This window comes from Glycine max, chromosome 2, assembly GCF_000004515.6.
Source record: "Glycine max cultivar Williams 82 chromosome 2, Glycine_max_v4.0, whole genome shotgun sequence".
NCBI classification, from domain to species: Eukaryota; Viridiplantae; Streptophyta; class Magnoliopsida; order Fabales; family Fabaceae; genus Glycine; species Glycine max.
In genome coordinates, this window is record NC_016089.4 from 2,771,926 (window position 1) to 2,875,998 (window position 104,073).

The window sequence follows — 104,073 nt, forward strand, 5'->3', positions numbered from 1 at the left end:
ACAAACACCTAACATAAATGGAAGGGATTATATATTTCATTATATTTTAACCATTAAAGACTTAGCAAAGAATGTAACTAACCCACAAACCAGAAGGACAACCCAGATACTAATGATATAAATGCTATATAGGATGGCATATAAATTGAGAAAAGGCAGAACGCGTAATGGATCACTAACAATTGACATATTTGGGACAAGAAGTTAATGATGCTGAGACCCATGCTTTACCGTCACCAATCTAGCTAGCTTCACTCATCAATAGCCAGGGTCACCAATTAAAGTATAGAGAGTACAAAGAAAATAGTAATTGATGTATTTTTAATTTTTAATTCAATTCTTAGTTCATTTCTTCAAAAAGTTCACTTAATGGTAAAAACAAATGTGACGTTGTAGCGCCATATATACATATATATTTTACATTGTTTACACTAAGATTTAAATATAAAATCTCATGGATATTATTACAAGTTTTTTATTATTTTTACTATTAGGCTGATCCTAATGATTTTATCTAATTATTGTATATTTAAATCATAACAAAAATTATAAGATTAACTTGATTGTGAAAAAAGAAATAAGGAGAAAGATGTTGTGAATTTGAATTCTTTATTGAAAAAATCAACCACATTAAAAAAATCATAATTATATAAATTAATTAAAAGAAAGTAAATCAATTTGATTTTAGCTAGAGTGTATTGTCATGCCTTCGACTGAATTAGAAAAAATAATAATGGGAAAACTTTGATTTTATCCTTAGAGTTGCATTTTAATCTTAAAAATTTTGTTTATCATGAGTCTTTTTAAAAAAAACATTTCTGTCATATTAGTATTTTAAAAATTATCACTAATTAAATAATCATTCAAAGATCTAAAATGTCACTATATTTAAATAATTAGTTTAATGTGAGATTAAATTTATGAAGAAAAAAATTTATAAAAAAATTAAAAGACTAAAATAATAACATTTTTAAAACTAATAAGACAAGCAAAGATTTTTTTTATAAAAAAAGTGCAACTATTGGGGAGTTTCTTAGAAAATAAATTAGTTTAAACACGTGCAAAAACATTTTCAATACCTCTCCAACAGTCAATATTACATACTAATATACATATAGGCAGAACAATAGAAATGAAGCTATTATTTGAATGGCATATAGATAGCTCTCCAATAGTCAACACCGCTGAATATTTACATTTACATGATATACATAGAGGCAGAACAATAGAAATGAAATGGTATTCATTTAATTATATTCTGTGTTTTTATTTTAATTTATCTTAGGGGAGATAATGGGGTAGTGCGGATTTGAGTGGTAACCTAACCTCCTGATATTTGTTTCGTTGGATGAAATTCATTGTATACTTTTTTCATACGAAATCTATATATGAAGTGAAGTATTGATGGATTTTATGAATAATTTGCGTGTATATGTAGATATTTCTTAATTTAAAAAAAATTAAAGAAAAATAAGACAAAACTTAAAATATATAATTTTGAAATATATATTTATATTCATTAAAAAATAAATAATTTTAAACATATAATTAAACTGAGTAATTTAGGACAATATATTTTATAGATAATTATGGCCATTCAAAGTTACGTCTGGAAACATGGGAGGAAAATAATCTATATATTTTATACTTTTACTATTTATACTGCTCCCGTTTGCTAAACGCACTTCTCATATTAACATGAATACCCTTTATACCAAAAATACCTATATGTTTTATCCAAACACGTATAAAAACAAATATAAAAAATGTAGTGTGAATGTGTGATGCTGCTTTCAACTTGATGGTCCTACCAAATTGGCTTCGATGCATTAAGACTAATAAACTATAGTACGGTGGGGAAAGATTTCCCCAATCATTATTCACGCATGTGACTCTACATGTATAATTGTGCCACAAACCCCAAAAACGATTTTGTCGACGAGTTTGAGGAAATGGCTCGTGCACATTATTAACGAGGACTGTGAAAATTTTCTAATTATCCAATAATTCAAACAAAGTTCAGTTACTATTCCTTGTAACTCATAAAATACATCATAATAAATAATCAAATACTATTTTCATTCCTCATTTTAAAATCGACACAAAGCAATTTCTTAAATCGAAGGAGAGTTTTGTGTTGTGATTAAGGTAATTAATTTCCAAAAGGGTCAATCCACCTAATGTGTTTAGCATTGCCCTGTAAAATTATTCACCCAAGGGCCATGGTGTCAAAGATTAGTAAGACAAATATATATAAGGTGGCTGCCAGAGAGTTTCTGGTTAAAATGTCACCTGATTTAGCGGCGATCTAAAGATTTCTTATCGTTATCAAAACGTGTCCATTTTATATTTTGCATCTTCAATATCAATTTACCACAGTGGACTGGTTTGAATAAAAAGCCTTGGAATCATTAATGTATGTAAATATATAATTTTAAATTTCGTCTTGAAATTTATGCGTATGACAAAAGTATACGCAGAAAAAAACCACTTAGATACGTGAAAACATTCTGAGAGGTAGCCTAAAATATTCAAATTTAATTTCAGTTAGACCAATCACTCGATGACAAAAAATATTGTTAAAAATTTAAATGTTAATTTTGACTTGGATTCCTCTAAAGTGCACCTTGTAGTTTAGGAAGTAAATAAAGTTGGCATGTCATAATTATTCATTACAATAAACTGTTCAAATTGTTTCAACTATTTTTTTTTTATGTGCCTAATTTTACTCTATTTCCCATTTTACCCTTTTAGATCTACTGGGCTGCAACTTCTCCTTGTACCGGAAATCCACCGGGCTGCGACTAGGACGCTCTCTTTTGCTCCCTCCACCACTTTGAAATTCTAAATTGTGTTAGTTTGTTATATTTATTTATTTATAAAAGAAACATACATATTCTAAGATTGTCTATCTTGGAAGGATAGATTTTAAAACAATTTTTGTAAAATAATTTAAAATAATTATATTTATTTACAAAAATATCATTATATTTGTTCAAGACGATTTTTTTTATCATCGACTTAAAATTAGCATCGTCCCAAACCCCAAATCCCTCGAGATCATGTCGCTGAGTCATTGAAACAAAAAATGAGTTTTGGAGTAATTGTGAGGACAATAAAGACATAAGAGGAAGGGAGGGAGAGAGAATTGGGGTGGTTGCGGTATTGTCGCCGCCGTCATTCAAAGCCGACGACAACGAGAGGTGTGATAAAGAAGAGAGCAACTAGACACAAATCGAGGAAGTGAAAAAAGAAAAAAAAAAGAATTAAAAAAATTCACAACCATTCATTTTAAAATTGATATATCCCACGGATGAAAATTCTCTTCCACAATGGGAGACTTATTTATGTTTCCCACATTAGCACCCCTCATCAAGCACATGCTAAAACACTGTAGAGCCAGCCACACCGAAACATTTCAGGCTATAATTGGAAATTTCACCTTTCCTTCCACGAAAGCAAAATTCCTTACTCCCCCTACCAGGCATGTTAATGGGTCCGGGGAATTACAAGATTTTTTTTTTAATACCCTGTTTCGATTTATATTAACCATTACTTTACATGGACAGTGGATAACTTTCACATACTTGTAAATATTTATGAAGTTTAAAATTATAAAAAAAAATAATATCTGTACTATTTATTATGTAACACCACATTATATTAAAATCATATAGTTATATTATATGTTTATTTATTAAAAATTACTATGAAATTTTTTTAAAAACCTTATCCTGAAATAATAGGAAATCAAAATATGCATAATATTTAATAAAAATAAATAAATATTATAATATTCAAGTATTTGCATGTATATATGGTACAATAATATCTGTACTCACCTATTAGGTAATAGATATCTACCTTCCATCTCATCTAGAGTAGTCCGTGCAAGTACTTAACGTGTGGATATTTTTTTTCATCATTTTTATTTCTCGTACATTTGAAAATAAAATTAAAAATGAATAAATTTCTGATATACTAACATTATGTGTTTTATCCTCTAAAAAAAATATTATGTGTGTTTTGGTACTGCGCGGTTGAATAAAAATCGAGATTTCATTTTGTTAATCCCTGCAAAACAAGATATCTACACTAAAATTAAAGTTCGAGTAAAATGTAGTATCAAAATTTTGCTTGGAAAAAAGTTTATATTAAGTTTATTATGTTTTTATTATCAAAGCAGAAGAATATCTTAAGAAAATTAGTTAAAAAAATAACAAATTATTTTTATTTGAAATTATAATGATGTATTCATAATACTAAATATGATATCTTTTTCTAAAATCAATTTTAATTCCTTAATCACTGATTAAAAATTTATTAATTTTACTTTACAGAAATATTTAAATATGTTTTAATATAAATTATTTAACGACAAAAAATCATATTATTTTTTTCCTAAAACTTCATGTATCTTCTTTAAGAGACAAATTTATTTCAGTAAAAATATTTACAACATGGTGTGATTTATATATGTGTGTGTGTTTGCATACTAAATTTTAACTGAATTTAAAATATCTTAAAATAACTTGTCAAATTCAAAGAATTTTTTAATATGATGAAAAAATTAGAAGATTTTTTCCAATTAAGTTTTAAAAAAAAGTAATTTTTTTTTTGTGTGGATGATATGATTTTGATTGAAGAATCAAAGGAAGAGATAAACTCTAAACTTGAATTTTGGAGACAAACTTATGAATAAAAGAGTTTGTTTATTTCATGAATTAAAAATTAATTTCTAACAACGTAAAAATGGGAATGTCTTGGATATTAATATTTGATTATTGGAGAATTTTTACTATCATGTGTTTTTATATTTTTATTTCCATGATGAGCAATGAGAAAGTGATATTCCCATTCCTATAGAAATATGAGAAGTTGTTTTCTAACACACTTGTAACTTTTATTTTGACTTATTTTTATTTGAATTATTTTGATTTTTTTTAAAAAATAATCATAGAAACATTAAAATGTAACCCAACACCTCTTTAAATATATCCAAAAATAATATTCCTAATTGTGGGAGAAAATGTTCTTAAGGGTGAAATATTATACTTTTCAAACAAAAGTCTCCAAAGAGTTTTTACTTGAGAAATAACAAGATAGAGTATATGCATTATATTTGGGATCAATATTACAAAGGGAAATACTAAAGAGTGTGAATTCGTAAAGTAAGCAATTATATAGGTGACAATCCATGGTGAAATGGGTCAAATTATCTTATTTTTTATTATTTCTAATTTGATATTTATCCAATAATATTTCAACAAGTGAATTTCGTATTCTTTCGTGCAAAAAACTTCGTACCAAATAACATTACTCTATTACAAAATGATGAGAAAATGAATGAATATGTCACTCATAAGATACAATTTAGATGGTTAAAATGGAAAAAAAAAAAGATATATATGGGGATGATTGTGACCACAAAGTACATATCACATTCAAAGGAAAGTTTATCATATTACCATACGCCAATTATATTCATAGTAAATGTAGGATTTTAATGGGATAATAAGAGAACAAAATGAGAATAAAATAAATTAAAATGTCATAGTTGTATGCAAAATCAATAACTCCGATTAAGGGAACACATGAAAGAAATAGTTAAAGTGGTCTAGATATGATGTATAAAGGAAGTTATTGAAAATACTAATAAAAATATATTGTATGATTTTTAATCCAATAAAAGCACAAGAGAGAAAGATTAAAATTAATATAGGAGGAAATTCTTAAGAGAGATTTTATAGTTATAATATTTTTGAAAAACATTGGACGATGTAATTTATAGCCAATCCTATCTAATGGCATAAGACTGTTGTTGATAATGTATTATTATTTGTTGCCTAAAATTCATTTTGATAAAATTATATATATATATATATATATATATATATATATATAATATTAAAATTTCAAATTTCAATAAATATTCAGAAGAAAAATTTCGAGTACGATGAAAATTAATTTAATTTATTTTAAAAGATACGAATAAATTAAATTATATTATCTAAAGAAAATAATTTGAAAATGAAACTATGGACCATGCATTTCAAATTCCTCAATTTTTTTAAATTTTATTCAAATTCTTCCATACATAAAGTTCGAATTGAAAGATTAAATTAAAGAGAATCACACATGTTTGTCCATATATTATTATTTATTATTTATTATAAAAACAAAACACAAAAAACTCACCGAATTCCTATCTTATATAAAAAGAACGAATATTTGAAAAAATAAATAGAAAATAAAGAAAAAACTGACCCAGGCATCGCATATTTATATTCAAACAAACAGATGAAGGAAGAGACCTGTATCTTTCATCAACAGCTACACTCTCTTTCTCCACCGTAACTCACACTTCCGGCGACTTCTCCGATCGTTTTCCGGCGAAACCTCACCGGAAGCCATGGCCAGAGAATGAGCCTCCGCCGATCGCCATGTCGGTCTCCTGCTCCAACTGCTTCCCCGACGACGACGACTCCTTCCTTCTCTGCGGCGAGGACTCCTCCGGAATCATCGATTCCTCGCCGGAGTGTTCCTCTGACCTCGATTCTCCCCCGCCTTCGGAGGCGGAGGCGGAATCCATAGCCGGATTCATCGAAGACGAGCGCAACTTCGTCCCCGGATTTGAATACCTCAACAGGTTTCAATCTCGCTCTCTCGACGCTTCTGCCAGAGAAGAATCGGTTGCATGGATTCTCAAGGTAACTAACTCTAACTCTAATTCTAACTCTCCGACGCTAACACTTTTTTTCAAATCCCACACGCTGTTGCATTCGTATTACGATTTTGCCACGCGCGTGGAATACCGAACCGGACGGTGCTAAAATGCACTGCGCGTAACTGTCATCGTATAACGGTTTGGTTTGATTCGATTCGGTGTTTAGATTTATTTTTTGTTTTGATGCGAATCGGTTTTCATCCGTTGTCTGCAGGTGCAGGCTTATTACGCTTTTCAACCACTCACTGCTTATCTTTCCGTCAACTACTTGGATCGGTTCTTGAATTCTCGGCAGTTGCCGGTGAGTTATATATGCGAGAAGTTCAATTACAGATAAACTATAAATAAATAAAAATAAAAAATAGAGAAATGGAAGCTAAATGATGAATTTGATAGTTTGATGATTGTTAATAGTGTCACAAATGTGCGTGGAAACAAAAGAAAAAATTCTATGCAGTAATTATGTATTGACTTTTTTAATTTCAAGCAGCCATGTCCTCGGCGCATTATCACAAGGAAAACAGTTTTTAAATGATTTTATTAATTTAGATGCTAATTAAATGAGTATATTCGGACACTGTGTTCTACATATACACTAGTACAGTGCTTTTTATTACTTTCGTTATGTTATTAGTTACGTTATAACGTACGAATATTATACGTGCTTATTATTATGTATAAATAAATTTGAATTCGCTTACGATCTGTTATAAATAATTAATGCATCATAGTGTTTTTGTTGATTTTTAAGGTTTTTTAGCATAGACTATGTTATTGATTAAAGTTTCGTTATATCACTTGAATCTCAGTCGCAGTTAATTTTGTAAATATTAATAAATTTCAACTAATGATAAAAATATTTTTTTAAAAATATATTGTTAGTATTTTTTTTTTTATGATAGCTTGCGTCTTGCTTGCAAAAGCTTTTTGTATGCTTTCTATGTACGTGATTGAACGTGGTAATATGTGCCAAAAAGTTTGATTATTAGTGTACTCGCGATAATAAACCGATAATGATGATGATTTCCTTTTTTAAGTTACTGTTTGATATGTATAAATATGTTTAACTTACAGCAAACGAATGGGTGGCCACTGCAACTTCTCTCTGTTGCCTGTTTGTCTTTAGCAGCAAAGATGGAGGAACCTCTAGTTCCGTCTCTGTTGGACCTTCAGGTATATGTCATCATATGTCACATTCATAAATTGAGTGTAATAATACTATTAAAAGTTTAAAACCATATCAAGGGCATATCCTTGGTAAAGTGTATTTATATTTTTAAAATGTGGATATATTGATTAATATGTTAATATTCAATTCTATATTTGACACAGTTCCTCATTCGTAATTTAATGTATACAGGTAGAAGGTGCCAAATACGTATTTGAGCCCAAAACAATTAGAAGGATGGAGCTACTTGTTCTGGGCGTGTTGGATTGGAGGCTAAGATCGGTTACCCCATTTAGCTTCCTCGATTTCTTTGCGTGCAAGTTAGATTCATCTGGAACTTTTACCGGGTTCCTCATTTCACGTGCTACACAAATTATCTTGTCTAATATCCAAGGTATTGATTTTGTATATATGCGTATAAATGACAAGTTTAAGTTGCATTAAAAAAAGTATTGGAAAGTAATTAAGGTATGCATTTTCATATTTTCCTCAGAGGCTAGCTTTCTTGCGTATTGGCCATCATGCATTGCTGCAGCGTCCATTCTCCATGCAGCAAATGAGATTCCTAATTGGTCTTTCGTTAGGCCTGAGCATGCAGAGTCATGGTGTGAGGGGCTTAGAAAGGTAGTAAGCATGTTTAAAGGTTGTTAATTGAATGTTTATAAGTGATAATATGGATTAGGTTGCTAAAACACATTTATCTGACTTTTGCAGGAGAAAGTTATAGGGTGCTACCAATTAATGCAAGAACTTGTGATTAACAATAACCGGAGGAAACCCCCTAAAGTGTTACCACAGCTGCGAGTGACATCTCGGCCCATCATGAGGTCTAGTGTCTCATCATTCTCAGCATCATCATCCTTTTCTCCTTCATCCTCATTGTCTTGTAAAAGGAGGAAATTAAATAACTCTTTGTGGGTAGATGATGACAAAGGAAACTCCAAATGAAGAGAAAAAGAACAGAAATAAAGGAGGAAAAAAGAAGAATGAAATAAGGTGGTGGACGGTGGTCCAAGTTGTCCGGAAACCCCAACATTTTTTAGAGGGTTTTTTTAGTATAAAAAAATTGACTAGAGTCAAGGTGTACATTATGATATAGAACATATTTTATGAGAGTTGTGAGCTTTTATTATTGTTTTGTTGGTGGGTGTTGCCATTCATCAATGGCATTGCAGATTCCCTAGGGAAGGGGATTTTGCATCATAAATATATTGTTGTTGAAAAGTGTGTGTGGGTGTGAGGGAAAGGAGAAATTATATATGCATTTAATGCTTTGGTCGTGCAAGTGTGGAAGAAAGAAGTGGGGGGAGCTTGGAATTCAAAGATGCGCTGGTTATTGGTGAAAGATCATAGACGATGGTGGGACATTGCTTCAGAGCTTGGAAGAAGAAAAAAAAAGAAGAAAAGAAAAGCAGAGTCTCAGAGCAGATATCAATAGGGTATTGAAAAACTTTGAAGTGAGTTTTTTCTTCTTATAATGGGGGTCTCTAGGTCAAGCTTCTCATCTTGTCCAGCATGCTTCGCTTCTTCAATTTACACGTTACTTTTGGTAGTGTGTGATGGGATACCACTAGAGTACAAAAAAAGGAAAAAAAAAAGAAAAGAAGAAATAGCAATAAGGTGAAGCTTGCCACATTTTGTGGACTTATGATGATACGTGTGAGACGCCTCTGGTGTGTGTCTCGCACGTGCGTATTGTGATTTTTCTTTTTTTAGCTATGGCGGGAATTGCTTTTTATTTCTTTTTTTTTTTGGCTTGAGCTTTGGCCTAACTATACAGGAACCATTGCATGGTGTCCACGCGTGATGGAAACACGTGTTTATAGTTTTCATTTTTTTCCTTTTTGGATTTTTTCATTTGTTTTGGAGGAGAACCCTCTTTTTTTTATAGTGCCTATTTGGCTTTGGAAGAAATGGGATTAAAGGTCTTTGGGGCCTTTTCCTGAGTGCTTTGTATTGAATTCATTAATAATAATGACACTGTTAATTCTATAATTTCTTTTATTAACTTATCCTTTTCCCTCATTCTTTCATTCTATATTTAGAGAACTTCTTTGACACTTGAATGAATCATGTGGTTGATGGAGAGTTTGACCAAACCCTAAATTGTTTCAGCTGACTTATGATCTAATGAACTTAATCCACCCAACAACGTGACACATGATTCACAATTAGATACCATGTAGATTTGTCATTTGTTCTTATTACTAAATGAAAAGGAAGCGTTTTAAGTCCCTCTCTGGAATCTAGTGAGGCATAACTCTGAATAGGGATGCACTACTTGGCCCCGCTAGCAATAAAAAAGGGTTCAATCAGTGACTATGACTCCTCAATTAACCAGTGTCTGCTCGTGACCATCTCCAGCCTGTTCTGTTCTATCATGGTATTATTATGTATGCATACATACAACCAGCCACTGGCCCTCTGAAATTTCAGACAGAGATCTTCATGTGAGGATCATTTATTTTAGGCACCTAAACATTTCAAAATTTACATCACATACCTCCCACCTAATAAATACTATTTCATATATTAATGAAGTGGAAGATGAGTAGCAACTACCTAAATGAACTTTTGAACACATATTGATGTTTATTACAAGGGAAATGTTAATAATTTAAGATATTGGTTAAAAATTAAAAGACAAAATTATATTATTTATAATATTTTTGTATTATCTTATAATTTTTACAGTGATTTTTTTTTTAGTTTTTTAACTAATGTACTAATAACATTGGTTATCATTATCTATTATAATTATAAATTAAAAGCACAAATTAACTATAAAAGTAAACAGATCTTTAAAAAGCTACTTTAGTGTAAATTTCTTCCCTACAAATGCTAAATTAAAAGGCCCGAGTCTAAGAGAGGGTTGTCATTTAGCCCCATATCCCCGACACAAGGCATATGATTTTTGCATGCAGTAACACTAGCACACACACCACCATGGATTTATTCCCATGTCTTCGTAGAAAAAAGTAACCCATGCATGTTAGGCATTTGGCTCGCAATCTTATCAACACTTTGGATATATCACACCCGTATGGCCTCTCATTGGATAAACATCCTATTCTGTCCATCTCATCCATGCACTTGTGTCTAATTAAAACCCCTTGTTCATGATCAAACCATGCCACTGCATAGATGGACCATAGTGAAGATAAATATGGCTACGTAGTGACAATCTAAGCTCAGTACCTATTTCTCTCATTGCTCTTGGATGCTTGCTCTGTATAATTGAATATGCCATGGATCGAGGACTAGTCATTGGACCACCCTTTTAATTTGTTGCATACACCAACACCAGGAATTTTCTTTATTTTCTACCTGATTTTTTTTTTTTTTTTTTACCTTTTCTGAAGCAGATTGGAATTCATACTTGAACTAAAATATCTGGGTCATCCTCATTGATAAGAGGCAGAGTCTCTTTCCTACATAGTACATACTACTATACTATTCCTGCTTTATGAATGGCTTCAGGATAGTGCCACCTAGGTGGCTAGGTGGATCCCCCAATTAACCATTTTATATTCCACTTGTCAATTTATTAAGACGTGCAATTTATTAAAGTTAATGGCACTTTGTGTAACCAATTAATGCAATGTTGCAATAGGTCAACTTAGTGGGAGCCATTAAAAATTTGTACTAAGTGCTAATTAATCAGATTAATTAATGAGATCAACCATCTTCCCCACCGGTCAGGTTATTCAGATCAAACAATTGCATGACAACTGGTAAATCGTGACAAAAATGGATCCCCTTATCGATTTTTAACATGACCATAAAAGTCATGTTAAAATTTATACCTATTTCTCTCTAGATAAATGGATATATTAAATATGTATCTTGACTATTTAATATTTATTGTGAAAGAACCAACTTGATCTAATTATTAAGGATCAGATTCATATTCTAATAAAAGATATGTAAGTATTTTTGTAAGGGTTTAATGGATCTTAAAACATGTTCTAATCTCAGAATTTAACTCACTTAAATTTTCGCTCATTAAAAAAATATTTATTATGAAAGAGATAGAAGAAAGATTTTAATATAACCTATCATATTACTGTATGAAATTAAGAATCATATCTTTTCCCCGTAATCAACACAATGATATATCTAGAGAGCCTCTGTTCGATAAAATCCTAACATTAATCAAAGGCCTGCTTCGTAATTATAGTATTAATGGGACATATATTAGTAGGACAAACAAGCCATGGACAAAAAGACAATATTACCAATAAAACTTTGATCATCTCAGGACATAAAGCTTGGTCCCTTCCTAATCCTTCTATCAATTAAAGCATTGCACGTGTAGAAGAGTTTTGATTTCTTTAACCCAAATGTAAATTAAAGCTGATTAATAAAACCCCGACACTATGTTGATGTAATGCACAGCTTGTGTAAAGAAAGGCTCTAATAACCAATAAAACTCGGTATAATTGGTAAATAATTAAATCCTTTTAACATGTTAATTTACTGGTTCCTAGTTATGAAGAACAGTTTGTTAAAATTGTCTTTACTATCTTTCAACCTCAAAAAGATTAATTTTTAGTACTTTAGTACAAGAAAAACTTTTCTTGCACGAAAGGACAATTAAAAATTAATCTTTTCACATCCTTAGTGAATTACGATCACGATACACTTAATTAGTAAATTTCAGGTAAACTTTTTCATATAAGTGTAGAAAATGAATGGCGAAAACAACATTCATCTTTACTATTTTCTTGTGAGGATATATATGAAAGACATAATTAACGGGTTAGGGTCCCATTGAGATATATGTGATAAGGGGGGTGGCTGTCAGTCTGTCACGCCCGGAGATTGGGGCCCGAGGTGAGATGTGAACTCGTCTCAAAAGTTGGAGAACTATATATATGAGCATTTTGGATTTTGTCATGCCATTAGTTCCCACCAATATATCCTCATCATGAGGGCCAAATAATATAGTATACTATGGGAATTTGGGTTATTGATTATCACTTTCCATAGCTTATAATTTATCCATTATTATGGCATACATGGAAAGGAATGGCAGAGTAATTATGGTCGCCTATTCTGAAAGTTAAACAGTAATTAACATTGTTTACACCAATGAGATTGGATGATATGTCCACCCCTAACAAGTGCTTAACTCAACGATAAATTATTCATAATTTCGAACTACTGTGTGTTTATGATTTTAACTAATCTTTATATTTATTTTCCAATCATCAAAAAACTAATCTTTACAACATATATTATCAGAATTTTTTATTTATATAAAAGAATTAATAATACTTAGTTGTGTTATATGAAAATTAATTGGAACCATGACAGTGTTGAATTATGTAATAATTTATATATCCAAGTAGACACATAAATGCTTATCATATTTCTGTCTTAAATGTGTATGCTAAGCTATGCAGGGCAAACTTTACACCTCTTGTTTCCTTATCTCACAATAAAGAAAATAACCTCCCCCACGCAGTTCCTTTACATGTATACAGAATGAGCTTTTTAAAGTGAGAGAGGAATGAGGAATCCTAAGTATATAATCCAAAAGCCAAAAAAATCTTTTCCCCCTCAATAAATGGTAGGGCTTGGGAGGGGTTTGTGCATGTAGGATGCAGAATCCAACCCTTTTACCAACTCCTTTTGTTAGGGAATTTTCCACTTTAGGTGACCATATGGAAAGGATAGGCTATAGAGGAATGCCATTGAATTTTTCTTTTTATTTATATTTTTTGGTTGTAAAATTAGTTATATGCTCGTGGGGTAACTGCAAAAAGGTATATTAATATAGGACCCCTGAGAGATAAAAGGTTCAAAAGCTGGAATGATTCTTTGTTCTCAGATATGGTTTCTGAGATTTAATTTGATGCTGAATACAAGACACAGTACAAAGCTCAAGTCCTTGAGGCACTCAATTGTCCCCATTCTACAGCGTTTTTTGATAAAAGAATAAAAGACAGATAATAAAAAGTAAAGTTATGAAGAAAAGCAACAAAAAGGGAAGCCTATAGAACAAAAATGATGGCGCCAGAAACTCAACATTAATACGTACATTAAACTCCTTGTAAATATGTATGTCTCTTCTCAATAGAATATCATGCTCAAAAGTCCCATCCATATTATTATTTTGATTCTGGCTAATAAATTATGTTGTACTGTGATCATAAGCATGTACTTTGTATAATTATACTCGTTGATCTAGTCCCTTTGCCATTTATCACTCCAATTCTGATTAGAGAACAACAACAAAAGTATATCGATCTATAAAATTGTATCTAAATTTTATCTTTATAAAGGACAAAACTTGGAGATAGTTGCTCAGCTGTTTTCAATATTGTTCTCTAATCAGGCATGAAGTTTCATCTTACTAATCAGTGTAATAAATGTTTGCATGCGAACTACTAAAATGAAATCCCAATTCTGATTTGAGAACAATACCAAAAGTATTTATAGAACTAAATCCAAATTTTAGTTTTTCATGACAAATACTAGGTGTCTACCGTGTATAGACAATGTAGCACAATTAGTATATTGAGAGTTTATCAGTTGGGTTGAAACTTGGAAGGTTCACCTATTAATTAATTTGCATTTGCTAGCTTTAAATAAATGTTGGTTTTTGTCGAGTACTTGAATCTTCCCTCTTTGGATGCCATAAAAAGGTGGAGAAAGAGGTAGATATGAGCTAGCTAGAATTTAGAGGAGGATCAAGCGAGGTGTCGTGGCGTTCTTTATTTTATGCTTTGTGTTAGTGCCTGCCATGGACCTCTCTTTAGTGAGTAGTGACAGAGTGGAGACAAAAGAGTCGCCTGCTTAATCATCAAGACTTTATAGAGAGCTAGCCACCATCTCTATCTATCACCCCCACCTCATTAACATTACCACTTCTTCAACATCCAATTTCATTTGTCACTCAGTTAGTTACTTATTTTATATTTATATATATATATATATATATATATATATATATATATATATATATATATATATATATATATATATATAGACTTGTTCAATTTCTATATACTAATAGATAATGTAAAATTTATATTTATTGATCAATCACAAATTATAATTAATATAACTTTTAAGTTAATTATTATATGGGTCAATAAATTTACAATTTGTAATTAACGGACATTATAAAAAATTTTATTCAATACATACATTATTTATTCATTATGCTATTATGTGATTAATAAACTCTTCTCCTAGTCAATATCAAGAAGTACCCAACAAAAAACTTTATGTGAAAGCGGCATGACATGTCTGAAATTCATTAGTTAGTTTATATGATGAAAAAGAAAGAAAAAATGGAAGGTAGGAATGGTTTGGCGTGGCATCAAAATATGACCAAATTCGGAGTGTGGGTTTTATGATAATGATATTATTTAATATCAATTTTAGGGTGTGGAAAAAAGTGGTGAATTTTGGTGGCGCTCTTGCATGTATAGTGTAACGCAATGAAAACCTAAGAAAAGATGGAATAGACAAGAGAAATAGGAGAGGCTGTTTAGCCGATAGATTGTACCGGATTGCATAATTGTGAAGGAATAAAGATGAAGTAAAAGAGAAGAGTTGAGAAAGTACAACGAAAATGCATATAGAAGGTCTAATTTTTATATGGTGAATATATGGAAAGGTAGATATGGTTCATCACTCAGTTATTCCTATCCTTCCTTTTGGTCATTAATAATCATAGTGCATGTTTCTATATACCATTCCTTTACTTTGTTAAATGCGTAAAGATGACGTGTAAAATGCCTTGTCTATATTTCCTTTAATTTCTTCCTCACACTATCTTTATGATCACTACACTGCTCAAGTGAATGAAATTTAGACAGAATGATATGTCACCATGCATAGTGCATTCTACACTATTTACCCCACGGAGAGCCCATGCGTTCCCATCAACCAAGAGAGAGAGAGAGTTGCACATGTTTGGTTGAGTTTATCTCAATTTTAAAAAAAGTAATAATTCTTTTCTAGGGTTTACGAAAGAGAGTTTAAAAGGAAAAATAATTATTTTTTTCATAAATAATGTTGTAGATGAATCAAGATAGGGTAAATTTTGTAAAGTCCAGGTCTAATATGTGTTTTAAATCTTAATCCAATCTATTTATTTAATATAGGTATTTTTAAGGCATAGTTTAATTTTCTTTTTTAAAATTCAATCTAACCTGAAAGCTTATTTAAAAGTACCACAGTTTAAATCTCAAGTATGAAAGAATACCAAGACTTATATTAATCTGTATAATTTTAGAGTGGAACAATTCGAGGTGTACTCAAAGATTAAAAAATTAAATGGCACCAAGACGCTTAATAAAAAGATAAACTTAATAATAAAAAAAGAAAGAATACCAAGACTTCTATTTTGTCATGTGTACGTAGGGAAAGTGATCATTATTTAAGCTAGAGAATCAAATAGGAATTCAATCCCATGTATATTTTACGAGTTCATACTTTTAATACGTACATCTTTATAATGTGGGGGTAAAAAGAGTTGAGTGATGTTTGAGTCCCACGACATTATAGTAGTAGTTTCGAGTTAGAACCCCAATGCGGGATTATGCAAGATATCTAATTGATCACTTGTGATGGGTTCACCAATCCCCACTTAATTTGCATTGCCAAACCTAAAGGGTGAAAAAGAAGCTAGGTTTAAATACGAAACTTATAACATACCACTTAGTCAAAAGCTTTTGTTTTCTCAGTTTTAAATCGTCAATTTTTGCACACTGTTCACATTGCTTTGTACACATTGGGTTTTGTAACTTCGGAAAGTTGTATGAAGTTAAAGGTTCGCTAGTACCTATCTTCTTCATTGGGTTTCTTATGAATTGATTAGTTAATTTAGTATTAGTTATATTAATTAATAGAATCACATATTGTCATGTTCAGCTGCAACAAAACACTCCCTTAACCGGTTTCTTTTTATTCAAAAGCGACAAAAAAAATTAATGTTACCTTCATTCGTTAGGCATTTACTTACTAACTAATGTTACTATTTATCAAATTTTTTTATAAAACTGTTTCGATTTTAATAGATTTATATGATAATAATTTAAGTATTTAAAATAAATTTATAAATTTATAAGATTTAAGGAAATCAATATAATTTTTTTACATTAGCATCTTCTCATTCTTATTAACTAGATTTTAACTTTAGATCTTTCTATATTAATTATTCTTACATTAGCATCTTCTCATTTTTATTTTTGGATTTGAACAATAGATTTAAAATTATATTGTAGTTTTCTAATTTTTTTTAGTTACTACAATTATTTAATTATAAATCCAATGACATGTTTAAATGTTGTACAATAATAAACATATACTAAAAGGGAGTGATGAGGATAAAAAATATATTTTAAAATCCTAATCTAATATGGCTAACCCCCCTAATTTAGTTTATAAGGTGAACTTGGTATTTCTATTTATGTGAGTGCTATGAATCCATCATGATAGCATAATACAAAAAATATAGACCAACAGAGATTGAGTCTGCGCAGAAGGGACAAATATTTAACAAAGTCACTGTTCAAAGTTTCACTAAAAGTGTTCATATTTAATTATTATCCATCTCTATTTTAAGTAAAAGTGTTTCGTATAAGAAAAATGCATGTAGAAAACAAAAAAATTAATTCTATCAAATATGATATACTTTTTTTATTGGTCATAAGAAGTGTGAGATGCTAAACAAAAAACAAAGTGAAGCTGGCCATGGCAGCCCATTAATTTTTTTGGGCTTCTATCCAATATCGATTGAAATCATTCACTGCATGGACATTTATTTCTTGCACTTCCCATCTTACTTCCTACACCTCCCATTTTATATGTGTAAAAAAAGAATACTACTTTTACCAAGAATCTCCATTCCGAAATGATCATTCCAAAATAATACCCTATTCCCAAATAAGGATAAATGCTCCGAAAACCTATTCCAGAATAGGGTGATACCCCTTGTTCTCATTTTTCCTTTACCTTCATCACAACCTCACTCACCAAAATCAACAACAACCTCACAACCCCCAACGTAATCCCCAACCTTCTAACAATCCCCAAAGCTCAATACTCTGCAGACTGTGAAGGCGTTGGTGAAGGCGCACAAATGTGTTGATGGAGGCATAGTGGTGCAATGGTGTTGGGTGAGGCACAATGGTGGCAGAGGGAGTTGCTATTAGGGAAGGTATTGGAGGGAGGGGAGGAAGGGGGTGATGTTGATGTAGGTTGTCCATGGTGGGGAAGGGAGGTGTTGAAACTTGGTGAGACATAAGCCATTGAGGGCAATTTTGTCCATACAAATAAAATGGGAGGTGCAGGAAGCAAGATGGGAAATAAGGGAAACAAAAGCCCTACATACTTTATCCTTCAAAAACAAAAAAGTTTAATTACAAAATTTACCATCCAACTTTTATTATTTTATAAATTTTACCACTCAAGTTTAAAATTTTTGTACATTTTATCACTATTTATGAAAGATGAATGATTTTGATTTTTAACGTTAATTGTACTTATAATCGATGTAAATAAGTGATATTTTAACCTCATCCTTTACATCGATTATAACTACAATCAATGCACAAAAATATAAAAAAATAACTTTTTATATCATTTTGTTATCAACATGATGGTAAAATACACACAAATTAAAAATTTAGATGATAAAGTTTGCAAAGTGTTGAAAGTTAGATGATAAAATGTGTGGAAAAAAAACTTGAGTGATAAAATCCTTAAAATTATAAAAGTTAAGTGATAAAATTTATAAAAATAAAACTTGAGTAATAAAATTCATAAAATAGTGAAAGTTTGATAATAAAATTTACAATTAAACTAATACCTTAGGATTTTTTGTTGTCGGGGGAGTCAGGACTAACAAAAATAGGCCAAGACTACCAAACATGATGTTAATAAGAATATGACACACAAAAAAAATGTTTGCACTTCTAAAAAATCATCGTCCACTTTGTTTTTTTTAAAGACATTCTACATAGTCTACCTAACAGTGGCTATATATGAACCGATTCTAGAAAATGCGCGGCAATCTCTTTGTAAATATATTGATATGGTTAACATCAGTTATGTTAGGCCTGACGACGACACTTGAAGATACCTGCAACTGCAACATATTTGGCAGAAGAAAAATAGAATTATTGTTGTTGTTTTATATTTGATTCCTTCGCAGATGGAATATCTCCAAGTTGTTTTCTAACTCCTCTTTAGATTTTTCTGCTTGGGTTAGAGGAGCTTCATACTGAATGACCAACTCTTTCAACTTTTTGCATTCATTTCTGGCAGTCGCCAATTTCTCCCTATCTTCTTTTGCGGAGGCTTTGATTTCTTCATAAGCATTGTTAAAAAATCTCAAGGAATGCCTTCATTTCTTCGTGAAGTTCTTCGCTGACAAGGTTTTAAGACTTGCTGAATGCTTCTACAGCCTTGTTAATCTTCGTCTTGTATTCAGGCTTTGAGAGAGAAACTTCAAAACATTCCTCAAAAGCCATTTTTCTGGAGTTCTTAACAGCTTTCTCAAAATCAATGTTGCTGGCAGGTTTGATGGTCCTTGTTTCCTTAGTCGAAACTCCCTTTTCTTGAGTAGGAACATCAGCTGTTGTAGGATCATTTGTTTTTCTCTCATTCCTTTCCCTTTCTTCTTTTTCGAGCTCTTCATTTTGTTCTTTGCCTCTTCCTCTTGGTCATTTTCTGCTTTGTCATCTTCCTTTGCGGAGTTCTCATTTTCCTCGTTCCCTCCTAGAGTCTGATCTGTAGAGTTAACTTCATCCATAGTCATCTCTTTTTCGACATTATGTTTGCCAAGATCAACATTACTTTTTGTTGGAGAGGATCCACTGTGGCTTTGGTCATCATTTTTCTTCTTTTTTTCTCCAGTTTTAGCGGCAGGAGCAGTATCTTTACCAACTTCAGAATCTACAAAATAATCGGGCCATCAAGCATGTAATTACAAGACATTGAAAATATAAAGAAAGATCTTTAAGTTATATTTTTTAGTACCTAATTCGATTCTGTCAAGATGTTCTAGATTGGAACTAACTTCTGGAGTAAGTTCGCTAGTTCCAATATCCTGAAATCAATTTGAATGTTTTATATGGAAATTCTTGATAATAGAATCCAAGAAATGAAGTTGGAAAGCTCGATGTACCTTATTAGCTCCAGTAGGTTCTGATGGCTCATGAGAAGAGGACAATTCTACAACATGAAGGTCCTGCAAGTAAGATAACCAAGATTTTCAAGATATACTATCAGAAGTTTTCGATTTGGTGGTTTGACTAATAGGTACCGCTGAAGTTCGTAAGTGTGAATAACTATTAGTCACTCCAAGCTTAGATTGATTAAGGCAAATATTTCTAGTAAGATCCTAGAAGGGAGTAAGGAAGTTAAGATGAAGGAGGTGGAGAAGATGATTAAACTCTGCAAGAGGGATCATATGAAGCAAGGAGGAAGAAGATTAACAAGGACAAGTTTTGTGTGGGCTTAACCAAGATTGTAAAAAATTTGCCTACTAATAATGGAATATTGGAATAATTTGTAAGCAAACAAAGGTTTCTCAACCAGTAAGACAGGGATCACTTGTGAAGAAATCTTGGAATAGTATGTAGATGCTGCTGGCAGCTGCATGCATAAGGCAGCAGGGTTCCCATAAGCACTGACGTGCCTTTTAAATGTCCAAGGGGTTTGGAGTACCATTCTTTCATATGAGCAACTTCATGTTGGTGATGATGGTTTTGATTTACCAATCACCCGAATAAAATAGAATTGATCAAAGTAATTTCTTACATAAAACTTTTTTATCAGTATTTCTTACATAAAATAAATTACAGAAAGAAAAACTAATAGTAGAAGAAAAAAAAAACAACAAAACCCTCCATGTGCTTCCTCAAATAAAATAAATTACAAAGAAACAACGGTTTAACATTGAGCTTTGTAAATTGGTGCATACGTATACTGTTTTGGTCTGGTCCAGCAAAATAAAAAACTGTTTTGGTTTGTGTTACAATCGCATTTGGAATATATAGGCTATCTTATTGTTTTTACTTTTGTTCAAAATGTGGTTTTATGTGTTCCAAATGAAAAGATGCGCTTTTAGATGCCTTGCTCCTTTTTTTGTTTAGTGGTGTTTGCTGTAGAAAGGTCTCCTGTACCAATGGCGGCAAGAGAATTTGAAATCAGGATTAAAACAAATCTGATTTCAAGTTTTCCTGCAGCCATTGGCTAAGTATCTTTCAGAAAACAACAATGGAGATCCCGCAGAAAACATAGTACTCCACCGACTGTTCTCTTCATTCATTTTCAGTGTGTAGCCATGAAACTGTTTAGCTTTATTGAATTTACATTGTAAATATTGTATTTGTAGAATAATAAAGTGTAAATAATTAATACTAAAAATGTAGTCACTAAATCCTAAAAGTTCACAATTTATTATTTTTCTTGACCACCGTAATAGATTTAAGACTGTAGTATTCTTGATACTAGTATTCAAAGTAGTATATATCTAATGAACCTGGTGCTCCATAATTTTCCATACCATGTCCTGTTTTGTTGAATCTCCCCCTCCAACCTAAAGTTAGTCACAAGAGTGATGGGCTTAAGTATGTGTTGTTTCAATTATTTCTCAAAAGCCATTATAGAATCTCTTCCAGGAAAATTCTGCTCTATAGATGCTATTGAATGAATCTTGTGAACCAAGTGGTTGTGATTGGTTACAACAGTTTTGCAGACGTTGATAAGAAAACAGGTGAGATCAAATAGATAAAGAAGCAATTAATACAAATCCAACATCGATTAAAAAAAAAAAACAAAACATAACTTTAGGATGTCAAATAAACAGGGAGCAAACATTACAATTTATCTGAAAATTACATGCAACATGTTTGTCAAAGTTTAAACTAGACTTCACTGTGAACTTAACTGAAAGGGAAGACACGCAGAAATCTTCAAACACGGCCTACGTGAATCATCTAATTTAGTCTCTTCAGCAAGTCCATACTGATCAGTGATCACAAGGAAAAACATAATTTTCAATTTTAGAATAAAACAAATAGCGCAATACAACAGAAGAATAAGATGAAAATCTGAAATCTGCATTGTGAAATATTCCCAAAAAAATCCGTCTCCCTTCTTATCCACGTTAGGCACTTCAAACACCACTAATATTATCACTAACCACGTCAACTGAAGGAATTTCTTTGAAATAAAAGAAAAAAAATGTGTAAGAAATTCAATTTAGGAAAAAGTAGTTTGAATTCTCACTTGAAACATATAGGGCGATTATTAAGTTTTAATTATTTGATCAATTCAAGCTGTTCTGGGATGTTAGACACGAGAGGCGATAGAAAAAAGAAAGAAATTTGATAAAAACATAGGAGAATATAAACTCGTAAAATCTGTTTTTTATTTGACTTTGTTTGGATGGTTAAAATCCTAAAACTTGTGAAATAACACAAATTTTTCTTTCACTTTTTAAAACTAGTCTGGATATACACATTGATACTGTTTGCAAGAAGATATTAAAAAGTCTCGTGTGGAAAGGAAAGATATTTGTAGAGATACAGATAGCAATAGATGAATAAAAAAAGAGAGATATATACATGAATATACCTCTACAGCAAACACAATATTGACCTTAACTCCTTGGCACAAAAAATATGGGGAATGTGAGCTATTTTTGGCCAATCCTCTCCCTCGTTTCCTTCTCACACCGCTTCCCTAACTCAGGACAACGCTGGATATTCAAATGTTACAGACTGCTAAGGCTTAGGCTTGCTGGAAGACACCTTAACTCAAAACCGCAGTAAATAGGCAACCGATGAAGCAAGGGAAAAAGCAGTCAGGCAAGGATTCCAGGTTTGGAACAGATGTTAAGGTTAACTCCTTCAGAGCAGTCATATGTTGTAAAGCCCCTTGCAAGCCTTCCACCTCTCTGCATCTTTCAATTGATAATTTCTCAAGACAACTTAGGCTCCAAAAGCCTGCCAACACAGTCAACTTATGACAATCCCAAACTTTTAATTTCATAAGAAAGTGCAACCCTTTGAGCCATCACTCGATGTTGTTGCATCTCCAGATAGACAACTCTTGCATAGAATTAAGGTTAATCATTTCAGTTGGGAGTACATCAAGTTTGGAGAGCCTGTGCAAATGTAGTCTCTTTAAAGAAGTAAGGTTTTGCAGCATCCCATCTGGAAAGAATGTTAACTATTCATTATCTTCAATCCACAGGGATTCAAGACTATTAAGTTTATGAATTCAACTTAGTAATTCTTGTTTGCATTTTCCTTCCATACTTCTAAGATCATTGATAGAGGGAAGGCTAGCAAACCCAACAATTCAGGACATTGAGTAATTTCAAGTCTACAGAGGCACAGGAACAAGCTCATGCTCAGAACAGAAGTATGAACCATCTTTCAAATGCCAATTCAGAAATTAAATGGAACCCTCTCATGTTGGGCCAGGGGAAATGCAGAAATGTAACGTTGATAACAGCATAATTCAAGACTCAAATATTTTGAAAATGCAGAAATGATTAAGTTTTCTAGCTGGAGCCTTCTATCTATCCCCTAAACGGTTGCACACCATGCAGGCCAACCAATTAAGGTCATTAATTATGTTGGAATAGTGCCCAAAACCAGTAATGAATCTAAGGAATTGGGGCTGAAAATAGTGTACTAAGTAAAGGAAATGCTGCAAGAGTATTCACATTACAAAATTGATATTAATTACTTACAACGTCAGCAAATTTTAAAATTGGTATTCTATACTTCACCATCAAGAAATGAATTCCCTTTGTGAAAGAAAGGATAGACTACTGTGGCAGTTTTTCCTGGGAAGAAAAAATGATGTCAAACATGCCTTGGGGTATTCTTTGCTTGTCATTGCCTACTGGAATAATTTCTTGCCAAAGGTAAACCAAAAGAAAGATACTATTCTTTCATCATTTTCCCAAGTACAGAATGTTCTTAATTATTGCCTCCATGATTTGTGTGGTTCCAATTTATCAAATTCTTTATTTTTCTACATTATTTTTTCTGTCTGTAGCTCATTAAATTATGAACATAGTAAATAGGATAAAAAATAGTTGATAATTTTACATGCATATAGCACATAAAATAATAAAAAGCCTTTATTTTCTCTCAGTGATAAAAAAAATTCACGAAGCAGCATTTTCTTGTTACGCATGGACATTGTAATGTATATTTTATAATAAATATAGATAAATTCATATTTAATTTTATTTTATGATGTCTAACAAATTCTAATTCTAAAATATAATAATTGAAATTAAAAGTAAGAAACCGATTCAAGAAATTTCAACTCCAAATACAAACATCCATTGAGTGAATGCAAAGTTACATTGAACTCTATATATTAAGAAAAGAATCATGTTAAACTTTTGTCATTTTATTCCGTGTAATGATGAGTGTAATTTGATGCCATAATTGATACTTTTTTAAAACTATATATATTGTGGTTCTTTCATCAGTTATTCATAAACTCACAAAATCTCTTAACACACTGTCCCGCAATCTTGTTACAGAAATATATTGTTTCTTTTCATCAGTTTCTCATAAATTCTCAAAACCTTCCACCACCCTGTCCCCCAATCTTATTGCAAAAATATATTGTTTCTTTCATCAGTTTCCATAAAGTCACAAAATCTCCCACCACTCCATCCCTTAATCTCGTTGCAAAATATATATCCTTTCTTTCACCAGTTTTTCATATAGTCCCAAAAATCTGCCACCAATTGTGTCCTTAAATCTTATTGCAAAAGTATATTTATTTCTGTCATTAGTTTCTCGTAGTCACAAAATCTCCCATCCATCACTCACTTTGTTCCTCAATCTTACTGTAAAGAATGTCTATTCGTACAAATCCCATGAAAGCAGTGCCTACACTGTTGAAGCGGCTGAGCACCATAGAAGGACAAGCGAATTTGGACGATTTGAAGCCCGAGTTGATGAACATAAAAGACGTATTTTTGTTAGTGAAGCAAAACAAAGAAGAACTCCTTGACACATTAGCGGCCGTGGATGGCTATCTTCGCAACTCCAACATGCGTAAGTTGATGGAAGAGAAAGAAGACATTTGCAGGAGACTAAGGACTTCATTTCAAAAGTTGCTTCCAGCTGATGCTGCTGCTGTTCCAAGTGGCGATACAGAAGCTGTGCACTCATCATCAATCAAACCATTTCAATATGGGAGGAAGAGGAAAGAAGTCATGAACAGAGTACACTCTTTTAGCCAACTTCAGGACATTGAAAAGTTCAAGGTACATTCCCATAACCTTGATCATCTTCATAAAAAACGCGGCTTATTGTCTCTCTTGCTTTTTCCTGAAAAAACTGTCATAAAGAAAAGGGATATAATTACATGGTGGATGGGACTGGGTGACATTCTGGGAGAAGGAGATGGTGAGGATGTGTTTGTTGAGCTTTTGCATTGTAACCTAATTGTACCACACCATCAAGGAAATTGCCCCCATGTGAATAAATTTCAAGTTAATCCATGGGTCCGTAAAAACTTGATGCCATTGTTACAAAAAGATAAAAAACAACTTTTTGGAATTTATTCACAAATAAAAACCTCATCATCTCATCACAATGATACTTTGTATGGAAGTTTAACACTCGACAAACGAGAAGTTAAACTATGTGATGAGTTTGGTTTTAAGTCTAACCATTGGAAAGCTGTTTTTAATGTTAATGCGAGTTATCTTAAATTTGGACTCCAATGGATGGCCAAAATGAAGTATTTGGAGGTGCTTCATCTTGGCCGTTGGCCGCAACATTCAGCTTCACATCATATTGAAGTGGAGAATGAAGAATTCCTGAAGGAGTTGGAGGGTCAGAAGTGTTTGAAGTATCTTAGCCTTCGTGGGATATCAAGAATATCTGAGCTACCACCCTCCATTTTTCAACTTGAGAGCCTAGAAACCCTAGATCTCAAGGCCTGTCACAATCTAGAAACACTACCTAATGATATTGCATCGCTGAGAAATCTCAGACGTTTGGATTTATCTCAATGTTACTTGTTGGATAGGATGCCAAAGGGTATTGAGAAGCTGACAGAGCTTCGGGTACTTAAGGGATTTGTAATAGGTAGTTCTAGCAAGAATCCTTCCACAATATCAGATCTTGCAAATTTGAAAAAACTAGAGCAACTCAGCATACATATAGGAAGTGGGGCAGTGATTCAAGATGGGGAGTTTGAAAGCTTAAAAGAGTTGTCAGCTCTTGAGCATCTCAAAATATCATGGGGTGTGTCTGACATAAGGTATAGTGATATGCAAATCATTTTGCCTTCAAATTTGGAAAAGTTGCATCTTGAAGGCTTTCCTGGAGAAAATATTCCAGAATGGTTGAAACCTGACAAGCTACCCTTCTTGTTGAAAGAGCTAAATATAACGGGAGGGAAACTAAAAAGCATGGATCATGGAGAAATTTATGACAAGGACCGGTACCCCTGGTTGAAGATCATACGTCTCAAGTACCTAAAGCATTTGAATGTTCACCTTACAAATTTGCGAGAGATGTTTCCTTCGTTATGGTATGTTGACATAAAACATGTTCCAAACTCCCCATCCTGGGAAGGGAGCATTGAATGAAGAGAGCTGAAAGTGCATCCATGTTATACTGCTATTTGCACAATTGTACAAAAGAAAAGAAAAGAAAAGAAAAGAAAAGCTATTTACAAAATTGTATATACATGTTTTTATATATTAAAATTTAGAGTGTGCCTAGGTTTTAGAGTGAAGACAAATTGGACCTATGTTTTTAATGTATGACACTATCTACACCTATGTTTCATATAAATCGCCACCCTCACATATTATCAACATTCATCATTGATATCAAATGAACAAAATCATACGGCTGTAAAAAAAGTGTGATAACAATCTCCAATTATCATGCAATTTCTTTCAATTCATAGTGATTGAATTATACTATATATCCTTGAATCTTAACCAAATTATAATAAAGACAATAATGTAATACAATCATTTTGATTATGAAGTGATCAGTATCCAAACCTTTTCATTATATTATATACTCCCTCTGGTCCTTTTTCTTAAACTAATTAACTAGCTAATTCACAAAGATTGGGAATTTACATCGGTTCTAGGACCACTTCATCTCACCGATGTAGAATGGGGGAATTTTCTATATTGGACATTGAACTGTAAAAGAACACTTTCTTCACCGGTTACTGTTATAACTCATATAGTAAATAGAACCTTTCTACATTGATTATAATTTTAACAGATATAGAATGTCACTTTCAACATTGATAATACATTTAGACGATGCAGAATGCCATATTTACATCGATTAAAAGCTTTAACCAATGTAAAAGCCTAATTGAACTTTCACATATCCAACTCTAGTGGATACAGTAAATTATTCACAAAAAAATAGCGTGTTCCCTTTCAAAGACAGTCTTGGCATGATAGTAGGAAAAGGAAGACAATCCCAAAAGTTTATCATAACAACTAGAGAATTCATATCGAACCAAAATCAATCCACAACACATAAGAAGTGTAACAGGGAACAATTTGCAACACACAAAAGCTTTCACGGAATAACAAAATCAAATGTAAATTTAAAGGGTACCATATGAGTGCTTAAACTTCCTCCCCGCACGTACCTTCTTTTCCCCGCACAAACCATCTATGGAGAAAAGATCATAGTAAACACAAAAGGCTAAGACAACAGTGGTGTCAATTGATTCACAGAAGACGGTGATTCGCGAAGGTTGCAGAGTTAGGGAGAACCTGGAAGAAGACGATTAAGTGGGTTTGAAGGGCACACAGGTTTCTCATGAAGTTTAAATATCCTTTTATACCAGTTCTGATATAAACCAATGCAAAAGAAGCTTATTTTGCATCAGTTCTAATATGAACTGATGTAAAAAAAGTTGTGCTAAATTGCAAAAAAAGTCGTAGCTTATTTTTAGCATCTGTTCTGATAGCCAACGTGAAAGTTTATTTGTTTAAAATTTATAAGTTATTCTATTTTTTTTAATATTTCAATTTATCAAGAAAAAGAGACTCTAACTGATTTAAAATTTGATTAAAAAATAAATAAAATCTGACTAATAATTATTTTTATCAACGATCAAATTCAAATAATCAGTTTCAACATCTTAACTTGGTTTTATATGTTCCTTTTAATAATTGGACTTATTCTTATATTCATTTTTCAAATATTTTTATTAGCTTCAAAACTTTTAATCTCTATGTAATGTTCCCAAAATGATTTCATACAAGTCAAAGGGTTTTTTTTTTTTTACATAATACAAGGCAAAGTTAATCTCCAAAAGATCTTAAGACATTAATTAATGGTATTTTGTGAAAAAATAATTAATGCAAAAGACTATTTATTTGATTATTATAAAAAGACCAATTACAATCTCTAATTTGAATCTTATAAAAATATCAGATCAAGTATATTACATATGAACCTGCGTGATGCGCGCGGGTAATTAAATAAGTGGACTAATTACCTTTTTGTTTGATTAAAAGTATGTTGAAACATATTATATTATCACTTAAGACCTTGGCTGTTCTATTCCAACTCGTGGAAATCTTCAAAAATGGGCTGTGAAGGCACGGTATTCGACATGTGCCTGACTTATGTGTAGCAATAAGGGGAATGTGAATCCTCAAGTAATATATAATTGCAATTGGGACTAGCAGTTTTTCATACTCAGTTTGATGTGAGAATTGACTGAATCTAATAATTTATCTATTTTGAATTTGTCCACTTGTTTACAACTGTACACTCTGCAATTAAAGCAAACAGGATACATGTACACATTGTATTTCTTACTACTGTCTGTCTACACAGTACTCTCTGTAATGGCAAACTATTAAGTTTATTAAAATAATGATAATGATAACAGCGATCAATGTATTTTCTCAATGCCATATTACAAAAGTATTTCATGGATGAATGCTTGATAGTATTGAATGTAAAGTACATCGTAAATGTCATGCATGGTGTGAGCTTAATCTTGCTCGTGTTTTGAAAGCTCTTTATACACAGTAAGTTCGTCTTGTGTGATATGCTTAATTAAAGTGCGTAACTTTATTTTAACGAGAAAAAGTTTGATTCATTTTATCTCTATTTCTTCTCCTATAAAAGGTTACATAAAAGTTTATCATAATTAAGTCAATATATTTTTATGATCAACAAACCTCTTAAACATTTCCTTCAAATGTTTAATATGCTTTGAAGATAAAATCTATGTCAATAACTAAAATTCTCACCTATTAAAGGGTGTCAATTGAATATATTCAATAGAAGATGGGTCTTGACATTTCAATCAAACTAAAATGATCTAGGGTCATGATTTCAGATTTATCTTTGCAATCCCCCGATCTTCAATTTCAATCAAACCTCAATTATTTAATCATTACTAATCTTTCCTCTTTTAAATGATAAACAAAATTGATTCATGTTTTGAAAATCTTCTTCTATCTAATGTTAGATTTCATCTTAAAATGGTGCGCTCTGATACCATGTTAGATTTCATCTTAAAACCAATTGGCATTAAGTGAAGTTGCCCAACAGATATATAAGCCACACTCGAAGGATTGAGGCAGCCGATGTGGGACTTGGATATTTCCCAATATCTAATGTATTTCTTTATTGTTCATTAGATCTTGAATTAGAAAAAAGATTAAGCACAAAAGGTTAATTAAAAATGTTAATCATATTATAAATATCAAAGATAAGATGGTTCATACAAATCCTATGAATCCTATTATTGCATAAGTCAATCTATTAACAGCTTTTTATCATAACAATTAATTGATCGGTCCAACATTCAATAAAGAACAATGCAATAACATATATAATTGATAAACAATTGGGAATTTTATTTCAATAGAAGGGATAGGATTCATAAATAAGTCCTACATCACAATTCACAACTCTAGCATATAAGAGTTTAGCTAACCATGGATATTGGAAAGCATAAACAACATAAAGAAAATAATAGATACATTAGGGAAATAAATCATTACAATAATTACCGGTAGTCTCCTCAAGAATTCCCAAATACTCAAAATAAAAGATTGAATTTGTAATTTTTTTTTAAAAAAGGTCATTTACAAATAAAATCTAAGTTATTTATAGGCTAATGGACCTTTTCAGTGAGTAAGCACGGCCCATTCTTAAAGTTCAGAGTGTTGGCCATTATGCATGCCCCACGCAAGGGTAGTGCTTCCGTGCCTGGAGCTAATTTCAACCTTTTTTGCGTTCTTTTTCCATTCCTTTGGGGGTTCACAAGGCCAGCACCAATTTAGCCTGAATTAAACTGAAACAATCAATTAAAGTGTCATGATCATCAAAATATGGTGTAAGAAATCCCATGAAAATTAAGACCAAAATGGGGTTGATCACCTAACATTTATTTGACTTTGTTTGGATGTGTAAGATCTTAAAATGTTGTGAAAATAAAAAATGTAACTCTTTAAAGTTTTAACACTCAAACTAGGCTGGATAGACAAATTGATACAGTTTGCAACAAGATATTAAAGTATGACATGAAAGGGGGAACGTTATTTGTAAATATATATATAGGAACGACTGTAATCGGGAAAAAAATTATATTTATATATACACAAAAAAGGAAAAATTAGGGACTAAATATAACTGTTAACAGAGAAAAAGTACACAGGCCAACAAGACTCAATATTTGTTTAAGGACTAAAAGTAAAATTTACAAATCACTAAAGACATAACAATTTTTTTTTTAATTAGATCAAATTGGCTCCCTCTTCAGTTTACCAATTTAACATGGTTAACTTTAGTTGATGTAACAAACGTTTACCAAATTCACCAAGTTAATGTGGTAAATTGGCTATGACTATTAAACTCAGTTTAATAGAAACATTTTAAAAGGACCAATAAAACTTAGTAAACTTGAAAAATTAAACTGAAACTAAAAAAATAGCATTATGAGGTAAAAAGAGAATATTTAAACCTTTTATAAGATAACCGTTGACTCTAATTTCTGGAAAGTGAGCTACTTTTGACGAGTCATGTCTTGTTTCCATCTCTAAGTCAGGGCAACCCCAAATCCTCAGCGTTTTTAGAGTTTGAAGGCGTAGGCTGGTTGGAAGTCTCCTCAACTTGGAACAGAAAGCAATAGCCAATTCGCGAAGCAAGGGAAGGTCTCCAAGACAATCAGGCAAGGATTCTAGGTTTCTAAGATAGTATAAGGATAACGAGTGCAGGACAGTCATATGTTGTAAAGCCTCATCCAAAGCTTTTACATCTCTGCATCCTTCAATCCTTAAATACATGAGAGAAGGACTAAATATCCATTGTGGAAAATAATCACCTTTATATCCTCCCACCCACAAACTCTGAAGTTGTTGGGTGTCAGGGCAAAGCCCTTCAAGAATCTCCTTAACATTTTCTTGTATTTCCCACTCTTCATCATATTTGTCCCATGACAATTTCAACTTATTCAGTGGTTTAATTGACATATTGGCTTCTTTGACATCCTTTACACTTTTCACTTTCCCCAAATGCTTGATCTCAAGATCTCCTTTAAGCTTCAATGCTCCCAATTCTGCCAAAAAGAACCCTTTTTCCTTGCTAACAAAGTACTTAGTTAAACTCCTTAGGGAAGTTAACTTGCCAATCTGAGGAGGCAAGCTTAATAGTTTGTAGCAATCCTTCAAAGATAACTGTTGTAGATATTTTAAGAGTATCAAACTGTTTGGCAATATTTTGAGATTGCGACAGTTGTCTAATTTCAATATCTGTAAATTCCACAATTTACATAGTGATTCTGGAAGAGTTTCAAACTCACCCCCAGAAAGATTCAAGTACCTTAGATGTTTTAAATCGCCAATTGAAGATGACAATTCTTCCCTTTGTCCTAAGTGAAGCATCCGCAAAGAAGAACATTTCAATACATCAGGAGAAAGTGCACCACCATGTTGATGTGGCAATAGATAAGTCCTCAAAGATTCCACTTGATGCAAGTGGATTGAATCAGACCTTGACCTATGATTTGAAAGATGGTGAATTTTTTCGATCAAAACAGTTCCACCATTGTCATCTGTGATGCAACTAACATCTTCTGTGACAGATTGTGCAAGATCATGAACAAGACCATGCAACTTGAAACTTGTAACTTTGCCAAATTCATCTTTCTTAATATCCTGAAAAAATGATCTCCAATATAGTTCATTCCATATACCATCACCAACATCTTCGAAATCTAATCTTTCATTGGATGAAATGAGCCCATTAGCCATCCATAGTTCAACTAATTGTTGCTTCCATATTTGTTCGTGTTTGGGAAATATTGCACAATAAGCAAAACACTGTCTGAGTCTAATTGGTAAATTCAAGTAACTCAATCTCAGGGAAGCCATTATGGAGTTTCCATTGTGTGATAACTCCAAAAGGTTTCTTTCCTTAACATTGAGCCACTCATTTTTCTTTCTTTCGAAGCGTAAAAGACTTCCTAGTTCTTTTGCAGCAAGAGGTAGTCCCCCACACTTCTTTACTATCTCCTTCCCTATGTCCTCAAGTTCTACATGTTCTACCTCATTTGGTCCAAAGGCTTGGTGCTTAAACAATTCCCAACAATCATTGTCAGATAACAAAGATAATTCATGGGGAATCTTTATTGTTCCCATGATTTCTGCAACCTTTGATAGACGGGTAGTCACCAAGATGGAAGCGCCCGGTGCCCCACAAGCCAATAAAGATTTCAACTTTTGCCAATTCTCTTGCTTATCATCCCACACATCATCCAAAACAAGCAAATATCTTTTCCTTTGAAGCAGATCTTGAAGTCCTCTTTGTTGTGGCTCTAGATCCATATCCTCACGGGCACGCCCAGTTGCTTCTTCGATGATAACTTTTGTCATTCTCCTCAAGCTGAAATCTTCTGAAACACATACCCAAATTCTTAACTCAAAGTGATGGACTACCTTCTCATGATTGAAGATGAGTTGGGCAAGTGTTGTCTTTCCAAGCCCCCCTAGACCAACAATTGGATAGACAGATAAATCCTCATAATGAGAAGCATCATCAACCAAAAATTCTATAATTTTATCCTTATCTTCTTCTCTTCCATAGATGTGTGGTTCAGTGATGACTGAACTGGTTTTTCTCCACTCAATGACTCCACTTCTCTCACGAACCATCTCAGTCAAATTAAACTCAGTCCTTTCATTAGCAATTTTTTCTAATTTTTCTCTTATCATTTTCATGTTCTTAGCAATTTTGTAATGGAAAACAACATGCTTTGGATGAAAAGAGGACAAGTAAGAGTTCTGTACCTTGTCTGATGGACCACACTCGTCCAAGATGTCATCCAGGATACGAGCTGCATCTTTTAGCTTTCCCAGCCAATGTTTAATATCTCTGTTTGAGAATTTTTTCTCCTCAGCATCTTCAAGCGTAGCCTTGATTGAAGTGAGCAAGTTGGCAATCCTTTTAATGTCTTGATCGAAACCCAAAAATAGTCCCAGCTCCTTTTGAATGAGTGAGTTCAATTTCTCAAGCACAATTTCAACGACAGCCTCAGCCATATTGTAACTTTGCTAGATGAAAATGGAAAAGGGATTGTATGAAGTAACTAGGAAAGCTTTATGTGGGCTTAACATGTGAAAAAGTTGCCTTCTAATGGAAATATTGGAATAATTTGTAAGCAAGCAAAGGTTTCTCAACCAGTAAGGCAGGGATCACTTATGAAGCAATCTTGGAATAGTTTGTAGATGCGGAGGCAGCTGCATGCACAAGGAAGCAGGGTTCCCATAAGCACTGGCGTGCCATTTAAATATCCAATGGATTTGGAGTACCATTCTTATGTGAGAAACTTCATGTTGGTGATGATGGTTTTGATTTACCAGTCACCCAAATAAAAAACAAATAAATTGATCAATGTAATTTCTTATATAAAATAAATTACAGAAAGAAAAACTAATAATAGAAGAAAAAATAAAGAACGGAAAATTTTCCATCTCAAGTAAAATAAATTACAAATAAAAAAGAGTGGTTTAACAATGAGCTTAGTACTGTAAATTGGTACATACATATACTGTTTTGGCCTGTTTTACAATCACATTTTGAATATATTAGCTGGCTTTCTGTTTTTACGTATGTTCAAGCTTCAAAATGTGGTTTTAGATTTTACCAAAAGGAAAGATGCACTTTTAGATGCCTTGTTCTTTTTATTGTTTAGTGATGCTTGGTGTAGAAAGTTCTCTTGTACCGATGGCTGCAGGAGAGATTGAAATCAGTGTTAAAACGTATGTATTAGGTCATTTAGGTGTGTGTTCTTTTCTTTCGGTTTGAGGTTGCTGAGAATCTCTGTTGGTGTCAGGATTGGGCAAATCAACCCTGCAAACTGAAGCAGTAATTGAACATGAGTTTCTTACGCCAAGTGCTCAATTTATTAATTTTCTTGATCACGATACATAATAGATTGATGAACTCAACTGATTCATTCTGATAATTGTTACTAGTATCTTTTTTGGAGATCACACTTTTGCTTTCACCTTTGTTACAGTAATTGCATGCAACAAAGCCCCCGCCCCCCCCCCCCAAAAAAAAATAAAAAATCCATGCAACAAACCCAACTAAATGCTTTACTAAATATTAAATAAAGCCAAAACTATAAATATAGTATTAAAAAAAAGCCACATGATTCATGTATATAGAACAAGATGAACTGAAAGTGAGGATATTTAGTACTCAAGTCAAAGTTGTATATGCCTAATGAATCTGGTGCTGCATAATTTTCCATCCCATGTCTTCTTTTGTTGAATCTCTCCCTCCAACCTAAAGCTAGTCACAAGAGTAAGGGGCTTAAGTATATGTGTTGTGTCAATAATTTTCTCAAAAAACAGTATATAGAATCTCTCCGAGGCAAATTCTGTCTTTTTTTTCTTATATATTGCCCTTTAGGTTGAACCTCTTTTGTTTTTGGCATGATAGCCTATTAACATTTCGAAAATGATGACTGTAGGTTGGGTTACAGTTAAGCTCTTGTATGATGTTATTTGAGATATCTTTTGATCACTTCCCTGTAGATTCTGTTTTGAAACTTCAATTACCTCATGTCTGTCTTATGATTATGGTGAATGTGCCTGTTAAACATGGCTGCATTGCAAGTTTGTTTGCCTAATTTAGGATATATTTTAAGCATCTTTTTTTAATAAAAATTTATTGGCACAGCAGTATATGTGATAAATCCTATGAGTGATTCTTCAAAATAATGATCACTGTCATAGAATTAAGAAACGTATAGGCAGCAGTTCATCTTAACATCAACCCATTACTAAGCAATGACCAAATAATTCTTGGATAGAAGCTCAACTGCTCAAGCATAAAGATAAGAAAGAACAACTTTTTATAATTGATGAATTTCATCTCAGACTAGTATCATAAGTTCCATGAGAAGAGATACATATCACTAGTTATAAAAAAAAAAAAGAGAACAATAATCACTATTTTTAAAATATAGGGACTAAGACCGATTTTGACAAAAAAATTGAGAGACCTAAAAGCACATTTTATCATCCTCTGTTCCTCTCTCTCTGCATGAAACCCCTTTTTAGATACAACTTTGTTTGGATAAACTTTTAAATAAGTACTTATAAAAGAAGAAATAAGAAGATAACATAAAACAAGTTTCTCCCATAAGTTAAATTTAGCATGCGCATAAATTAATTTGTAAAAGTTCTCTTATTTAATTTTAAGTTAATTTTAACTTATTTGTTAAATCTGGTCCAAAGGGAGAGAAGCAATCATTCTTTCACAATCCCAGATAGCAAATTGCTCCTTCAATTTTGTTATGCCAAGCTCCACAATGGCGAAGGTGGTGTACCTATAAATACTCCAAAGCTCAAGTCAGTACATGACAAACTTTTTTATGTAACAAAATGTATTACTATACAATTCCTTTTTCCCCTTAACATTTCCTTCCCTTCTCAAATGGGCCTCTAAATTTAGTATTTAAATTTTTTCCTACAGAGGTAATTACTTTCTTCACCTTCTTTTTTCTTCCTACACCTCCGAAAGTAATTGCAAGGGAAGAAAATGTGCTAGGGTTGAGGGGTATTTTAGTTCATTTGAGTCTTATTGGAGGAGTAGGAAGCCAAAAAGGAGACGTAGAAAGTAATTCCCCAATCAAGATGGAATTTGTCGATTTAGTTCAAACTTCTCTTCTTTTTTTTGGTAAAATATATCTTTTTGCCAAAGATTTTCATCTTAGGTTTAAAAATTGGAACCTTACCCAAGCCCAAATTAGTATATGGTTTCAACTATGATAATTCATGTTAACATTGAAAGTTGCTGCAAAGCACAAAATATATTATACAACAAAAGTATGATTCTATTATGCAATGCACAAAAGAATTGCACTTTCATTGCACATTTTTTTTTGCACCCCCACTAGTGCAAAATAAGTATTTACACCTATGTAAAGTGGTTGTAAAAATATTGTACAACAAAATCATAATTTTATTGTGCAAGTGGGAGTGCAAAAAAAAAATGCAACGAAAGTGTAATTTTATTGTGCATTATACATAAACTGAAAAACAATGGAATCACAATTCCATTGTGAGGAGAATTTGTAGCACATCAAAATCATGATTCCATTGGATTACGAGAAAATAAAAAAAAATAGAATCATGATTTTGTAATGTTGACAAACACAAAAAAAAATACCATGAACTAGGAGGGCTTCATGAGGCAAGGAGGAAAGAGATGAGAAAAGGAGAAAAGAAGGAATGGAGAAAGGAGAAGAGGAAAGGAAGGAAGAAAGGATGGTGGGGAAGGATGGGTGCCAATAATTATAGGAAGGAGAAAGAGTATTTTGGTCTTTTCCTTATGCTAGTACGAGCCAATAGCAAATATGGAAGAATCAATATCAACTACGTTAACATTTTACCCAAGCCCAAACAATATAACACGAAAACTATTGATAGTAAGCAGTGCCAAAATATTCTTAGAAAGGTAAAATATTCAACTCAATTAGTTTGTGGTGTTTTTTTTATAGATAAAAATTAATTATTAGTATTGTTAGTTTTTATTAATCAAGAAATTTGAACCTTCAACTTTTTCTCTCTTTCTTTCTCTCTTCATCATTAACCCAACCTTGTATCTTCTATTAGTTTTGTAGTGTATGAATTGTCAGTTAACAAATTCATTTTATTACCGTGCACTATCTTCTTTTCTCATTTCCTTCGTCCATTTTCATCTCTATTATGAGGGTACTCTTACTTTGGAGTCAAAAATGGGTTTATTTACTTCAAAGAGTCCAATTTGCAATGACAAGAAATAAAAGAGTAATGTAAAAGAAATAATTCATAGTCTTAAATATTTTTCCAATAGAAAGACAACATTGACCCAATTTTAAAAAGATAAATTATTAAAATAAATCTTTAAAAAATGAAAACAAATTTTAGTAAAAAAAATAAAAAACTAAAAATATATTTTAGCCTAAAAAATACTAATAACGAAAATTTGTATTTCAACAGAAATATTAGACTACGTTAAACAATTAATTTTTTTTTACATAATTCTAATGTCTTTAAATAAATTGAAAAAGAAACATATATACGCATCTTTACCTGCACGGCAAAATATTAATCTAGTTATATATAGTGTTATACTTTGATTTCTAGAAGTAATAAATAATAAATGAATTCACAATTTCACATTCTCCTTTTGTTTTTGGTAACACGTCTTTCCTCTTTGGTGAGATGTCTCCCGCGAACGCTCTTATCCTGCGCATCCTCTGTTTTCACTCTCAGAGCTTCAATGACCCACTTTCCCCGATATGTAGAATCTGTGACTCTGAGTATGAACCTTGCAACTTCACCTTCACTGCAAATTGTACGCATACGAACCTGAAAGCTGGTGCCTTTACTTGATTCTAGTTAATGGTGGTGTTAGAATGACTTCAATTCTTAGAGGACAAGGACGAATTCGATGCGGTTATAGCTTAATGCGTTTTTCCATTTGAAGATCAAAATTTTATGGCAAATGCTTACGAGGGTTTCATGTCATTTCCTTTTTGTTTTGCTTTTTTGAAAGTTCACCTGTCATTTCCATTCATTAATGTGGTGCAACATTTTGTAAATTACTCTGATTATTTGATTGTTTTCAATGTTGGTGCATTTATTTTTTGTGAAGTCGTCGAACTCAGATGAAGAAAATCTAACAGATGAGTTCTTAGAATGCCTGCCACCTGGTGGTGCATATTTAGGCTTTTAAAGGAAACTAATTTTAAAAATGTTTAATTATTCATTTTTTTCTTATAGATTCGTATGTTTTAGTCTTAAAAGTAGTTTTTTTAATTCATATCATTTATATTTTAATTCTTTTTAAGTTTTTGTAGTTTGAAGGTGATTTTTTTATTGTAACTAATTGTAATAAAAAAATAGTTGATAATTTATAATTAATTTGTAACTAAATTATTTTTATATATATTTTTTTAGCAAGGACTAAAAGGTAATTAAAATACAAATTATAGAAACTAAAAAGATCACTGTCAAATTATAAGAACTAAAAGAAAATTAAAATACAAACAATTAAAACTAAAAAAACCACTTTTAAACTATATGCACTAAAAAGAGAATTAAAATGTAAATTATAAAGACTAAAAAGATCACTTTCAAACTATTGAAACTAAAAGATAAATCATGAAACTATAGAAACCAAATAAATAATTAAACCTTTTAAAAATGTATAAAGTTTATAGAAGTTGTTTTGTTTTTATTTGGTTATAATTAGTATAAAAGAGGAAAAAAGGATATGCACCTTAAGGTTTTTTTTTTATGTCCTTGAATTACAAATCTTTGTTATATATTATTAGTTTGTTATCTTTAATAATAATTATCTTAAAAGTCACATCAAAATTAATTGATAGTATAAATTAAAAGTGTAAGTTATTAAAAAATAATTTAAAAGATAATTATATCTATAATCTTTATTTTCAAAAATTACTCAAAGTAACTTTTCAAAATAATAAAATATTAACAAAGGTTGACTATTAAGTGAGAATAATGTTGATAGTTTAACTATAACTACTTTGTAAGTCTTCATTAAACTTTAAGATGTACTCTAATCATGATGAGCTTTGGAGAGTGGGAATTCAACACATTTAAACTTTCTCTCACCAAAGAAAAATAATAATAAAATGTTGATTTTTAACAAACACCTTAAACAATTTTAACTGATTTTTCATGAGAAAAAACTGAAACCGAAGCTTCAAAAGTAATACTTGTACCTTATATATCTTTCTTTAGTAAATTTTTACTGTAATATTTTCCTGTTCAAAACTAGTAGCTTGGATCTGAAAAGTGCTTTTGATTGCATGATAATCACTCGTTCATTTCATCAATTAGCAGAGAAGGGGACAGTAACTATTTCTATTGTTAAACAGTTCTTTGTTCATATACTTTTTTCCCTACTTTAGTTTGATCTCACATTTTAAGTACTAGAACAAGGGCTATGCTGGCAAGAAGTGTTTATGCAGTTAGTGAACTTCCTTGATTGCATATATACAGAAAATAGATCTGATTTTGACTAGTTTCCCTGTGAACTTTCTTGAAGAGAAGCAATTATTGTCTTGTATAGAATGAGTCTCCCTGTGATCTTCAACATCTTTTTTGAAAAAACAAAAGTCAATTATCATATTCTAGTCAATAAACATAGGTTGTGTTCATTTTTTCAAGCATTCAGTTAGAAAATGAATGCTGACCATAAGTCAAGGGTTCTGTTCATCACTTCTTGTTTCTTCCAAATCATAACATTCAGATGCTTAAGCTTCAATTTAGTGCCGTCAAAGAAGGCGGGCAATGGGGACAGAGAATTCAATGACTATACTTATCATGAGCAATCCTAAATTGAATTTGAAAGACCTGCGTTTAAATTCACTGATAACACCCTCATTGATTATCACACCCACATTAAGGACATTCTCATTTCATAATTCTGTGGCCAATATAGGTACATCTAAAGGAATTTGTTCATTAATGTTTGTGGCCAACATTCTTTTCCTAAAAGAAATCCTGTAACATTAATAAGAATATCACAATTGTTTACTGATGAGTCACAATATAGGTCCCATTTGCATGTGCCTTTATTTTATATGGACCTTTTCTTTTGCCTTTCAGAGTAATTGAGAATTTATTGCGGATTTGATTTGTGGTCCTTAGTCGACAGGATGTTATAATTACTTAATTTTCCTTAATGATTGCAAAAAAAATGAAAATCCCAAGGTAGGTTTACCTGGTTGTCTATTTTTGGTCTCAATCAGTATAGATAGACTGTCTGATATGGGTCTAATCATGACAGATGAGGTTCTATACAATTCTTTGAATGGCTGAAATGATCAATGATGGAAGTAGTAGACAGGAAATGGATTCTTTGCTTTCTGGCATTTGTGAGTTTGAAACTTTGAAGGAATATTTATATAGAATTAAATTTACCGAGATAAATTATGAGTGGTCCAATCTACATTTATCGATTGCAATCAACTGAATGTGTGAATGCAGGAATTTCCCGACTGCAGGGAATCCAGATCCATAGCAGACATGATGGTTATTAGAAATGCTGGCACATGGCAAGGTAGAAAATGAGTTACATGGCCTTATTTCTTTATTTATCCAGTATATATCGGGCAAAAACATCACAAAAACAGTAAGAACCTTGTAAAAGAGTAATACAATATGGTAACAACTGTTACTGTTATCATGAATTTCGTAAGAGTTCAGTTTGCATGTTGGTTCGTACTATAAGATGTGCTTCTAGGTTGGTTCTTGATACAGCAGGCTCATACTAGTAATTAATTGCTACATATGCAGTCATGGACCCAGCCTAACATAATGGATAGATTTTCGGTTTATTCCCTACTTGCTATTATAGTCATGGCTTAAAGGTCAAGACTCAACCGTTAAAATGTCAACTTATGATTTATTATAATTAATTTGAATTGACATTGTATTAGAGACTGAGCTGATTAAAAGATTGCTTGTTTCAAGTGACTGCTGCATAAATTATAAAAGGGTGGTTTTGTGACTTCATGTTGTTATATTACGCAGACAGTGAAAATTAATTTTCTTGTATCTCTGATTGATCTCTTTTAACTAATGGGGAATCTAGGCCAAGCCATTATCAGAATTCTGTGGCTCATTACTCTTCAATTATAGCAAAACTTTCCTAATTTCAGCTGTCTATAATGATCTAATAGTGTAATTATTTTCCTCTACAATGAAGAAATTTCTCTTACTTTCTTTTCAATCAAAAGGCCAGACCTGATATGAATAGTACAATAATTGGCCCCAACAAAAAGTTTCTACAAAGTCAGCATAAATTTTGGAAAAACTCTATCAAAGTAATTCAAATTTTCTGACATGTTTAGTCCAAAGCTGACAATGTTTTGACGTGCTACCAAGACTTTGATGCTTGAGCCTTGAAACAAATAGTGGAATGGTTAAATTTCATTTGAGCTTTGAGCTATAATTTTAACCGGTCTTAAGTGGAGAAACAGATATTTTGTGAGTTTTTACTCAAGGATTATGGTGGTCCTAGCAGTCTAACACACATTATTCGTGGAGCCATTCACGGACATGTTGGTTGATCTAAAGAAAAAAAAATTACCAGGAGCAACTCTGGCAGCAAGAGCGTAACTATTATGTTTATGAAGACTTGAAAGTTGTAATTTTGGAACTCAACTAATATAATTTTCACTTTATATGCACTTTTTTGTTATAAAAAAGTTCCCTTCAAGTTGTTGTACGTAAGAATTGCTTATTTGCTAAATATAAATAACTAAAAGGAAGACATGTGAATGCTGTAACTATATCAATCACAAAAACTCACTTCTAACAGATTTTTACATTCATTACTCTCTATTCCTTTTCTTCTTGTTGGTGCTATACAAACATGTTACCACTGGAGCATGGTTTTGCAGTTGAGGTGGTGATTGGTGATGAAAGAAAAATCTTGGTTTTAATCATCTGTTGAATCTCGATGCCCATGTAACAGGAATCATCTAGTAGGAACATGTGACATCATAGAGGCTAATCATATAATATTCTATGAGCCACTATACATGTCACAACTTTGCAGTTTGCACCAATAAATCAACTTGCTAACTCAGAAATGCTCTGTAAGGAAGGGCGCCAGGATTTTGACCTCACTACAGCAGGATTAGCTGAAGCCGTCCTTGGCCTGTGTCTCTCTGCTCTCATTCCCTGGAATTCATTATGCTGTTTAGCTTCAATGCTAATCAATGATGAGGATGAAAAGTTCCAAAATCGAAGATAAAAAGTTGTGTTTGAAACTTAGTTGCTAGTAAAAACATGTGGTCATAGTATTGGATTAAACTTTTCCATTGGCCATGATCACTCATTTTCCCTTTGTTTCAAAAGAAATACAACTGCTATAGTTTCAAGTTTTGGCATGATTTGGCAAGAATTGCATGAAATAATGGTATAAATATATGTATATTTTGTTTTAAGGATATGTATATACTATATACAGTAGAGAGATTCAGCATCAATAGACCATGTGCCATGTGATGTGAACTGGTATAGATAGATCAAAGTCTTCAGTGGATTCACTGTTGGGGTAGACTAAAAACACAAACTCCCACTAGAATACTTACTATTCAAGGAATAATAGTTAATTTAATTTAAAGGGAAAAGATGAAAAGGAGTGTTGACATGAGACACACCTGATGTGTAGACTCTCCTGCTGTGTGTGCCTCACTAGCTGAACTCTGCTTCTCCGACTGCACCCTATGCGGCTTCTCGGCGGCCTCAGCCAGTGGCTTCTTTGTCTTTGCATGCTTCTTAGCTTTCAACACCTTCATGACCTCTAAAACCAGAAACAGAAAAAGGTCTTAGAATTACATGAAGTGATGAAACCACACAGAAAAGACCCTTCCAAAACAGCAATTGATCACACCCTTTAATACAAAAAGTCCAATTTATTCACTAATAAGATCAGATTGCGTGGCAATTGAATAATAATAGTAGTAATAATAGTATACCTTGAGTGGTGATAAGCCTGTAAGCATGGCCAAGGTTGAGAGTCTCATTAGGCCGGAGCAGCTTAACGCGTGTGAAACGCACCGTTTTCTGCTCTTGATTCTGCTCCTGTGGTGGCACAGGCAATGGTATTATCAAAGAAACATAGTGACCTGGATTAGTCCTCATGACCTCACTTGCAGTGACTGGCCAATACAACCTCTCTATCTTCCCACAAGGGTGTTGGATCACAAGCACTGCAGCATCCACAGCTTGGCAATTCCCCATATCTCTTTAGCTTAGCTTAGAGAGAAGATGGAAAATGGTAGAGATAATAAGAGAGGGAAGGGAAGGGAAGGAAGTGAAGTAAGCAAAGGTCTCTATCTATACAGCTGCTTCTAGCACCCCCACAAATGTAGTAAAAACAGGTTCTTATGGCTCTTTAACAAGGCCCTTCCCAACCAACTAACATGTTATTGTTATTATTAATATTATGATGATAGGGTGGTCAATTTAAGCCAAAGATATTTGACCTTAAATTGCATAGGGGGGCATGACAAAAATATTGTGAAATGTTTTGGTTAATAATTGTCAATCTAGTAAGATAATGTTTCCACTTACTGGTTAAATTATTTTAATATTCGGCAACCACTGATTGGCACCGGCACTGCCCTCTAGAAATGGTTCTAATGCCACGTGGAGAGATCAGAAGATGGAGAAAATTGGACGGATCTGTTCGGCGATGTCGACGCGGTCAAGCATTAGATTTAAGGTAAGACAAATTGCCTCTTACGTATTATCTATGCTACTACTATATAACCAAAAATAACAAAATACTATTAATAATAATAATTGGGTACCAAAAGTTATTAACACGAAGAATTTTGATATTTAACTTTTTTAATTGAAATTAGGAATTTAATTTTTGGCTTGGACATGTTTTTTTTTATAGGCTTCAGTTTGAATATGTAATTATAATTGGAAGTAATATTTTATCTCAAAATGAGTCTATCAATTTGGTAGATAAGAAAAAATTAATTAAATACTAAATAAAATGTCATATGCTTGCTAGATAAAAAAAAAAATACTAATAATAATTGGGTAATCAAAGCGTGCGTGTGAATAAGATTCTTTTGAGTGGACGTTGGACAGAGGACACAGCTCCATCTTATCCGGGTGACAGAAACTTGCATACCTTGTTTGTTTGGTTGCCTAGAAAATGCGAGAGAAATAAAGGAAAGATAGAAAGAAAAGGTGAAGGTAGAAAATTCTAGGAATTAACATGTTGGCCCAATTTAACTTTATAGAATCGTTACTAGTGGCACGGTAAAGATGGCACCATTATCTTCTGTGGGAATAAATATAACAAATACTAAAGAGGTATTGTCACATTGTACAACTTTTCTCGAATGCTTTGAAGCCCCCCGTGCAATATATTGATATTGTTTGATTAATGATTGTATTAAATGTGTGTGAGCAACCATTGCAAGCAAACTTTGTTTTGGATGCTACGATCCTTTGAGTGCTCTTGAAAGTGGGTTGGACCAAATCATTGTAAACCAATTTGTAATTATTAATAGTATTAGCATTGAGATAAATAAATCTTTTGAGACGGCTACAAGAGCCTTTAATCTTCCATGTGGAGCAAACTTTAATTCTAAGATGTGATACATGCCCCCCTCAAACTATTTTATGAACAATAAATAAATGATAGATTTGAGAATCTACTTTGATTTATGGAGATTTTTGTGCCTATCTTGAGTACTTTGACAACAAGGAATTAAAGGTGTTTTAAAATCATAATTTCTTTCCATGATCTTAACAAAGTAAGATGTGTTTGTTTTACCGTTTTAATCCGGTAGCATGCGCTCCAATGCATCCTTTTGTGAAAAGCAACAAATTATTACTTTTCTTTGAACGTATGTTTAGAGTTCCTTCAACCAAAAAACAAACACACTTACATGTTTGAGAAATAATTGAATTTAAAGTAAATTATAATATAATTATTTTGAAAACATGATGAATACACATAAATTTTGGCATTCATAAAATTCATATATATATATATATATATATATATATATATATATATATATATATATATATATATATTAATTAGTGAGAATGCTTTATTTATGTCTCAATGTTGATTTAAAATTTAATTATTTTTATTGTACTGTTACAACACATTAACCTTGTTTTGTCAACTTAAGCATACAAGTAACTATGACCTATGGGACCACGCCTAAGAAGGGCCTCCTTATAGGTTGTCAGCTTCTATAAATCCCCATATAATCATATATCATATATGAGGAAAAAAAAATGTTGACATAACATAATTATTTTGTATGTTATGCTCAACAAATTGTCCATATATCTTGGGATGAACATTGCTGTAGATCCTTGACTCTTGTGAAACTGATATTGCTTAAACTATGATTGCCCCAAGGTTTGAATTTTTCATCTTCTTATTCACATGTGTAAACATCTCTGCATATAATGTCAGTCTATGTAAGCCATGTGAGGTGCTGAGTGATTTTGGCTCAAATATTAAATGACGAAAGGACTGTTTCTTGTTCAAACATGACTCGTGTAGGGGACTACAGACTTTGCTATTATATAGTGAAGAGTTTTTAGCCCTAAATGGCCATCAATATATTGGCCGCCATCAATTGTTAATTTATTGTGGTCCGAATGGTCTCAATATTCTAATGTTAGGACATGTTTTAAAATATAGTAGTTGATGGAATTCAATCTCAATAATGAGTTCATATTTTGCAACTTGTGGGGGTACCATATTCAGATTTTGTATGGCTTTGTACCGTGGCTTTTGAACATTCTCCCTTTTATTTAAAACTTGCCACCAAACATTGGACTCTCAAAGAGGCTCTTATTGGTGGGGACTATTATTTGTTTCTTTTGTTGCTGTGAAGGACATAAGAGCCAAGAGTTGCTTTCTCCACATTCCTCCCCCTATGATAAAAACAAAACCATCCATCCAAAAAGTACTTCAATTCCTAATGAATTTATTATATATATCTACCAGAACAGTTCAGTGAACCTAAATATCTGAGACCCCAATGAAATTGGTATGTAAGGCAGGAGGAACTTAATTAGGGGCAAAAGCAGATGTCATATGGTGTTTTAGGGACATTCAAGTACCCAACAATGTGCAGGGTTTTTACAGTGCTTTGTCTCATACAAGTTCTGTATATTCTTTTAGAGAAAATATGCATGTGTCATTGCATAAGCTTCGGGGACCTATATAATAAAGGTTGAGATGTTTGATACATATTATATAGGTTTTTTGTCTCCAATTCATGTTTGGCATTTTTTTTCTCTCCTTAATTTTTTTTATTGATTCCAACAAATCAAGGTGCGTGATATTGTCCTCCTGTACAATGCTTACAAAACATTGTTCTCATTGGTCTCAACATATCTGTTTTACATATTTCATTTACTAATTGTTTTTTATTTTTATTCAAATAATAAATAAAAGAGCAAGTGATTAGGCCATTAGGATTTTGCCATGGACCAATAATTTATATCAAATGGGTAGAATGGGTATATGGTTCAAGGCATTAATTTGACACTCAACGGTCCTTAAACCAAATAGTGAAGCATTGCATCTCCTTGACATTTTCTTATCTAGTGGAAGGATAATGATCTTATGTTAATAAGAAACGTGACAATTAATTTTATGTTACAAGAAAGAGAAACAAACATTTAATAAATGGGGCTTACACAAATTATAAGGAGTCTTATTATAGTAATTGATTTGTGTTTTTCTCTTTCATGATATGACATTTGTGTTCATCACGAAGAAAGGATCCAAATCCTTAATGAAAACACTTGAACAAGAGAATCGATTTTAGCACCAACAGTGGAGATTTGTGTTTCAAAGGCAACCTAACTTTTAGTGATCATCAAATTTTAAATGTGGCAAACTTAATAACTTTATGGATTCATGTAATAATTTTATTGGTTTAATAAAGACCGTAGCTAGCACCCAACGATTCATTATCATAAAGGGGTCAAACCTTAGGTTATCAGCTCGAGAAATTTTTAAAAATGAGCCTTGTAATCATGTATAAGTTCTTTAAAGTTATCAACATATATAAACCAAAAAAAAATGTTATCAACATATTTATCTTGTAGTCTTGTAGAAATAAGGGGAAGGTATTGGAGGGCCATGTCCCTTTCGCAACAGTATTTGAATTAACTCTTCCATCATGACTTGACCAATGTATCAAAATATGGAATGATCACGCTTGTTGGTTAACCATCGAAAAGCATAGGCACCAATAACCAAAAATAAATTTTTCACTAGAGCTCGTAAACAAAACAAAAAATGACAATTTTGATTCTTTAAATTTTAAAGAAAAATTTCGTGTGGAATTAAATACCTAAGGTGCTCAATATAAATTCATATTGTTAAGTTCCACATTGTTCTTTCAATTTAAAATAGAGAAAAGAAAAGAAAAATGGCATTTGTCACATTTGACTGGCTAGGCTCGTCCATTTAAGACTGAGATTCGTCCATTTAAGAAATCCCAAGTTGAATTGGGGTTTTTTGCCTTGACCCCTATAGCTTGTAACTCCATCAAGCTCGACACCAGCTTGTTGTCAAATGAAATAAAGACATTGAGCTTTAAATGTTGAGCACAAAATAATTTAAATATTTTGAGTTTGATCTAATCATGGTTTAGTATGGGCTTCATTCGCAAAAGAAGAAAAAATCAGATTTTCACCAGCTTAGATCTATTTTAGAAGCCTGAATTAAATTTAGATATTTTAATCTAATTCACTACAAATGGCATCCTACATATCGAATCCGTATTTGACCATCCCTAAATTCACTCAATGAAATGTAGGATCAAGCTTTAAATTTTGAGAACAAATTAAATCTAGGTCTTTTTAGTTCAATTCATTCATGATTTAATGTGGGCTTAATCTGTAAAAGCCTATAAAAACTTGAATATTTTCTTTTTGTTATGTTTTGCTCTCACTCCGTATACTTTCATCGCATTCTCAAGTGAAAAGTTTCACATCTTTTTAGTGGTCTTTATGAAGAAAAATGATAATATTAACAAGTTTTTTAAACTAGAAAAAACAAAACTACAAACTAAAAAGTAGATTTAGTTTTCAAAATTTGAAAACTTAAAACTAAAAACCATCGATCTGAATCTAGGCCTAAAGATGTATTAGTTTTCCACTTTTCCCTTTTTATCTTTAAATAAACCCTAACCGAAAAGTTATTATATTGTTTAATTTATTACGAACATGTAATGTTTGGAAATTTTGATATTTTTTACTTGTGATTGATAATTTACTTTGAAAATTGAAATGTGATTTATGATGAAATTTAATACTTTGAATAATTTTTTGTTATATTTATTATGTATATCTCTCAAATAAAAATAGTCATAAAGGAATTCAGATATTGACTTGAGACTTTGTTTTTACTCTAGTTAATGAAATTCCATTTATTTGTTGACCAAAATATAGTTTTTTTTAGAAAATAAAAAATACAGCAAAAGTCGTCAAAATAACCTATATATAATCTAAATCATAAAGTGGGAAAAAAAAATGGCGAGTGATAATACAAAATAAAACAAGAAAAAAAGTGAAAAGTGGGGGTGGGAGAGAACCCAAATCTCTCCTATACGACTCAATCAGAATTTTCTTTTCAGCAAAATCTCAGCATTCAATCATATTTAATGTTCTTTTTTTTTTAATTACTGTTAACTTCCTAAATTAATGGTTAGGTTTTTGCAGTAGAGTGGACGGAGAGAAACATGGATCGATGGAGAGGATCCAAATTAGGGAGAGAAGAGAGTAAAGACAAGAAAAGAGAAATTAGTATTTTTCTATAAAAAAAATTACTCAAATATTTTAAAAATCTATTTTTTAAAAGAAAAATTAAACTGTTTAATTTTTTAAAAAAAAACTTATTAATATATATTCTCCTTTTATAAAAAGTTATAAAATAAATAAACCAAACAGCATAGGCAACTTTAAAAAGACTCCACTAAGTTGGCCTGAATAAAATATGATCGTATGTGACAATTATTGCTGCTGCCTTGTCTTGTTTTATCTTGTAAAATCTCGAGATTGAACGACTGAAGATATTACAAATCCAGAGGATTGCAGAAAGAAATTAGATGGGACGCTTGAGTTTACCATGCAATTTGCATGCAGCGAAAAGACTTTATCCCCAGGATTCCTGCAGTTGGCATGTGAATCTATGGTAGTCGTAGTGGATGATTAGCTTTTAGTTTTAGATGGCTAGTGGGCTACGGAATATGCTTAGGTCAAAATCTACTAGGTATGATTTGAGTATTGTAACTAGTAGAGGCTTGTCAAGTTTTGTCATCTATAGTTAGGGGCAAAGTTATGAAATCAAGTTGAGATCAGGTAATGAATTCATGGTACAATCATTGAGTTATTAATTGTATTGGTTTGATATTGTATATATTAAAAATTTTAAAATTATATATGTATTTATTATATATAAGTATATAATTAATATTATTTAATTAAAAAAAATTCATTCATGTTTCAAAATCTATAATAATAATTGAAGTATTAAAGTTGATAATACAAATACATAAATAATAATTCAATAATACAATTACACGAGTTTCAATTTTTTTGGAATATTTTGGAACATTTTTTTGTTTTTTTTTAATGCAAAACAGGATTTAAAAACTCACCTGGGTTGTCGGGTTTACCCCAGACCGGTCGGGTCATTCTGGGTCAGATACATGACCGATACAATAACCAAACCGGCCTAGTTATGTCGTTAGGTCCCAACCCGACCAGTCAGGTCGGACTAGGTTTTTAAACTATGGTTAGGGGTGTCAATTTAGACCTGCACACAAGGATTCTCGTGGAGATTGTCCTATATGAGACCCTTTATACAAGAATTTTTCTCCGCGGAGACGAGGACGGCGATCACACCCCCCGCCCCAAGGAAAATACACTGAGTAGAAAAAAAGTTATTACTCTCACGAGGAAAAGGAAAATAGGCCCAACCCAATTTATACGTTCAAAAGGGGCAACAACACACAGACTTAGAGTGATAATCCTAAACACCATTTCTCTTTCTCTGATATGCACGACTAGATCTTAGAGATAAGTTGTGTTGTCACGGCACAACAGTGGTGGATGGTGGTGGGTATTGTTGCAAATGGAAGCACCACCACGAAGCATGTGATGGAGGTATGTCGAGATGGGAAAGACGAAGAGAGTTGTGTAGAGGCAATGTCGTCGCGGCAGCTCATCCCGGCATAGGAACATAATAAAAGTGAAGAAAGAAGACCGCGTCGTCGCAACACGACATCAAATGGTCATCCTCGCTGTCATTTTTTAAAAAAAATTTCGAGGCCCCGTGGAAACTACGGGGATGAGGACAAGGAAAAATAAATCTCCCACAATGTATAGTCAAAATTCCTATGTATAGTCAAAATTTAACATTTAAAAATCAAATTCAATGTCATTATTTTTAAATATTAAATTAATTAATTGTTTTAAAATAAAATTTATAATAATAGATTATTAAAGTTATAGGAGTAGAAAAGAAAAACAACACCTGATATATGTTGGAGTGACAAGACTAAAAGAAAAAATTAATTTTAATTTAAAAAATTTATGAATATTTTCTCATCTTAGAAGGAGTCTACTCGGTAGCATACTAGAATAATAGGAGGCTCAACAACAAAAAATAAAATTTATCTAAATAATTTTATATCATCAATTTTTTTATAAAATATTTATAATTTGATTTTCTAATATATTAATTAAATTATATTAATAACCTATCAAAACATAAAATGTATTTCTTAATTATATGTCACGCAAATAAACAATGATTGAATTTATATTAATTTTTAATAATTTTTTTCAATGTATACCAATAAAATTAGTCAATAAAAGATTACTTTAATCTTATTACGAAGTGTAATATGTCACTAAAACATTAAATGAATACTCTTGTCTCCTCCCAATATTGCAACTTATGACTATGACGTCTATAATTTGTGCATTTACATAATTTGAAAATTATAATGCTTTTCAATCAATCCAATGTTAACACTAGTTTTTATGAGATTTGAAAAATAAAAGTTTTTCTCTGTTAAAAATTAAGGATTACATTATTAAAGGATTTGAGACACATTACATCAGAAAAATACGAGTTCCCTTTCTCAGTCACACATTATATATATTTATATATATATATATATATATATATAAACAGAAAGGATACAATAAAAAAAAAATAGGTTCAGATTAAGAAACATGCTCCTGCTTAGACCTTTTTAGAATCCACAGTAAAAATAGTATTTTCTAAACCTGTCAAGACTAAAGAGCTCTACACAATACAGCTATCTAAATATAGTTGTCTATAATATAATGCTCTAACATTCTCGCCTAAGAAAATAGGATTTAACAATTAAATATTAACAAAACAAAACAAAAAATTGTTTATACAAAAAATAAATTTTAATGAGATATAATATTTAGATAAAATTACTATTGGTTTTATAATTTAAAAAAGTTAGGAGATAAAATTGATTATATAATTTCTAAAATTTAAAAAATATAACATTAAGATAAAATTTCTTAAAATAAATATTACTGTTGATTTTACAATTAAAGTGTTAAGAGATAAAATTAATTATACTATAATTTTAATTTAACAAAACATAATATTCAATAACAAAATCATATTATTTATTGAATAAAAATTCAGATTTTATTAAAATAAACAGATAATAATCTATTAATTTTTTAATTAAAAAAAATCTATCTGTCCCTTAGTCTACACTTTATTTTTATTTTTATTCATTTATTTGATTATTATATTATTGATATAAATATCTATTAATTTTTTTAATAATATACATTTAAGAACTTAGTCGTTAGTCACTTCGTGATTAAATATAGAGGGGAAAGATGGGAGAGTAAAGAACTGAGTGGACATAGGGATGCCTGCACAGTTTGGTTGCACCAATTTGTAGAGAAGTGTGAAGAAATATTAACACGGTTCATTTCATCTTCAAAGTAAGCATATTTGTGTAAAAATCGCTATTTTTATTGGGTGTTTTGTTTCTTTTGTTACTACTTGGAGTACTTGCTACGAACAGAGTTGCATTTTTTTAATATTTTTTATTTTTTAATAATAATAATAATAATAATAATAATATATCTTTATTCAATATCAATTTTTTTATATTACGTACTAATTAACTTTAATTTAAATATTTATCTTTTATTTCACTTCAACCAAATCATTTCTTTTTTCATCCTATTTCTTGCTTATCTTTCATCTTTTGATTTTCTTCTCACAACCAAACAAAGATTGAGTAAGATATATTATTTTAACTACATTTTTATCATTCACATTCAATCTCATCATATTACTTAAAGGATTCAAATTCAATTTTACTGTTGATAATAATATAATAATTTATTATTTGTATTTCTCGTTCCATTAATAATAGTAATGCGTTTTATTTCTTATTTTTAAATATTTACATAAGAGAAAGTAAAAATAATGTGTTTTACATTTTAGATTAAAAGTGTGGAATAAATAATCTGATTTTTTATAATTATTAATAAAAAATTATATAGAAAGAGAGAAAAAATCTTTTTATGCATTAAAACATTACTTTGTAGTTTGTACCTACCATTTGACTTGATTTCTTTCCCAATATATATTTCTAACATTTCAACTTTTATTGTAGTCATCAAAATTAATAAATTCACTTCAATTTTGTTCTTTGTTTATGTATTATTTGTTCACTTAATTAATGAAAGTGATTATATATATATATATATATATATATGACATCATTATCATTAGAGAAAAGCACTAACATACCTGAAAAGTGAAAAGTAAGCTACTCTTTCTAAACTAAATGGAAAAAGAGCTTATAGCAGCTCTCTCAGGGAAGCTACCTTTGAGATTAACTGAGTGAGTCAACTTTCTACTTTTAAGAGGATGTTTTTATTGATTTTGATTGAGCTTGCGACACTGTTATTTTTTAGCATTGCATATATTTAAATAATTTTGATATTAGGTCATAATGAAGTATATTGGACATTTGAGTTAACTCTTTTTTTTTTAGGGAGGCCATTTTTTTTATGAGCATCTAATTAAACACAATAGAACTATTAAGCACGAAGCGATAAGAGGGAAGGCTCACTACATCACATAAAAGCAAGTGAGAAAGTTTTGTCCTAAATGAGAGAAACTTAATTTTTTTTTTTATATTTTTTTACATGAATGGAAGTTAAGATTCAGTTAGCAAGCATGTGTAAAATCTTCCCAATTTCCCATTTATGGCATTGAATATTTTTTTTACAACATGAAAATACAAATCCTAATCTCGATCAATCGTTTTTGAAACAAAAAACATTGTCGTTGGGTTGCTTGATCTTTCGTATCTGCACAGTTCTACGACCATGTGCAAAGAACCATTGTTTGGTGTCATGAACAAACACCAAAGATTCCATTAACCCACCACACGATTGATGTGATATACTTGGTTGGTGCATGGTCTCACATGTTTTTTTGTAACAAGATTTTGACGTACAATAATTAATCATATATATTTTTATTTTATACAATACAAATGGAAGCACTATTACAACAATTAATGGATCAGATCACAACGTTTTCGGGCCATCAACAAGACAAAAACTCAAAGCACTTTAGCATAAAGTTGAGTTTCCCCTTTGATGTTTTATTCGACAAATTCATGCACGAGTGGCAAAGATTCATCACTTTTCTTTTCTTTCACTTTTCCTTGTGATGATGATTTTTAACTGTCTATTTTGCTTCCTCGCACATTGGCCTCACTAACTAGCTAGGAAAGGGATAGGCACGAGGGAGTAAAACTATGTTAGAATTATTGGTCTGCCAAGAATATATAAAGTGATGCTAAAAAACAGTTTCAAGGGGTGAGAAATGGACACCACGATTTTTGTGGTGGTCACCTTGTCACCCACATTATTTGCTTAAATCAAATCGAAAAATGGATTTGTCACAGCTTCTGGGAACATTTCTAAGGTCATAATGGGGTAATTATGTGCATTAGCACAAACATTTCTTGTTCGAGGGTCAATTTTTATGTCTAACCGGGTGACAAACTTTTGTCTTTTCCTTACCTTCCTTTTCCCGGGAAATTGATTTGAGGAATAATTATATTGCAAATCCGCAAAGAAATGTGCTTTCAGTAATAACTCACATCATATATGTACCACCTTGCCATTTTTATTTTATTTTTATAAGCCACCACTTTTCCATTTGAACCATATATCATATAATAATAATTAGGAAGAAATTTTAATATAAGAGAGAAAGAAAGAGACCCATACCTTTTTTTTTGTAATAAAACATATAGTTATCAATTATAGGAGGTAATTACATTCAAATTGAAGAAAATTATTGTGGATAATAAAAAAAATTATTTAAATATTTAACACATTTATATATCTAAAACTCAAACTTAGAACTTAAAACAAACCCACTTTAATTGATCTGCATGTTTAATTGGTTATTGTTTGAGAGAGAAAGGATCTTAGAATTAATCATTTTACGTAAATTCAAAACCGGGAGTCACGTCTCAAAAAACTTTTGTGCATTAATACTCTGTTAAATGGATCTTCCTGTTTTCATCGATGGGATCTTTATTTTGCAGGCATAAATGTATATATCTCATATACGATGTTTTGCTATTCCAAAGAGGTTTCCGTACAAACACATGTTACGTAAACGTATGAAACTTAGGTGGGATAATATTCCTTCCAAACACATGTAGACATATCAAATAGTGACATACACATGAAACACCGCGGCATTGATAGAATCAGACATATCCATTTTCACCTGTGCAGGATATAATTCAAGGGTTAACTATATCCATTTATAGTATATTAATTTGAAATGCAAAAATAAAAATACGTGCACCAAAAACTTTATCAGAAAAATTGAATTCGGCAAATATTTATTAGGAAATTAGTATATAAATAACTTTCAGAGAGAAATAGAAAGAGATAATTCATAACTCATATAGATATACTGCTGTTAAAAAGGGGTTTTCTCCCCGTAATAATTATTTATAATTTTGTTTTTACATATTAGTACTCATTTCATTACAAGTTTTGCATCACATTCAGCCTTCTGTTATGTAACCATAATAAACGAAACCTGACAATATTATTGTAGTCGAAACCTTGAAAATATCGATCGGCACGAAGCAAAGACATGATGCAAGCTCAGATATTATCATCGTGAAAAATTGAAAATAGCATTACATTTGTTTAATTTCACAAAACAATATAATTCTGAATTTCTAATATCTGATACAATTAATATACAATTTTACCAACAAAAATTGATCCAAGAGTAAACTCGTATCTTAAATGGACGTAAGATTAATTTCCATTGCCGATGTGAAATTAACCTTTGAGGTAATATTTGTAAGTATTCTTTAACCCTTAAGATTTGTCTTAACTCATCTAAACTTTATTTGATAAAAAAGTGTACAGTTTTTCATTCCTAAGAATTTTTTCAATCAGTATGAATTTTTGCACAGATTTGTAGTTTAGAGTTTAAACAATTACTGGAATTACTTCAATACTCTTTTTTTTTAGGCATTGTAATTAAGCTGAGTTGCCAATTAATTATTTATACCGACTATACGGCTATACCCCTATACCCATTCTTTGAAAAAGAAAATGTTGGTATTTGAACTAAGTCATCAATCGTTGGTATTAGATGATTATACTTAGCAAATTTTAAAATATTTATAATTAAAAATAATAATTAACAAATATTTAACAACTCGTCTGTCATACACTACCAGACCAATGATAACCATATTTGGGTATGCTAAACGGCAAACCCAGGCGAACAAATGGGCTACTAATTGAATTTAGCAACAGAACCGGAAATAGAAAAGGCCCAATTAGAAGCATGCATTGGTTAGGGGAGTGTTATTGGCAAATCCCATATTTACTATTTAAACCCCCCAACCAAAATGAAAGGTTTAATTAATTAATTACTGTTTTGATCAAGGATTGTCTTAATCTAATTTAGTTTGGTTGTTCGTTTTTTCTTTTCCCAGACTACCATAAAAAAATCTCAATTCCTCTGTGTAGGACTAAATATATAAATATTCACCTAAAATCACGTTAACGGTATTTTTAAAGGATTTAAATTATTCAACATTAATCTAAACCCGCACTCAATTTGCTTAACTTGCAATGTATTCAGAACGTTCTAGTACACTACTCATCATGTGCTGCTTAAACCTTCAATTGACAAAACCTAACTAACAAGTTGTACTCCTCTACTCATCATGTGCTGCTTAAACCTTCAATTGACAAAACCTAACTAACAAGTTGTACTCCTCTAGATAACAATGTCATGACAAACACTTGTTAATTTTGATTAGGAGGTTGCTTAGTTGGCTACTCAACAGGCCAAATATTTAAGATCCAATCTACAGAAGCTTATGGTGCTTACTTTGAACTTTGAAGCATAACCACAACATACACAATTGCCAATAAATTTAAATTTTAAGTCTAACAAAAGAAATGAACCATTGAAAACAACTTGGTTATTTTGGTCTGAAAAACAAGGCATAATTGGATATCAACACTCTCATCTTTCTGGGGTATCCAACTTCTGCTCTCTTGGATGCCTTCAATTTTTTATACCCTATATCGGAGGGCAAGTGGAAGATGTACATCAATGAGTAATGAGCAATCACATAAGAGAATTTGACACCCCATTTTATCCCAAAATCTTAAACTTAAAGTTTATAAATTTTTTCCTCACTTATACGGTACTTAACTTTTTTACTTCTATTCAATATAAGACTTCACCTCACTCTTATATTCTAGGAGACAAAGGTAGCAAATTCAAGGAAAAGTATCTCACCATGAGAAGATGATTTGTTGGTTGTAAATCGGATTTCCAAAAACACTATGAGAAGACTTGGCTTCAAATGGTGGAAATGGACCAAGAAAAAGTCACACATCAAAATGAAAGTGATTACAAAACAAGGCAGGAACTAAGTGCCCATTTACTTTGACAAAATGTTTTCTAAGTTCACCTTCAATTGGTTTTCTGTTTTCAAATATTTGTAAGGGACAACAAAAGTGATAACTTTTTTTTGTTTTGTTTTCTGTAAAAATCTTTGAAAACAGAAAACAAGTTGACAGTTTTATAATTTAAAATGAAAACAGAAGTAAAAAGGCCCTAACTTTCTCCAGAGTAGATAATTCGATATTTACAAAAATAAAAATAAGAGAAATATACACAATGGTGTTGGCATTAGGGAGTTTCTTATTCCATGCAACAACTCAACCATAGGCATTAAATCAAACATGTATGTATTATAAGGGATTCTTTGAATCCTTGCTATGCAGGACATAAAAACAAGAAAGAAAAGACATAAAAGGGAATGGCCAGCTAGAACCTGCCAAGCAGATTGAATGAAGGAAGTCATGGTGAAAGAGATTGAGAAAAGTGAGAGAGGGTGATTAATTAGTGTGAGAGAAATGCACATAATATACACCACAAAGTTTACCAACTAGACTGTGTATACTTTACTTGGGGGGGGGGGGGGAATGGAGGATCATTCTTTCACATGTGACTAGACCGTTGGTCTTATACCAACTACCAAAATTTGTCTCACTTTTCCAAAAAGGTTAAGCGACTAATAATTTTTAAAATATACAAATTTGAATTTTTCTATTCAAGATATTTTTAAAATTACTTTTTTAAAAATAATAATAACTGTATATCTTAATATTCATTTTTGTAAAAACATATTATATTATTTAAATTTACCAAATATTATAATTTGATAATATTATCAATTTTAATTATATATTATATTTAATAAATACAATAATTAATATTATATATGGAAAAATATCTGTTTTAATATGTGTATAAATCCTACATTAATGGTAAAAAAAACACTAAATTGATAACTTAAAATATTATATTAATCCTTGTGTAAGTCTATTTTACTTACAAAAATAAATAGATTTTGGAACACATCAAATTTGATGTGCCTTCAGGAAAATTATGCAACGTGGGATAGTTTTGGGATTTTGTAAAATTTTAAAAGTTAAAGAAGGTGCAGCAAGTATTCAGACTAAAGGTCGAAATCATTTCCCAGAGGAAAGATGACAAATAATTTTTTAAAATAATTATCCAGTCTCTTAAAATTATAAACGTAAATCATTTACAGTCAGATATTTTTATTTTGTTTTTAATACATGATTAGTCTCTTTTTAACTCTTTTTTCATTTTATTTTACACTCTCACCGGATATTTTTTATATTCTCATGAGTTCTTTAATCCAAGTAGGCATGCTATGCCTTTGATTAGACTGAGATTTTTTTATTTTTTTTTACCTCGGCAAAAGATTAGACTGATAAACTGAATTTGACAACATGTTCATTAAGTTATACATCACTTTATCACAATACCAAAAATAGGGTCAATCATTAAATGAATAAATTATGAATTATGCCCATCAAATGTATAAGATTGCACTGTTGCAGTTATTGTTGGTAACATTAACAGTACATACGCGTAATAACAAATAAAAGACTTTTTGTTTTTAGAAGAATAAAAAGACTTCTTTAGTTTAACCTAAAAAAATTTGTTTAGTTTAGATTCTAATAAAAACGAATTTGAAACAAAAATCTTGGAAGAATTAATTTTATAAATCTTAATATATTTGAAATTTCAGATGAATTTATTTTATTTTTAAACATGTTTTGAAAATTTGATGACTTTCCGTTGCTACAATTTACCACCCCGTGTGCATACTATCCACCAATCAAAAAGCTGACAAGCGCGAAACAATGATAAGAGTTGGATGCTTTCCCTTTTGGGTAGTAAGTGATATTGATACTCTGATAATATTTGGAATTAATTATATTTTTTGCCTCTTTATTATTGGGTTTTTTCTGTTTTTAATCTATAAATATTTCAATTGTGTAATTTTTGTCTATTTATTAATTGACATCTACCATTTAATAAAAATGTTAACATGACATTTTACTATACATTTATCTTATTATTATACTACCACACCACAATTTCCATTAAATATCCAATATCAAGTTAACAAGTTATCGAAAAATTATACAATTAAATAGTGGATATTTAACTCGTAAAAAAGTAAAAGACTAAATTCGAAAAATGATAATAGTAAGAGAATAAAAATGCGGATTTCCCAAAAAATTATTATAAAAGATATAAAAATATTTAAAATTATTATGTAATATGCGGTAGCCATAGGCTTTAATCATAACTTTGGCTCCATACAATTCAAATGATTTTATCATCAAACAAATAACATTCACGCGCAACAAGGAAAAAACAGGGTATTATCAAGAATATTAGATCAGCAAAGGTAAACATCCAAAAATTGAAATCACTGTCACTAATGAAGTTTTTCTAATTAACAGGGCATGAATGTCCAGAAACAGCCATCAGCACATTGTAGACAACACCGGCCACTACACAAACACAAGAACACATAAGGAGTTGATAGGAAATTTTTCAAATATACCCTCAAGTTGCATATCAACTCTCTAATCATTCCTGGATATTCCCAAAAACTTGTTCTTATTGTTTCTTTTGTTCACTATTGTCTTCAACTCCTATGCTCTTCAATGCTTTCAACTTTCTGTAGCCTATATCAGTCCCAAATATCCTAATACGACAGCAAAAAATGTCATCTACCATTGTCAGTATAATTAGTAAAATATCAATATTTCGAGGCAACAATGCATAAAATAACAATAATTCTTTAATCACTATGTTCTCAATCCAATACTTACAATCAATACTTACCGGTCCATGTAAGTAAAAGTTGATGAATAGTTCCCAGACTTGGTGTACAATAAACGGTGATGATAGTCGTGGAAATCAGCTCTGAAAGTGAGGACACAAAGTTTAAACAAGAGGCACAATGGTAGAATAAACCAAATGGCTGATGTCAAGTGAAGGAGAAGTAAATTCACACTCACCCTCCATACAATGGAAGGAAGTTCGAAAGACTCCATGGGAAATGGTAACCACAGTGAGCCTCAACTGTCTCTAGGACTCTCAGAACCATCCATAACCAGAGAGTTATCAAGTGGGGCCCAGTAATGGCGGGACCAAAAATGGTAGCAAACCCAAGGAAAAGTATCTCAGCAGGATGAGCATATTCAGAAGTAAGACCAAACGGTGTAGCATACCTTGACAATATTGCAAAACCCTATAGTAGTCTATTGATAATAAACATAATAAAAGCTAAAATCCCATAGCACACAAATGAACTTACTCATGATGAACACTGTGCACATGCTTGTATAGCCATTTTGTGTGCAGTATTCTATGTCCCCAGTAGAATATAAAGTCCTCCAAAATGAAGTAAAAGATTATTTGAATTAGAACTACTTTCCTGCAAGACCAAAATCCAATCTTGCTAAATAAGCTTAACAGAAGAAGCACATTCCAGACATATCTACTGTCAAAGATGCTAACATGGGACTCCTATGTTTAGAATCATGGCAGTGCTCAAAAGAACCAAAATGTACCAGGACGGTAGGGGAAAACTACTCCGCATGCCCATGTATCTGAAGACGGGATATGAAAAAACCATAACAGGTAGATTGACACCAAAATGGTAAAGCAACAGGCGAACAATACATTTCTCCTGAGCAGCAGGGGTGTTATTTTTGGCCTGCAAGCAAGGAAGATTAGCAACAACAGTAAATCTTGCACACTAATCAGACTAGGCTTAAGGTAAGGAAAAAGGACCAAGAGAAAGAAGTCTAGTGAGTAGCACAGTAAAATCAACAAGAAAAACTGATTGCATATCAAGACTTGACAAAATTTAACTTCTGTTATTGTTCCTAATGTTTGCAGCTACATATTTACAAGTGAAAATGGAAAACAATTTATCATTCCTGCCATTATCAAAGGGGTTCAGTCAATAAACCATTCAAATATAGCATGAACACGTCTCCGAAAATTATGTTACATACTTTTCAATGAAATTCTTTTGTTTGAACCAGCCAACCCAAAGGTTGAGAGTCAACACCAAAAGGCATTGTTAGAACAACACATGTAAGACATAAGGAAAAAGAAAATGATAGTGTGTCTGGATTAGCTTCACGGTGAGAAATAATCAATTACTTTTTCACGGTGAAAGTAACCAACAAATAGTTGCTTTTACTTTTTTCATGATATCGTCATGATTTTGTGGGATAGAACTGATTCTTTTGTGTTATCCAAACACACTATGAAAAGAGAAATATCCAGGAACTTCTTCACTTGTTCTTAGCACCAAGGAAACAGGGTAAAAGGAATAATTGATATAAAAACAAGGTGCATGTGAAGGAACACTAATTTTAAGTCAAAGCAAACAATGTTGGAGCAGTTTAGTCATGACTGATGCTCATTCTAAATAGAAAAACAAAATTGAGATAAAAACAAATTTGAACAAGGGCAGACCTGAATTTTGTACTTGCTCATCCACCCTGCCCTCTCAAGCCATATGAAGGGAAGTCCAGACAAGAAGAAAACACCTTCATGTAGAAAGAAACTTCCCAAACACGCCAGTTGAAAATCACTGAAATGTGTGATCAAGTACTGCACCACAAAGAAAAGTAAGAGGGGTAAGAGAGAGAATTACATTTCCACAAAAAGTTAAAAGGACCAAACATCAATTCCACTTTTGGCAACTAGTACAAACATGTAACCATGCAAACTACAGGACCTGCAAGAATCTGAAGCCAAAAAGCCAAAAAAAAAGAAGTGAAATTACGTCCGTGAACATGCTAAATTATATGTGCTCCAGCAAGGAAAGATTTGAGCCTGCCTCTGTTCACAACTACCATTACCTTTATACACTACATATTGATGAATACATTTTATATTTCTAATTTCTAATATATTATATGCACAGGAAGATTAATATGAGGATTTGCTAACTCTTTCAATAATTAACACATATGCATCTCAAAAATCAATCACTACTGAATACTTCAACAGAGTTCACAAAACTCTAGGAATATAGTATTTCACCATTCCAGTGGCAATAAGGATGAGGCAACAAATAACTAGGATTGAAAAGTTAAAAAAAAGGCATAATTTTAAAATAATCAAGGACACTGATCTGTGAGAACAATTAAAGTTTCAAACAGAGCAATGAGCAATCATTATGCATAGTTGCATATCAAAACAGCAATGACAACAGCCCCAATCAATCAAGCACGGTTTCTCATTCCTAAACAAACCCAATAATGCGCAAACTCTGGCCAACTACATCAATAAATCGATAAATAGACAACAAGCATCGCCTAAAATCGCATGGCAAATCTGTCCCTGGAAAAGACGCTAAGAAATTTGCGAGAGAATGAAAAAAAGTGGCGGTTGAAGCGGTGGGAAGTGACGATAAATTGAAATAAATGCATAGAGTGAAGGGGAGAACCTGCCAGCCAGATTCGATGAGTGAGGCCATGGACGATGGAAAGAGGAGAGAGAGTGGGGAAGTGGATTTAGAGTTGAGTTGTATTGTGTGACTGTGTATTGTGTGATGTGTATATATGAGAATCAGAGGTAAAGCCAAAGAAGCCGCAGTACCCAACAAGCCAAGACAGACTGTAATAATAACCAATAATCATGTCACCTCTGAATTACATTTTTATTAGTACTCTAACATCTTTCTTCCACCCTTTTTTTCTTTTAAAAAAATCTATTGTATTTTTAAGTTTAATTTAATTTTGGTTCATATATTTTTAAATTGATAAATTTAGGCTCTATTTGAGGTGATTTTTAGTTGAGTTTCAAATAATTTGAAAACAATAATTCATTGTTTGGTTTTTGTTTTTTCTTCAATTTTTAATTTTAAAATTAACTCATTTTAAAAAAAATTATCCTATTGAAATTAATTTTATTTTCATGTGTTGATGGTAATCATGATAATAATAATAATAGTGGTGGATATTAGTAATAATAACAATGATGATGATACACAATAATAATGATAATAATTATAGTTGTGATTAGTATTAACAATGATGATAGTAATAAAAAAATTATGTCAATTATCGAGAGTACTTTTTTTTAAACTAAAAATGTAAAAATATTTTGAAGATGAGTTAAAATTCATTTAACTCCATTTTTTTTAATATGTTTTATTTTTTTTAATTATATTTAAAAATTAAAAATCAAAAACTCAAAATCATCCTTAATTCTTCAGCTTTCAAAAACATATGAATTTAATCCCGAGTTTACATATTTTCTAAAGTTAGTTTTAACTAAATTTATTAATTTAAAAATATAAGGACCAAAATCAAGTTTGACGAAAAATATAACAATAAAAAAATATTTTTTTTATATAAACAGTCACATTGTGATTTGAACCATCTCTAGGTCTCACGTTGAGCTTTGAATTGAAAATTATGATTAAAGTGGGAGATCCACAACATATGATCAATTAGATTTTCGATAAAAAAATTAGTCATTTAGAAAGTTTTTAAAACATAAAGTTTAGTCCAACATAAAAAATATAATTTAAATAAAGCTTATAAAAGTTTGGACAATTTATTTTACAAGTTGATTTGTGATTTTTGTGAAGTTGAATAAGTTTTAAACTCAAATTCTAAGAAAATAAAAAAAATAAAGAAAATATCAATAGCAAGAATTTTTTTAAAAAATTGTTATAATTAAAATTAAATAAAACTTAAATAATGTGAATTATTTATAATTAAAAGAATGAAATCTTTTTTATTTTTTATTATTCAATTCTTAAAATTAAATTTCTAAAAATATTATTATTTTATCTCATTAATAATTCATGTGATTAATTTTTTTTAAAAATAAAATATTTTTATATTTTGAATATGAAATTATAATTTATTTTATTATTTATTCTTTTATGTTAAAAAATGTTATTCTATAACTTTTTTCATTTAAGAATCTGGCAATTCATATTTTTAATAGAGTAAATTCATTTTACAAAATAGAAAGAATTTCGTGCAATTTTAATAAACAGAGAAGGTTTATATGACGAGACATCATTTTATTTTGACTGGGATGAGACATCATTTATAATAAAGTTACTGTTTGATAAATTTATGCAACAATGAAGATTTGGGTTTAAATGTAATATATATTTATAAAATGAGAGAGATTAATTTGTATAGAATTTAAAAGTAAAAAAGATTTTGTATAAAATATAAAATGGAAAAGAGATTAAAGTATTTTTTCTTCTTGTTTGGACTATAAGTAATCTTCATGAGAGACAAATTTAAACTCCAAATCACTAACAAAGTTGAAACAATTTCATGTTAATGAATTTACATGTATAGTGTTATTTTAGTACTAGTGGTTGCATATATTATGAAAATCATATTTCTATGAATATAAACACTTTAGTCCCTAAAATGATAAAATTAAAAAAAAAATCGTTGAAAGTGTATCATTTTAGTCTAATTTTTTTATTAAAAAAAACTGTGTAATTTAAGTGGTAATATTAACATATTTTTAAGAACTAAGGTGACAATAAATAATTAAGTTTAGAACAACAAAACTTATTTTCAATTTCATTACTTTCAAAGGTTAATAACGCCTTACATTTTCGATCAACAATTTGAATATTCACTCAAATATAAACTCTTATATTAGAAAATCACATGTTTTGTCATGGTGTGATTATCCAAGTATGAAGGAATTCTAATGAGTAAATATTAAATTAGACCCACGAGAATGTAATGTAGAGTATTGACAAGTTGATCCTAAATATAACTAAATGTCAAAATAATTTCTAAAAGTGATAAACGTTAATCAATTTTATCTCATTATCTATATTCGTTATGTGACATTGTTAACTACGTTGACATGGCACATCAACTCATTAAGTGCCAAGTTGGCTATTGCGCATGTTTCCATGCATCAGCCTGTTAGAACATTTTTTACCCAATTGTTTTTAATTTTTTGTTTGTTCATCTTATTCCATTTGCAACCCTATTTCATATTCATATTATTCCCATTAGATGTTACGTATTCCATGTATCCCTTGTTTTTTAGAGTTTATTATTAATGGACTCTGCTCATATCAAATTATGTTACTTACTATATCATCTGCTCATATAAAAAAATAATAGTAGATACACATTAACAATAATTTTCAACGAAAAATTCTATTAATTATGTTATAAAATTCTATTAAATTTCAACAAATTATGTTACTTACTATATCATCTTTTACAACAATGATAGACAATAGTCATTAAAAAATAATTTTATTTTAAATTATTAAAAAATAGAAGAAGAAAAAATTTGTGAAATGTATTAACTATTAACTCACTCAGTATTAAAAAAAAAAAGTCACGGATGTACAAAATAATTGTAAAAGTTAAATCAGAATCTTTTTAGTAAGTTAAAGGCTTTGATAACAATCAACATTGTCCATTATTTATCAATCCAAAACCGGTGGCAATCTCGTTTGCTTTCATAAACCTATCTTGTCATCCTTCTGGTTTTGATTATGGTGTTTTAACTTTAGCAAAGCAAAGTGATTAAACTAATTTGGCTCAATAATTAATTAATTAGCCTAAGAGATCAAGCTGGATTAGCATACGTGTTATTGACCCAGGCCTATCTTTAGTCTTCATATTCTTTAGTTTGATCCTAACTGATATTTTCTTATTTTATTTTTTTATAATAAAATTTGTAAAAGGTGCAGACCCCGGCAATTCAAAAAAGTAAAAACAACTCTGGCGACACCCAAATAAACCTTTTGTTTGAACTTTGTCTAGTAAAAATTCAGGCTCGAGTATATTGGCGTTTTCTGTTGAAATTATAATATTTCAGTTAAAATATATTTTTTTCTCTAGCAAAAATAAAAATATTCAAAATTCATTTCTTTAAAAACTTTAGTACATTCTTCGTCTTCTTAAAATTAAAATGTATATTTTTTTTTTATCTTTAACAAAGTTCAAATATCCAAATCTATTTACATTACTTTTTTTTTATAACAATTATATGCATAAATGATATAAAAATATTACATTTATATCGATTAGATGTACAACGAATATAATCAATCATCATCATAGGTTCAGATCACTTATGTTTAGACAAAAAGTGACATGTTTCAGTTTTGAAAATAAAAATTATTAAATTTTTTATAGAAATAAATTTTAAATATTTTCATATGAGGACGAATAAATACTTTTAACATATTATTATTCTATTTTGAAATTTAGATAAAAATTAAGGGTTTGTTTAATAAAGTGGAGAAAAATGAATGAAAATAAAAGAAGAGTAAAAGAAATATATAAGAAATGGAGTATAAATTAAAGGTTTTTAGTGGAGATATTAAGAAAAAAGTATTTAGTTGAAGAGAATAAAAAAAGTATTAAAAAAATGAAATTAATTTTTTTTAAAAGTATTACTTTTTAAAATTAAATATATTTATTTTTTAGATAAGTAAACTAAAATGCACCAAATTTACCAAACACGGGATATTTTGCTTCACTATTTTTTATTTCATTTTTAAGGGTCTTTGTTTTGACACTTTCCATCCATTGAGGCATGCCATAGACACACATTATGTCAGAAATAAATTTTCCTATTTTTGAAATTAAACAAAAAAAAAATTTAAGAAAATTTTAAAGAAACAAAAAGCTAATATAATGATATAAAACTAACTAAATTAGGCTATTAGCTTCACAAGAAAGAAGCTGCGGGGAAAAAAGATGTTGATGTTGCTGCTACATTGGTTATACTAGTAGTTAAGACTTAAGAATGAAGAAATTGGAAGATTTCTAAATTAGTTATTAGTTACATATCACATGTAATACCCACAATGAGTCATTGAATGGTGAACATTTTTTTTTACTTCACCATATATAACTCCCTAGCAGCATGGTCCAATCCAATCCAATCATACAGAGGGAAAGAACTTGTTTAGATTGAAAGGTAGAGAGTAAAACTCCTCACTCCTTGTATCTGTCTTGAATGAACTGAATCTGTCCCACCAGTGCATGCCTCTGTCCTTACGTGTTTGACTGTCTTTGTTGTGCAATGTGGTATCCAAGAACAGTGCCAAGGAGCCAGCAACAAATGCTTTTGATGAGAATGGGACATTGATCATGTCATTGAACTGCCAAAAAGAGAAAATATAACTTGTTGAAATTACAATGCACACACAACAATAAAAAGAATTAGGAGAAATGCTAGCAAGTAGCAACACACTTTTTTGAACAGTCTCTTATTGGTTGAAGTTTTTTGAAAATGACAAAAAAATACAATCTAACATCTTATTTAATGACTCTCTGATGATTTTGTAATTTCCAATGAATTTCAACCAATAGTAGAGTGTGTTATAAAAAAAATATATTGCTAACACTCCTCAAAGAAAGAGAGATGGAGTGAGAGAAGCTGAATACCCATCTAGCGTGAGTGTGCACAGGACCATAGTTCTTAAATGCAGTGTACTCATTGAAGTATTGTGGTATAGAGAAGCCCATGAAAATAGAGAACCCCAAGATGAGTTTAGTTCTAAAGCTGTTTAAATTGCAAAACTGAAGGAAACCGAGGCCTGCAGAACCTGTGTTGCAGAAAAAAAAGACAAAAATAATGATAATAATAGCAGGGACTTAAATTAAAGTATGACAGAAAATCAGATTCTTGAACTGATCATATTACATACATACCCACATAGGCAAAGAAAAGGCAATATAAAGCTGCAACTATTGGTGCTGGGATTGAAGCAAACACAGCTCCGAATTTTCCTGCACACACATACACAGCACTTCATAGTAAGTACATTGGTTCATCAGGGAGAAAAAAAATAATTTTCAATCCTAACCAACTTACCAAGTATGGAGAAAAAGATCATGAATCCTGCTGATATTTGAACAACCCTGCGGCTACCAACTTGCGTTAAAGCTAAGAGTCCAGCATTCTCTCTGGGAAAAAGCCAAGAATGCTTCTTAAATGATTCAGGTATAATATGTATTCCTACTATGAAAATGATACCTCAAGCACATGCAAGTTTTGTACAAGAATCTTACACAGAAACTGATGATCCATTCCCTGTCCCAAAGATCCCTGATAACAAAATTCCTACCCCCTGATACATAAGAAATAGCAACTAATGATTATCACAAACAATAAGAAAAAAAATGACAAATCTAGAACAAACAGAACCAATAAGATATGATTACTATACATGCTGATACTCATTTCTCCATATATAAAACAATTTAAAACATATAATTATATAATTTAGATATTTGATAAAGAGAAGCAAACAAATGAGGTGGGGGAATAGTTTTCGATTCATAAACTGTGTTTACCTGCCAACCGATACCACGGCTAAGAACTGAAGGTGGCATTGGAGTTGCACTTGCATACCTTGAAACAGCAATAAAAGCACCTGTTGACTGTAGAAAATTGAAATGTATGTGAGAAACCAACAACCATTATGTCAGTATGCCACAAACTGCACGGGAATAAGAGAAAGAAGGGGAAAAAGATCATGCACTTGCATGATTATATTACTTTGTTGACATTTGTCTACACCAACTTGGATAAAGTCTTGACAAAATTCATAAAGTGAAGCTAGTCAAACTACTATATCTTTTAAATATTAGACTTTGAGGAGAGGAGAGACTCCAGAAGTAATTCATTTGTTATTCAGAACATATAATGGCATTCCTGTCTTAAGTGCTCCACATATTATATAATTAATGAGTCAACTAGTCAAGCATAAAAGATTCCACACAAAATAATTGCAGGACAATATGCTACCCACAACTAAGGGCTTCTACAGAAGGGACAAACTAAATTTCCAAATTCACTACACTAGTTCAACAGCACATATAGTTCACAAGCATAAAAGTAAACAAACCTCTACTAGTGCAACAAATGAAGCAGCCATCGTTGCAAAAGCTTCTCCAGCATCAAATGTAGGAGCTCCCCACTGGAAAGGATATGGGATTCTAATCCTGATTTAACATTAAAACAAGTTTCAAGCATCATCAAGTGTGTCCTCCAATATACAAAGCTACATGAAGAAGAAACTGTTTCTGTTATAAAAGTCACAAGACCCTTACCAAGGTGCACCACTTATAATTCCAGCACGATCAGTTCTGCAAGTCTCTTGAGTTGTCTGTGGTACATTTTTATATGCTCCACCCACAGTGAGAAGATGAGCATAAATCCACACAATTGTCACTGAGAATATAACTGCAAATCGATCAAAGATACGCTTTTCTCCTTTCATCACATGAGGAATGTACTGAACAAAGGAACACTGCTACTTTAGAATATAACATTTAAATTGGAGAAAGTAAGGAAAAGGAAATCAAGAACTAACATAATTTTGTTTGAGGAGGGTTTCAGGTACTCAGGGTTATTTTTAAAGATGTCGCAAATGATGCAAGGAAAGGTAATTTAACAAACATCATGACAGTTATACATCACCTGTGAAAATACTAGTAAGAATACGATTTCCGGCAGCCCAATCTCCACACATTTTGCAAGCTAGAATTCAAAAGACATGATCAAGAAAGTGTTAATCATACCAATTATATAATTCATACATGTAGGAAAGAAATAAGGACTAGTTCTTGTTGCAGATATCAATACCACAGGAAAGCCCAACTCATAAAGTCCAAAGCCTGACAGAGCAACCAAGGGAACAGCAGAGAGAGGGCTTAAGAACCTAAAAGAATATAGCAAATTATTCGCCAAGATGATTTCAAGAGGCAGAAAACGAGCCAATAACTTTCAGAATGGTAAAATCCTATCCATCGGTGTAATTTCAATTTATTTCCACAAAAAATTATGATCAATACTGGGGAGATACCAAATGAAGGAGGGATTAGTACACATTATAAATGTATTAGAGCTAACCATTCTCCCAAACAAGTAAATTAGAAACATTTCTTAACATCTGAACTGAAAGTAAAAGTATAGCAAGGATAATCTGACAAAGCACAATGTGACTACAAGATTGAGGGAAAAACAGTTGAAGTATCTAGACAGGAACCAACCTCACTACATTGCGCCAAAGGCCACTGAAGCCAACAACAATTTGCAAGGTCGAAGCAACAATAAGCGCACCCTGTGTTCCACGCATTATCCTCTCAAACCTCTGTATATTAATCACAAATCAGGTAAACAAGGATGGTAACACAAGAAAAATGGCATAACATGTGTAATGAACCAACCTCCTGAGGATTCACAATGTCACTGTAGCGACCAGCAAAAATGATAGAAATGGTAGTTGGCACAAAGGTGCAGGATCCTCCAATAACTGCAGGTAGACGAGTCCCAAATAGTGTTTGGAAAAATGTGTTTATGCCAGCAACAAACAGCAGAGTCTGGACCATTTTTGCTTTCTCTTCCTATTGAAGCAGAAATGAGAATCTCGTTAGACTTAAGAAAAACACATCATTGAAAACCATTTACTTTTTCTTTTTCTTTCTTTGTTGTCAAGACTCAAGACTTACATTTCCTCCTCCCATCTGAGTAACAAGAGTGGTTGGTATTAGAACAGTTGTGCCAAGCATCACCAAGTAATGTTGGAAACCAAGTAGTATCGCCTCCGCTTCATCAACATTAAAATTCTAAACTCAATCATCACAATGAATATGAAGCTACACTATTTAAATAAATAATAATCATATAAAAAGACTACTTGGTTTCTACTTCACACTCAAGGAAAAAAAAAGGTCATAAAAGAGTTTTCCAAAAATAAAAATAAAAAGCATCACCATTCACCACATTACCAATTAATAATCATCCATCAAATTAACATAAAAATTCTAAACTCAATCATCACAATGATTATGAATATACAGTATTTAAATTTAAATAAATAATAAAAAAATGACTATTTGGTTTCTATTTCTACTTCATGCCCCAGAAAGAAAGAAAAAAAAGGTCTTAAAAAGAGTTTTTTTTTCCAAAAATAAAAATCAAAGGCACCACCATTCACCACATTATCAAATAACAATCATCCATAAAAAAAGGGCAAAAAGGAAACTCAAGTTTTTACAAAAGAAAACAAAAGGGTTGTTGAATGAAGCAGTGAACTCACGCCATGGAGGAGGACTAGTGATGCAGTATGAAACATTTGGAAGTTGATCTTTCACAGGGTGTGGCTGAAGCTCTTCCGGCTTGGGTGGTGGTGCAGCTGCTGCCATGCTACTTCCTTGAACCTGGTGAATTCCAAAGTTATCAAAACCCAACAAAGCAAAAAGAAGAAGAAGAAGAAGAAGAAGAAGAAAGGCTCAAACAAACAATATACCAGTTAGGAAGAAAGAAAAACAGAGTTTCGTTTTCCCCACAGACAAAAATGTAGTATTGATGGCGAGAAACTGAGAACAGTTACAATAAGAGAAAAATAATAAATGATGATGATGTGGAAGACAAGAGAAGAAACAAAATGAACACTTTCCTTTCCTTTGTTGTTGTGTGTTGGAACTTGGGAGTGGGGAATACACAAAAGGACAATGAGCAAGCTCAAGGGGTGACAGACACACCTTGTCAGTAACGTTATGCAGTGCAGCAAATGCAGGAGGATTTCTTGGTCCAACAAAAACAGAATGTGGAAAAAAGCAAAAGGACTCAGACACCTCCTATACACTACAATAACACTCTTCTTCCTAGAGCAACAATGAAACCAAATTAGCTCTGACATAGTGCCCACTCCCTTATATTTGTAACATTCTAAATCCTCAATTTCTATTCCTCATTGGTTAAAACAATTTAGGCAAAACGATAAAGATTTTTTTAAGATACATAAAAAAAAAAGTATATTATTTATGATTTTTTTCACGTTTCGATTATAAATATTTTTTTTATTTCTTAATAATAATATCTTATGATACTGATTAGTTAGATCCAAAAAGTTATTATTATTTATTATTACTATAAGTCTTACCAACATTTAAATAAGAAATGATACAGTTTTGGTAAAAGCATCTTCCACCACCTTCACCTTTATTAACCTTGGATTTTGTTTAGTATTTATTTATTGTTTGACCAATGCTATTAATGTTTGTCAAAACTTTCATTAAATTAATCATAAGCTCACAGTAAACGCCTCTCTCACGCGTTTCAGCATATAAATATAACCTTTTATCACGTCAAAAAGTTTACCATTTTCATACGGTACTGTTACTTTTTCTTCCTTCAGCCACTAGTAACATTGTGCTGACTAGTGGCGCAAATTATTAAAAGCTCTCTCTTTTACCTTGACCCAGAATTGAAAATTAAAATTACTACACTTTTGAATGGAGTCACAGTAAATAACAATTTTGATGGAGATTAGAATATTATCAACACGCTCTCTAATGCATAATACACTTTTTTAACATATTTTTTTTATTTAAATTTATTAAAAAATACAAAATCAAACGAGAAATACATTAAATAAAATATAAAATCTACTAATTTTTTGTGATTTATAATAAGTTTTAACCGATAAAAAAGTATGTATTTTAAAAAATGTGTTCGTAGCATTTTTCTGAAAATTAAAATGATTTCAATTTGTTTTAAAAAAACTACAAATTATCTAGGCTTATATTTAACTTGTAAATGTAAATAAATTTTGTTAAAATTATTTTGATATTCGAATGAGTTATATATATATACAGAAAAAGTTGTATTTTTATTATTTTGAAAATTAATTGGATTTGGAAGTTGCAGATTGGGTGTAAATTATTTTTTCACATAATTAAGATTTTTCTAAACATGAATTATTTTGACATTTCATTGAGTTGCAGGTTTTGTGCAACCGTTTAGTCCATTATTTTTCCGTGTATTGTCAAACATTCACACAGGCCTCTCCGTTGGACGCTTCCTTGAGTCCTTCGTCTGCTCAATTAGGAAATCCTCTCTCATGTGACAATCATCACACACAAATTGCGAATATGCCAAAAAGTAAACATAACGTTGGAAATTAATGTCTCATCCCTGTGCCAATGCCAAGTACTTCCTTCATTCTCTTTTATAAGTTAAAAAAATCATATTTATTAAAAAATTATTAAATCATCTCATTCTCAATTAACATTAAATATGACAAAAATAATTGAATTTTAATTATATTTGATAACAAAAAAAATTACTTATAAAAGAGAACAAAATACTATTTGGACTAAATATGTTTTTGTCCTCATAAGATTGAAAAAAAATTTAGTGTAATTTTTGTTCTCATAAAATTAAAATGTGTTAAATTTTAGTTCGAGATAAATTAATTTAAATAAATCTGAACTTATAATTATAATTTTTTATATCGGTTATCATCATATATATATAATGTAAATGTAAAGTTTTTTTTACATTGATTATGCATATAATCAATGTAAAATTATACACATGTTTGATATTTGAATCTTATTTTAGACTAAAAAAATGACACATTTCAATTTTATAAAAACGAAAAATGTATTAAAATTTTTACAAAGATGAAATCCAAACATTTTTAATTTGATGTTTTAATCTATTATTTGTCTCTTATGTTAATTATTGGTAATTTTCTAAAAAAAAAGAGATTATTAGACTTGGTGTTAACAAAAATATTAATATTAGCAATAACAAATTGAATGCATTTAATTAATGCTAAGAAGATTTTTGGATAATCTTATTTTTCAAGGGAAAAGAAAGTTATGGACTTATGGTATGTATACTTCTATTGGATTTTTAACCATACCCATTTGTGAGGAAAACTTGCCAACTTGGTACCTGACATTGTGACAAAATTCTCCACCTTAGAGTGGATATCGGGATTGGTTTTCATTTTTTTCATGATCATGGGAACAAGCATATATCCCAAGCTATATGGGTCATTGAATGAACATTGATGGTACAGTGTACAGTGAGTCTCAGTAATAAGGAATAAATTCTGGTATCCCTCTATGTTAATGGTAATGGTTGCCTTTCAGAGATTTGGAATTTCATCACTTAGCTTAAACAGTATTCATGAAAGTTGAAATGTGATTTTTTTGTTTTCTCATTTTGTGCTTTGCGGTTTTAATATGCCAGTCCTACTTGTGAATTTTATATATTAAGTAAGTGAGTGAATTATAAATAAACGAAACTTCAAATCAAATTTATACTTGTGTATTTTAAAATTCATGTTCTCCCTGCGGCTGGAGTCAAATCAAATTAATTTAATGGTTTCTCTAGCAGTGATTGGCACAAATTAAGCATAGAGATGGGTCTCACTTTCTTTATATATATATATATATATATATATATATATATATATATATATATATTCCAATTACATTTTTTAGAATATATTCCCTTCATCGTATTTTATTTGACATTTTAACAAAAAAAATATTCCTTTTCTATTACCATTTTATAATATAAATGAAATACTAAACATTTTTCCTAATATATCTTTAACTATTTATTTTAGAGTAAGAAAATGAAAAAAATTAATTAATATGAAAGATAAAAATATATATTAAAAATGACATCATATTTTTTTATAAAATAATAAATATTAATTACTTTTTTTTAATTATTGTATCAAAACCTTGCATGAGACATGAGTATCTTCCAATACCATTGATGGATTGACGTGGTTTCTTTGATTATTTGCACTTCTAGAAGCTTCTTGTCTCCAATATTTACACCAATAAACATGCATGAAAAGATTTTATTCCATGTGCCATTCCAAAGAAATATGCCAATCACTGCAAATAGAAATCGTGCTTCGAAGTTTCTCCAACGACCAATCTCTCGCTTTTACAACTTTTTATATTTTATAATATCATAATTTTTAATTTTGTTAAATTAATTAATTCATCATTTTTTATAATACAGTATGCTTTTTTGGTATATTTTACTATGTTAATAACGTAGAACCAAGTGAAGTTGTTGAAATCATAAACAGTTGTTAAAAAGCAGTACTTGCCATCATAAGTAGACTAGTTACAAAGGATCTCAAATGTCACGATGAATAAGATCAAATACGAACTTTTTATTTTTATTTTTATTATCCGCATGTTTGGATTTGCATTTTAAATAACTTGAACCGCGTCTTCTTGAAGCTATAATATGTAGCTTCTTCTGCGTCTTTTGCTCTGATTTGTTGTGGAAATCCTCATATTCATATATGTGAGTTGGAAACATAGAAACAACCTTGTGCTATGAGAGACAAAAGACAATAGTCTAAATTTAGCTAATGGTCATATAAAATAACAGTGTGCTGAATGTAAAAGGAAGTAAAATAAAATAAATTTACTGAAAAGGAAGTAAAATAAAATAAATTTACTGACACTTTTTAGAACATGATTAGCCAAATGGCTTGACCTAATACCACAAATTGCCATTAACAGAATTACAAGATGCAAATTTTGTTTTAGTATGCAAAGCTATTTACAAGAAAGCGTCGTTCTGTTAGGTTTGGCCATAGACTAGACTGATTTACATTTTTCTGTCTTGGATTGATTTTTTTGCTCTATTTGTACCAATCAATTTTCAAACCAGATGGACAAATGATGATGATGATGGGTGTGTAACTAACTATAGAGGAGCCAGAGTGGCCTGATCTATTCACCATTCATTTTTTTTCATTCAAACTTTTGTCTTCTAGAATTGGCTTTACATGACCTAAATTCAAAAATAAAATAAGGGACAAACTAGTAACACCCGAATTTTCCTCTTTCCACTCTACTTTTTTGATTTTTTTTATAGTGAAAGTCCTAATCTCCTCTCCCCCACTTTATAGGCACCCCTCAACCCTTCCTCATAGTCTTCTTCAAACATATTCTCATTTTCTCCTCTACAAGCATTAACTCTTGTTTTCCATTGTCTTCTTTAGGTGAGTTTTTGCACCATCCTTGTTTCTTTTCCAACATTTTGTTTTTTTTTTTATTGCATGTCACACTAATTTGATAAAAAAATAGTTTCTGTGTACATTGACAAGACAAAACATTGTCTAGACACTCAACAAAAACTAGTATCATTAATGGTATTTTTGTAAAAAAAAAAACTATAATACAGAAGACTTGTGTGAAGATCATATAGGGTGTCAATAGTGGGCAATAGAATAAATGATTGAATAAAATGAAAATCAGTCTTTGGGCTCAAGTGGACCAACTTCAAATTATGAAAATTTGTAGTTGACAATTGCTAAATGAAGCTTCTACGTTTGCTAAATGTATCTTCATTATGTAATATTGTTTTTTTTAATCTTCTCAAAGTTATCCCTCTCTGGAAACTAAATTCCAAAAGATAATTAATTTTAACACTTCCAAAAAATTAATTTTCGAAAACTAATTTCTGGAAGCCAAAAATTGGGATTTATGGATCTATCATGACTCATGAGACACACAAAGGTAGGACTCCAGCCTCTACACTTCCATAAAGCACTTCTCTATGCACCCCTTTGCTGTCGCATGTATTACTCTGTCCTTAACCTTTCCTTAAGCATCATCTTTGCTACGAAGATCTAAATTTGTTCCCTCTACTTCCAACGCAATCACTTCCCTCCACCATCTTTTATGAACCCTTCCCCACAATATACCATCATCAAGTACCACTTTGCTACTGACACCACCACCGTTCTTTGGTGTTCTTCTTCGTTGTTGCTGCTTGCGTAGTAAAAAAAGAGATCGAGTTCCTACACACTGTTAGCATAGGCGGTGGAATTTTTCAGAGGTGGAGGTGTAGTGGGGGGAGGACTAACATTGAAGGGAAGTGCTCTATAGGAGCGTAGAGAATTTGAGATGACAATGTTTAGGGAGTGTTGTTTGGTGTCTCTCTTGACAAATCCATAAACCCATTATAGAACTTTTGGTAAGTAGTTCATGGAAGTATTGAAGTTTTAATACATTTTAGAATTGAAAGGGGCAGTTTTGAAAGAAAAAAAAAATACATGAGGGACGTGCATTTAGCCATTGCCTAAAAGTTTGATGAAAATTAAAAGATTAAATTATTTAAGCCATCTTTATAGTTTTAAGATTAATACATTTTAGTCCCTATAATTTGAAAATAATTTTTTAATTTCTATAATTTACATTTTAATTATTTATTAATCTTCATAATTTAAAAATGATCTTTTTAGTTTTTATAATTTATATTTTAATTATCTTTTAGTCCCTATAAATTGAAAATAATTTTTTAATCCCTATAATTTATATTTTAATTATTTTTTAGTCCTTACTATAAAAATTATATGTAAAAATAATTAGCTATAAATCAATTATTTTTTATTACAAATTATCTTGCGATAAATTAGTTACAAATCACATAATATTTTTATAGTTAATTGTAATTGATAATATTAATCATATTTTAATGGTAAAAACTAAAAGAGAATTAAAATATAAAATATAAAGACTAAAAAAATCTCTTTCAAACTATAAGAACTAAGAGAAATAAAATACAAATCATAAAGACTAAAAATATCACTTTTAAACTACACTCGGTTGAATTGCCCCCTTGATGGTTTATAAATATCTATTATGCTGTTGAGCCATACCCAAGGCATTAAGCATCTTAAGATAACTTTGATGCAAGATATCTACATACCATAAGGATAACCCACCAATTGATATCAATATTCAGCGTTCTGATACACAAGATCATCCAAAGAGGTGAGTGTAGAGCATATTAGCTGGTGAGGGTTTCAAATGATAATCAAATGACAGTAAGAACCAAATAAATCAACTGATATTACTTTTATTAACTCAACTAATATCTGCACTAAAAAATATAACAACATAAGAATGAGACTATATTTCAAAGATAAAGGACTAAATGACCTACCGAGGGTTATTGGATTCACAAAGAATTCATAATAAAGTATATGTTCTTGCCACAAAATTTAGGATCACCAAGGATCATTGAACTCAAAAGATTCATAATAAAAATTTAGTTGTTACCACAAAATCTAGGGTCATTGAATTCACAAAGAGTTCATAATAAAAAATTTGTTTTTGTCACAAAAATTATTGTCACCATGGGTCATTGAATTCACAAAGAATTCATAATAAAGCTTTGATTCCTGCCACAAAATTTAGGGTCACTAAGAGCCATTGAATTTCACAAATAATTCATAAAGAATTTGTTCTTACCAAAAAAATTAGGTATCACAGGTCTTTGAATTCACAAAGAATTCATGATAAAGTATTTGTTCTTGTCACAAATTTAAGATCACCAAGTCATTGAAATCACAAAGAATTCATCATAAGTCATTGGTTCTTGTGACATAATTTAGGGTCACCAAAGGTCGTTGAACTCATAAATAATTCATAATAAAAATTCCATTGTTGCCACAAAATCTAGGGTCACCGAGAGTCATTGAATTCATAATAAAATATTACTTCTTGCCATATAATATAGGGTCATCGAGGGTCATTGAATTCACAAAGAATTCATAAAAAACCATGTTCTTGATACAAAATTTAGGGTCACCGAAAATCATTAAACTCATAAAGAATTCATAATAAAAATTTCGTTGTTGTCACAAAATTGAGGGTCACCGAGGGTATTGAATTCACAAAAAATTCATATTAAAGAATCTGTTTTTGCCACATAATTTAGGGTGATCGAGGGTTGTTGAATTCAAAAAGAATTCATAACAAAACATTTGTTCTTGCTACAGAATTTAGGGCCATTGAATTCATAAATAATTCATAAGAAATAATTTGTTCTTGCCACAAAATTTAAGATCACTCAGGGTCATTAAATTCACAAAGAATTCATAATAAAGCATTCTTTCTTGCCACATAATTTAGGGTCACCTGGGTCATTGAATTCATAAAAAAAACTCAAAATTTTGAAACAAATATTTTTTTTCTTGCCATAGAAATTAGGGTTATTCCGTTGTTCATGGAAAATATAACATTTATGAATAATCAATAATGAGAAAAGAAAAAGTTACCACGCCGCTCTAGAATAAAATTACAGTCACAAACCTAAAACTGCCACAAACATTTGATTGAAACAGGATTTTAGGACTGAGTGGCATTTGCTAAGTGAAAGACACTGTTTTCTCATATCAATTAAAAAGAAGTTCAAAGATAACAGAATCAGAATGAAATAGAGAGGGAGAAAGAGAAGAACCTGGAAAATCACATGAACGCAATCGCAAATTCAAACTAGCAACACCATGGGTTTGAAGCCCAGTCACGAATTCTCTCTTTCCCCGCTATAACAAATTGGAAATCCACTTTATTCAAAAGCATGTGAGCCACGCACGATGATGTCTTATATGGGGATCCAAAGCTCAAGTGATCTTTTATAACTACAATAGGTTGGACCGTGTGTAGGCCCATTTATAATTTGTAGTAGCTTTCATTCCCACTAGTATTTCTTTTCGATATTTTTGTCTTTGTTTTAAATATAAAAAAATTAATATGAAATAAAATTATTTTTTAGGTGAATTATAATTTTAATCCCTTTAAATTTTTAATTTTAATTTTGGTTCCTCTATTTTTTAAAACTTGTTTTTAATCTTCATATTTTATAAAATCCACAATTTTGGTATAATTTTTACTTTTGTATATGTTTTTTTTAATTAAACCCTAAATGTAATATTCTTTATTTAGGTTCTATTAAAATAATTTAATTAATAAAATATAAAAAAATGTACCAAATTAAGGATTGAACTAAAATTATGAATTTTTAAAGAGTGAGGACTAAAATTAAAAAAAAATATTCAACATATACAAAATTTAATATTAAATTTCATTTTATACAGTAAAATAAAGTTAAGCAACAATTTATACAGTGAAATTGAAAGAGTTTGAGTCCATACCTTTTCTCATTAGTAACGTGAGAATATATACAATATACAAGAGCATAATTAGCCTAGAAAGTAGGACACTAATTAGCTAAGAATCTAGACAAAATATGCACGAATATGCACAAGATTAATTACATAATCAAGATAGGAGATATACATAAATATAGAATATATGTATCATATATTCTAACACACCCCCGCAGTCAAAACGGGAGGTTCACGAACGTTGAGACTGACTCGAAAATCTTCAAATAAAATAGGAGGTAGGCCCTTGGTAAAAATAGCGACGATATGATAACGAGAAGGAACATGTAGAACTCGTACGTCGCCTTTAGCGACCTTTTCCCTAACAAAATGAATGTCCATCTCAATATGCTTGGTACGCCGATGTTGTACCGGATTTCCTGATAAATAAATGGCACTCACATTGTCACAATAAACTAGAGTAGCTTTAGGAATAGGACAATGTAGTTCAAGTAATAAATTTCGGATCCAACAAGAATAAAAAATGACATTAGCTACTCATCGATATTCAGCCTCAGCACTGGAACATGACAAAGTTGGTTGTCTTTTGGACGACCATGATATCAAGTTGTCACCTAGAAAAACACAATAGCCGGAAGTAGAACGTCTAGTATCTGGGCATCCTCCCCAGTCAGCATCAGTATAAGAAATGAGCTTGTTGAAAGAGGATTTATACAAGTGTAGACCATAAGACAAAGTACCCTGCAAATAGCGCAAAATATGCTTAAGAGCACTCATATGCTCGTTTCTAGGATCATGCATGTGAAGGCAGATTTGTTGAACTGCATAAGAAATGTCAGGTCTAGTAAAGGTAAGATATTGTAAGGCACCAGCCAGACTGCAGTACTTCGTAGGATCCTCATAAGGTGAATCCTTCGATGCATTAAGTTTTGGTTTGGTATCAACAGGAGTGGGACAAGAGCTGCAATTAGCCATACCAGCTCTCTCAATGTTCTCTGTGGCGTACTGTTTTTGAGATAAGAACATGCCATTAGCATCGCGGGACACAACAATCCCCACAAAGAAGCTTAGAGGACCTAGATCCTTCATAGCAAACTCGGCACCCAAGAGAGCCATAAAAATGCTTTCTTAATCGATCTGATGAAGTTGTAAGAATAATATCATCAACATAAAACAAAATATATGCCATATCCAAGCCCTGACTGTAAATAAATAATGAGTGATCAGATTTACTGTGAGAAAAACCAATGGTGGCAACAAAATCTGCAAAACGTTGATACCAGGCCCGCGGAGCCTGTTTAAGGCCATAGAGAGATTTCTTTAGTAAACACACATGATCCGAGTGACCTTTGTCGCGGAAACCCATGGGCTGATGCATATAAACTGTCTCGTTGAGATAGCCATGTAAGAAAGCATTCTTGACATCTAACTGGTGAATATGCCAAGATTTAGAAACAACAATGCTAAGAAAATAGTAGCCGGTTTGACAACCGGATTAAAGGTCTCATCACAATCAACACCTGGCTGCTGTGTTTTCCCATCACCTATAAGACGGGCTTGGTCTGCAAACATGTGAGATGTAGCGCCAGTGTCCATATAGAAATTCCCATCCGACTGAGAAAAAGATAGAGCATGCATTGCTGCTTCAATGTCCGTAGGTGTGTAGCTAGTAGATGGTGCTATGGCATTGTATGCCTATAGACGCGAACCCAAGATCCCTGGCCCAAATTGACATGGCCCAACAGTAGGAGCAACAACATTTTTCAGTGCCTAGGAGGAAGCAACATATGGGCATGGAGGCGGGTTTGGCTATTGAGCCAACCAAGGAGCCTAGGCAGCCCATGGCTGTTGCTGCCAATTAAATGGCATGAGTCCAGATTGTTGTGGGGCCACTTGCCCATTGCTATTACGAATTTTCCCAGAAACCTTGGAGTTGGACTTCTTTTGCTTATTTCCTTTGGAACTCTGACGGGATGAAGTAGAGGATGCAGAGGTGTTGTTGTCTGTGTCATGGTGGCTGTCGGTGCTCGTAAAGAGAACGGCTTGAGAGCGGTTGCCGGAGTTGCCTTCCTTTGCCAAACGGTTTTTAATGGTCTGCTCCGCAAGCTTGAGTCGAGATCGGCAACTCACAAACGAGGGTAATGGTTCTTGATTTTGGATGATATCTACCGTCCCGACATAGGCCTCAGGTAGCCCTGCCGTGAGTTTGAGAACCAATCTGTTGTTGGTGAGAGGGGCATCAACATCGGCAAGTTGATCAGCCAACGACTTGATGTGATTACAATAGCTATCAATCGACAAAAAATTCTCGAAATTAAGGTCCGCAAGTTCCTCTTCAAGATGAATAGCCCGAGAAGCCTTGTTGTCCTGAAACATAGATTCGAGACGAGCCCACGCCCCTTGAGCCGTGTCGTCTTTAAGCAAGATAGCGTGAAGGAGATCGATGGATATAGTCCCGTATATCCATCGAAGCACTGCGACATCGAGACGCTTCCATAGAGCAGGGTCTGCGGCTTTGGATGTGGCATAGGCGGCTACCTCCTGTGCCTCCGTAGGAGAGATGATGTGGTGATGTAAATCATAAACCCTAACAAGGACCTTGAATAAAGCCGCCCAAGAGTGATACATGGCATGCTCCGCATCAACATTATGGGAATTAGGTACTTAACATTGGTGATAGGCAAAGCAGGATGAAATTTGGGTTGATCGGCCATGGAGAATTGCAACGGAAGGAGAATAAAAAAGGGTGGAAGATAGGTGGTTGTTAGGATTTTAGGATCGAAACTAAACTGGTATCATGAAAGAGTTTAAATCTGTGTCTTTTCTCATTAGTAACGTGAGAATATATACAATATACAAGAGCATAATTAGCTTAGAAAGTAGGACACTAATTAGTTAAGAATCTGGACATAATATGCATAAATATGCACAAGATTAATTACATAATCAAAATAGGAGATATAAATAAATATAGAATATATGTATCATATATTCTAACAGAAATTGTGTAAAGAATAAAGAATTGATAGAATAATATTCGGGTGCTAATATAATATGATTCTCATACACTGACCTTTATTATACCGTTGACTTACAGTCCCCACCACCCTTATTTATATTTCCACCTCTACCCTCCTCCCACACTTCTCTCTCCACCATGCACCAAGCCTGGCAAGCCATTCCCCACGGAAGCTCCATCACCACAGGAGCATGTGGCATGCCACACGCTGGAGGAATCAAAGAATCCAATGGCGCCGATCCATCCAACGTTGCCACAATGGTTTCGAAAAACATGGTGGTAACCATTGTGGAACGGGAATGTTGCATGTGCCACATGGTGAAAAGGTGGTAATCATTAGATGTTACAATAAAAGTGAAAAAAGTATTTTATTAATATAAGCAGAAAAAAAAAAACATGAAGTACTATGTTTGTTCATATTTATAATTTGACATAAATGTAATTTTTTTATTTTTTATCTATAATTTTGGTATCATCATTTTAAAATTAAAATATTTGATCTTCTTATCTATTTTTTTTTAAATATGTAATTTTAATCCTCACATTTTAAAATTAAGATATTTGATCTTTATATTTTAAAAAATCTACAATTTTAGTCCTCACATTTGAAAGGATCATAAAATGCATATAAGAACTTGTATTTTATACTAAAATAAAATGAAAAATACCTTTTTATTAAAAAAATACAAACTACACAATAAATTAAAAATTAAGAATAATTAACAAAATATTACACAAATACCGATTTTTTCAACTTTCATCATAAATAAGTCATCTATATATTAATGTATTCACAAATCAATTAAATGCGTGATAAATTAAGTACTAAATCTATTAAATGTACAATATATTTAATATTTAACTTTTAAATAAATTGGTTATAGTGTTTATCATAAACTAAATTATTATGTAATAAATGTCTAAAACTTGTTTTTCACTTTCAATTTTTATTGTTTCGGTGAAAATTAGTTTATATATTAATATTTGTTACATATATGTCAAGGTCACGGGAAGTGTGGAAAAATAACTAAAAATGAAGTAATCACCAATATTTTATTTTTGGGAAAATATTAAAAACTACTTGAATCATGCTAAATTCTCATCTTTCTGCTGCTTGAGATTATAAAAATCTATGTTTTCTTTTACTAAAAGATTAAATAATTATATATTTAGGTAATTTTTATCTAAATAATTTATTGGATGATATTAAGATATTACATTTAGTAGTTGGGTCGCAAGGATTTAACTAAATTTATTACTCAATCCTATTAAAGTTTTATGAATTGGGTTGATTTACATTTATGCAATTTTAGTAATAAACATGAATTAAACAAATTTAAATATAAATGAGTTGTAAAATTAAAGTTTTTAAAATAATATTTTTTAACCTAAAACTTTGCAAATATTATAAATATTTAATAATGTCCTCCAAAGAAACTAAATTTTATGACATATTCGTTTAATATTATGAATTATTTAAATGCTAATATATTCAATATTTTATTTTAGAAAAAATAAAATAATTCAGTAGTATGAAAAAAATATAAATAAAATTAAGACAGAAATAATAAAAACAAAAATAGTTTAATTTAATTATTTAATAAATTATTTTAAAAAATAAAATATTATATATTTAATAATTCCATATATATATATATAGCCAATTACCCGTCCCACACATTTAACGGATTTGACACATATTGAATCGAATTTAACTAAAACTCAGTTGAAATTTAAAATTCTTAGAAATTTTAAATTTTAAAAATTTCAAATAGTTCAATTGAAATTCTTTTATTTTTAAAATTTTGTGTTTGAATAAAAAAAATTTAAATTGTAAGGGTGGAAGAAAATGAATATGATTGGTGTGTTGTGCGTCCAAAGAGAAGAATAATGATTCAGCATGACAAGTCATAAGGGAATCGAGACACGATGGTGTACACCACTGCACTCGACTACAACATTCAGTGAACAACGGAAGGTAGGGCCCAGGTCCTTCGCGCTGGCGAGCATCTTTATCACATGATGGGTAACGACGGCTGCTCCTCTGACATGCGGGTGCAGTTCTACGTGTCTTCTTACGCCCACACCATCGATACTCCATGAAACAATATTTTTTTTTTTAAGAAGATCATTGAGACAAGAGTCGCGAGTTCGAGAACGAGGTTTTGGAAACTTTGAGGTGGAAGAGGCTGAAAGTTATAAAAAAAATACAAGAATGTTTTGGAAGATTCTTCTGTTAAGAAGAGAATTTCAATTTTTCACCTTTTAGAAGAAAATTGAAATTTCATATTTTTAGTTGTTTAAAATTTTGTTTTAAAATTTCAAAAATTAAAATTTTTCATAAAAAAACATTTAAACAATAAAATTTGGATGACAGAAATTTAAATTCTCCAATAAATTATTTTTCTTAATTAATTTCTTTAGTTGAAATTCTGTATCGAAACACACCCTAGATTAAAATCCAATTAATTGAATTGATTTGACACCAGTTGAGTTTTCACACCTCTGAACATCCTTATAATCACCTCAAGTCACCATTTGATCTATCCGATGATTTTTTGTTGTCCACCATAATCTAACGGATGATTATTTAAGCCAAAATCTAATTATTTCACATTCAGAATACATTGATACAAACCCGCAATTATACCACGTACCTTTTTCGTTTTCTCAACAGAGAGAGAATCTTTCGGAGTTCGTTTGCGTGTGTTGTGTGATCAGTCACCGATGGCAGCAGCACCTGCGAGGGCACGTGCCGATTACCATTACCTCATCAAGCTTCTTCTTATTGGCGATTCATTAGTTTGGAGACGCTTCATTTTAGTTATGTTTATGTTTTTTAAACCTGGATTGAATGCTATTTATCTGGTTAATTGTCTAAGATGAGGCAATGGCCACAGGATGATATACACGGTCAACTTGTTCAACTGTTTAGGGAGGAAAAGTAATAAAGTATAGCTTCACATAAATTTCTCAATAAACAATTATAGAGAGCTTCTATAAAATAGTTTAAGTTTAAGTGCATAAGTTGATTTTAACTAATGATAGAAGCTTAATTCATTTAGTGGTGTTTGAAGTGTCCAACATCGTTTAGAAAGTTTATGTTTAAGTGCATAAGCTTAAAATTTCATATTTTCATTTTATTTTGTTGTACTGCACTATCTGTGTTATTCTGAAGCTGAAAATTATATTCTTACTTGTGATCAGTATTACTGGACTTGAAGATCCCGATTGTAGATGATTAGCGCAGCAGGTGGTGTTTGAAGATTTCTGTGTGTTTTCCTTTCTGTTAATTAAGTTCACAGCGATGTCTAGTTTAAGCTATGTATGACAAACATGGTGCTGTAATCTTCGGATATTTGTATAGTCTGCTCCTTTGTTTATTTGACCTCACGTGTTTTTCTTATCATAATTTGTATAAAAAGTGGATATGTATGATTTACTTCTTTATTTATTTGATATATGGTGCATACAGGAAGCCAAAATCCCCTACAAAAACCATTGCCTCGAATGTCTTTCACTACAAATTATTCATACTATAATAGGCAATGTCCAATAAGAATCAATTATGGTGGTTAGTTTCAACCAGGTGAAGTACATGGCGGCGAAGGAACTGTGTTTGTGAACAACCCAAAATCATTTTCTCTTTCAATTACTCCCACCCATTTCCCCTCTATATTTAATCTCCTATTCTCTTTTTATTTGTGATATTTTGAAGGAATTCATGTTTTTGATTCTGGGATCCAAGATTTTAATGCAATGTACCTCTGGGACAACATGTTGCATAATGTCTCCGTGGTCCTAATCAAAAGCATGTACTGTAACTATGAAGGCCAAAATTATTGTAGCCAAAAGTCTCGCTGAAAATCCAAAACAAATCAGGAAGGGAATAACAGTAGCAGATTACTTTTTCAATATTGAAAAGAAATTAATAAGAATGAAAAATGAAAAGATGTTATTATTCAAAACCCCAACCAATATAATTATGAAATATCCTATCTCCGACTTCACACGCACCGGCTTACAAAGATATACAATGGAGATGATGGGGTGGGGCCTTTAGCTCCTTATGTTGCATGATAGATTGACTTCAGATAGTAGAACTAAGTCAATTTATTCCAAGGGCTTGCTTTATTTACAGAAGGAACAAAATCTATTAGCATTTGGAGGTCTCGTGAGAGCTCATTGTAGTGTGTATTTAGTTCACATACATTACTTTTATAAAAAAAATTATCAACTTTTTAAATAAGTTTTTGAAGAAAATAAAATTATTTCCTGAGTTTTTTGTTTTGATTCAAAATAATGTGGTTACGAAGTCATTGATATTAAGTCATTTTTGCAATAATTAAGAATATAAGATAGTGTTTTTCAAAAGACTTTAAAAATAATGCACACTAAATCGTATTTTGTAAAAAAAAAAAACTTACGCATTGTTTTTTTTTTTTACTTTCTTTTCTTTTACATTTCCAATTGTAACATAAAAAAACGGAGGGTATACCTCATGATTATTCATTACATGTATTGGATTAGGATTTTAAAAGATTTAAAAATATTTTTTTAATAAAAAATATTATAATATTCAATTAAGATTTTTAAATGATATATATAAATCATGTGGTATTTAATTAAAATTTTTAGAATTTTTTTAAGAAATACAACAAAATTTAATAATATTCAATTAAAATTTTTTTATAACTTAAAAAAGGTTTTTTAATTGGTATTAAAAAATATACAAATTTTAACTTATTGTTTTATAAGATAGATTTCATTAGATTTCATCTAACTTTCCGGTTTAAAATATCTCTCAAACAATTGAGATTTTTTTAGACATTTTTTCTTTTTTGAATTACAGTGGTTACTAGACTTTTTTTTTTATCAAGCTTACTTTCTTCTCTTTTCAATACATAACAAAAAAATATATCTACTCAATTCAAAAAGGTATTAAACAATTACTAAAAAAAAATATTCTTCAAAATTTGGATGTCATATATATTTTTTTTTTATTCTTTTGGAACCAAAAAATTTCAAATATATTCCTTTCCTTTACACTTTTTTGTTTGTTTTCTAAATTAAATTAATGTTTGTCTTACGTGTTAATGTTAATAATGTTTTCCTTATATTAACTATGTCTATTACATGCTTGATATAATATTTTCGTCTATCACCGGTAGTTTTATCCTTTCCATAACTCAATAATTCTCCTACAAATTTTTTATTTTGATCACTCCCTTTTAGTATAGGCTTATTATTACACTTCATTTAAACATGTCATTAAATTTATCATGAAATAATAGTAACAATTGAAAAAAAAAATAAAAAAACTAGTATATAATTTAAATATATTATTCAAATTCAAAAATTAAAATGAGAAAATACTATTATAAGAAGGATTACTATAGAAAGACTTAAAGCTAAAAATAATTTAGTTATTAAAAGATTAAAAAAATTATATTAATTTTACTTTTTTTTATTCAAATCTTATCATTTTTTATTATCAACTCTTATAAGTTTGAATATAATTTTAAAAAATCACAGTTATTTTGAATCTTATAAATTTAAAATTCTTTATGATATAAATTTATTAAAATTCAAACTACAATTAAAAAAAATATAAAAATCTAATAAATAATTATATTTTTACATAATTTTTAAAATTCATAAAACTTTTTAATACTAAAATAATTTTTTAAAATCTTAACCTAATACATCTGGTTGAAGACCCGAAATCAAGGTTACAATTGTTGGAATTTTAAGTTTTTAAGTAATGCCCATGATTGCTGAATGCTAGCTATGTCGGCCAATTTTACAATGTCTAGACAACTAGCCCAAAACATCTTTCGCACTGTCACCATTCAAACAAAATTAATATTTAGAGTTTCATAAAAATAATCATTAGAAACTCTTTCACACCTAAAAAAATACTTTAATTTTTAAAAATAAATGCTTATTAAATTTATTCAAAAATTAAATTTTAAATTAATTTTTCCCTTCAATTTGATCATTAATTTTTTTATTCAATTTTGTTTTATCACCTAAATTAAATTGATTATATTTGAAAATATACATTTTGTGGTGGTTTAAAACTATTAGAGTTGATTTTAAACCACCACAAAATACGATTAAATTGAATCGATTTAAAAAAGTAGATGATTAAATTGAACAAAAAATTAAAAGAATAAAATGAATCTAAAAAATAAATTAGAGGATTAAAAAAGTAATTTAACCAAAATTAAATTATTTTAAAGAATTAGTGATTGTTTTTCAAATTTAAATTTAACCAAAATTTAATTATCCTTCAAACTTATAAAGTTATGGCCAACTCGAGAATCATGTGGTTTATATACTTTATACAATTAAGGCTCTCATCCTACCCCAACCGACAGGCCCAGAACAGACTCAAGGGACAACCAATAAACCAATTGCTGATGTTTTCCACCTTACTTTTTATTTTTTTTGTGAATACCTTAATTTATACTTTATGATTTAGTTTTTAAAAATTCTTTTATATAATAATTCTTAAAATATAACTTTTAGAGAGTAGAAAATGAATAAGAAAAACTAAAAGTTATTTGTATAAAGTGAAATATCAAAACAACTTTAAAATATTCTAACTTCTTTTTATTTATTTTAAAAGCTAATTTTTTTAAAATAGTTTCTAAAAGAGGTTTCCTATTTATTACGAATACTTTTGCATGGATGAAAATATGACAATATCTGATTGAATAGCAATAGGTTAAAAGATGACAAATAGATTAAGAATATCTTTGGAAATCAGTTGTAAAATTATGTTTGAGACAAAATTAAATTTTTCAACGGAACATAATTTTATTTTTGTTTTCATTTTACTTTTATATGCTGAATTTATATTGTTCAATTTCAAATCAAACATTCACTAGATGCATTTTTGGAATGGTATTTAAAATGTGTGTATGATCAAATTTTCAGATAAAATTAGAAAAAAAGACGTGAAAGGGAGTAGCTTCACCCAGGGCGTCTAAAAAATTTGGGACCTTAAGCAAATTTTTTTATAGAGACATAATACAAATTATTATTTTTATATTAATATTCTAATTTTACAAACTTTGTAGTAATATTAGTATATTCAATATTATTTAGATGTAATTGATTTATTATTATTTTTTCATTAATTGAACTAATTTTTGTATTTTTTTACAAATAGTAAAGTAAATTTTTTTATTAAGATTGAATCAATTTTTTTAAAAAAAATTATTTATTTTTAAGACCAAATTCATAATTTCTATTTGACATTTTCTATCACTACAAAATATAATATAATATAATAAGAGGCAATAATAAAGTATTTAAATAATAAATTTTCAAAGTAAATAAAAAATAAGAAAATGAAAAAAAAGAAGTTTTTGATTTTATAGGCACATTAAAATAACATTGAAGGCAATATTTGTGCAGATTAACTTACTAAACATAGCGTTTCATCCGATGCTTCATTAGAAGAATTATTTCTTTGGAATGATTGTCCTACCTGCTTACCTGATGCTCTAGGCATTTTAACTATTAGGGTCTAGTTTTTTTTTTTTTTTTTTTTTCAGTTTTTCTGTCGTTCTTTTATTGTTGCTACAGAAGAAAAAAAAACTTCAAACCACAATTATAAAAAAATAAAATAAAGTTTTCCAGGTGTATTTGTGATGAATTGACTCTTTGAAAATAATAACTGTATTGTTAATTCACTTTTTCTGCTTCGCTATTTCACTCTCGTGTTTTGCTGGTTCGCTCCTAAACAATCGCATTTTATTAGTTCATTCGCTCTCAATATTAGTAAAAAAAAGAAGATATCATTCATTTGATTTAATATGATAACGTGATGCAGCAATAAAGTTAATATTTATGATCACATGTTATAATCGATGTGACAATGCCTATTCTTTTGGACAAGTGTTTGTTGATGAATGGTGATGGATACCTTGAACTCACTTCGTCTCCAAAAAGAAATTGCATGTGTCAATTATAATATGGTTGGTATAAATTTGGTTCTCTCATGTTTCTGTTGTGGAAGTTGTGTCCACACAAACCAGGCTCCACATTTTTCTATAACAAAGCAAAGCAACTATAAGCATGCTATTTATCTAGATGAGATTCAGGCTTATCTTACCTAAATTCACAAATGTTTATTGACAAAAGAACAAGACACTAAAAATATATTGAGAAGTTATTTGTATTTGATTTTTACCGGTATATTTTTTTTTTGAATTAGTGATAATCACAAATTATATATGAGATTAATTTATGATCCCGTGAGTTAAAGAATACATGTGATATCTAACAAAAAAATTAACACATTAAAATTAAAAATATAATTACAAATGAAAGAAATTCATCATTAAAACCTTTATTTATTTATTTTAGAGGAAAAAACCTTTTATTTATAGAGAATAGATGTTTGGAAAGTAATTTAACTTATTTGATTTTCTTTTGTAAGAATTGACCTTTTGTTTTCTTAATTTATGTATATTAAAAAATAATTACTATCTCCACGAATCAAACTTTGTGGTAGTTATGTTGCCTAATCCCAATAAAATCCCAGTTCAATACGCCAGCTATACAAAAAAAAAAATGAAAATAAAAGAAGGCATATACTAATATTTTTACATCTTTTGATGCACGTGTTAATTATTTTTTATTTTTTTTTAAAAAAAGGACTCAACTTTCTGTCCATATTTGACCTATACAGTAATACAGCCCATTTGAATGACCTGGGGATTGAGCTAATGAGCAAATTTGGTTTCTTGCAAAAAACTTATTAGTGGGTAACAAAAAAATGGAGTGGGTAATATTTTCATACATACTACTTTGATATAAAAGAAAAATTGAAATTAATATGACAACTAAATATTTTTTATAAGATCAATTTAAAGGTTTATTTTGAAAACATTAGTCATCTAAGTTCTTTAAGAAATATATGGCTTTGGGGGTTTAATCATTAATGTATCCACAACATACGGAAAAAAACAAACGACTTTTGAATTTGTCCTTTCCGTTCTGTTTTGAAACAGGAAACCATGGTCCGAATTCATGTCGAGACAATTGTGCCCTGACATAATCATCAACTACGTACCTATGTTCATTTTCACTTAATTATTATAAACCGTTTAAACAGAAAGGTTAACTCACGGTAATTTGGGCTTTCCCTCTCCAAAACAGAGAGAATAAACCACTTTCACAAAAGTTTCAAAAAGTAAAAAATGCATAGTAGGGGTCACTTCTACCAGAGAGAATGAAAAGATAAAAAACAATTGAGATCCAAGAAAAAATAAAAACAAAAGAGTAACATAGTAATTTTAATAATATATAAATGATTAACAACAATTTTTTTTTTAATATTTTTCATAACATATAGTATTCATTTATAATTCGACAGCGTTGCATGTGATGATCTTATCCTCTGTCATCTCGGCATTAAATCAGGCGGGGACAATGATTGAATAGGAAGTCTTGTATGAGTAAAATGCCAAAACCAAATTTATCAAACAGAAAAAATTGGAAGATCCTACATTTTATTTTCTTTTAACTGAACGAGTAACACAATAAACAAAACCAGGGCCTTTCTCTCTCTCGTTCTTTCATATCTTGACTTTCACTATGCAATGACCCGCAAAAGAAGCTGTTGTTTCTCTTCATTTTTTCTCAGCCGACAAAACCATAAAACAGTGATAAGGTGCCAGAAGGAAGGGGAGAAGTGGAAGTAAGGCTATGAAAAATGGGAAGCACAATCCCTTTCAAAGACAACTTGGTTTCCTTCACAAAGAGAATTGTTCCCTCCACTTTCTACGCTCTGCTTCCCATTGCTCTGCTTTGTACATACTTCCACCTTCTCTCCCTCACTCCACATTCCACAACCACCACCTACCACCCTTCTCTTTCTTTTCCTCCTGCTCCACCTTCATCATCTTCTTCTTTATCCACAGGTATGTGCATGCATAATTAACTTCATCTTGTTAAAACTATAGAACTCCTAGTGTTTATGATACTCCATTACTCCTTGTTTCTTTCTTCTTTTTTTAACGTTTATACTAAGGAGAAAACTTATATACGATTCTTTAATTAAATGTTGTTTTCTAATTAGAATTAGAGTTTTACTTTGGTAATATGAAGATTAGCAAGGTCAATTTCCAATTCTTATGGAAGAATAACACAAACAAAACAAATTGTATTTAAGTTTTATCGTTACATGGAGATATAAGGTGGATTAGATAGTTAAAAAAAAAAGAAATTGTGAGACCAATTTTTCCTGTTAACACAAAAAATTAATAATTAATAATTAACATTTTGCTTTACTTGATAAAAAAAAGTTTTATCCTTACATTAACTTTCTTACAAGTGTAAGGGGGTAACATGTTGGAGTAATATATTTTTAGTGTAACAGGAAGTGTCACTATAATGTATTTTAAATAATTAAAGGGGTTTCTATAGTAGTTAAAATGTGTGATCTCAACAAATTTAAATGGAGTGTAAATTTATTTTCCTTACAATTGTAATTAACAAAGTTGGGATTAGGAACTTGGTTATTACTAGGCTTTATTTTTCTTTTCTTTCTTTGGTTTTTGCAGAAAAGGACAAAACTTACCAAAACCCATGTGACTACTCTAATGGTGATTGGGTACGTGACAGAAGAAGCCCTTTATACAATGTAACTACTTGTGGTACAATCAAAGAGAGTGAGAAATGCATATCCAATGGAAGGCCTGATTCAGGCTATCTATATTGGAGATGGAAACCCAATGAGTGCAATCTTCCAAGGTTTGAACCTCTCACTTTTCTCCAACTCGTTCAGAACAAACACATTGCATTTGTTGGTGACTCTTTGGCTAGGAACCAATTAGAGTCTCTTCTTTGCATGTTATCCACTATTTCAACTCCAAACCTTGTCTATCAAAGTGCCAATGACAACAAATTTCGTCGTTGGCACTTCCCTTCTCACAATGCGAACTTCTCCTTGTATTGGTCACCTTTTCTTGTGCAAGGTGTTGAAAGGTCAAATGAAGGGCCATACTACAACACTATGTATTTGGATCATGTTAATGAGAGGTGGGCAAGGGATTTGGATTGGTTTGACATGGTTGTGGTGTCATTTGGGCATTGGTTTTTGCTTCCTTCGGTTTACTATGAAAATGGTTCGGTTATAGGTAGCCTAAATTGTCAAGATCTTAATCACACTCAGATGGATTTTTATGTTCCATTAAGGAAGGTTTTGAGGACCACTCTTAGTAGTATAATTGAGAGAAAAAAGGGTAAGGGAAATAATGGAGTTGATGTAATTGTGAAGACATTTTCACCTGCTCATTTTGAAGGTGATTGGAACAAAGCTGGTACTTGTTCAAAGACTGAGCCTTATAAGAAGGAGGAAAAGGAACTTGAAGGAATGGATGCTGAGATAAGAAAGATTGAGATAGAAGAAGTGGAGAATGCAAAGGCAAAAGCTAGTGAATTTAGAGGGTTTAGATTGGAGGTACTTGATGTAACAAAATTAGCATTGCTGAGACCAGATGGTCATCCTGGTCCTTATATGAATCCTTTCCCATTTGCTAAGGGAGTTCCAGAACGTGTGCAGAATGATTGTGTTCATTGGTGCTTGCCAGGGCCTATAGACACTTGGAATGAGATTTTTCTAGAGATGATTAAAAAATGGGAGGAACAACAAAGAGAAAGGTGATTGAGTATGGCATTAATATTAATATTCTTCACACACACACACACATATATATATATATATATATATATATATATATATATATATATATATATATATTGTTAACTCGTTACACATTAATGATGATTCCACCATGCAAGACTGCAGGTGATCGATCCATATATTGCAACATAAAAGAACATTTTTTTTCTTTTGGTAATAAGTTAATATTTTGATGGAGGAATCATTGATTTTATGTTCATTCTCATACTCTTTTCTTTTGTAATGTGAAATAATATATTTATACACATTTTATATTATTGAGATCGGCTTTTAATACAAAGTGACTGGTTTTCACAATAATATATGTTGATTCCTTCTTGTTTCAAAACAATTAGAAACTTAGATCTCAAAATGTAGAAAGTTTGACGACAATAATAACTGTTGTAGCAACAGATGTATTTGAATTTCCAAGCACGTGCGTAAATATATACATGAGTGTTTCGATGGGGAGAGATGGAACGAAGAACCAAAGCAGAGAAGTTAAAATCTGACTTTTCTATTTTTATCTCCCCTTCAATAACAAGGATTTGGAGGTAAGAAAAAACTACTCATGATTTTAAATTGTATAGACTAAATTATTTGAATTTTTTTTCTCAAATTTTCATTATCATCATTTGTTTAATTATGTTTTTTTATCCATGCAATTTAAAAATAAGTGATTTTGATCTCTCAAATTTTAATTAATGAATTTTGGTCCAACTATTAATGTTTCCATCCAGTTTCTCACATTTTAAATGGTGTAAATGACCCGTGACAAAACTCACAAGTCACAAAGGATGACCGAGTGATGAGAAGTTAAGATAATATGCATGAAATTATAATTTCAAACCTTAGTACATTAGTATGATTATTGTACATTTAAAAAAATTATGTGCTGTAAAAATTAACAATGATATGGTAGTTTATTCAAAGTATGAATTTGGGTGAATCGTTAATGTATAGTCTAATTATTAACCTAATAAACTAATGTGAATGATATTATGTGATATGATAACAATATCATATTATAATAAGTTCACCATATATCATACCATTCGAGTCTCTTATCATGTCACAAAATGTAATCCACCTTAACTTGAAATGTTAATTGAATTAGCCAAAAATATTTGACTTTAACTTCGATCAAATTTGAAGGAGTTCTTGCAATAGTTCTTCCTTTTGGTAAGGCAGAAATAAGTGACAAAGGGTTGAGACACCTATAAAAACACTGCAAAATTCAAATCAATAAGAATTTTGACAGAGCAGCAATAATTGTTATAAATAATTTTGAATCAACGCAAAACTTATCCTTTCTTTTTTGAATACATCCCATTCTATTCGAAGTTCCAGTCATCCCCTTATTTATTTTGAACAAATCACAGTTGTAAGTAAATGCAAAACTTATTTTCTTCTCCTTCTACAATTTATGATTCTTGGTCCTAGAATAAATAATTGAAATTCTGCAACAAGAATTTTGATAATTCAATAATATGATCTAAAGAGGAATTGTTCACAAAAACATAAACAAAAAATGCATGTCATAATCTTGCCTATAAATATGGTTGGACCTAGAATGAAGTTGAGGCGTAATGGGTGATTTAGGAATATGTGGTATGAAGTGTTTGGAGGAAAGGATAGAGAGAGAAAATATTTTTGGAGTAACCATGTTATTGTTTTGAATCCATAACCACTTTCACTTGAGATCGTTCTTCGAATTTTCCACCCTAGTTTGGAAATATGATTTTCATATTTCTAGAATAACTATTTTGGGAAGTGTGTATATATTTTGGAAACCTATTTTTAGAATAATTATTTTGAAACATGAAAATCATATTCTATAATAGGTATTCCGAAAGTGTATAGGTAATTCGAAAACTTATTACAGAATATTGAAATCATATTCCAAAATAGATACTTCAAAATACCTACTCATTTACGGAATGACTATTCAAAAATAAAGAAGGATAACATAGGAATTTTAAAATAGGGGTGCTAGAAGTAATGACCAGGCTATTGTTATGCTTAAACAGTGTGAACAACGCCAATTTTTTTGGGAATTGCATAGTGCATCTCTAATGTTGCTTCCTCTACTTTTTAAAGCTTCTAAAACACCTAGAATGTAAAATTATATTAACCTTTCCAATATGTAATTTCAAAAAGAATATTCCAAAATGTAATTTTATGTTCCAAAATAGAAGTAGGAAGCAGTTAGGGAGATGCAGAAAATAATTGCCCAAATTTTTTACTTTTTATTTGATTGATTGTGGGCACTCAAGTCTTACTTTTGGTTAGGTGAAGTTTAACAAAAATGGGCATCCAAGATATTGGATTTTTCTAAACACACCTCTCATGTTTACTTTTACACCCTTTTCCAATTATTTTGTAATTATTTTTTTCACATATATTCTTTCTTTTTTCTTTTTATGAAAATTACTACACCCCCATTCTTCTCTGCAACACAAGTCAGAACTCAAACCCCATCTCTGATAATCACCCATTCACCGAAATGAATCACACAACAAAATCAAACTCAAACCAGCTTTTAGCTTATGACTAATTGCTTAGCTCAATTCTATACTTTCATCAATCTAGCATTGGGGGTTCAACATACACAAATTGCATTAACCTAGCTTACTCACAACACGATAAAAACATAACTCTTTTAGGAATGAAAAAGGAAATGCTTTAAAGTGGTGGATGGGAGCGTGTTGAAATTATGGTCGTCAATGCCAGTTTGGACAATGGATCCAACAACGTTTTGGGAAGGCTTCATGATTTCGTCAAAGTGTGCGACCTTCATTGCCATTTCGTTTGGTTGTTTTGTAACAGTGGTATGTGATGACACATCCAAAGAGATGACAAATTGATGGCAGTGGAGAATGGAACAGTCGGTGGTGGTGGTAATTATGTGATTGACAGCAATGTACAATGCAGACACAGAATCAAGAACAATGAAATAATGCTGAATGAAAGAGAGTATAGGCCATAGGGGACACGAGACAGAGAAGGGAGTGCACAACACATTTCTGGAAAAAAGGAACAAAAAAAGAGGATATATTTTGAAAAGTAATTATGATATAAGTGAAAGGAGGTATGCAAGTAAAAATGGGAACTATGTTTAGCAAACGCATAATATGTTACCACTGGACATTTGTTGGGCCTTTTTGGGGAGAACGCAAATGCTAGACGTAGTACACATTCACTTTAGCTCTACTATTTACTTTCCTTTTGGCTAAGTACACCCCTTACCCCCTTTCGACCTCCCAACTACCCATTATACTCTTTTCTCTTAAATTTGTACACCCCTTTTTCTTTTCTGGAAATTTTTTCCCAGAATTAAATATACTTATTCTGGAAATATATCTCCAGAGCTATAATTTGCAATTCCAGAGATATACCACTGGAATAGGTTCTTTAAATCCTATCTAAAATTTTCAATTTTACAAAAAAAAAAGTATTTTTAGCAAAAAAATATCATATTATTAATTCGTAGATACGCAAAAGTCATTTAATTTATAAGCTATTCCATCATTAAAAAATATAAATAAACTACATTGAGAAAAGCTAACGATTAAAACAAATATAATTTAGTTTTTAGTGGTGTATGCTAAAAAGGCTAGCTTTTATCATTCAAGTGATATAAGTGTTTTTAATAGTTTTATCAATATGAACTCATTTTTTTTTTCTTATGATGTTATATAGTATTAATTATGATCCCATCCAGCCCTAGATGGTTAGGTTTTAGGTGCGTGCGGTCCCGAAGAATTTACTACTTAGAGCAACGTTTATGGATCATTCATTGTCATTGTATTGCAAATGCGACAAACATGTCCATCTCGCTTGTAAACAGAAAATGCTAAGACAGCTAAGTGGTGTTTGTGGCTTCCATGGTTTCTCTCGCATTCGGAGAATAACCCCTTACCCCTTTCTACAACAACTGAGAAAGTTTAATTTAGGTTTAGAGAGGAAATATTAATTCCAACCAAACAGATAAAATAATGTTTATGTTACGGTTTTTATATCTTTTCTCACCTCTTTACTGTTTTGTTTCCCTTTAAATGTTCAATTCTTTTATAAAGTAAGTTACACTAAATAAATTTTTAATCTCAAATTAAGAGTGTTTTTTTTAGTTTCTAAATTAAAATTTATTTATTTTTAGTTTTTAAATGCTTTTTTTATTGTCTTATGCGGTAAAAAAATCGTCACAATTGTGCATAAAAAAATTACGCATTAAATTTAGTAATAATTATTTTTATGTAATAATAAATTTTAGTATATATAAATTCATATGAAAATTTTACATTTAATAAATATAAATTATGTACATTAAATTTAAAGTATAATATTACTCATGTTATCTCAGTTGTAATAAATACAATAATGAATACTAGTATAATATAAGGAAAATATTGTTTGTTTATATATTTATATAAATACCACATTAATGATAAATACACCTTAAATTCATACAAAAAATATTTATAATAGATTAATAATATTAAATAATAAATATACCTTACATTTAGTAATACTATTCAAGTTAATTGTATATTTAAATTTAATAAAAAGAATTAATATTACATTAAGAAAAGAATAAATAATATATAATGGGATAATGTAAAGTTTTTTTATAGGCAGTTATCTAATTACATGATTATCATGATTAATTGATAATATTAAAACTTTAACTGTTTTACATCATTAATATACGCAGAATGCATACATATTAAACGAAAAAATGTTTATTTTTTTTTATTTATAAACAGTAAATTAATAGGATAAGATAAAACTCACTTCACTCCATACGTTGCTAACATTCCTGCGTGTAGTTTGAGTTTGCAGTCTAGGTGAGCAAAAATGAGAAATCCAAATCCTATAGGCATGTGTTTTACGTGAAGAAACGTTAATTAGGAGCAAAAAAACGAAAGGAATGAGAGAAGTAAGAGATTGACTTGTTATTAAGATGAGAAGTAAGAGATTTACCAATCTTCTTCATTCTTCTTCTTCTTCTTCTGTTTTCTATGCTCTCCCACCCATTGTTCTGCTTGGCTTTTGCGTTTACTTTTACTATCTCTCCTTTACTTCATCTCCAGAAAATAATATTCTCCGTTCCATCTCCATTTCCGTCTCCATCACCAACCACTCTTCTCTTCCCGCTCCTACGCCTCCAGGTACATATATGTGCTGCATAATTTTGTCTTGTTGAAACTATATATTATACTAATGTTTTAAAAAGATTTTAGCAATACCAATTTAATTAATTAGAACTTTTATGATTTATGAGTAGTGAATATTGATAGACGTGGAGCCGTGGAGGTGAATTGAGGTGGAAAGAAGAGAGTTAAAGAGGAATAAGAAGAAAAGAAGAAAAGAAGAAAAGATAGAAAGTGATATAAAAAAGAGTTTTTATTTATTTATTTATTATTATAAGCAAATTTCATTGACAAGAGCAATGATTTGAGGCACAAGATGTGCTCAAGCCCCATGTTAGAGAGAGATGAAAAAAGAAAAGGAGGTAAAAAAGTGAGATACAATAGAACATGATTAAGTATTTTCCATCATTTATACACTTGCTTGCTTGTGAATTTTGCCCTCAAATTCATCTTCTGCCTACGTCCACAATTTAAGTACTCAAGTTTTAATCTTTTTTTATTGGCAGTTTATGAGAATCCATGTGACTACTCCAATGGCAAATGGGTCCGTACAAAAAGAGGCCCTTTGTACAATGGAACCACCTGTGTTAAGATGAAAAAAAATCAAAACTGCATCGCCAATGGAAGGCCTGATTCGGGGTTCCTTTATTGGAAATGGAAACCAAGTGAATGCCATCTTCCAAGGTTTGACCCCAACACTTTTCTCCAATTCATAAGTAACAAACATGTAGCTTTTGTTGGAGACTCTATATCAAGGAACCACCTAGAGTCCCTTCTTTGCATGTTAGCCACCGTCACAAAACCAAACCGTGTCCGACACCAAGGTTCTCGTCGGTGGCATTTTCCTTCTCACAACGCTATCTTGTCCTTCTATTGGTCCCCATTTCTTGTACAAGGTATCCCAAGAAAAAACCCGGGACCACATTATAATACAGTGTTTTTGGATCGTGTTAATTTGAGGTGGGCAAGGGATATGGATCAAATGGACATGATCGTGTTGTCCTTTGGGCATTGGTTTAATGTTCCTTCAGTTTTCTACGAGGGTGATGATAAAGTCTTAGGATGCCATAACCATCCTGTTACTAATTGCACTACCGAGATTGGTTTTTATGGTCCAATAAGAAGGGCTTTAAGGATTGCTCTTAATAGCATAATTGAGAGGAAGGTAAGTAAAGGAAATGGAGTTGATGTAATTGTGAGAACATACTCTCCTTCTCATTTTGAAGGTGATTGGGATACGGGGGGTACTTGTGCAAAGACTAATCCTTATGGAGTAGGGCAGAGGCAACTTGAAGGAGAAAATGCTGTAATCAGAAGGATTCAGTTGGAAGAAGTGGAAAATGCTAAGGTGAAAGCAAAACAATTTAGAGGGTTTAGGTTGGAGGTACTTGATGTAACAAAATTAGCATTGTTAAGACCAGATGGCCATCCTGGTGCTTATATGAATCCTTTCCCATTTGCTAATGGGGTTAATCCAAAGAAGCCTGTGCAGAATGATTGTGTTCATTGGTGCTTGCCGGGGCCTATAGACACATGGAGTGGGATTTTTTTGGAGATGATGAAAAACATGGCACGAGCAGCATAGGAGAGAAGAGTGAAGCATTACTCATTTTTCTTGTTAATTCATTGCATTGATTTTTCCGCCATACAGGTGATGTGTTGCATTAGAAACTAGAAAGAGTATTTTGTTTTTCTCTTTGACAGCAAACAACAACTTTAGAGTTTGTAATTAGATTCGTGGTGGGAGTAATGAGAATTACAGTCAAACTTAATTTTGTAAAAATAAAGATGTTTGGTTATTATTCGGTAAAAATGAATTTGTTTCAAAACCTTAGTTTGATTTGAAAGGGATTGAAGTATGCATTGAGTTGGAAAGTTTACAATAAGTTTTATAGCAAATTTTCTTCCAAGATTAAAGCTTTCAGACATAAAACACGTACTATCAATTTATAAATCAATTTCATTCAAAATAAATTTTGCAAACACTTATATAGGAAAGGATTGTATCAAGTGATCAGATATCATAAATGAAAGAAGGAAAATAAAAATTACCGTAGCTTTTCAGGGTATATAAGCCCATTTACTTTGCCTTTTGTAATCAAGGCATTGGGTGGGTAGTTCATGGTTTGGTGGAAAAATTAACTCCACCACCGACAAAGAAAATTGAGGTTCGGACTTCGGATATGCATGTGTGTATCCCTTTGTGTGAGAAAAATGAAGCCACCGAAAGTAGAAGAAAGAAAACCATCGTGACTGATCAGAAAATTGAGACCAGTGGTGCGGTAAAGATTAAAAAAAAAATGCTCTACTATCAGATCTGTTATCCAGTGAGTTTTATCTTGGTATCAATTTATCTGTATTTTGGGCTCTTTCTACTGTCTGTAGATACCTATTTGGGTTTATTGCATTGAGGCAGAGCACCGGAAGCGAAGACGAGGTCCCAAGGTCAAAACCTGTTCTGAAGTTGTCCAACAGATATATAAGCTGTACTCCAAGGATTGAGACAGCCGATGTGGGACTTGGATATTTCCCAATAAGCTCTAGGAGAACTTGTGGCAAACCCAGTAATTATTATTAGTGAAAGATTTTATTTGTTATCTTTCCCCAATAATTAGCTACTCAGCATGTTACAAGTTAAATTTTTTTAGTTTCAATACTATTTCAAACTTACCTTAAACATATGCAGGAAAGGTTGATGCATGGATAGTTGGTATTCATAAAATCGTTAGTGAAGCTTAAACTTTTGATTAATGGATATGTGTGTTCATTAGATCGATATTGTAATTTGTACTTGTGTGATAATTGCTCCTCATGTATAAGATTTTTCTTGCTTCTGCCGAATGTTAGGCACTCAGAATATTCTTCTACCTAGGTAGCTATCTAGTTCATCCTGTAAAAGTAAAACCGCTGGAAAATTAAGTGGAGGGGAGTTGGCTCCTCAAAGTTCATCCAAGTCATTTAATTAATGTCATACAATGTCTAACTGGTGACGAGAAAATTAATTCTTATATTGATTAATTCAATAAAAATATAACAAAATATCATAAGCAAATTGCATATCCATTTATAATGAATATTGCATATTTTATAGTGGTTTAAACATGTATAGGCTTACAAATTTCGAAAACTTTAGTTCTATATATCTATTTAATTTTTTTATCTTTATAATTTTGTTTTTTTAATAGCTACTCATCATCTTTTTTGTTTTATGAAGCTAGGAATAACTCATCATCTTAGTGATAGAAAGAAATCACACATCACATCAATGACAATGGCATGTAACATACTAATATAACATATTTAAATGTGTGAATAATGATAGAGATTAATTTTTGAGAAGTTAAAATTTATAAGAACCAAAATTAATAATTTTTTTTTAAAAATAAAATTATAATTCATTGTCTTTGAGGAAATTAATATACATTTTAAACACTTTATAATTTATCCAAGTATTTATGTTGTTTCTTTTATATAAGTATAAAATTTAATAGACAATTGAGTTTTTTGATACTCACCTATATAAACTTTAAGGAAGAAAAAGCACAGTAATGATATGACTTGTTCCTTGACTATTCTTTTCCAAAATTGCGATCTACGTAATTATTAATGCGTAACACATCACATAAAATCTGACTTCAAAAGCAACTCATGAAAGCACACAAAAACATCACAATAAAATTTCTTTAAAAGTAAATTTGTACCAAAATAAAAGAATATTGTCCATATGCTAAGTTTATAAGCTAGTATTTCAATATTACAAAAAATAAAAGAAAAGAAACAGTATAATTTTATTTTTTAGGAAAAATAACAAATGTTAATATGTATTATACAACTCATCTAATCTATAAATAGTCCATCATTGAATATATTCAAAAATTGTATTCAGAAAAATTAACAATCAACAATAAATATATTTTAGATTTTAGAGGGTGTTTGCTAAAAGGATAGCTTTTACTATCATTTTAATGATATAAGTGTTTTAATAGTTTTATCAATATGAACTCATTTTATCTTATAATGTGAGATACTATTAATTATGATCCCATCCCATCGATACTAAGTGGTTAGGTGTGTGCGGTCCCGAACAATTTAATACTACTTATTAGATAAACGTCAATTGAACATTGTCATTGAATTGCAAATGCGACAATTATGTCCATTTCGCTTATAAACAGAAAATGCTTAGACAACTGTTTTTTTTTTTGCTGAATTAAAAAATGCTTAGACAGCTAAATTGGTGTTTGTGGCTTCCATTTTTTTCGCTCGCATGACCCTCTTTTACAAAACTGAGAAAGTTTAATTAATTTAGGCTTGGAGAGGAAATATTCCAACTAAACGGATAAAGTAATGTTTATGTTTACGGTTTTTTGCTATTTTTTCTTCTTTAAATGATCTGATTCTCTTATAATTAAGTTACACTATAATTACACTACTTCTTTAAAGTAAGTAATAAAATACTATAAT

General features: G+C 30.9%; 9 protein-coding genes and 1 pseudogene across 12 annotated transcripts; 4 read left to right on the forward strand and 6 right to left on the reverse strand.

Moving 5' to 3' along the window:
• The first annotated feature begins 6,274 nt into the window (after positions 1-6,274).
• On the forward strand, positions 6,275-9,890 carry LOC100775224 (cyclin-D1-1). Its single transcript, XM_003519410.5, has 6 exons — positions 6,275-6,710; positions 6,942-7,028; positions 7,802-7,900; positions 8,088-8,289; positions 8,389-8,519; positions 8,610-9,890. Exons 1-6 carry the CDS (start codon positions 6,444-6,446, stop codon positions 8,841-8,843), a joined length of 1,020 nt encoding a protein of 339 aa, XP_003519458.1. The 5' UTR covers positions 6,275-6,443; the 3' UTR covers positions 8,844-9,890.
• A 10,991-nt stretch (positions 9,891-20,881) lies between these two features.
• LOC112998529 (putative disease resistance protein RGA4) lies at positions 20,882-27,837 on the reverse strand (annotated as a pseudogene).
• On the forward strand, positions 24,030-26,637 carry LOC106795247 (disease resistance RPP13-like protein 4). Its single transcript, XM_014764571.3, has one exon. The coding sequence runs from the start codon at positions 24,760-24,762 to the stop codon at positions 26,506-26,508; it is 1,749 nt and encodes a 582-aa protein (XP_014620057.1). The 5' UTR covers positions 24,030-24,759; the 3' UTR covers positions 26,509-26,637.
• A 1,921-nt stretch (positions 27,838-29,758) lies between the features above and the next one.
• LOC100787353 (putative disease resistance protein RGA3) lies at positions 29,759-34,484 on the reverse strand. 2 transcript variants are annotated; one of them, XM_006574522.4, is made up of 2 exons: positions 30,894-34,483; positions 29,759-30,224 (listed from the first exon to the last, which is right to left on the reverse strand). In XM_006574522.4, exons 1-2 carry the CDS (start codon positions 33,466-33,468, stop codon positions 30,220-30,222), a joined length of 2,580 nt encoding a protein of 859 aa, XP_006574585.1. In that variant the 5' UTR covers positions 33,469-34,483; the 3' UTR covers positions 29,759-30,219. The 2 variants fall into 2 exon arrangements, with proteins under 2 accessions (XP_006574585.1, XP_006574586.1); XM_006574523.4 differs by having other exon boundaries at positions 29,770-30,214; positions 30,894-34,484.
• A 7,258-nt stretch (positions 34,485-41,742) lies between these two features.
• On the reverse strand, positions 41,743-43,567 carry LOC100782731 (uncharacterized). Its single transcript, XM_003519423.5, has 3 exons — positions 42,948-43,567; positions 42,630-42,772; positions 41,743-42,147 (listed from the first exon to the last, which is right to left on the reverse strand). The coding sequence occupies exons 1-3, from the start codon at positions 43,210-43,212 to the stop codon at positions 42,037-42,039; spliced, it is 519 nt and encodes a 172-aa protein (XP_003519471.1). The 5' UTR covers positions 43,213-43,567; the 3' UTR covers positions 41,743-42,036.
• Positions 43,568-59,337: 15,770 nt separating this feature from the next.
• On the reverse strand, positions 59,338-62,535 carry LOC100790183 (putative methylsterol monooxygenase DDB_G0269788-like). Its single transcript, NM_001254226.2, is given in 7 exon segments — positions 59,338-59,681; positions 59,822-59,902; positions 59,998-60,210; positions 60,297-60,416; positions 60,553-60,698; positions 61,472-61,609; positions 62,451-62,535. Coding segments are annotated over 7 exon segments (816 nt in total). The 5' UTR covers positions 62,481-62,535; the 3' UTR covers positions 59,338-59,593.
• A 4,238-nt stretch (positions 62,536-66,773) lies between these two features.
• On the reverse strand, positions 66,774-71,678 carry LOC100786443 (nucleobase-ascorbate transporter 7). 2 transcript variants are annotated; one of them, XM_014764589.3, is made up of 16 exons: positions 71,524-71,678; positions 71,289-71,358; positions 71,079-71,199; positions 70,489-70,586; positions 70,207-70,383; positions 70,030-70,130; positions 69,623-69,698; positions 69,458-69,517; positions 69,088-69,272; positions 68,883-68,979; positions 68,329-68,415; positions 68,044-68,102; positions 67,847-67,938; positions 67,684-67,761; positions 67,417-67,577; positions 66,774-67,130 (listed from the first exon to the last, which is right to left on the reverse strand). In XM_014764589.3, the coding sequence occupies exons 3-16, from the start codon at positions 71,182-71,184 to the stop codon at positions 66,912-66,914; spliced, it is 1,596 nt and encodes a 531-aa protein (XP_014620075.1). In that variant the 5' UTR covers positions 71,185-71,199; positions 71,289-71,358; positions 71,524-71,678; the 3' UTR covers positions 66,774-66,911. The 2 variants fall into 2 exon arrangements, with proteins under 2 accessions (XP_014620075.1, XP_006574588.1); XM_006574525.4 differs by lacking the exon at positions 71,289-71,358 and having other exon boundaries at positions 71,524-71,676.
• An 8,592-nt stretch (positions 71,679-80,270) lies between these two features.
• LOC113000233 (uncharacterized mitochondrial protein AtMg00810-like) lies at positions 80,271-80,849 on the reverse strand. The gene has a single exon (XM_026126937.1). It carries the CDS (start codon positions 80,847-80,849, stop codon positions 80,271-80,273), a length of 579 nt encoding a protein of 192 aa, XP_025982722.1.
• An 11,432-nt stretch (positions 80,850-92,281) lies between these two features.
• LOC100788415 (protein ALTERED XYLOGLUCAN 4) lies at positions 92,282-94,753 on the forward strand. The gene is made up of 2 exons (XM_006574526.3): positions 92,282-92,693; positions 93,336-94,753. The coding sequence occupies exons 1-2, from the start codon at positions 92,486-92,488 to the stop codon at positions 94,436-94,438; spliced, it is 1,311 nt and encodes a 436-aa protein (XP_006574589.1). The 5' UTR covers positions 92,282-92,485; the 3' UTR covers positions 94,439-94,753.
• Positions 94,754-99,253: 4,500 nt separating this feature from the next.
• LOC100788943 (protein ALTERED XYLOGLUCAN 4) lies at positions 99,254-101,438 on the forward strand. 2 transcript variants are annotated; one of them, XM_026124578.2, is made up of 2 exons: positions 99,254-99,627; positions 100,116-101,438. In XM_026124578.2, the coding sequence occupies exons 1-2, from the start codon at positions 99,420-99,422 to the stop codon at positions 101,192-101,194; spliced, it is 1,287 nt and encodes a 428-aa protein (XP_025980363.1). In that variant the 5' UTR covers positions 99,254-99,419; the 3' UTR covers positions 101,195-101,438. The 2 variants fall into 2 exon arrangements, with proteins under 2 accessions (XP_025980363.1, XP_040866279.1); XM_041010345.1 differs by lacking the exon at positions 99,254-99,627 and adding an exon at positions 99,834-99,971.
• The last annotated feature ends 2,635 nt before the right edge of the window (positions 101,439-104,073 follow it).

Bases quoted from the DNA above. Each gene is read 5' to 3' on its own strand.
- LOC100782731 (XM_003519423.5), bottom strand. From the start codon at position 43,212: ATGGGGAATTGCCAAGCTGTGGATGCTGCAGTGCTTGTGATCCAACAC. The intron at 42,773-42,947 runs GTATACTATTAT...TTCTGGTTTTAG, and splicing joins CAGGCTTATCACCACTCAAG to AGGTCATGAAGGTGTTGAAA. The intron at 42,148-42,629 runs GTGTGTCTCATG...AATGAATTCCAG, and splicing joins CAGGAGAGTCTACACATCAG to GGAATGAGAGCAGAGAGACA.
- LOC100788415 (XM_006574526.3), top strand. From the start codon at position 92,486: ATGGGAAGCACAATCCCTTTCAAAGACAACTTGGTTTCCTTCACAAAG. The intron at 92,694-93,335 runs GTATGTGCATGC...TGGTTTTTGCAG, and splicing joins ATCTTCTTCTTTATCCACAG to AAAAGGACAAAACTTACCAA.
- LOC113000233 (XM_026126937.1), bottom strand. From the start codon at position 80,849: ATGGCTCTCTTGGGTGCCGAGTTTGCTATGAAGGATCTAGGTCCTCTA.
- LOC100775224 (XM_003519410.5), top strand. From the start codon at position 6,444: ATGTCGGTCTCCTGCTCCAACTGCTTCCCCGACGACGACGACTCCTTC. The intron at 7,901-8,087 runs GTATATGTCATC...TAATGTATACAG, and splicing joins CGTCTCTGTTGGACCTTCAG to GTAGAAGGTGCCAAATACGT. The intron at 8,290-8,388 runs GTATTGATTTTG...TATTTTCCTCAG, and splicing joins TATCTTGTCTAATATCCAAG to AGGCTAGCTTTCTTGCGTAT.
- LOC100788943 (XM_026124578.2), top strand. From the start codon at position 99,420: ATGAGAAGTAAGAGATTTACCAATCTTCTTCATTCTTCTTCTTCTTCT. The intron at 99,628-100,115 runs GTACATATATGT...TTTTATTGGCAG, and splicing joins TCCCGCTCCTACGCCTCCAG to TTTATGAGAATCCATGTGAC.
- LOC106795247 (XM_014764571.3), top strand. From the start codon at position 24,760: ATGTCTATTCGTACAAATCCCATGAAAGCAGTGCCTACACTGTTGAAG.
- LOC100787353 (XM_006574522.4), bottom strand. From the start codon at position 33,468: ATGGCTGAGGCTGTCGTTGAAATTGTGCTTGAGAAATTGAACTCACTC.
- LOC100786443 (XM_014764589.3), bottom strand. From the start codon at position 71,184: ATGGCAGCAGCTGCACCACCACCCAAGCCGGAAGAGCTTCAGCCACAC. The intron at 67,939-68,043 runs GTAAGATTCTTG...GCTTTTTCCCAG, and splicing joins AATGGATCATCAGTTTCTGT to AGAGAATGCTGGACTCTTAG. The intron at 67,131-67,416 runs GTATTCAGCTTC...TCTTTTTGGCAG, and splicing joins TGCACACTCACGCTAGATGG to TTCAATGACATGATCAATGT.